General features: G+C 36.2%; 7 protein-coding genes and 2 long non-coding RNA genes across 14 annotated transcripts; 5 read left to right on the forward strand and 4 right to left on the reverse strand.

The window, feature by feature from the left end:
• Window positions 1–19,649: 19,649 nt before the first annotated feature.
• LOC132604021 (protein SICKLE-like) lies at window positions 19,650–24,036 on the reverse strand. The gene is made up of 2 exons (XM_060317336.1): window positions 23,607–24,036; window positions 19,650–20,729 (listed from the first exon to the last, which is right to left on the reverse strand). The coding sequence occupies exons 1-2, from the start codon at window positions 23,887–23,889 to the stop codon at window positions 19,993–19,995; spliced, it is 1,020 nt and encodes a 339-aa protein (XP_060173319.1). The 5' UTR covers window positions 23,890–24,036; the 3' UTR covers window positions 19,650–19,992.
• A 19,102-nt stretch (window positions 24,037–43,138) lies between these two features.
• Window positions 43,139–43,579, forward strand: LOC132601840 (uncharacterized). Its single transcript, XM_060314900.1, has one exon. The coding sequence runs from the start codon at window positions 43,139–43,141 to the stop codon at window positions 43,577–43,579; it is 441 nt and encodes a 146-aa protein (XP_060170883.1).
• A 3,259-nt stretch (window positions 43,580–46,838) lies between these two features.
• On the forward strand, window positions 46,839–49,543 carry LOC132604022 (uncharacterized). The gene is made up of 2 exons (XR_009568619.1): window positions 46,839–47,282; window positions 47,665–49,543. It is a non-coding gene; the product is annotated as an uncharacterized LOC132604022 (long non-coding RNA).
• Window positions 49,544–51,271: 1,728 nt separating this feature from the next.
• On the forward strand, window positions 51,272–58,234 carry LOC132602514 (probable aminotransferase TAT2). Of its 2 annotated transcripts, XM_060315345.1 has the most exons (9): window positions 51,272–51,456; window positions 51,546–51,549; window positions 52,962–53,115; window positions 54,010–54,349; window positions 55,006–55,224; window positions 55,563–55,622; window positions 56,478–56,633; window positions 56,739–56,832; window positions 57,744–58,234. In XM_060315345.1, exons 1-9 carry the CDS (start codon window positions 51,328–51,330, stop codon window positions 57,869–57,871), a joined length of 1,284 nt encoding a protein of 427 aa, XP_060171328.1. In that variant the 5' UTR covers window positions 51,272–51,327; the 3' UTR covers window positions 57,872–58,234. The 2 variants fall into 2 exon arrangements, with proteins under 2 accessions (XP_060171328.1, XP_060171329.1); XM_060315346.1 differs by lacking the exon at window positions 51,546–51,549 and having other exon boundaries at window positions 51,272–51,451; window positions 52,956–53,115.
• A 3,055-nt stretch (window positions 58,235–61,289) lies between these two features.
• On the reverse strand, window positions 61,290–84,214 carry LOC132604023 (protein SABRE-like). Its single transcript, XM_060317337.1, has 23 exons — window positions 83,841–84,214; window positions 81,896–82,007; window positions 80,909–81,184; window positions 78,915–79,174; window positions 77,968–78,181; window positions 75,873–76,043; window positions 75,699–75,776; window positions 74,184–74,435; window positions 71,408–73,498; window positions 68,580–70,437; window positions 68,071–68,171; window positions 67,483–67,839; window positions 67,258–67,376; window positions 66,818–67,067; window positions 65,544–65,768; window positions 64,422–64,561; window positions 63,718–63,790; window positions 63,399–63,500; window positions 63,184–63,291; window positions 62,737–63,069; window positions 62,484–62,651; window positions 61,912–62,284; window positions 61,290–61,717 (listed from the first exon to the last, which is right to left on the reverse strand). The coding sequence occupies exons 1-23, from the start codon at window positions 83,909–83,911 to the stop codon at window positions 61,617–61,619; spliced, it is 7,833 nt and encodes a 2,610-aa protein (XP_060173320.1). The 5' UTR covers window positions 83,912–84,214; the 3' UTR covers window positions 61,290–61,616.
• An 8,305-nt stretch (window positions 84,215–92,519) lies between these two features.
• LOC132602515 (uncharacterized) lies at window positions 92,520–94,319 on the forward strand. The gene is made up of 3 exons (XR_009567810.1): window positions 92,520–92,614; window positions 92,897–93,249; window positions 93,318–94,319. It is a non-coding gene; the product is annotated as an uncharacterized LOC132602515 (long non-coding RNA).
• A 1,724-nt stretch (window positions 94,320–96,043) lies between these two features.
• On the reverse strand, window positions 96,044–97,324 carry LOC132601841 (uncharacterized). Its single transcript, XM_060314901.1, has 3 exons — window positions 97,294–97,324; window positions 96,598–97,208; window positions 96,044–96,478 (listed from the first exon to the last, which is right to left on the reverse strand). Exons 1-3 carry the CDS (start codon window positions 97,322–97,324, stop codon window positions 96,044–96,046), a joined length of 1,077 nt encoding a protein of 358 aa, XP_060170884.1.
• A 7,697-nt stretch (window positions 97,325–105,021) lies between these two features.
• Window positions 105,022–110,954, forward strand: LOC132604024 (probable rhamnogalacturonate lyase B). 4 transcript variants are annotated; one of them, XM_060317339.1, is made up of 16 exons: window positions 105,022–105,313; window positions 105,453–105,773; window positions 105,856–105,977; window positions 106,234–106,293; window positions 106,672–106,791; window positions 106,888–107,007; window positions 107,371–107,512; window positions 107,620–107,790; window positions 108,322–108,477; window positions 108,570–108,676; window positions 108,778–108,868; window positions 109,112–109,253; window positions 109,356–109,509; window positions 109,628–109,744; window positions 109,921–110,047; window positions 110,444–110,954. In XM_060317339.1, the coding sequence occupies exons 3-16, from the start codon at window positions 105,859–105,861 to the stop codon at window positions 110,678–110,680; spliced, it is 1,863 nt and encodes a 620-aa protein (XP_060173322.1). In that variant the 5' UTR covers window positions 105,022–105,313; window positions 105,453–105,773; window positions 105,856–105,858; the 3' UTR covers window positions 110,681–110,954. The 4 variants fall into 4 exon arrangements, with proteins under 4 accessions (XP_060173322.1, XP_060173321.1, XP_060173323.1 ...); XM_060317338.1 differs by having other exon boundaries at window positions 105,453–105,533; XM_060317340.1 differs by lacking the exon at window positions 105,453–105,773.
• Window positions 109,326–113,961, reverse strand: LOC132604025 (wall-associated receptor kinase-like 20). 2 transcript variants are annotated; one of them, XM_060317343.1, is made up of 4 exons: window positions 113,132–113,961; window positions 112,813–112,869; window positions 111,304–112,365; window positions 109,326–109,460 (listed from the first exon to the last, which is right to left on the reverse strand). In XM_060317343.1, exons 1-3 carry the CDS (start codon window positions 113,910–113,912, stop codon window positions 111,317–111,319), a joined length of 1,887 nt encoding a protein of 628 aa, XP_060173326.1. In that variant the 5' UTR covers window positions 113,913–113,961; the 3' UTR covers window positions 109,326–109,460; window positions 111,304–111,316. The 2 variants fall into 2 exon arrangements, with proteins under 2 accessions (XP_060173326.1, XP_060173325.1); XM_060317342.1 differs by lacking the exon at window positions 109,326–109,460 and having other exon boundaries at window positions 111,051–112,365.
• Between the last annotated feature and the right edge of the window lie 10,731 nt (window positions 113,962–124,692).

Genomic DNA, 124,692 nt, shown 5'->3' on the forward strand with positions numbered 1-124,692 from the left:
CGTTAACCCGAATTTTACGGATATACTCCTTGTTAGCAACCATTGAAAATGGCTCGTTTGGCCAATAAGCTTGATCATCGAGTGGGTAGAAGTGGCCAGCATATACTTTAGCGTAACTTTTGACGTTGTATTCCGATGCCACGTAATTTGATACAGTTTTTCCCATTACCTTGAAACACTTGACGACATGAGAACACGGCATGTGGTATGTTTGCCACTTACCACAACTGCACGTTCTCGTACCCTTATAAACGGTATGTATGTTTCCTCCACTATCCTCGTAATAACCTATTTTGACTTCATACACACGTTCAGCCAGGCTATACTCGGTCATCTTGTGTAGCTGACATTTTTTCTTGTGATACTCCATCATTTTTGAAGGTTTTGGCATCCATCTCCCACCCTCTGCTAATATGGCTCGGGCGTGCATTGTTCTTGTCACAAACCACTCCACAACTTGCACGAAAGTCATTCTTACCATTGCATAGGGTAGTCCCCGAGTAGATTTTAGCAAACCATTGAATGACTCCAAGTTGTTTGTTGTAAGCATCTCCCATCTCCTGCTTTCATCAGCATGTAATGTCCATTTTTCAACTTCGATTTTCTTCAACCAAGTATATGCTTCTGGACTCACTGCCTTGATCGTCTCCATCCTCACAAGCCATTTTTTTTGTTGATGCTCCATTGCAGCCGCCCATATCAATTTGTTGAGTGTGCCGTTTCCAAACTTCGTTTGAAAATTTGCCTTAATGTGCCTTAAACAATAGTGATGGTAAGCAAAGGGAGGCTGCCAACCCTCCAAAGTAGACATGATGTGCATTATGCCTTGATGTTGATCAGATATCACGTATATGCCCATACGATCCTTAATAATATGCTGCCTCAAATGTGTCAAAAACCTCCCCCATGTCTCGTTGCTCTCGTTAGTGGCAATTGCGAAAGCAAGAGGGAATATCAACCCATTGGCATCCATTCGTACTGCAATCAGTAGCTTGATGTCATATACAACATATACATGCGTGCCATCTATGGATATGACTGGAGCAAAACCATCAATACATGGTTTGAATGCCCAAAACACATAGTTGAAAATATTACCGGCCATAAGCCTCCACTCTACAATAGTTCCAGCATTGAATTTTTGTAGAGCTGCCATATACCTCGGCAACGTCTGGAAAGAGCCCTCTCAATTTCCATAAATCATCTTATACGCACGCTTACGCCTAAGATATCTATTTCTCTTGCTTATTGTTTTTTGATATACTATCTTAACGTTTCTAATGCAATCTTTGATGGGGATCCTGCACAAATTTAAACAAACAACACTTAGCAATGACAATTTAATTGATGTAAGAATTATAATGAACTAGGTCGAATAGGTTACCTTGGTCTTTCGGCAACGTCTTTAAGTAGCACTTGAGCAATCATATTTATATCTAAATTAAAATTATCTGCTCGATTCTCTTCCATATCACAAGTTTGATGTTTGTGGAATTTTGTGATAGCCTACATACCATCGGGCTTAACAATTCCCTGAAGCATCCATTGACAGCCTTGATACTGTTGTCCACAAAGTAGTCTCCATATTTTTCTGGTTGAATCATCAACCCTATACTCCCTAATTTTCTTGTAACAATAAATTTTGACTGCCCTTTGCGAAGCCTTTTTTTATTCGAACACCATCCCTTTTTCAAGATAGCAATCATCTTTTATAAGATCGGCCGGTTCTTTCCACATTTTTTGACGACATTGATCATCCTCTCTGGTGAAGACAAAGGCATCAACACGACCTTGAAGATTGTCTAAATATGGAATATTATCAGAATGCCACTGCATTGGGCTGTCGGGAGTTGGGTTTTCCGGTACTGGACTTTGCATCAATTCTATTAAACTTGCTTGTTGCCTACCAAATTAAACATCGACCTCTTCGTCATCGTCATCGTCATCATCATCGGTTACTTCTGCATTATTCGGTTCGCTATCACTTGGTGATGTTTCACAATAATTTGGACAATCATCACCACCTAAGAAAGGCCTCTTCCTACACGAAAAGTAACATATTTTAAATACCAACATCAAATATATATGGATTATTTTAGTTCAAGGTAATGAACCTACCAATATTGATCTATATTGACATGGTTTGGAGAAATATCATCTCCACCGAACTGACTGGATTGCCCAAAATCAACATTTGGTACCACTGGCGAGTTTTGTGAATAATTTTCAGCTCCACCGAACTGAGAGTTTTGCCCAATATTACTCATATCAGGTGTATAGCCCCTACAAAGATACCAAAAATGGATATTTACCAATAAATAAAATAACGTGCTACTATACAAAATAATAATTTTAAAATGGATATTTTCCAATTTTCAGTGTAAGTTTGATTAAATTGCTGGCTTAGAGTTTCCAGCGGCACTTGACCACTCAAAATGTGTCCATAAGAAATAAAGTCCCCATAAATGTTATCATGAGTAGGCTGGACTTGAGGGACTTCTTCAGGTATCTTTTTTATATACATTTCAAGAGCATAAATGGCGACTAAATCCCTATATTCTTCAGGTGCCCTCAAATACTCCCTCAAAAAGTCATCATCATTGATATTCCACACACCATAAAGCACTAAACATTGTGAAACTATGTGTGGATATCTGCCAATTACAAATAATCCATACTGCGTGGGATTAGTGTTCATTTTTTTGTGTAGGTAAGTGACTAATGTTTCGTAATTCAAGGTTGTTGAAAACATTAAATGGGCTTTTGGTTTGATACTATAACAAACTGTATTATTGTCATCAAGTATATCTCCATCCCAGAATAGAGAAACCTTAACAGTTGAAAATGGAGAAGACATTTTTTCTCTGAAGTTTTGTTTTTTTCAAGAACTTAAAAGACTTAAACTTATGAAATTGATGAGTTTTTACCTCATCCAACGTTCATATTAAATAGGAAAAATATGAGCGTAAAAGTGAACATTTAAAACGTGGGAACCCTATTGTACATGACAATACTGTGCAATACTTTTGCGCATGAAAATGTTGCGCAATAGGATAAGATTTCTGAAATAATGCAGTATTGTGTTGTCACATCAAGCATAGTGTGTCATAAAAAGCAGTTAAATAATGGAGTATTGTGTTGTCAAATCAAGCATAGTATGTCATAAAAAGCAGACAAACATAGTGTGTCATCTATGACTCATATATTGTGCATTTAAAGCATAGTGTGTCATAGAAAGTGGACAAACATATTGTGTCATCTATGACTCATATATTGCGCATTTAAATGTTGCGTAATACAAGTTAGTGTCATAAAAAGCAGACAATGAAGGATTATGTTGTCAAATCAAGCATAGTGTGTCATCTATGGCTCATATATTGCGCATTTAAATGTTGCGCAATATAAGTTAGTGTCATAAAAGCGGACAAATAATGGAGCTTTGTATTGTCAAATCAAGCATAGTGTGTCATAAAAAGCGGACAAGCATAGTGTGTCATCTATGGCTCATATATTACGCATCTAAATGTTGCGCAATACAAGTTAGTGTCATAAAAGCGGACAAATAATAGAGGATTGTGTTGTCAAATCAAGCATAGTGTGTCATAAAAGCGGACAAGCATAGTGTGTCATAAAAGCGGACAAGCATAGTGTGTGATCTATGACTCATATATTGCGCATTTAAATATTGCCCTATTGCACATTTAAATGTTTCCCAATACAAGTTAGTGTCATAAAAAGCGGACAAATAATGCAGCATTGTGTTGTCACATCAAGCATAGTGTGTCATAAAGAGCGGACAAATAATGGAGCATTTTGTTGTCACATCAAACATAGTGCATCATAAAAAGAGGTCAAGCATAGTGTGTCGCCTATGGCTCATATATTGTGCATTTAAATGTTGTGCAATACAATTTAGTGTCATAAAAAACAATCAAATAATGCAGCATGGTGTTGTCAAATTAATCATGTCATTCTAAAAACTCATATTTTGCGCATTTAAATGTTGCGCAATATAAGTTGGTGTTGTCAAATCAAGGAGTAGTATATAACATGATTGATGAACAATTAGCATTCACATTAAAGTAATTCTATACCCAATTTGTTGATATTGGTTCTATTACATGTTTTACCCCAACAAACATATTCGAAGCAATGAGTAGGACATGGGAACTAGATGATGATTTTAAATGCTCAAATAAACCGATCAACAGATTCAATCGACAATATAACAACACAATAAGAGAGGAATGGGATTGGCGTGTCAAGGAGGCTGCAACACTTGAACAAAACTTGAGGCCATTAGGGCTTAAACGCCCAAAAAAACGTGCTATGTCAATGCCTCGTGACACTCCACAAGAGTCGAATTTTGCTCTTAACCTTTTTCGCGAAGAGAACAATCGGATGAAAATACGTTGCCTGAGGGTAGAATATGGTCAACATGGTTACGTAAGATTCAAATACAAGTGGGATTCGGACTGTGAGATGTTAGATGAATATTAATATTTTTTTATAATAAAGTAAGTAGGTAGGGTCATAATGACCACCCCCCGAGGGTACTTGTGTCATGGCCCGAACCATGGCCTGGGCGTAACACGGCACTTGGGCCTTTCTTGCATGTGTCCGAGCGAACCTCATGGCTTGCTTGTCAACATGGGCATCAAAACAACATAATCTATATGATGCAATTTAAATGAATCATGAAAACATAATTGCGGAATAAAGTCTTGAAGTAATCTCATAGCATGATACATCATGAAAACGTAATAGTCTGCAAACATAAAAGCACAATTGACTCCGTGTACTAACATCTGTCTATGAAACCTCTAAAACATGTCTGAATACTAACTGCCAGGACATGGCCCTGGACTACCATAAAATAAATACTAGTGCAGACTCTATGTTGAACCCCGAGAGAAGTGGGGCTCACCAATAAGCTGATAACTGAGGTGATCCTACTGCGCAGGTGTATGCTCCTGAAAAATCGGTATCTGCACCGTGAAGTGCAGGCCCCCGAGAAAAGAGGGACGTTAGTACATGGTGAATATTAGTAGTATGTAAAACCTGCTGAAATGAAGAACATGACACAATATAGGGATAGGACATGAACTGAAACTGAATATAACCTGAACATGAGCATGAGTAAAGTTTGAAAAACAGTAAACCAATGGAAATAAATGTATATATAACAGCTTGTAACGTGGGGAATGCGATAGTATAACCGACAACATGATCTGGTACTTGCGTCCTACCAGCAGAACACTCACACCTTGCCAGGGACATGAGATTTAAATAATAATAAGCACGTAAGGATCCAAATTGCATAATGAAGGTGTTGCCTCTTGATGACAACCCTTATCCTACGGTGGCTACGTAGTTTCAGGCTTTACTGAGCCTTCTCGGTTAACTAAGCAAATCCCAAAACATGTGAATTATCATAATAGCTTGTAAGATCATGGTTTCATGAGATATTTGTCATAGTCTTGCAAACATGTTCTTGATTCATGAATAGTAATAATAATAATAATAATAATAATAATAATAATAATAATAATAATAATAATAATAATCAATACTTATATAATTAACTCGAAAACATGCTTGTAACTTGCTAGATAAAATCATGAAGCTTCCTATAAACATAATGAGAACACATGAGGAAAAATTTATGATTCATGGATTAATCTAGGGTTCCTAATAACCGTAATGGAAGATTAGGAATACAATAACGAATATAGATACAAAATTCATGTTCATAAATACATAAATACGGGCTACCAATATGTTGGGTTTAATGCCCCAGGATTTGAACTTCATGAATATCAAGAAACGGAGCGTGGGGAAGGACGTAGAGATTCCCACACGTGAATAGAAGTTCTACATGCCTTAATCTCTCTAAAACTTGAATTAAAGACTTGAATTTTGAAGAACTCCAAAAGTTAGAATCTTGATCTTTATGTGGGTTTTCTTGAAAATAATAGGTTAGGAATGATGAATTCTTTATTAGTAATCATGGGTACATGTTAGAATTAACTTGGAATGACTTAGAATGGCTTACCTTAGAGTATCTTGAGTTTGGGAGAGAAGAATTTCGTCCTTAGGGTTTGGGAGAATGAAAAATGGCAACAATATAAGACCATACCCATTCTAAATGAGTTTTCTGCCAAAAGGGGCAATGTACGTCCTAGGATGTACGGCTCGTACTTGAAAGTACGTCCAATACTCCTTGGGCATACATTGGGTGAAATTTCCAGTGAAGATTCAACTCTGCCACCCTTCAGTAAAATGACTATAACTCTTTTTACGGATGTCCGTTTGATATCCACAATATACCGTTGGAAAGTTATTTCAATTATTTATAACATTAAATAAGGAAGTTTTCTCAAATTACTAACGCACATTCTCGAAAACTGGTCATGAATGAAGATTCAGCTCTGCCACCTTCAGTAAAATGACCATAACTCTTTGTACGGATGTCCGTTTAATCTCCGCAATATACCGTTAGAAAGGTATTTCAATTATCTACAACTTTTCAAAAGTAAGTTTTCTCAAATTACTAATGCACATTCTTGAAAACTGGCAATGAATGAAGATTGTCTCAGATTTAGACAGATTTAGAAGACCTTAAGGATTTCACTTTTTGGTTTGACTTCAAAACGACTATCTATCGCCCGAAATCATCCCGAAGGGATTCATATAACTAACATGTCATTATAATACCAATATTACCCATTAGGACTTACGGGATGTTACCGATATGGTTTAGTATGAGAGTACGAGGTGTTACAATATCTCCCCCTTGGGATCATTCGTCCTCGAATGAGCATAGTTAAGATTAGTACTAGACCTGGCTTGAATACATGAACATGAAGGAATATAACATGAAACATGGGACATGAAATGACGTGATTACATGGAAGTATGAATACTGAAGCATGAGACATGAGACATGAGCGTTGGATACATGATATGAGCGTGAAACATAAGACATGACATGACATAGGGTATGAAAGTTACCTTGAGAATTCTCTGCTTGCTCTTCAAACAAAAATGGGTAGTTGGATTTCATATCCTCCTCGACTTCCCATGTAGCTTCCTCAACTTTCTGACTTCTCCATAACACTTTTACTGAGGCCACTTCCTTAGTTCTTAACTTGCGAACCTGACGATCAAGAATGGCTACGGGGATATCTTCATAGGTCAAACCATCCTTAACTATTATAGTATCAGCAGGAACAACCAACGACGGGCCTCCTACACACTTCCTCAACTTGGACACATGAAACACTGGATGTACAGCAGCCAACTCTTGTGGCAACTCAAGTTCATAAGCTACTAGACCGACCTTTCGCAGAATTCTGTAAGGTCCAATATATCTGGGACTGAGTTTGCCTTTCTTTCCAAATCTCATAACACCCTTCATGGGTGAGACTTTAAGGAACACCCAATCATCAACTTGAAATTCTAAGTCTCTTCGCCTCACGTCTGTGTAAGACTTCTGGCGACTATGAACCGTTTTCAAACACTCTTGAATTAACTGGACTTTCTCCATAGCCTGATAAACCAAATATGGCCCTAAAAATTCTGCTTCACCAACTTCAAACCAATCAATCGGTGACCTACACCTTCGCCTATACAGAGCTTCAAATGGTGACATCCCAATGCTAGCATGATAACTGTTATTATAAGAAAACTCAATAAGAGGTAAGTGATCATCCCAATTACCTTTGAAATCTAGGACACATGCTCTCAACATGTCCTCAAGAGTATGAATAGTACGCTCTACCTGGCCATCTGCCTGCGGATGAAAAGCCGTACTGAGGTTCACCTTGGTACCCAATCCTTTCTGAAAGGATTTCTAGAAATTCGCTGTGAACTGAGCACCATGATCTGAAATAATGGACACTGGGGTCCCATGCAATCTGACAATTTCATTAACATACAACTTGGCGTAATCTTCTGCTGAATTTGTGGTTTTGACTGGCAAAGAGTGCGCCGACTTAGTAAGCCGGTCAACGATCACCCAAATAGAGTCATGTCTCCTAGCTGAACGAGATAGACTTGATAAAAAATCCATATTGATCATTTCCCATTTCCAGACAGGAATATTAATATTCTGAGCCAAGCTACCAGGCCTCTGGTGTTCGACCTTCACTTGCTGACAATTTGGACACTTAGCTACAAAATCTGTCATATTCTTCTTCATATTGTTCCACCAATAAATCTCCTTAAGATCATGATACATCTTAATGGAACTTGGGTGAATGGAATACCTGGAGTTGTAAGCTTCTGACATGATTCGCTCTCTGAGCCCATTTACATCTGGAACACACAATCTGCCTCGGTATCTTAAGGTACCATCATTTCCCCCCTGTTCGAAAGTCGTCGTCTTATGCTTATGAATCCCCTCTTTTAGCTGCAACAAATAGGGATCCTTAAACTGTTTCTCCTTGACTTCAACGACTAAAGAGGAAAGAGCTCTATTCTGAACAACCACACCACCATCCTCGGAGTCCAAAAGTCGAACTCCAAGATTGGCCAAACGGTGAGCTTCCTTTGTCATAACTCTCTTGTCTACGTCAACGTGGGCTAAACTTCCCATGGATTGCCGACTAAGAGCATCGGCAACAACATTCGTTTTCCCCGGATGAGAGAGAATATCCACATCATAATCCTTAAGCAATTCGAGCCATCTTGTTTACCTAAGATTCAGCTCCATTTGCTTGAAGATATACTGCAGGCTCTTATGATCTATGAAAATATCAACATATACTCCATACAAATAATGACGCCATATCTTAAGGGCAAAAACTACAGCTGCCAACTTTAGGTCATGAGTCGGATAATTCTTTTCGTGAACCTTGAGCTGACGAGATGCATAAGATACAACCTTACCATGCTGCATTAAGACACATCTGAGACCAAATCTTGAAGCATCACAATAAACCACGAACCCTTCAGTTCCTTCTGGCAGTGTCAAAACTGGAGCAGAAGTCAGTCTCGTTTTCAATTACTCGAAACTGCGCTCACAGACATCTGGCCACTAAAATTTAACTTCCTTTTTCATCAACATGGTCAATGGTGCTGAAATACAAGAAAACCCCTCTACGAAACATCGGTAATATCCTGCTAGACCCAAGAAACTGCGAATATCTGAAACTGATGTGGGTCTAGGCTAATTCTTAACGGCCTCAATCTTCTGTGAATCAACCTGAACACCCTCACCAGAAATCACATGACCTAAGAAGGCTACTGACTTGAGCCAGAACTCACACTTAGAGAATTTTGCATATAACTTACGGTCCTTGAGAATCTGAAGAACTATATGAAGGTGTTCTGCGTGCTCGGCCTCACTACGGGAGTAAATGAGGATATCATCTATGAAAACAATGACAAAGAGGTCGAGATATGGCTTGAAGACTCTATTCATGAGGTCCATGAATGCTGCTGGGGCATTGGTCAAACTGAAGGACATGACACAAAATTCGAAATGACCATATCTGGTTCTAAAGGCTGTCTTAGGAATATCTTGTCCCTTAACCTTAAGTTGATGGTAACCTGATCGGAGATCTATTTTGGAGTAATATTGGGCATCCTGAAGCTGATCAAATAAGCTATCTATTCGTGGAAGAGGGTATTTGTTCTTGATCGTGACTTTATTGAGCTGACAATAGTCAATGCACATACACAAAGAACCATCTTTCTTGCGAACAAAAAGGACTGAGGCACCCTATTGAGAGACACTGGGTCGGATAAAACCCTTGTCTAGAAGATCTTTGAGTTGAGCCTTAAGCTCTCGTAATTCAGCTGGAGCCATCTTATAAGGTGGAATAGATATAGGTTTCGTACCTAGGAGTAGGTTAATTGCGAAATCAATTTCCCTATCAGGAGAAATTTCGGGAAGGTCCTCGGGAAAGACTTCTGAAAACTCGTTAACAATAGAGACTGACTGAAAAGTTGGGGTCTAGGAAGCTGAATCCCTAACCCGAACGAGATGATAGATATAACCCTTAGACACCATTTTTCTTGCCTTGAGGTAAGAAATAAACCTACCCTTAGGACTTACTGAATCACCCTTCCACTCTAAGACTGTCTCATTAGGAAACTTGAAATTTACAGCTTTGGTTCTACAATCAACTGACGCATAACATGAATATAACCACTTCATGCCCATGATTACATCAAAATCTACCATTTCTAACTCACATAGGTCAGCTGGAACAACATGGTGATAGACTCTGACTGGACAACCCCTATAGACACGTCGGGCTATGACTGACTCACCAACTGGAGTATACACTTCAAAACGTTCTTTTAGCTTTTTGGGTTCAATACCAAATTTCTTAGCAATATAAAGGGTGACACAGGATAGGGTGGATCCAGGGTCCATGAGAATATAAACATCGAAGCTGAAAACGGTGAGTATGCCTGTTACAACATCAGTACGGGCATCGATATCCTGACGCCCGATCAAAGCATACAAACGGTTTGGGCCACTGCTTGTGTTGCCGGATCTAGCGGGTGCACGTCCTGCCTGAGTCTGGTTATTATGAGGAACTGATGAATTTACTGACTGAGTCCGGTTACCTCTTGTGCCCTGTTTAACTGAAGGGCAATCTCGGTGAACATGGCCCGGCTGGCCGCACCTATAGCAAACATTCGATCCAGACAGCACTCCCCAGGGTTCCTCTTCCCACATTTAGCACAAATTGGATTGGTGAAGTTACTCTGAGTCACACTAGCCTGAGACTGGGAGCCTGACAATCTGAAATTCTGCTGACGGTTATCTTTCCTGGACTTGGAAACTGGAGCACTTGTTGTGGACGGAGCAAGTCCGGCTGACCTGTTCTTAAAGAACTTTTTGTTTCCATTACCGCTGAACTGTCCGGTAGACTTGACCCTCTTGTTGAACTCCTTGTCTTTTTCTTTCTACAAGGCTTCCTCCTCCTTCATCCTTGTCTCGTTCCCTTGTACAAAAGCAACCATCTTGGAGATAGTCATCCCCCCCATTCTGTACAGCAATATTGGCCCCATCATACAAATGAGAATCAAGACCCCCAACAAACCTCCTCACTCTTGCCCTCATGTCCGGTACCATATTTGGAGCATGCTTGTCCAGATTGATAAATTCTAAATAGTAGTCCTGAACTGACCAGCCATTCTGTTTAAGCTTCAAGAATTTCTCAGCCTTAGCTTCTCTGACTTCTATTGGCATGAAGTGGTCCAGGAATGCACTTGTGAATTCATCCCATGTAGCATCAGGTGCATCCTCACCTCGGGACAATTCCCAAGATCCATACCAGTGTGTTAGCAATGCTCTGCAGCTAATGAGCTCCAAAAGTAGCTACTTCGATTTCTGTAACTGTCATAATCCTGAAGATTTTCTTAAGGGCATCAATGTAGTCCTGGGGGTCCTCATCTTTCTTTGTCCCCGTAAAGACTGGGGATTCATTCTGAGAAAATCCTTAGTCTTAGAAGACTCTCCACTATTCCATGAGCTTGACCCAGATTCCTGATATTGGGCCTAAGTTGCTACCAGTTGTGTGAGCATGTTGATAGCATTCCTAACATCCCCATCCGAATCACTAGGAGGTGTAACTGTAGGAGTGGTTGGTGCTGCAGTCTGAGTTGGAACGGTCTCTTCGCGAGTTTCTTCTGCAGTAGCCCCCTAGCTGGTGGTTGTGGCCTTCCTGGTGTATTTCCTTTTCGTAGGTATTTTCTGAAAATACGTACACGCACGAATTAGAAAGGCATCCTGAAAATACTGCTTTAACTGCACGATCTAGAGTATGAAGGAAGTGAGACAATTCTAAATGTCTTGGTGGTCAACTATTTATATGTATGGGGCCCTCACACATATAAAAGTCACCCCACTGGACACGATTTCATAGACTCCTTAAAGCCACTTGAACCTAGGCTCTGATACCAAGCTTTGTCACGCCTCGAACCATGGCTTGGGCGCAACACGGCACTCGGGCCTTGCTTGTATGCGTCCGAGCGAACGTCATGGTTTGTTTGTCAACATGGGCATCAAAACAACATAATCTATATGATGCAATTTAAATGAATCATGAAAACATAATTGCAGAATAAAGTCTTGAAGTAATCTCATAGCATGACATATCATGAAAACGTAATAGTCTGCAAACATAAAAGCACAATTGACTCCGTGTACTAACATCTGTCTATGAAACCTCTAAAACATGTCTGAACACTAACTGCCAGGACATGGCCCTGGACTACCATAAACTGAATACTAGTGCAGACTCCATGTTGAAACCCGAGAAAAGTGGGGCTCACCAATAAGCTGATAACTGAGGTGATCCTACTGCGCAAGTGTATGCTCCTGAAAATCGGTATCTGCACCGTGAAGTGCAGGCCCCCGAGCAAAAAGGGACGTTAGTACATGGTGAATATTACTAGTATGTAAAACCTGCTGAAATGAAGAACATGGCACAATATAGGTATAGGACATGAACTGAAACTGAATATAACCTGAAGTAAACCAATGGAAATACATGTATATATAACTTCTTGTAACGTGGGAAATGCTATAGTATAACCGCCAACATGATCTGGTACTTGCGTCCTACCAGCATAACACTCACACCTTGCCAGGGATGTGAGATTTAAATAATAATAAGCATGTAAGGATCCAAACTGCATAATGAAGGTGTTGCCTCTTGCTGACAACCCTTATCCTACGGTGGCTACGTAGTTTCAGGCTTTACTGAGCCTTCTCGGTTAACTAAGCAAATTCCAAAACATGTGAATTATCATGATAGCTTGTGAGATCATGGTTTCATGAGATATTTGTCATAGTCTTGCAAACATGTTCTTGATTCATGAATAGTAGTAGTAATAATAATAATAATAATAATAATAATAATAATAATAATAATAATAATAATAATAATAATAATAATAATAATAATAATCAATACTTATATAATTAACTCGAAAACATGTTTGTAACTTGCTAGATAAAATCATGAAGCTTCATATAAACATAATGAGAACACATGAGGAAGAATTCATGATTCATGGATTAATCTAGGGTTCCTAATAACCGTAATGGAAGATTAGGAATACAATAACGAATATAGATACAAAATTCATGTTCATAAATACATAAATACGGGCTACCAATATGTTGGGTTTAATGCCCCAGGATTTGAACTTCATGGATATCAAGAAACGGAGCGTGGGGAAGGACGTAGAGATTCCCACACGTGGATAGAAGTTCTACATGTCTTAATCGCTCCAAAACTTGAATTAAAGACTTGAATTTTGAAAAACTCCAAAAGTTAGAATCTTGATCTTTATGTGGGTTTTCTTGAAAACAATGGGTTAGGAATGATGAATTCTTGATTAGTAATCATGGGTACATGTTAGAATTAACTTGGAATGACTTAGAATGACTTACCTTAGAGTATCTTGAGTTTGGGAGAGAAGAATTTCGTTCTTAGGGTTTGGGAGAATGAAAAATGGGAACAAAATAAGACCATACCCATTCTAAACGAGTTTTTTGCCAAAAAGGGGAAATTTACGTCCTAGGATGTACGGCCCGTACTTGAAAGTACGTCCAATACTCCTTGGGCGTACATTGGGTGAAATTTCCATTGAAGATTCAACTCTGCCACCCTTCAGTAAAATGGCTATAACTTTTTGTACGGATGTCCATTTGATCTATATAATATACAGTTGGAAAGGTATTTCAATTATCTACAACTTTCAAGAAGGAAGTTTTCTCAAATTAGTAACGCACATTCTAGAAAACTGGCCATGAATGAAGATTCAGCTTTGCCACCTTCAGTAAAATGGCCATAACTCTTTGTACGGATGTCCGTTTGATCTCCACAATATACCGTTGGAAAGGTATTTCAATTATATACAACTTTTAAGAAGAAAGTTTTTTCAAATTACTAACGCACATTCTTGAAAACTGGAAATGAATGAAGATTGTCTCAGATTTAGAAGGCCTTAAGGATTTCACCTTTTGGTTTGACTTCAAAACGACTATCTATCGCCCAAAATCATCCCGAAGGGATTCGTATAACTAACATGTCATTATAATACCAATATTACCCATTAGGACCTAACTCGAACTTACGGGATGTTACCGATATGGTTTAGTATGAGAGTACGAGGTGTTACAACTTGGGGGTTTCCAACTATATAAGCAGCCTTTCATTTGTTATTAGACTACAACATATTCAATGTCGAGTAGTAGAAATGTAAATTGGTCTTTATTGCTTCCAAAGGATTCCAATAGCAGTGATAATGATAGTTCAAATCATAACAGCTATGCCAGTGAAACAAGTTTTCTTAATAACAATGATTTCAAATTAGACGATTTGAAACCCCACCTTCTTATAGAGCGTAATGATGATTTTTGCAGTGTGAAATATTCAGATCCACTAGAATATTTTTGCGGGTTACGCCGAGAATGGGCATAGTGGCATGCCGAATCAGAACGTCTTGTTCGTGACTTGAAAAATCTCAACGTTCAAATCCTAATGAGGTACTCAATAACCATGCCTCGAGTAGGTTCAGAAACTTGCGAGCTTGCCGTACAAAGGATTGGAAAAGAAAATAATAGAATGCTAGCAAAACGTTGTAGATTTGACATGCTAAAGTGGGCCGAAGAACAAGCATCATCAACTAGTAGAGAATTAACATCTACAGAAAAAAGATATGTCTCAAGAAACCCAAAATATTGTTCTGAGGACGATATTGAGGACTTCTATTCTGATGATGATTAGGGGTTATTTTGATTCATTCTCTTAGATTTTGGGTAATTTAAGTTTCGGACTCGTGCGGTTAATTTGTCTTTTTAGTTTATGAAGAAGTCACCAAAAAAATGGGTTCAAAAAAATGCTTTGGAGTTAGGACTTATAGGTATGACATTTTAGAATTTTATTTGAATTCCCTTGTATAAAGTTCTTGGTATGCTATTGCATTTAATCATGATTAAGTGATTATATAAAATATATTTGTCTTACATCCATTCATTTAACTAAAACACTGGAGCAACTAATTTTTTACCAGATTCATTAGACCCGACTTATCAGGTTTAACCTGATTCATTTTCAAGTTCGTAAAACTAAGCTTAAATTTGGCTCAACCTCAAGATTTTTATTAGTGTAACACTGTAACTTTTGAATAATATAATACAGTACTACTATATAGGGAGTAATATGCATTGAATTACTATAAAAAGAGATATCACAATGGAACAGATGAAGTAAATATTTCTTTCCTTTTTGTACTTATGTTATTTCTGCTACCGACTAAATTTGTAAAGAAACTAAGGTACCAAAATGTCACAGTCGTACCCAAAATATGGAGTTAAATTTGAAAATGATCTAGTACTTTACTGCCTACCTACTTACTCAGTTGATCAATTTTGTACAATATTTGTGGGTTTTCTCATTGAATATTTCACTCTTCTGACAATATCTTTTTCTGGGTGAATGGACTGACCTAACTACTAAATATAGATCTTATTTTGTTCTATTTTGATGAACTAAACTAAGTTATTAAACAATTAGAAACTTATAAAATGCTCCATCATAAATATTTTTGCACGGATTCCCTTCAAACGCATTGGTCTTTAATTTTTGTCCCTCATATCTGTGGTCTTTAATTTTTTGACCATGCTGCTTATTTAATGAAAATATCTAGATATCTTTCGCTCGGTATAAGCTCTGTAACAATTTTATTTTTGAAAACTGAATTTTTGCTTCGCTCGGCACAAGTTCTGTAGGAATAAAGTTATGCGGCATAAGTTGTTTAGTATTTTTCATATTATGTTGAGTGTTGAAAGTTTTTCCTTTTCCGGCATAACTTGTGTGGATGTGATGATACATAAACCGCGAAACTAAACGCTAATTATCCCGAGCGAAATCTAAACTTATGCCTTTTTCAGATTATGTTGAATGTAGAAATTTTTGCCTTGTCCGGCATAACTTATGGAATGTTATGATACATATGCCGAAGTTAAACGCTAATTATGTTGGCCGAAATTTAGTTTATGCAGCGCCAAAGTGTTAAAGAGCAAAAATTAAAGACCACAAATTTGAGGACAAAAAATTAAACCACCTCGAAATAGGGCATTTGTACGAAAAACCCTCATAAATACTTTCTTTGAAGATCTTAAGCTCAGTTTTTCAGCTCTTTCAAAATTTCAAATAGCTTTTGGAGTTTCTGAATTTTTGAAAGATATAAAAATTAAGTTTGGAAATCTTAAATAACTTTTTGTTTCCTTTTTTTTTTTTTTGGTAAAAACAACTCAAACAAACACTTCCTAAGTAGGTGTTTGGACAGACGATTTCATCTCATGAGATGACCTCAGCATTTGGACATGTGATAGATAATTTGGAATTTCAAATCATGATTTCAAATTTTTTAAATGTAAAAGTTGACCCATAAGTTTATATTTTGTAAAAATGGATCCATAAGTTGATAGACATATATTTACCAACCATTTATATTAAATATTAAAAGATCTACAAGTTGGTAATATATTTATGACAAATTTACTCTTACCAACCATGTGGGAGGATTATATTAAAGAGTAGTTACACTACAACTCATGTTCAATTTTTCATTTTATTGAACTAAAGTTTGATCAATTGATTTTGTATTTTTTAGAAATGTCTTTTAGTAGCGTATTAATTTTGTTATGAACTATGACTTGCTTATTTGGTAAAATTGTATAAGAATTGGGAAGGTTTTGATGATTTTCACAACTTGTGAGATTTTTATGTCTATAAGAAAAAATACAACTTAAGAAATCCAAATTGCATGTCTAAACAAAACTTCAACTTCAATCGTCATGATTTCATCTCATGATTTCAAATCATGTCCAAACGGCGAAAAACTAAAGAAACTCGCCTTTTACAAATTCAAACACCTCAAAGCCGAATTTTGAAACTTCTTTCTGTCCATGCATTAAGAACGAGTAAAATTAAAAGTATCTAAATAAAATTAAAAGTATATATCTAAATCAAGTAAAAATACCAATCACACTATTCGGCCAATAATATAAGACCAACATTGAATCCCACAAAACTTTAATGATGTACTAGTTGACAACACATGTATATTTACAGAAGCCAGAAGGGATGGCAACTTGCCATTAAGTTTTTCTGCTTTTGAAAATATCCTACACATGTTAGTTGTATTTATTTCTATCCAACTCATATAATTTTTACTCCACAATTTTTAGAATGATCATGTGTTTGACATAAATTATTGTACGCAACAAACATTATTGGAGCGAATAGTAGTACATCTAACATGTATCGATCGATGTACCTATAGTGTAATAAGTAATTAGGTATATAATTAATTAGGTAAAATAAACATTACAAAAAAAAGGTATATAATTAATTATCCAACTTATAAGGAGTTTCAGTATTGTTATTTAACCATCTTCGTCAGTATAAAATTTCACATCTCTATCGCAATTGATACAAATATTAATGTATCAAACGGTTCTTTTTTAATTATAATTTAATCAGACAATTTCCACATGTTTTTAGTTATAGATAATGTAATATTTCATTCGGCATTTTTCGTAATTCCTGAAATATGTTAATTTTATTCAAAGAAAGAGCGAAGAACTCCATGAATGATCCATAGTAAAACTAGATGTTGCCTCTATCGTGTTTTTTGGGACGGAGAGAATAATTTTGTCGTGCCTTTTGGGATGGAGAGAATAGTTTCCTTTCTCTAGAGAGGCATTGGAAACCAAGATCCAGAAAATTTCAATCTTGTAATTTTGGGAATTCAGATAAATCAATATATATTAGTATGGGATGAATGAGTACAATTATGCTAACTACTACTAAGCTAGATCTTACAAGAATGGGAATATTTCTTGGCAATCCATTGTATCAAACCTAACTTTAAAATAGCCTCTTGATCTTCAAAACCAAGATCTAGAAAGTTTGTCAAGTCCATATAGGGGAAAAAGGACAGTGAAATGTGTATTAGAAATTAAGACCAGCATTCAACATCATGATGCTTGCCTTAAAGCAAGGCAAAGTTATCTCTGTGTGATCTATAGGCTACAGATTTGACACGTGAAGTCAATCACCGATTCTCATGTTAGAGTAGATACTTACATCACATCTCGTTGGGACGCGACCCTTTAATTTCACGAACTCCGTGTAAACACGGGATACTTCATTCATTGGGCTAGCTTTTATTCAAGACCACAAAGGTTAGTATTGGCATATATTATAACCAAATAAGAATTAGTGATGACGTCCGGGGCCAATCCTTTGGGTCAACTTCAGTCCTTGAAACCCAAGGTTAAAGAGCTCATTCCTCTACCCTTCTCCGATTAAATACCAGGCTTAATTAGGTCGCATGCCACATGGCTCGACCAATGACCTAAGTTGCAAGCTTCTCAACCTTTGCCAATTTATCATGTGACCTAAGTGGAATCCCAATATTTCTCACAATTTTCTTGCCTGATCCTTAAAACATATAACATATTAGCTTAAAGAATTTGAAAAGTTACAAATACCAGGAGAGTTGACTTGGGCATGAGTAGACAAGTTTAAAGTGCTAAATTACCAATCCTCTTTAACGCTGCATGCCACCACCGAAAAAGAAAAATAGTCCAGCACACAAAGTATCCCGCGTTTACAAGAATCCAGGAAAGGATCGCAATCCAAAAGGATGTAATATAGACAATCTACCCCGACCCAAGTGGGGGGAGAGGGGGGTTCTTTCAAGAATATGTGGGGTAATGGCCCACGACAACTGCAGAATTCAAGTGATACATGAATGGGATTTATTACCTGGCGATGATAACTAACAACAAGAAACAACTCAACTGTTAATAGTAAAGTACAGTTAGTGCAGGCATAACAATTTAAGATACTGAGATATCACCAACCATCATGTACCAAATTCACCATTCACAGCCTACTTTCTCAGCTGCTTCATTAAATCTTCAGCAAGGCTTTGCTGAGGAGTGGATTTTACTGGAGCATCTGACAATTCAGCCATTCCTTTTTCTTTTTTTTTTGGGATAATTTTGGAAGCTAAGATTTCAGAGTCGGGGGAATCGAAACTGTTCGAGGGGTAGGAATTTCTTAGTATTACGGTTTTTCACCTAGGGGTGGATCGAACCAATTGTAGCAGAGAATTGATAGGATTTAATAGCTTCAAGATAACTGGTTTTAACAAAAAATTAAAATCTTTTTAACATATCAAACAAAGATTGAAGACATTCATACATTATATTTCACATAGAGTTGTACAAAAGAAAAGGATATTCATTCCCACATTAGTATTAAGGGTGGATTACTCTAACCTAAGAAATGGAAGGGGTCACTTCACTGAATGACAAGTATAAGTTGTTTGGTAAACGACCCCTTAGCTCAAATCTTTGACGATACAAAAGGCAGCTCCTCGTCTCCTTTATATCCCACAGGAGAAGAGTATAAAGAAGGCAAACGAGAGCTCGTAAAAACAACCACTCAGTTGTTGTTCCAATATACAACAAGGGAAACAGACTGAAAATTTGTCAATTGTTAAATGTTGTCACCATAAACATTGGTGGAGCACTCATCCACAACATCACTAGATGCTTTTAAAAGATAGGAACTACTAGATTCTGCACTACAGCATTCATCTATAACAATTTATTGCAAGAACACTCTGTTTCTCATAATTTCCTAGCCAGATCCTAAGATTAGGGATATCCACCACGTAAAAGATCATAAAATTACAAAAAGCATGAAAGTTACATATACCAAGAGAGTAGAGCTGAACGAGTTGACAAGTAACAATTACTAAATTGAAGCTCGGAGCATAAAAACCTATTAACTTCGAACTCCCACGATACATAGAAAATCCCTTTTTTCCCAAGATTTACAGGGTAATGGAATGCTATAACAGCACAATTCAGGTGACACACGGACAGGAACTAATCAGCTTTCGACGTTTAACTCACAATAAAAGTCAAAAAACTCAACTGCCAGATCCAGCATTCCCAGCCTCACTGCTAGCTACTTCATTAAATGAGGCAGACAAATACTCAGCAAGGCTTTGCTGAGGAATGGATTTTACTGGATCATCTGGCAATTTGGCCTTTTTTGCGCTAATGGATGGTGGAAGCCAGTCACGTTTTAATGGCTTCCAGATAACCGGCTTCATCTCTTCCCATGGATCTTCTACCATTGACTTTGAATAATACAAATCTGGTCTAGATTCTGCGGATGATGTGCATCCATGGGAACCTCTTCCCCTCCCACCACTTCGAAACGAACCAGGACTAGAGTTATTACCCCTCCATTGGCTCCTGCCTTGCCCCGAACCTTGGTAAGGGCTGCTTCTGTGCGCTGAACCTTGGTTAGGGCTGCCTCTATATCCTGAACCTTGGTAAGGGCTGCCTCTATATCCTGAGGCAGGTTGCGCGCTACCTTGTCCATAATTAAAACTAGGTCTTCCACCTTGATGAAAGCCAGGACTGGCAAAGTTGCCACCTGGTGAAGAATTAGGTGGAAAGTAGTTGTTAGATGTGCCAAAAGAGCTATCCCATGCATTAGGGGAGCGAATTTGTGGTGTGCCAACAGGACTATTTTGCCCAGGGTTTCCACGAGGATTAAAAGTATTATGGACTCCTTGTGACTGCGGTCTCTGATCTACAGGATTGTTGCCTCGAGCAGCATAAATTGGAGACTGGGGGTACTGAGGGTGCCTTGGTCCTGAAAAAATCATGTAAAAAGGGGTCCGTTTATACAAAAAATATATTAGGATAATAGCACAAAGAGACAATTCATAGTGATGGTATTAGCCACAGCCAAACTAATCAGAAAAACTATTGCTACCATGATATCAATATTTCACATAACATACTATATAGATGAGAACCTTTTGTCTTTTGCTAAGTCACAGATGGGTAACTTTTTCTATAGGCTGAAGTTTGTTGCCTTTTTAAACTGATCTCATGAAACTTTTAAACTTTTTCCTTCTCAATCTTACACGATACTAAAACCAAAGTATAAGTAGATATCCCATATAAACAAGATCAACAACTGCCAGAGGTTTAGCCAAAAGCTTGGCCTAATGGCAATAAGTTGTAAGCTCAGTGTTGGAATTTGTCTTAACCAAAAATATGAAAACAACTAAACTATTTCCTAATATGGAATAGAGCATGTATGCTACTGAGCTAATTTCGCTTGAGTAAAATATTCTTGTTGGCATATTGTAAAGCACTTTCTCCCCAACTGAGACTTTAAGCCTCTTAAGAACATTGCCTCCTTTCAGCCCCAACAGACAAAAGAAACTGAAAATTCAACTAAAAGACCTATTCTAGCTGACTCAAACATCTCAAATGAGATAGCTTCGGATAAGCTTAGACAAGGCCAGGCTTGGAGAGAAGAATCAATGTTAATCATGGATGAAGTCATGTGCTCAGATAAATGTGGTGGTTCAAACAATGGAATGCAGAGTGATCCCAATGAGAAGCGTTCTATTATTTGACTCTCAATTTAAAAGATAAAATATAAAAGAGGAGGGGGAAAATGACTTTTTGCTATTTTAACTCATCTCCACTAGTGCTCATCGTTCTTTTGGTTGTCCTTATCTTCTTCTTTATCACAATGTTGTAACACATGTTCTAAAACTATTAAGTTTTACTGCTGTTGATTTACTTCTTTTTCCCATTTTCAAACAGATTTACTGTCCTTTTTCTTCGAGAATGCAAGTCCTCTTACTTTTTATATAAGGTAAGAATTTTATATTTATTTTTTTTGGTAAAGTATAAGGTAAGAATTTTATAAAGATTGGGTGAATCTCCTTATATAGGTATACCAAAAAGTAGAGTAACCTAGACAAAAATATGGTACAAAGATCACCCACTCATCTATACAAACAAGGACCTCATCAATGCAACAAAAAGAAATTAGAGACGTGAGACTACTCCACAAATGTACAAAATAATTCTCGACCCTTCCAAAAGCTACCATATTCCTCTCCCTCCACATAACCCACGTAAGAGTTAGTGGGTCTTCTCTTCCTTCTTCCCTGGTGTCTGGGACAACTTATGCACACCTCAACTAATTTCACGAGGTACCAACTACTTCCCACCAGCACAGATACCGAGCAACTCTGTCCACCAAGGCGTGGACAAATGGAAAGAAACCACTTAATGTCTTTTCTTCCTCTGGGATTTTAAACCTGAGACCTCATGGTTCTCAGTCCACTTTATTAACCATTAAGCCACACCCTTGGATGCAGGTCTTGTCTTCCTTCTTTTGAAGTTCTAGCTTTGCAACTCCTCTTATTCTACTATTTCTAGTTCTAGTTTTCTCTTTTATAGTTCTGCTTCTCTCTTCTATCTCTTAGTACAATCACTAAATTAATCAAAAATGAAATTGATGCTTCCAAATTAATTCTTTTGTTGGTTGATTAACTAAAACTGAAGAAAAGTGATTTGTTATTTAAGATATCTTTTGATGCTCTGGTATGTATTGTTAATGATGGTTACTATGAGGAGTTGGGTTTACATCGTTGTATATTGGATGCTAACTAGAAATTCTACTTGCACTTTTTATCATCATAAGTACTTAATCCATATGCGTCTGTATGAACTTCACTTCTCACTTTTCACTTCAAGCCCCGTGGACATTGTACTTATTTGCACTGTTTGCTGTTAAAAACACTGACCTCAGTAATGATCGGACACTATCTCAATCTCAAAACTAGTATCAATCAACTGCATCCAAGTGGGTTGAAAACCCTGAGGTCTAAGTTCAAATATCAGCAGAGACAAAAACACTAGGTGATTTCTTCCTATATGTCCAAGCCTTGGTGTACAGAGTTATTCGGTAACTGTGCTAGTGGGAGGTAGCAGGTACAGAATTAGCCGAGGTAAGATGGTTAGAAATCCTTTCTATTTACAACCTAATCGCTTTTTCTAACCTAGTGGATAAATCAAATATACATAAACAAAAACAACAATTGGACCAGAGAATGTGATTGCATTATAAGGTCTCATTTGAACAGATTAAGCAAGCTCAAATTGACGTAACATGCCCAAGCAGGCCCGGACACCACGGTTAAAAAGGTTGTCCGATGCACAAAGCATCCCGCATTAGTAGGGTCCTGGAAAGGGCCGCAGTGCAGGGGCTCGTGACGTAGACAGCTTACCCAAATGCAAGCATTAGTGGCTGCTTCCACGGCTCAAAACCGTGACATATAGGTCACATGGATACAACTTTACCGTTGCTCCAAGGCTTCCCTTCAACTTTTCAAAATATGGAGTAAAACATAATTTGAAGGTTTCACCGGGATTTGAACTTGAGTTACTGGATACAGAGTCCAAAGTCTTGACCACTAGATCCGGACACCGCGGTTATAAAAAAAAAAAAAAAAAAAAAAAAAAACTTGTATTAATCAACTATGCTTCAAAACAGTATCAGCTTAGGCAATATCTAGTCTTCTAAGGCAAGTATAGTGACACAAGATCAGATGTATTCACAAAAAATACTTCACAAAACTACCCCTAACAACATCCATCAACATATACTAACTTGCACAAGTAAAAAAATAGAACTTTTATCAAAAAAACAAGAAATTACTTGGAGGGGGTGTGTAACACTGTTGATTAACCTGAGGGCTAACATTGTTGTTACTCCTTTTATTAGCAGAAAAAGCAGCCATGGGGTCAGTATAATAGTCAAATCTTGGTCTTTGCATAACATAACTTTCAGTTTTCCCTAAAGGAGAATCAATTAAAGGATTTGTAAGACCAAAAGATGATGAACCCATAGAATTATTAGCAGTTTCATTGTAATTTCCACTTTGTGAAGCTTCCATTCTCATAGCTTTTAGTCTTTCCTTTCTCTTTTCTGACTCCTCCATTATCAAGAATCAATGTTTTCCTCAAAAATAATTAGATGGGGTTGTTATGTATGTAGAAAAGGTGTAATCTTTATGGTTGGGAGCTTAATTTTGTAGGTTAAATTGGAATGGAGAAGGAAATAGAAATCCCAATTCTTGAATCCCTAGTGCATTATGTTTACAAATCTGGCAAATACCAACTTTATCCCTTAAAGGTTAATGACGATTATGCCACTGCTTTTATGCTGAGTTGCGCAAATGCTAGATGGGTATTTTTGGAATTAAGATGAGGAACGTTTTTTATTTATTTTTTATTTTTTATTTTTTGGGTGAAATTTTTCCCTATTATTGTTGGTCTATTTCAGATTTCCTGTATTTTGCTTCTTTGCTCAACCGCGGAGTTAAGTTTTTCACTTAAAGAGTCTAAAATATGAAAACGTAAAGGGAATTCAAATCCATGATATATAACTATATATAAAATAATTTTAATCTCGTTATAAAGTATAATTTTTTATCGAAGGGAGTTTGGATGAATATACAAGTGTAATTCTTGAATTTTTGTTCCAAACAACAATCAATATTTCCCCAAAAGCTAAAAAGGAGAAAACTTTAGATAATTAGATGGGGTTGTTATATATACAGAAAAGATGTAATCTTTACGGTGGGTTTTGGGTTGGGAGCTTAATTGTGCTATGATTTTTGTATTTTGTAGGTTAAATTGGATTGGAGAAGGAAACAGAATTTTCAATTCTTGAATCCCTAGTGCTTTATGTTTATGAAGTCGAGAAACGACATAAATGGTCCCTTACGTTTAAGGGTACATTCAAAATAGTCCCCTTATGTATGCACTTAACAGTTTTGGTCCTTTAACTTTATCATGAGTTAGTAAAAATGGTCCTTTATGTTTGAGGATAGGTTCAAAATAGTTCCTTAAGTATGCACTTTGCAATTTTAGTCCTTTAAGTTTGCCAAAAGTGAATACTTCTAGTCTCCGGCAAAATATTTTCCGAACTTAGTTTATTAGATAGTCAGGAACTATAAAAAAGGAATAATTAACGAGAACTCATATTTAGAGTTATACACTACTAAATCACTCAAACGAGTCTTTCTAGCCGCATCTGAATACATACAAAATGACCCTTCCATGAGACCATACAACCCACATCGAGTATCTACGAGCCTCTATGGAACGACATATACAATTATACACAAAATATCATCATAGGCACCTCCGGAGCAATGGAGGGCTTTCAATCAACTGGCAACTCTAAGAATCTGGAGCAATGTCTCCTCTCTGTCTACCTGTGGGCATGAACACAGCGTCCAAAGAAAAAGGACGTCAGTACGAACATTGTACTGAGTATGAGAGGCATAAACAGTGAAAGAATACATCAATAATATAGAGAAGCATCAACATAACATCTGGATCTGACTACTGATCATAAAAGAAGTAATGCATGCTGTCTTACTCATACTCATCATCATGGCATATATGCATCATACACAAGCTGCCCGCTCATATCGGAACGGTGTGACAATCAATAATAGTAGCCCGCGTCCGGGGTACCATCTCATGCCGCCCACTAGTGGTGTCTGCCCATGCCCGAAGGTCATGGTGTCTCCGTATAGCTGCCTGTCTTGGCAGTGACTGCCCGGCCAACTAGGCACGGTGTAAAATTCTTATGACATGCTCAATGCAAAATACTCATAATAATATGGTCATCATAAAATACTCATCTTATCATGATATGTATATAAGGCTCAAGATCAACTTTATTCTATCGGGGTGACGTAAGGTCGTAATCCCCCGGTTACATTATGGAACCATTATGGACATTCTGCCTCACCTTGAAAGGACTAGTACATAAGGTGAGTGTAGGCAAGGAATAACATCCTCATATCGTATAGCTTATCTCATATAGACATTCATAGGCATAAGCTTTTAACTTCTTAGAAGGTGAGACCTCATGAAAGGAATAGGGATTTAAGCTAAGAGATTCATGCCATTAGAAGGAAGGACTAGCCTCACATACCTTTGTCGTTTAGCTAAGCTATCGGTCACTCGTTCACCTCCGATGTCACGTCGTCACCTTCATTAAAGAATGTGAGGTACATTATCTAAATAACTATGAGAACGCGTCGTTAGTTTCTAGGAAAAATTGGGCAGCACTTCCTTTGTTTATACTACTTCTCCCATGTTCTACATCAACTCCCAACATTCGCAATATTACTCATAATATCACAATCAACACTGGTCATTCATATGCACTTAGCAAAATCCACCTTTTTCTTCCAATTAACTCACATTTAGGGTTATAGCTTATTATCGTATTTTCCGCATTCATAAAACTTATTGCATAGCCTAAACATCATTCACAACATGTTCATAGTCACCACATTCCAACATCTGTGATTCAATCCCACTATCATCCAATTGTGTCACTATTCACTCAAAATACCCCATTTTCTATGTTCTTCTACATTTCAAGCATCTAAGCTTTCTAATACCTTAAGCAACATGGGATGATCGTCGGCGGTTATCCGCGTAGGACTTTTGACGACTTTGGGCTGTCAACAACCGATCTCGAATCACTTTGACCTTTTCTATGGTTTGCTAGACCAATTCAGGACCCACTAATTGTGCTTCTCCTATTTCGAACCATCCGATTGGAGATCTACATTTCCTTCCGTATAACGCTTCGTATGGAGCCATTTGTATACTATAATGATAGCTGTTGTTATATGAAAATTCAATAAGAGGTAAATGATCATCCCAGCTACCACCAAAATCTAACACACACGCCCGTAGCATATCTTCTAAGGTTTGAATGGTACGCTCGGCTTGCCTATCAGTCTGTGGATGAAATGCTGTGCTAAATTTCAGTTGCGTGCCCAAACCTTCTTGAAAAGACTTCCAGAACTTAGCTGTAAACTGTGCTCCCCTGTCTGTGATAATAGACAATGGTATGCCATGGAGCCGCACGATTTCCTTGAGATATAGCCTTGCATAGTCCTCTGCTGCGTACGTCGTTTTGACTGGGAGAAAATGGGCTGCTTTCGTCAATCTATCCACGATCACCCATATCGAATCATACTTACCCCGAGAGCGAGGTAATCCCACAATGAAATCCATGTTGATCACTTCCCATTTCCAAGTAGGTATTTTTATAGCCTGCAATAAGCCTCCCGGCTTCTGATGCTCAACTTTTACTTGTTGGAAACTTGGACACTGTGTCACAAATTCTGCTATGTCCCTCTTCATACCACTCCACCAATACATCATCTTGAGATCATGGTACATTTTAGTCGCACCCGGGTGGATAGAGTACCGGGAACAATGAGCTTCCTCTAAGATTCGTCGGCGCAGATCCGCCACATTCGGCACGCATAATCTTTCTCGGTATCTGAGAACCCCATCACTAGAAACATCAAACGAAGAGTTTTCTTTTCCATGAGATACGTCTCTATGATGACATAACTGAGGATCTTCGCGTTGCCGTTCTTTCATTTCCATAACCAAGGACGAAACTGTAGAATCTTTGATACTAGTACCTGCCTCACCCGCATCAAGCACACGTACTCCAAGATTAGCCAACCGATGGATTTCTTGAACCATCTCTCTCCTTTCCGGAGGGACTTCATATAAACTGCCCATTGATCGGCGGCTAAGTGCATCGGCTACTACATTGGCTTTCCCGGGGTGGTATAAAATGTCAATATCATAATCTTTTAATAATTCTAACCACCGCCTCTGTCGCAGATTCAATTCCTTCTGCTTGAAAATGTACTGGAGGCTCTTGTGATCTGTATAGATATCCACGTGCACACCGTACAAGTAACGTCTCCACATCTTTAAGGCATGAATGACTGCAGCCAATTCGAGATCATGCGTTGGGTAATTCTTTTCATGCTTCCGCAATTGTCTCGAAGCGTATGCAATAACCTTACCATGCTGCATCAATACACATCCTAATCCGACACCCGAAGCATCGCAATACACCACGTAACCATCTGGTCCTTCTGGAAGTGTTAAAACTGGAGCTGAGGTTAACCTGTCTTTCAACTCTTGGAAACTACGCTCACAAGCGTCGTTCCATTGGAATTTAGCCGCCTTCTGGGTTAGTTTCGTCAATGGGGCCGAGATAGATGAAAATCCCTCTACAAACCTCCTATAATAGCCTGCCAAACCCAGGAAACTACGAACTTCTGTGGGCGTCGTAGGCCTTGGCCAAGTTTTCGCCGCTTCAATTTTCTGAGTATCAACTCGAATACCATCATCGGAAATAACATGGCCTAGAAATGTTACCGAATTCAGCCAGAACTCGCACTTTGAAAATTTCGCATATAATTCCCGGGCTCGAAGAATGCCAAGAACAATTCTCAAATGATCTGCATGTTCCGATTTCGTGCGAGAATACACCAGAATATCATCGATAAATACGATCACAAATAGATCCAAGAGAGGCCTGACTATGTTGTTCATCAAATTCATAAATACAGCCGGAGCATTAGTCAACCTGAATGACATCACTCGAAATTCATAGTGGCCATATCTCGTTCTGAAAGCCGTTTTAGGAATATCCGCCTCTCTAACTCTCACCTGATGGTAGCCCGACCTCAAATCTATCTTGGAAAACCACTTGGCACCTTGCAATTGATCGAACAAATCATCAATCCTTGGGAGAGGATATCTGTTCTTTATCGTCACCTTGTTCAATTGCCTATAGTCAATACACATTCGTAGCGAGCCGTTTTTCTTTCTCACAAACAAGACCGGTGCTCCCCACGGTGATGAACTGGGTCTAATGAATCCCTTCTCGAGCAAGTCCTTCAACTGTGCCTTTAGTTCTTTCAATTCTGCCGGAGTCATTTGATAAGGAGGAATAGAAATAGGCTTTGTGTCCGACAACACATCAATAGCGAACTCAATTTCTCTTTCTGGTGGAAGACCTGGAAGTTCATCCGGGAATACATCTGGAAATTCGTTCACCACCGGAACTGACTGAAAAGTTGGCTGCTCTGCCGCGGTGTCGTGAACCCGAACTAAATGATAAATATAGCCCTTCGCTATCATCTTCCTCGCCTTGAGGTAGGAAATAAACCTACCCTTTGGCGATGCTGCATTACCCTTCCATTCAAGCACGGGCTCTCCCGGAAATTGGAATCGAACCACTTTTGCCCGGCAATCAACATTTGCATAACACGATGCCAACCAATCCATACCCATGATTATATCGAAGTCAACCATTTCTAGCTCAATCAAATCAGCTTGGGTCTGACGATCACATATCACAATAATACAATTTATGTATACCCGTCTTGCTATCACGGGTTCACCAACCGGAGTAAGTACCTCAAAGGGTTTAATGAGCTCGGGTTTCACCCCAGCACAACCGGCAACATATGGAGTAATATAAGAAAATGTAGAACCCGGATCTATCAACGCATACACATCACGGGAGAATATAGATAATATACCTGTGACAACATCTGGGGAAGACTCAAGATCCTATCGTCCAGCTAGAGCATATACACGAGGCTGAACAGCACCTGAAGTGGATGCTCCCCCTCTACCTCTGCTTCTACCTGTTGTCATCTGGGAGTCTGTGTTGTCTGGCGCGCTGACGAAGAACCCACTGCTGAACCTGTGGGCTGAGTCCCAGCCCTATCTCTCGCTGAGGGGCAGTCCCTCATCATGTGACCGACTTGCCCGCAGGTATAGCAAGCATCCGAACCTAGGCGACACTGTCCCGAATGCAGCCTACCGCACTGATTACACCGCGGTACTGGGGGCCTCCTCTGACCCTGATCTCTTCTGGACTGAAAATCTGAGGCTCTCGAACTCTGTCCCTGACCTGGATAAAAAGAACGGTCGGACCTCCTGTCTGGGAATCTGGGAGGTGCACTGGTCGCTGACTGACCTGAGTGCCTAGAATGCGGCTGCCTTGGTCCCCCTCTATACTCACTGCTCTCTCCCATAGATCTAGCTCTTTTGCTTGGCCTCCTATCACTGTCGCGATCACCCCTCTGTTGTGGTTGTCGCCCCTCCAAATTCTAAGCATGAGCCTGTATCCGGGAAATGTCCATCCCGTCTTGCAAAGAGGCTGTCAAACATTCTCTAAATAAATGTGGTCCCAAACCACTCACAAATCTATGTACCCGATCTCCCATGTCGGCCACCATGGCCGGAGCATATCTAGCCAAGGAGTTGAACTGCATGCTATACTCTCGGGCACTCATATTCCCTTTCCTCAAGTTCAGAAACCGATCCGCTCTAGCTCGGCGGACCTCGGGTGGCAAATAATGGCGAGTAAAAGCATCTACAAACTCTTGCCAAACCGGAGGAGGCGCATTCTCCCCTCTTGATAATACCCAATTGTTGTACCATAATACCGCCAAATCCCGGAGTCTATAGGATGCCAACTCCACGGATTCAGTTTCGGAGGCATGGACAACCCTCAATGGCCTCAATATATCATCGATAAAACCTTGTGGGTCTTCCTTCGGCTTTGACCCGAAGAACTCTGGAGGATTTAGACTCATAAAATCACGGGCCTTTGTACTTGCTACCCGGTCACTTGAACCCACATTCTGTCGTTGTGCTTGTGCAGCCACCAACTGGGTCAATAACTGAATAGCCTCGGTCATTTGTTGGCTCGAAGCAACCGGCAGAGGAACTGGAGCTGGGGCTCCTGCTTGCTCTTCCACATTGGGCAAGGTAGAAGAAGAAGTGGGAGTGGCATGCGAGGAAGTGGCACCCTGAGCCTCGCTATGTCCCAACTCAACTGGAGGTTCTCGACTGGTGCCTTCACCGGCGGCATTTAATATCGCGCGGATTTGCTTCTTCTTTGGCGGCATCGCTGAAACCATAACACACAATTAGAATAAAGGAAATCTTACATTACAGTCCTATCGCACGATCTTGTAGAAGAAAGATGGTCGTTTTTCCTAAATGCCCTGTAGCCTCTTGTTTATTGATATGGCGCGCAACACACCATAACCAAGACTCTACTAGACACGGCTCGTAGACACCTCCTAAGACCGAACTGCTCTGATACCACTTTTGTCATGACCCGGCTAGGGGCCGCGACGGGTACCCGTGCTAACCACCGAGCACCACTCGTGTGACTACTCCTTAGCCTCTTTATCAATCGATTATCCACTTCATACGTAATTTATAAGAAAACCATTTTCATTTGGAAACAAAATGTCACGACCCAACCCCGTGGGCCGCGACTGGTGCCCTACAGGGACACCCCAAACAAACTCACACCCATATCATCCTAATCAGACTCGTCCAATCTCAACGTACGTTATTCGAACTCAACATCGTAATCAGACAACTACCGAACACTCATCCTAAGCAGTCGCCCGTACTGATCAGACAAATCACAAATCAGAAAGGAGGCGGAATGTACATCGCCAAATTTCACACACACACACATCAGAAGGGTGGCGGAATGCACATCGCCCCCAAATGCATACACATACATATAAACTCAGAGGCCGACTTGGCCATAGTAGCGTACGGGCCGCTTAAGATCGTAAAACAGACTCACATGCAAACACACCGGACCCACGACCCACACATCTGACTACAGGCCTCTAGACAAAACAGAACATACAAACTTAGGACGGGACAGGGCCCCGCCGTACCCACTCATCCAAATATACAGAGTACAGACACAACCAAAAGATATGTACCGAAAGTAGGCTCCGGATCAAGGGGAGCTCTTCAACACAGCCGAAAGAGTAGCCTAAACTGGAGGACCATCCAAACGAGCTTCGGTACCTGCGGGCATGAAACACAGCCCCCGAAGAAACGGGGGTCAGTACGGGAGACGTACTGAGTATGTAAAACAGAAGGTACATAAATTACAAACACAGCTGGAGTCAGAAAGAACAAACACACCAACATCGTAAACAAAGCAAACCTGTGCGGGAGGCGAACGTACAAATGCAAATCAAATCATGCATAGGGTATAGGAACGTGGTCACCCCCCGACGCTGGTGCCACAACACATCATAACTCCAGAAGTTTTCAAATCTCCGTACAGTCTCCAGACACATCATATCACATACACATCATATCATCAGAACATATCAAATGCCATATCACATCATAACTCCATAAACGGTAACCGGCCCTATGGCGAGGCCTCGGAAACCGTAACACATCATAACTCCCGAATATATTATAGCGCGCACGATCACAAAGTCGGCCCGGGTACCGACGAACGAAGTCACAACAGACAGCACGAACAGAGTAGTGCAGAAACCATATGCATATCAAAATAATTTGTCGGACTCAACATATCGTTTACATATAGGTAGATACTGACGCCAGAAGGCTCGGAGTAGGAATCGAATTGATAAAAGTAGGCATATAAAGGTTACGAAGTTCCAAACTGTCAAATTCGTAAGAAGAACTGTTTATAAGTCATTTTCCGAAAATCTCACATCATTCAAAGTACAGAACGTACATTGATGGCATAGGAAGTTTCAAACACATCTTTGGGTCATAAACAGACGGTTGCGGATCATAACGGACACAAGCGAATCAAACAAACCGAATAAGGGGAGCCTCGGGGCTCGCGGGCCCACCTCGGGTCAAATTGAGGCGGCGGACACAAATCGCAGATTTTTGGCTCCATAGAGTCATTTACAAAAGTTTCGAAGAGTTTCGGACTCAACAGCACAAGTTATGGAGGTACGAGCGTTCTTTTACCCAAATGGGACCAAAAGGTTTCAATCGCGCTGAATGAATAGTGCTCGAACTTGAACCTCGATTTCCGAGAGCAGAGTTATTCCCGTGATTCCGAAATTTACCTAGTGGGTCTAGGACATGCCAAAAGAATGAGAAGTAGGCTTTACATACCTGGTTGGCGCCTTACGCTCCTCAAATCGCAATTCCCGTTTCGTCCAGAAACTGCAAATGGTCACTTTTACCAGTTACTATTCATGAGAATTAACATTTTAGTCTTTGGGCTATATTTGGCTACCGAAGTTTCGGCAGCACTTCCCCTATAAATCTAACGCCCCCGAGACTTAGCTCGGCTCAAAATATAACAACATCAACAGCCCAAACATCATTACACAATACGAATCACAATCAAACACACTAACTTCATAATTGCACCTTATTTCATAAGTTGATAATCCTATTTCCAAACTTCACAATTTCAACTCATACCCACATTATTGTATTCAGTCATTCAAGATTATTCCATTACATAGCAAACAAGTTCCAAACCATATACAATCATCCCCAAGGTTCACTACTTTCCAATTTTTATTCAAAACACCAAAAGTTACGACGAACGTTCTAACTTACGTCGTTTCATTCCAAACTCATTATCATCAACCATAAATCTTATTTAAGGTCTTTAGTGTCATAAATATACTATGATATACACCCATATCCCAAAGGTATACATTTTTCCGATAACGTCCGAAATCATTTCTAACACCAATTCAATTCTCCAAACATTCACTTACGATACAAAGGTCATGACAACACAACTAACTACCTTAAACAAAATCAATTCACACTTGTTCTCCTATCTTAAGGCACACGGCCAAACACACTCTTTTCACACACACACGCCACACACAAACACAACCCCATCCCATAATCTTTACACTAATTCAATCACTAACACATATGTATCCCTTTCATAACATAAAAACATTGAAATCTTACCTCTTCTTTTAAATTCCGATTCGCCGCAAACGTCGTCCTCTCGCCAAACTAATTGTATCACCACGAAGAGCACCTCGAACCCATCAATTATTCCAAAAGAGACTAAGTGACGGGATTAGAAACAAGCCACGAAATTTTTTTTTCTTTCTCTTTCTTTTTCGGCCGAATGCCCTCTTTTGTGGGTGTTCTTGAAATTTTTTTGTGTTTATCTTGAAATCCCTCAAGTGTGTATAATATATATCCAAGTAGTAGTCATGTGCATAGCACATGACTCATTAAAAGTGGGCTTGGGCTTGCCTCCTTGGCCGGCCACCTTATTCATTGGGCCTAAATTCTTGTATTCAATTTTCTTGGCCCGATTCATTAAAAGTCCCATTTTGTAATTTCCGAAACAAATTTCCGAAATTCCAAATTTACCCTCGGCCTTCCCCGAGGTCTTAACATTTATGACTCCATAACCAACATGTTCATATTCACCAAAATCAAAATATTTCCTCAACGCACACAAGTCTTCTTTATTTCTTGATTTCCCGTTATACGAAAATACGGGACATAACATTCCTCCCCCCTTAAGAACATTCGTCCTCGAATGTTGAATCGAACTCATGGGTGTCGTACTACTCCGGGAGGGTTCTCTTGATAGTTGTCCTTTATTGATTTCTCTGACATGTCTTCTTTACCAATACTAGGGTAGATTTTTCACATCACTGACTCAAATACCTTCATAGTACCTGTTCTCATACTCCACGTAATCACCGAACTCTGCATTATATTCTTGTAAGGGACGGACGCTTTCCAGACACCATCGTCAGTATCATCTTCTTTTCACACTTCTGAGTTTCTTTACCACATCGTCGTAATCTCACTCTACTTCCTATCAGACACTTCATACCGAACAGATTCAGAACTAAAACCGGACGGATTCATAATCGGAGGCAGACATACTCAACTATGGCGGACGGATTCGTAGTCAACATCGAAGGTACGGAAGCATATCAGACAGATTTATATCCAGAGTCAGACCCACAGAGGTGTGCCAGACAGAAACGGATTCAGAATCAAACGCACAAAAGGTTCATCGGACAGGACACAGTCGAACGCAGGAATACAGAGGCGTACTAGGCAGAGCCTCATCGGGATCGGGAGTGCAGAAGCACCACAGATAGATTGTCAATTTAGGATCAAATTATTCATATTAAGGCTCCACTAATTCATGAGAGCAAAATGGGACTTTTAATGAATCGGGCCAAGAAAATTGAATTGATAAAAGTAGGCATATAAAGGTTACGAAGTTCCAAACTGTCAAATTCGTAAGAAGAACTGTTTATAAGTCATTTTCCGAAAATCTCACATCATTCAAAGTACAGAACGTACATTGATGGCATAGGAAGTTTCAAACACATCTTTGGGTCATAAACAGACGGTTGCGGATCATAACGGACACAAACGAATCAAACAAACCGAATAAGGGGAGCCTCGGGGCTCGCGGGCCCACCTCGGGTCAAATTGAGGCGGCGGACACAAATCGCAGATTTTTGGCTCCATAGAGTCATTTACAAAAGTTTCGAAGAGTTTCGGACTCAACAGCACAAGTTATGGAGGTACGAGCGTTCTTTTACCCAAATGGGACCAAAAGGTTTCAATCGCGCTGAATGAATAGTGCTCGAACTTGAACCTCGATTTCCGAGAGCAGAGTTATTCCCGTGATTCCGAAATTTACCTAGTGGGTCTAGGACATGCCAAAAGAATGAGAAGTAGGCTTTACATACCTGGTTGGCGCCTTACGCTCCTCAAATCGCAATTCCCGTTTCGTCCAGAAACTGCAAATGGTCACTTTTACCAGTTACTATTCATGAGAATTAACATTTTAGTCTTTGGGCTATATTTGGCTACCGAAGTTTCGGCAGCACTTCCCCTATAAATCTAACGCCCCCGAGACTTAGCTCGGCTCAAAATATAACAACATCAACAGCCCAAACATCATTACACAATACGAATCACAATCAAACACACTAACTTCATAATTGCACCTTATTTCATAAGTTGATAATCCTATTTCCAAACTTCACAATTTCAACTCATACCCACATTATTGTATTCAGTCATTCAAGATTATTCCATTACATAGCAAACAAGTTCCAAACCATATACAATCATCCCCAAGGTTCACTACTTTCCAATTTTTATTCAAAACACCAAAAGTTACGACGAACGTTCTAACTTACGTCGTTTCATTCCAAACTCATTATCATCAACCATAAATCTTATTTAAGGTCTTTAGTGTCATAAATATACTATGATATACACCCATATCCCAAAGGTATACATTTTTCCGATAACGTCCGAAATCATTTTCTAACACCAATTCAATTCTCCAAACATTCACTTACGATACAAAGGTCATGACAACACAACTAACTACCTTAAACAAAATCAATTCACACTTGTTCTCCTATCTTAAGGCACACGGCCAAACACACTCTTTTCACACACACACGCCACACACAAACACAACCCCATCCCATAATCTTTACACTAATTCAATCACTAACACATATGTATCCCTTTCATAACATAAAAACATTGAAATCTTACCTCTTCTTTTAAATTCCGATTCGCCGCAAACGTCGTCCTCTCGCCAAACTAATTGTATCACCACGAAGAGCACCTCGAACCCATCAATTATTCCAAAAGAGACTAAGTGACGGGATTAGAAACAAGCCACGAATTTTTTTTTTCTTTCTCTTTCTTTTTCGGCCGAATGCCCTCTTTTGTGGGTGTTCTTGAAATTTTTTTGTGTTTATCTTGAAATCCCTCAAGTGTGTATAATATATATCCAAGTAGTAGTCATGTGCATAGCACATGACTCATTAAAAGTGGGCTTGGGCTTGCCTCCTTGGCCGGCCACCTTATTCATTGGGCCTAAATTCTTGTATTCAATTTTCTTGGCCCGATTCATTAAAAGTCCCATTTTGTAATTTCCGAAACAAATTTCCGAAATTCCAAATTTACCCTCGGCCTTCCCCGAGGTCTTAACATTTATGACTCCATAACCAACATGTTCATATTCACCAAAATCAAAATATTTCCTCAACGCACACAAGTCTTCTTTATTTCTTGATTTCCCGTTATACGAAAATACGGGACATAACACAAAAGCATTGTATACACTTGAGCCCTATAGGCTAGCAAAATAATACATATATGTACATACATACAAAATGACCCTTCCATGAGACCATACAACCCACATCGAGTATCTACGAGCCTCTATGGAACGACATATACAATTATACACAAAATATCATCATAGGCACCTCTGGAGCAATGGAGGGCTTTCAATCAACTGGCAACTCTAAGAATCTGGAGCAATGTCTCCTCCCTGTCTACCTGTGGGCATGAACACAGCGTCCAAAGAAAAACGACGTCAGTACGAACATTGTACTGAGTATGAGAGGCATAAACAGTGAAAGAATACATCAATAATATAGAGAAGCATCAACATAACATCTAGATCTGACTACTGATCATAAAAGAAGTAATGCATGTTGTCTTACTCATACTCATCATCATGGCATATATGCATCATACACAAGCTGCCCGTTCATATCGGAACGGTGTGATAATCAATAATAGTAGCCCGCGTCCAGGCCTCCCGCGTCCGGGGTACCATCTCATGCCGCCCACTAGTGGTGTCTGCCCATGCCCGAAGGTCATGGTGTCTCCGTATAGCTGCCCGCCTTGGCGGTGACTGCCCGACCAACTAGGCACGGTGTAAAATTCTCATGACATGCTCAATGCAAAATACTCATAATAATATGGTCATCATAAAATACTCATCTTATCATGATATGTATATAAGGCTCAAGATCAACTTTATTCTATCGGGGTGACGTAAGGTCGTAATCCCCCGGTTACATTATGGAACCATTATGGACATTCTGCCTCACCTTGAAAGGACTAGTACATAAGGTGAGTGTAGGCAAGGAATAACATCCTCATATCGTATAGCTTATCTCATATAGACATTCATAGGCATAAACTTTTAACTTCTTAGAAGGTGAGAGCTCATGAAAGGAATAGGGATTTAAGCTAAGAGATTCATGCCATTAGAAGGAAGGACTAGCCTCACATACCTTTGTCGTTTAGCTAAGATATCGGTCACTCGTTCACCTCCGATGTCACGTCGTCACCTTCATTAAAGAATGTGAGGTACATTATCTAAATAACTATGAGAACGCGTCGTTAGTTTCTAGGAAAAATTGGGCAGCACTTCCTTTGTTTATACTACTTCTCCCATGTTCTACATCAACTCCCAACATTCGCAATATTACTCATAATATCACAATCAACACTCGTCATTCATATGCACTTAGCAAAATCCACATTTTTCTTCCAATTAACTCACATTTAGGGTTATAGCTTATTATCGTATTTTCCGCATTCATAAAACTCATTGCATAGCCTAAACATCATTCACAACATTTTCATAGTCACCACATTCCAACATCCGTGATTCAATCCCACTATCATCCAATTGTGTCACTATTCACTCAAAATACCCCATTTTCTATGTTCTTCTACATTTCAAGCATCTAAGCTTTCTAATACCTTAAGCAACATGGGATGATCATAAAACGCACCTTGGATGATGGTTGAACAAGCCTTGAAGAGAATACCTCTTTAGCACCAAAACCCTACTTCACTCTTTCTTGAATTTCCTTGAAGAAGATAAGCTTTACTTGAATCTACACACTTGATTTCATGTAATTGATGTTGTTGATCTTGGTTTTCTTTTGATATCTCTTATAGATGGATGTTGGAGAGAGTTCTAGAGATTTCCTTAGCCAAGAGGATGGAAAAAATGATTTTTGGACGAGTTGGGTACATTTAAAAGGGGTCCAGAATTTTCTGGACTGGCACGACATGCGACACACTTCGCGAGTCGCGGACATGCTCCGCGAGTCAAAGGTTGTGTCGCGGAGCTCGCCAGACGACCGACCCTCACTGGCACAACCCGCGGTGAAGCGGCGTGGTCGCGGGTCGTGTCTGCGAGACGCAGGTGGTGTCGCGGAGTGTGCCAGAAAGGTGATATTATTTTGCCCCGAAACGGTCTGTCGTAGAGTGGCCATAACTTTTGATCCCGATATGCTGTGAGGGCCCACGACCTATGGTTAGAAAGATCTTTCAGTTATCTACAACTTCCATCCTGTGGTGTTTTCCCAAATTCCAACTTTACAATGGCATTTTGGCCCCTCCAAACCAGGTCCTCCGAAAATGTTTCCTTAACTCGCCCTTCTGGATGGCTTATGCCAATATTTGGCTTATGGGTCCTTCTTGAAACTTACTTGGCACTTAATTACCAACATAAGGGGCATTATAATTCTTCTCCTAAATATCATTAAGACATCACTAGTTCGATACTCGTAATTGTCCTTCGCCAGTCGATTCACTGTGCGCGAACGAATATTTTTCCGGGTGTAACAAAAACTGATGAATGTCCGTTGGTTATAGGACAAAACCGAAAAATAATCGACGGACTTGATAATATCAGAAATGTCTCGAAAGACAAAAAACAACAGACTCCATCGATCAAAACCAAGGAATTCTATCAACTAGGTAAAACACACAAATAATCTAGCCATCAATCTAAAAAGAAAATGGCAAAAATGACCCCTAAAGGTTAATGATGATTAAGCCACTACGTACGTGCTGAGTAGCTTAAATATTTGATGGGTATTTTTGGAATTTAAAAAATGAACCTTTTCTGCTCTTTCTTTTTTCTCCTTTTTTTTAGGTAAACTTTTATACCTAATATAGTTGGTCAATTTCAGATTTCTGGGAGTTTTGCTTCTCTACTTGAGGTATCTATCATTTGTTTCTTTTGGAAATGCACACTCTCGTTATGTCTTTTTCTTGATTTATAGCCTGTTTGGCCAAGTTTTTGAATGTGTATATATAATAGACGATGGATCCCCGTGGTGAAAATCTTGCCTCCGTCATTGTGCATAATAATAGGTAAAAATTTACTTGTACTTGATGTTTACCGCATATGATTTTTGCTCGTAACAATATGTGGATATGAAAACGATGTCCTTAAATTAGACTAGATAGTATTAATATTCACCTCACAATAATTATTAATCACATAACTATCTTGTATTATAATCATTCAACGGATAAATAATCTCCGCAGTATAATCCTCGCGCAACGAGACCATAGACTAACAACCAAGTTGCAGTTGGAAAAAGATTTATAAATTTTATTATATTTAAACTAATACTCTAATCTTTATTAATATTTGGAGTTTGCCTCTCTCTCTCTAAGAAAACCCAATGGTCTTCTTTCCATCCCCCACCCCGCCCCGCCCACCCCCACCCCCACCCCCAACTCCAGCCAGCAGCCTCCCGGAGGCCATTCCAGGTAAATTATCTCTCTCTTAGGGTTTGTGATAGCCCTATATCCCCCCTCCCCCCCAAATCTTCTTCTCCTATCTTCTCTCATTTCTTCTTTCTTGTGTTCCCCGCTCCTTTTTTCCGCCTCTTGGGGCCCGCGAATCCAGTTCCGGCAGATTTGAGTTTACGCGTGAACAGTGATTCTGACGTGAATAGTGATTCCGGGGTGAATAGTGAAAACGGCGTGAGCAGTTCCGGCAGATTTGAGTTTACGGCGTGAACAATGATTTCGGTGTGAACAATGATTTCTGTTACACCTCCCGTTTTATTGCAAGGAGATTTTGGCTTATTGGTGGTGTGTACCTTCGGTTCGGTAATCCTCACCAGAGCTTTGGACACGAGATATTTAACTTGTATGTGTACAGGAGTATAAGTATGCATTCTTGACATTACGAGGGAATTAGCAGTGAAACGAATCGAAGCGGAGCAAAACTGCTGAAACCAGTCCGCGCCGACGGCCCATGGGACGACCGTCGACACGTCGACGAGCCGTCGTCTGGCACCGTCGACGAGGTTTTGCAATCAGACATTTCAGGCGACAGTTCGACGGGGCATGTCGACGACCGTCGACCCAGCTCGTCGACCCGCAGATCTGGAACTTTCCAGCCTTGGTTATAAATATAAGATCCCACGTTTTTATTTCATTATTTTCCCAAAAACAGATCCTATATCTCTCTAAAACCCTCCCTCTATTTTCTACAACAAATCTATACCAAGAAACCAAGATCAAAAGCAAGATTAAGAGATTCATATACTAAGAAGCCTATTAGGGTTTGTGAAGAGTAAGAATTTCTTTGGTATACAAGTGGGGGGTGTCATTTTAATGGAGTAGAATTGACTCAAGGCTTATTCCTAAGTGATTAAGGTGAGTTTTATGTTTATTTCATGTTATTAAAAGTATTGAGAGGTTAAAAGACTTAGATTATGGAAGAGAGGAGAATATGGAGTGTAAATATGAAAATAATGATATTCTTGAATCATAGTTCTTGATATATAATGAGTATAATCTTGCTATAAATAGTATTAAAGATGTTGTAGAAGCATTGTATGAGGACGGATACGGTATAGTGCTATAGTTAGGGTTATAAAGGGGTTTGATAGGGAATGTTGAGCATTTAATAATGTCTAGCTTGATGAAGTTGTTGATTAAGATATTGTGGGTGTTGTTATTGATGTTGGGAGTTGTTTATTATGTGGGGGAAAGTCATCGAATAAAGGAGATGCTACCCAATTTTCGTCAGCTTTAGCTTAAGCTTAAGTATGTTTTCGATTATCTAATTTTAGTACGAACTCTTTTGAATGTAAAAATGTGAATATTGGAGGGAAGCGTTCAAGTGATAAAGTTAGCAAAACGTAAAGGTATGTAAGGTTCGTCCCTTATTTTCTAAGGCATGATTCCTATGACATGACTTTCTTTATTATTCCATGACCTTCTTACATTCCGAAAAATATGAGTCAATGTTTATAAAGAGCTTCTTATGAGATAAAGATAAGAGATATGCCGAAAGTATGATAATGATGATGATGAGTCTGAGCCTAGATATCCTAAAGCTTATGATATGATATTTCCATAAAGCTAATGATCCTTGTACAATTCTTTGATGTTATTCATTATTGCTAGACCCGCCTTATGATGCTAGTTTCTTCAAGGTGAGGTATGATGATTATGATGACTCCATAATGGAATCAGGGGTTCTCGACCTTACGTCACCCTGACATAGTTATAGATTATCTTTGAGTTCTAATGCATGCTTTATGATAAGTATATGAGGATGAGATTACACCGTGCCTAGATGGCCGGACATGTCACTGCGAAGGCGGGCTGCATACAATTACATTGTGCCTAGATGGCCGGACATGTCACCGCGAAGGCAGGCTGTATACGATTACACCGTGCCTAGAAGGCCGGACATGACACCACTAGTGGACAGTGTGTGATGGTTACCCGAACGCGGGTTAACAATGATGCTATATGTGATATGCATAACATGTGTTTTTTAAAAAGCTAAGCAGGTTGTATCTTCACCTCATGCTCCATTATTTCTCTATTATGTTAGTATTATTCATGTTTTATATACTCAGTACAATGTTCGTACTGACGTCCTTTCTTTTTGGACGCTGTGTTCATGCCCACAGGTAGACAGGAAGTCGGTGCAGATCCGTAGGAGCTTATCAGCGGATTCACAGGAGCACTCCACTATTCCTGAGGTGCTACTCACAATCATATTCTTTTGTGTATATATTTGGGCACGACGGGGTCTTGTCCTGTCTTTATGTATAGTACTCTAGTAGAGGCTAGTAGATACGTACGTGTGGGTAGTAAATGTCCCATGATGATCACATTGTATATTTGTATCTTATTTTGATAGCCCGAGGGCCGTATGCATATGATTGTAGATATGTTTTGGAAGTGATAAAGGTTTCCTTATGGCTAGTTATGTTGAGAATAGTAAATGCATTTAAGGTGAGCATGATGATTAGTATGAGTGGTGCTCGGTAGTCAGCTCCGGGTACCCATCATGGCCCCCCTTAGGCGGGTCGTGACAACTTCGACGTGAACAGTGAAACAGAGTGAGCAGGTTCTGTCTAACTGGAGTTGGTACCTCCGGTTGCATCTCTTAATTCTCTGTTTTTTTATCCTTGTAGCTAATTTACATTCTTGCATTACTTATATCGTTCTTATCGTAGTATTTAGACTTTCATGTAGATTATTGCTAACTTGTGTTTTAGTATTGATTCTTGCCTATTTGAGTAGTTTTTATTTGCTTTACTAGCTTTGGTAGGCGATGGTAGACTAGGGTCATGTTCTCGACGGGGGTGAGGGTTGGAGGGGGTAGGTGGGTTAAGAGAGTTTCTAGTATGCGAGTAGGGTCTTGGAATATTAGGACTTTATCGAGGAAGTCCATCGAACTAGCTAAGATTCTTAAGAAGAGGAGGATTAACATAGCTTGTGTCCAGGAGACTAAATGGGTAGGATCCAGGGCTAAAGATGTGGACGAGTAGAAGCTATGGTTCTCAAGTAGGTCGAGGGATAGGAATGGGGTAGGCATTTTAGTAGATAGTGACTTAAGAGACCAGGTGGTAGGGGTTAAGTGGGCCAATGATAGGATGATGACGATTAAGCTGGTCGTTAGAGGGTTTATTTTGCACACTATTAGTGCTTACGCGCCTCAAGCGGGCTTGGGAGAGGAGGAGAAGAGACGTTTTTGGGAGGATTTGGACGAGATGGTGGGAGGTAAGCCGCCCACTGAGAAGCTATTCATAGGAGGAGATTTCAATGGACACATCGGGTCAATTTCGGGGGGATATTACGATATGCATGAAGGTTGTGGTTTCGGGGACAGGAACAGAGAAGGAGTTGCACTGTTGGATTTTACAAAAGCCTTTGGGCTGGTAGTAGCCAATTCAAGTTTCTCGAAGAAGGAGGAGCACTTGGTAACCTTTCGTAGTTCGATGGCTAAGACGCAAATAGACTTTTTACTCCTTAGGAAGGGCGATAGAGGTCTCTGTAAAGACTGCAAGGTGATTCCGAGTGAGAGCCTAACGACCTAGCATAAACTCTTGGTGATGGACTTGGAGATCAAGATGAGGAAGAGAAAAAAGGTCGTGGATGGCAGGCCTAGGATCAAATGGGGGAGTTTGACCATGACAGGTGCCCTAGAGATGGGGGAGAAGTTGAAGGCTATGGGAGCTTGGGAGAGTAGTGGGGAGGCGACCGATATGTGGGATAGGACAGCCAGTTGCATTAGGGAAGCAGCTAGAGAGGTGATGGGGGTCTCGAAGGGTAGCCGTTGCCGGCACCGAGGGGACTGGTGGTGGAATGGAGAAGTTCAAGAGAAGGTGGAAGAAAAAAAGGTAGCGTATGTGAAGTTGGTAGACAGTAAGAATGATGAGGAGAAGCGGACGAATAGGGAATTGTATAAGAGGGCGAGGAAGGAGGCAAAGTTAGCGGTTACAGCGGCAAAAACAACAGATTTTGAACGCCTGTATGCAGAACTATAGGACAAAGGCGGGGATAAAAAGTTGTATCGATTAGCCAAGGCGAGGGAGAGGAGGGCGCGTAACTTGGATCGGGTGAAGTGTATCAAGGACGAGGATGGCAGGGTACTGGTGGAGGACACTCTCATGAGACAGAGATGGCAGTCATACTTCCATAAACTCTTGAACGACGAACGAGACAGAGACATTGTGTTGGGAGATTTGGAGTACTCCGATAGGTGTCGTGATTTTGGATATTGTAGGAGTATAAAGATTAAGGAAGTTAAGGGTGTTGTTCGTAGGATGAGTAGGGGAAGAGCGACAGGGCCCGACGAGATTCCTGGGGAATTTTGGAAGACTGCAAGCAAGGCAGGTTTAGAGTGGTTGACTCGATTATTTAATGTCATCTTTAAGACAGCTAAGATGCCCGAAGAATGGTGATGCAGTACAATGATTCCATTATACAAGAACAAGGGCGACATTCAAAGCTGAAACAACTATAGAGGAATCAAGCTGCTAAGCCACACTATGAAAGTGTGGGAAAGGGTGGCGGAGATGAGGGTGCGGAGAGACGTGTCTATTTCAGAGAACCAATTCGGATTCATGTCGGGCCACTCTACTATAGAAGCTATTCATCTTGTACGGAGACTGGTGGAGCAATATAAGGAGAGGAAGAGGGACTTGCACATGGTGTTCATCAACCTAGAAAAGGCATACGACAAAGTGCCGAGAGAGGTTCTATGGAGATGCTTGGATGCTAAAGGTGTCCCTGTGGCGTACGTTAGGGCGATCAAGGACATGTATGATGAGGCCAAGACCAGGGTAAGGACTATGGGAGGAGACTCAGAGCACTTCCCAGTTATGATGGGGTTGCACCAGGGATCAACTCTTAGCCCATTTTTATTTTCCTTGGTGTTGGATGGATTGACGCGACAAATTCAAGGTGAGGTGCCATGGTATATGTTATTCGCGGATGACATAGTCCTGATTGACGAGACTCGCAGCGGAGTTAACGCTAAGCTGGAGGTTTGGAGATAAACCCTAGAGTCTAAAGGGTTCAAGTTGAGTAGGACTAAGACGGAGTACTTAGAGTGCAAGTTCAGTGATGTAGTGCATGAGGCTGACGTGGAAGTGAAGCTTGGCACCCAGGTCATACAGAAGATAGATAGTTTCAAGTATCTTGGGTCTATTATACAAGGAAATGGGGAGATTGATGATGACGTCACACATCGTATTGGTGCAGGGTGGATGAAATGGAGGCTTGCCTCCGGAGTGTTGTGCGACAAGAAGGTGCCACAAAAACTTAAAGGCAAGTTCTACAAAGTGGTGGTTAGACCAACTATGTTGTATAGGGCGGAGTGTTGGCCAATCAAGAAGTCTCACTTTCAGAAGATGAAAGTGGCGGAAATGAGAATGCTGCGATGGATGTGTGGGAACACTAGGAGCGATAGGATTAGGAATGAAGTTATCCGAGACAAAGTAGGAGTAGCCTCGATAGAGGACAAGATGCGGGAAGCAATGCTGAGATGGTTTGGGCATGTGATGCGGAGAGACGCAAATGCCCAGTGCGGAGGTGCGAGAGGCTGGCTATGGACGATTTCAGAAGAGGTAGAGGTAGGTCGAAGAAGTATTGAGGAGAGGTGATTAGATAGGACATGGCGCATCTCCAGCTTACCGAGGACATGACCTTAGATAGGAGGGTATGGAGGACTCAGATCAGGGTAGAAGGCTAGTAGGTAGTCATGTTTATCCTTTCTTGCGAGTAGCTGCATTGATCTTTAGTTTCTTATCCCTTGATTTCTGCGAGTATTTGTTTGCACAGAATGGTTTATCATGGCTTATTCACTTTCGTTGTTTTCATTTTCATAATTGCTTTGAATTGTTTGTCCGTATCTAACCTTTCCTATGCCTTTTCTTGAGCCGAGGGTCTTCCGGAAACAGCCTCCCTACCTAAGGTAGGGGTAAAGTCTGCGTACACTCTACCCTCCCCAGACCCCACATTGTGGGATTCATTAGGTATGCTGTTGTTGTTGTAATACTCTAATCTTTATGTATGGGACAATTAACTATTTTTTATACTGATAATGCGTGGTCTTGGCTGCGTAATCTTATTATGTAGATTTACTTAAGTTTGTTATGAATATCTTTAGATTCAATGAATGTATGGGACAATGCTGCAAGTAATTTCCGATTGATCGAGAGCAAGATTAAGGGCTAAAAACACAATGATCGAAAAAGGCATATTAATAGAATTATAAAGAACTAGCTAATTAAGAAGACTTCTGATCCAATAAACGTCTACTAAAATGGTTATTACGTTCTTATGTATGAGTAAGGCCATCTCCAAACCTTGCACCATTTTTTACACCAAATGCTATTTTGGTGTAAAAAATGGTGTTTTGGAGCTCCAATCTTGCACCATTTCTTACACCATTTTGGTGTGTGAATAGTGTTGCACCAATTTGGTGCAACACTATTCATCCACACCATTACTATTCATCAATATTTTTTTATATATTTTTTATTATATAAAACTTTTAATTTAACATATTATAAATTTTAATTTTTTCATTTAGGTCCCTAATATTATTTTTATATAAAAATGTAAGTTAATTTTATTATAAGTTATAATTGTATAAAAAATATAACCATCACAAAAATGAAAAGTGAAAATATAAAATATAATATGTTATTAATAAATAACACAATGTTCACTAACATAATAATTTAGAATTAAAAATACATTAAAATTAAAATACAATGTTCAATAACATAATACATTAAAATTATAACACAATGTTCAATAACACAATAACTATATTTTATCAATGATTTCACTTATATTTGAATTATCCATTAATATGTATAACGTATAATATTTGCTTACAATTTATATTATTTAAAAATTTATGATATAAAATAATTTTATATTAAATGGTTATATAACAAAGGAATATGCATTACATGGGATGAATATGTAAAAAAGAAAAAAAGAGAGGATTTGTTTTATGAAATAAAAATAAAATTTAATAAAAAATAATAATATAATTTATCTATATATAATAGAAGAGGCAAAAACATAATAAGCTGACAAGTGTCAGCATCAGAAAATTCCTATTTAAAATTATAAATTATAAAAAAAAAAAACAAAAATTGCAGCAAATAAAAAAAAAGGGCAGTTTCAATCAAAAATAAAACAGAACTACCATCAGCGGTCGCTATATTTATGGAAGACGCCCAAAAATTACATCAAGCGGTTTCTATCCCCTTCTTTCAGGTTTCAATTACGTACATTTGTGCCCAGAATTTGATTTGAGACCCTTTCTTCTGGGTTTCTCCCTTTTTGAGTTCAGCAAATTAGCTTTCTTTTTTAAAGTTTGTTCAAGATTCAACTTTTATTTGGTATTTTCCAGGATATTTGCTAATGGGTTGAGAGTTTGTGTTTTGAAGGTTCCAAGTTTTTTTTTTTTTTTTTTTTTTTTGGGTAATTAGCTTCTGGGTTTCTCTCCTTTCGAGATACAATTTTTCAAAAATTCAAAATATTCTCATTCTTTTTCACTGCAATTCTTGATATCCCTTCAATTTGTTAAACCTTCTCTTTAGAAAGCATTAATTGTTTAGTTGTTCAAGTACTAATGTTGAAATACATTCTATTCAAGGGACTTTCCTATGCAAGTAAAAAAGGTCATGCAAAGATAACACTAAGTAGTTGGACTTCTGGATCCAAGTGATGCTGATTTCTTTGAAGCTATGGCAATGATGTTCATGCTGGTGAGAGGTGACAAACAAATTGGAAAAAATTGCTGGTGAAGTATCAATGTCTTGCATTTCAACCTTTCATAGTTATCATACTTCACAAGGTAAGGAAATGTTGTTTGTATTTAAGTTGATTACAAAATAATTTTTGTTTATCACTACCTATAGATATTTTATTTTTGTGGAACGGTGCAGATGGAATTCGCTGAAATACTGCGTTCCTGTTCAGATTTTTATTTCAAATTCCTATATTCTATTATGCTAAAATTACACTCGCCCCTTTTTCTAGGATGACAGGTCAGGATTACACAAAGTATTGTTTAAAATGTATTGCGTCACAGAACAATTACTATGCAAGTTAACTAGCAGAATTTCAGCCTGAAAAGCTCTTTTATGTATTATACTTCTATATGTGGTATGTTTAAGTTTTCTCATGTGCTTGCGTTGTTAATGTAGCAACAAGGTATATTATACAGTCAAAAGATTTCCTGCTATATCACTATCAAAAATATATGAATATTCAAAGATGAATTATTGAGATGGAACTCAACAATACTGGCTGATTTAGTAGTTCGTATTTACTGACACATTGATCTTGAAAATTAAATTAGAATTTCAGTTGTATTTAATTGTGTGGACTACTTTAAAATGCCACATATAAGTTTGTGGAACGAGTAAATCTGGGATCTCAAAGGCTACGGTTCACTGCTCCAAATAGGTAACGTCTTAGCCCTTTCTCTATGTTTTTTTCCTGTTTGATAGGAGTAAAAAAATTTGTGGAAACAAATCATGTGCCCAGTCTACATCCTCCTCTAATAAAGTATGGATGAGCATTTTTGTGATAGTTGGACATGATTCCAATAATAAGCCTCTGGTCAATCTAAATGGGCAACATCTTTTCCTGTCTAATATGTCATACTAATTTTTAGATTCTGATTCATTTAGTAAAATTCACGTTCTTTGAGGATTTTATTTCAATTTATAGATCACGTTTTAGGTGATAATCAGTTCTCTATTTATGTTTAAGCATGGTTAGTTACAGGATGTATGTTCTCTTTGTTGAAGTCATGACTTAAAAGTTCTTTATAAACTTATATTCTAGATACACATAATACTCTGAATTAATCTTTTTACTTATCTACTAGCTGCTAGAAGTTTACTCTTGAAAATAAATGTACATATATGATTAGTCCATTTATCCTCTTTGGCCTTTAGCATCAAGTTTGCAACGTATCCTCCCCTATTTTATGTAATTTTTTAGTATCTAATATGCTTATAAGAATTCAGCTTTGTTGGAATATTTTGGTTGAGTTTTTTGCATCAAGTTGACAATTCAGGAACTGTGAAGTTATACAGCAATCGACAAACAACGACTTTGGTTGAGGAAGACAGAAAACATACAAATTTACTCGAAGTTTGATATTTGATCCTTGATCATTACATGAATTCATTTGTTCGATGAAGTTTATAACCAAAGAGACAAGATAGAGAAAGCAGACAAATTCACGGAAGTTGGTGTGAGAAGTGAAATCCAGTTGCAATTGCTTAGATTCCCATTCCAGAGAAAGGATGGAGTTCGCAGAGAATGCTTTATTCGTGAAGCTCATCATTTGCTTTTATTTTCTGCAATAAAATCAAGCTAATTGAACAGAGGATGTGCTTTTGTTGCATATATTGTAGTGTCCTAAAAATTATGACTATCGTTGTTGTACCAAATACTGTTTAAGAAGAAATACCTTTAGGTTGTTTACTTTCATTATCCAATAAAATGTAGTTTGATTACTTTTCATTACCATTTCAAGTAATATTTCTTATTATTTTTTAATTTTATAATTCTCTGCGAAACGCGCTGGTGCAGATACTAGTATAGTATAAGAGACATAAGACTATAAAGGAATATTCTTTTTTGGTGCAAAAAATAGTGTAATGGGTTGGAGTTAATTTTCACCATTTTGGTGTAAAACATAGTGCACGAGGTCGGAGATGTGCTAAATATACTTATTAGGAGATTAGTTGGGTCAGGTTGATGCTGGAAATAGGGCATCCTTTTAGCCCCTAACTCGGTTATAGGTAGCTATTTAGTAGCTCAGTTGGTTGGCTACTTGAACTTTCACCTTGTTGGTGAGGGTTCGAATCCCCACGTTGTAATCCCCTCCCCCATGTTCCCTTCCCCTACCCCCTATGTAATTATAATTGTTTTTGAAAAAAAAATCGGTTATAGATTTTTTGGGCTTTGATGGGTCGGTAAGGGCTACATGCTGGTATATTTTTCTTTTACTTTATATTATTATTTGAAATTATAATTGAATTTTGTAAGTGGACATAAATTTGAAAAGAAATTTAAAGGCTCAATGAGCTTTTAATTTTATTACAAAGTCAAATTCGAAGATTACAAATTAATTACAACAAGAATGTTTTAATTTCATAAACTTAAATTAGAAAAGGGGATTGGTGGTAGGGGCGGTGCCGGGGAGAGAGAAAGAAGGAACAAACAAAAAGTTTAAAAACTGAAAATTAGGAAGAAGAGTCAAATTTTCCCTTGAACTATGCGAAAGATTCAAATTTGCCATCCGTTTTTGAAAAAAATAATTCTCAATTGCGAGACATGTGGCATCATCGGGTGCTAAGCATCTGCCATTTGAAACTAAGGATAAATTTAGTCTACATGAGTAACGGCAAGGACATATTTGATCCCACTTATTAATGAAGGGCAAATCTATTCTATTCCATCGAGTTCAGGGGCAAATTTGTTCCTTTGCCCTTTTCTCATATAAGAAGCTATTCTGACATCATAGAGGTTTTTGTCTTTTAAACGTTGGAGGTACTTACTATTCCCTACCTATCGGATTTCGAGAGTCAAACTTTTTAATTTTGATCATAAATTCGGACATGAAATCTTTAAATTTTTTACAATAAACTTTACATATTTGAAAACTACTAAAAAGCATTATAAGTCACAATAGTTGATAATTTAAAATACTTAGAAGGCAACTGAAAAGATTGCAGTCAAAGAAAAATTCATTGGATTCTCGAAATCCAAAAGCCGACGCATAAATCGGGACGGAGTGAGTAATTAGCAGGAGATATTATACTATTGCCGTTAGTTGTGCTAGCTTTCCTTTCCCTTTGTTTTGGTAAAATTGTCCTATATTTTTTATCTCTCAGTAAAATGATCTGAGCTACTTTTTTTTTCTTGGACACGTGGCAAAAATCAAATAGTAAATTTATCCTTACCGAATGCTATTGTACTGGAGCAGATCCGCTCACCATGGTAAACATATGGTTTTAAATTCTAAGTCAAACTAATTTGCCTTTTCCAACCCCTATAAATGTGCTCCTCCAAATTAGTTCCTTTTAATTGACTCACTTAAAATTTAGTTCTACTACTTAGTAGAAAATTGAGAAGAATCCTTTTTAAACAAGTGTTAATATACTTAGGATAATTCTAAGACTGCATTATATTGCACCACACACACTCTCTCTCTCTCTCTTTTGAGTTCTTTGGCTTTTTCATTTGCCTTGTCGTCTTGATTCCTTTTTTCAATTTGGACAAGTGAAAATTAAATATGGAGAATATGGGAAGCCAAACAAATATTTCTTTTGGTGAAAATTACACAAACGAGGTCGAAACACTTACAAATACTTCTATCAAAGGGATTCTTGGCTTGTTGATGGACAACATTGATGTATGTCAAGTTCAAAATTTGTTGACGGACAACATTGATGGAGGTAAAGTTGAAATTTTGTTCAAGTATAAACAATAACACGAATTTGTGCGTGTGAGGAGCGTTTTTTTTTTTTTAAAAAAAAAACTTTTCCGTCGTATGGTGGCGTTACCTTAGCATATCACCAAAATTATAGTTAGAGGGGATGTCTCAACCTCACTTACAAAGCATGGGGAACATAGAGTCCCAAATAAAACTATGGAGTTATTAATTTGTATAGAAAACACTCCAATGAGATTAATGCAAAATAGCTCTTCTTTCTGCCCGAAAGTGAAATTCATCCTCTTATGAAAAAATTGTTCTTCCTCTGTTTATGCCTTATAGATGCCATTTGAATATGGTCCAAAAGAGAAGGTCCAATAGCTATAGAGAGGGTAATTCAGAACTAGATAGGATGTTGTATACACTTAACTATGCTCAACTAATTAAAACTACAAAGACCACAATTGACATTTATTAATAGTTGATGGATTAAACCACAAATTTTTCGAAGCCAATCTAGCTACTCTCTCTCATATAAAGTTGGTAATTAGACTTATATAAAACATAAAATTGACATTGTATACAAATTATAGTTTAAATAGTCAAAGTAATCACATAATCTCCAATTTAAGTTTTTGCTCAAGTCTTTACAATTAATAGCACTAGTCCCGAACTTTAAATGGAAGGCAAAACGTGCCCCATTTTGAATAATTCAAGGACAAAATTGGCTCATTTTTTCTTTTTTTTGCAGTAACCGTTAGTATGAAGGGTATCTTGAGCTATATGGCTTGTTGGAGGGCAATTTTTATCTAAAAGCATAATGGCGAGGGCATTTTTGAGTAAAAAATGTAATGGCAAGGGCATGTTTGAGCCAAAACTGTAACAGAGGGTAAAATTAACTCATTTTCAATAGTTTAGGGGTATTTGACCCTTTTCCCTCTTTAGAATAGGATATGTTACCTTCTAAAATAGACATGAGCTAATGACGTAAAAAATATTTGAACTGCCGATGTATATAACTTAAACTCTTATCAAATACGTTGATTCTATGGTTTCCTCAACAATAACAGCAAAAACTCTTTTTCGTCTTCAAATTCTGCAGTTAAAAATAATTAAATTACTTTCCTGCTTTTCTAGATAGAATTTTTTCACTGTAGTCTGGAAATTTTTGAAAATGTCATATATCCATTTATAATACTATTTCCATTCAATCTCATATATAGCAATCTCGTGAAGGAAGTAGAGCCTAGATGGGGCAAATATTGATTTTAGCGAAGTGTTTTAAGCAGGCATGAAGCTACCCTTGACTAAGGAGAGTCAATTGACCCACCTTTGTCAAAAAATTGCATGTGTAGATAGGTTAGATTTCCTTTAATGTATATATACTATATGTTGAATTCCCTTTTGCTTAGACATGTGTTTCTTTTTTTATATTGTGAATTTACTTAATGAAAATTCTGACTCAACCACTGATATTTTTCTGACAGGTGAAGGTAAGAGGGAAGTGATCTCATTAGGAATAGGAGACCCAACAGCTCATTCTTGCTTTCACACAACTGATGCTGCTAAGGAAGCTGTTGTTGAGAGCCTTCTTCTTGACAAGTTCAATGGCTATGCTCCTACTAGTGGTCTTCCCACTGCTAGAAAGTAATGTTATATTATCTCTCTAATTGAACATGTTACATCAAGTTGTCTATTTTATTTCTTAAGTTACTGGCTAATATCATTCGTTATGAACAGCTATTTGTAATTATCTTCTAAGTAACCTGACTATCCTGGCATATATAAAAGTTAAGCGCTCATTATATAAGTATATGATTTTCCTATACATGGATATAATCCAATATAATGTGATTTACTTGTTTCAAGTAACTTGAAAATTTAATATTCCCTTCGTCCAGGGGCGAATTTATGTAGAAAAATTGAGTCACGTGAACCCATAGTCACCCGACTAAACTCGGTATATTATGTATGTAATTCGTAAAATATATCTAATATTAACTGAAGGAACACATGGTCAAACAAGATCGAGTGGAGCACTCGTTGAGTGTTGGCTTTAATCCCTTATGGTCGCGGGATCGAACCCCTACTAGATGCATTTTTGCGTCTTTTTTTATGTCACTATAAAATGGTGAACTCATCCTCTTAAAATGCTAGATTCGCATATGCCTCCGTCCCAATTTATGTAAAGGTGTTATTATTTGAGGAGTCAAACAATTATTTCTTTGAACAAATTTTCTTATTTCTTAAAAATATTTTGAATCATTAGCTATTTTGACTTGTAGTACTTTTGGTGTAGGTTTCAAATATGTATTTTATTCTAAAATATTTGAAGAATCTGTACCTGAATTTATGATCAAGATTAAGTGTTTTGACCCTCGTACTCCCAACAGTTTCACATAAATTGAGATATAGGGAGTAAGTAAATACTAAACAATTGAATTGTAGCTCCTATGTTCGTGCATGCATGAATGAAAATTGCTGATTTATAAAAATTTAAGTTATATACACTGACATGCATTATACTGGTGAAATGAACAGGGCGATTGCAAACTACTTGTCCAGAGATCTTCCATATGATTTATCACCAGAAGATGTATATGTTACTGCTGGTTGCACACAAGCTATAGAAATAGCAGTGTCTATTCTTGCAAAACCTAATTCTAATATTTTGCTACCAAGACCTGGCTTCCCAACATATGCACTTTGTGCTGCTTTTAGAAATGTTGAAATTAGGTACTATGATCTTGTCCCTGAGAAAAATTGGCAAGTTGATTTGCAGGCAATTGAAGATTTGGCTGACCAAAATACTGTTGCAATTGTCGTTATAAATCCTGGAAATCCTTGTGGGAATGTCTATTCCTACGAGCATTTGGAAAAGGTGATTCTCGTTACTTCCTTCGATCCTTTTAATCTTGATACAGACGTTAATAAAATCGTTTAATAGCATTAATTATTTAGAAAATGTTTAACTAAGTTAGACTCACCTCTTCCTAAAATGAGTAAATATTGACTATATTAGTAGTGAGGGTGAAATTGAAAAAGTGCTATATTTTAGTATTGAGAACTCTTGCTTTCCTAGACAAATTTATTCCTTATATGTTTAGTGCAGAAATTTAAAAGCTTATCATATTCACTAAAGCTATTTACGTACAATTTCATAGCAATCTTACAAAGGAGAGGAAGAAAATGTAATTTGTGGGAAAGCGTTTCACTTTCTTCATGCTTTCAATTTTGAGTTCTTCATTCACGTTTTCAACCATATTCTTTATATAGTGTCCTATTTCATATATATATATATATATATTACAGAATATTAAATAGTAGAAGATTTAACCTATATACACATGTCAACAATTTTTACCTTATCAGTATATTTCAATCTGTTATAGTAGGTGGCCTATCGTATTTTTTGCACAGATTATAATTGATTACATGTAATTATCTTTTAACTAACTTCATCACTTATTATATTTTATATTCAGAGTAATTAAGGGATCACTAATCAATTTGAAATGTTTAAATTTTAATGATCAGATAGCAGAAACAGCAAAGAGAGTGAAAACACTAATCATAGCAGATGAAGTTTACGGACACCTTGCTTTTGGAGAAAATCCTTTCATATCAATGGGATTATTTAGTTCAATAGCACCAATATTAACTCTCGGTTCTTTGTCTAAGAGATGGTTAATTCCTGGTTGGAGACTTGGTTGGTTTGTCATTAACGATCCTAATTGCATCTTCAAATCCCCAAAGGTAATTTTTAATTTATTACTCCCTCTATCCGATTTTTTCACATGCCTTAAAATATTTTAATTTGTCAATTATTGTGTTAGTAATTTTTAAATAGTCTCCATTTTCCAAATATATTAATTTTATTTCAATAAATTTAAATTTTTTATGTCCAACTTCATGGTCAAAAATAAAAAATTTAAATCTCGAAATGTGAAACGTGCCACATAAATTGGGACATAGAGGTACTAAATATCTCTTTTACTTTGCAACCATAAAACAAAATGCAGACCAAAAGATTTATCGCACTATTGAATTAATATGCGATATTAATTAACACAAGTCTTTATTTCATCTCTCAGATTGTTGAACGTATTAAGAAGTATTGCGACATATGTGGAGGTCCTGCAACTTTCATACAGGTTCGTAGCCTATATATAATTTTAGCCTCTTTTTTATAGCTCTAAATTGAACATTTATCTTTAGACTAATGAAGTCGTGACAATACAAATAGTATTTACACAATCAGATAATATAAATATTAACAACATTTTGTAAACATAACATTACACTATCGAATGGGAAAATTCACGAACAGCTTAATCTTTGTGATTGAAGAATAGCCACGGACAGTGGACGGTTTGAAACCCAACCCATTTTTGTTCAAACCATTTATAACCAAACCAAATCCAACCAAATCCACCCATTTGACACCCCTAGCCACTGTCATATAGTTTCAAAATCCACAGTGAAATTTTATGATAATGACCTGGAGTTTTACTTATTGAATTTGAAACTCCATAACAATGGTTAATTTTCAAAGATAGGACTAAAAAGTGGCCAGTGGACGCTATTTCTATCCATTAGATATTTACTTATAGTAGATGAAAAAAAAAAGATATTTAATTATAGTAGCAAGTAACCTATGTACCCTATTTTCAAGATTATAAATCCCACTTTCGTGGAAAGATACGTGCAAATATCTTTTGAATGACTAGATCGAGTAAGAAATTACTTACAATAGTTGTGTATATAAGTTAAACTCTAGGTTGTTAAATTATATTGATAGTGTAAAATATACATACATTGACAGTATACATAGCTTAAATTCTTATTAATTGAGTTTAAGTTTTATGTGTTGACAATGTAAACATATTAATAGAATACAATCATCTTATAAGGTAATCACATGTAATTGATCTCTAATGTAATGTATTTTTTTTTACGTTATAACTTAACTCTTTCTTTAAAAAAAAAAAATCATTTTCATTTTGTAGGCAGCGGTCCCAAAAATTATTGAAAGCACGAAAGAGGATTTCTTCAGGAATACACTCAAAATGCTTAAGAAGAATTCAGATATATGTTATGAAAAGATATTGGATATTCCATGCATCAGTTGCCCTTATAAACCACAAGGATCAATGGTTGTTATGGTAACTCTCTAACTTCCCCAAAACTTCTAGTTTCACACACTTTTGTCCCTCCTTTTTTCTTTTTGGTCCTTCTAGTACTTTTTAATTTTTATTTTCTCTATGAAGGTGAAGCTCGATTCAGCCCTCCTCCAAGATATAAGTGACGATGTTGACTTCTGCTTTAAGCTTGCCAAGGAGGAATCTGTCATTTTGCTTCCTGGTAAGCACACCAATTCAGAATATATTTGTTTTGTTTATGTGAATGTGACCAATATGAAAGAATTGACAAAGTAAGAAGTTTGGGTTGAACACGGAGTTTTAAGAAAGAAAATTTTGGGACGTATTAAAAGTACCTCTAGAATTTAAGCTCCTCAACATGCCATGACATTTATATATATGACTATAAGAGCTATTAATGGTAACATTCGAAGTTTAAAGTTACAAGTTTCTCTATAGAAAAGTAGTAGTAATAGTTTTATGTATAATGAATCAAATGGAAAGAGTGTGAGTTCACGTTAAATCCTGTACCAGACTTTAAAAATAGATAAAAAAATAATAATAAAAATTGTAAAACTGCACCTCCAAATGAGAATATACATTAATTCATTCTTTTGGGTGTAGTGCTTGTTAAACCTAATAACTAGAGTTTATTAAATATTTGACGGAGGTCGAAAATGCTCACTTTTGGCAAACTTTAATGATCAAAAATGCTTACGAGTATTGTTAACGGGTCATTTTGAACCTACCCACAAACATAAGTGACCATTTTTGTCATCTTCCATTTTCTAATATAAATTCGTTGGATTGAACACGAAATTTAAGAAGAAAGAGAAAGTTTTGATGTATACCAAAAGTACCCTTATAACTTGGCCGTCATGACTAAGCATGTTATTTAAAGTAAAATACAAATTTAAATTTTATCATTCTTAGAGTTATCGTAACAAAACAAAATAAAAAGAGTGTTATATAAAACGGAATAAATGGAGTAATAAGAACGGACTTGTACTAAATGTGGTGTAAACTAATTGTACTTGATGAATCAAGTTGTCCTCCATTATGTAAAAACTTAGACAAGTAGCCTGGATTTATTATGTCTTACACAAATTGTAACATTAATTTTTTTTTTTTCAGGAACTGCTGTGGGATTGAAGAATTGGCTCCGAGTCACATTTGCAGTTGACTCATCTTTTCTCGAAGAAGGATTAAGAAGGCTAAAATCTTTTTGCATCAGGCATTCCAACCTCAAAATAATAAACTAATTTAGGAATAACCAATTTATGGGGCGGTTGGAGTATCCGGAGGCGGAGCCAACATACAATTTGAGGGTTCGGCCGAACCTAGTAGCTTTGGTTCAATCATGTATGTGTTTGGAAAAATTCATTGAATATGTATAGATTGTTCCTTTAGAACCCAGTAACTTAAACGAATTAGAATCTCGAACCCGCAAGCTTCAAATCCTGACTCCGCCTCTACTATCATAGGGTGATTGTAATGAAAGTATCGGGGTATTTGGAATTACGAAGGTATAGCTGGAGTACATATTGTGTTTCTGGCTTATATTTTGTGGCAGCTATTTGACATTGGATGTATTGAGATTTAGAAATATTTTGTGATGAACGTAGTAAGTGATGCTAATATGCTGGACTTTATTTTCATTTCTTGGCCAATTTGGTGAATGAATTTGGAAACAATATATTTGCTCTAAAACTTTGCTGGATTTCAATTAGTATGAGAGGATTAGTTGATGGGTTATTAGTTGACGGGTTGTACATTTTCTGTTAATTTGGTATAGTAAATTTTATTTCTCCCTTACATTGTTCCACACCTTTGACGTTGTGTCAGCTCCATATATCCTTTTGTTTTGTAATTCTTCCTTAAATCGTCAATTAGAGTTGAACTCCTTATAATTATAAGGAAACTAGTTTTTCGGCATGTTGCATGTGTATGTCAAGTTATGTAATATATCATTTATATAATAATATCAATATTAGATAAAAAAAAAATTGAGTAAATAATTTTATATGAAAGACTAAAATACAAGAGTGTGAATTATCAATGTAGATCATCGTATAGTGACTTATTTGTCGAAGTTAAGATGATTGGATCTCATATGAATCTGTGAATACAAACAATAATCAAAGTTTAAAGTTGGGTATAAAGATATGTTTCCTTAGTAATATTGTTTTCCTTCAATCTCTGTTATAGTTTGAAATTGTCCACAATCAGTTGAGTGGGTATTACGTTTTCTCACTCGATTAAAATTTACGTTTCACTTACCACTATGTATTGTCATATGCTTATTGTTAACATTGTGTTGAAGATAAAGATAAACTTTGTACAACAATGTAATGTTAGTACAATACTATTTTTCTAATCTATCAAATATTCACGTTATGAAGATGATGGTTGCAAATCATGTTTCATGTTTTAAAGTTTCTGTGTTCTCTTCAAGAAAATGTAGCCTCCTTCTTTATTGTTATATATATATCAAGAAGTTATTTTCGAATAAAAGTAGTATTTTGTAGAATTGTACAAAAATTCAATTAATATATAATTTCCGTAGCATGGCTAGTGGATCATCTTCAATTTCATAGTGTACACGTGCAAAAAAGTAATAATGATAATTTGTGGTAGGAATACTTAATTTACATGCTTATCAAGTAAATTTGATATTGTTAGCAGATTTCCGTTTGTTTCTTATCAAATTAATTAAGGTGAGTGCCCATCCACCACGGTTTGGGCTAATAAAAAATAAAAAATGAAAAAAAAGGGGAAAAAATTAATTAAGGTGATGATCCTAGTAACTGCAGCGCAAGTATAATATTATAACAAATAATTCATTTTAATGTTTATCTAATCTTTTTACATCTTCGTCATGATTTTTCATATTTAATTTTCATGCATTAGATGCGACATATCTTTCGTCATCCAGATATCGTTTACAAACAAACTGTTCCAAATATTTCTGAATTTTTTTTGTCTTGTCTTATACATATAAAATAATGTGATCAATTAAGATAAAATTAACAGTATTCAAATAGACACATAACAATTATTAATATTCATACCACGATTGACATTTTTATTTAAATCAAACCATATCCTGCTTCATATTACAGAATTATTGAAATCAAAAGCCGATAACTAAATTTATGGAAATGGTGAATCATTTATTTAAACAGACAATAACATGGAATAGACATATACCTATAAAATAAATTTTATTGACGTCTCAGATGGTTAGGCGGGAAAAAACAAAAGGCAGTGTAATACTCCTAGTAAACAGCCCTCCCTAAATAAACCCTTAATCGAAGTTATAAGTGCGTTTTATACTTGGGGAGATAAAATAATATCGGGGGTATTTTTTTTTTTTTTTGAGATAATTACACCCCGTGTTAATTAGGATAACAATATTACCAAAATTGACCCACATTTTTAAATGGGAAAATTTCATAAATACTAGTAAAAGCATAAAATATTTCATAATTTACAACGTGAATGAGTAAATTTAAAAACCTTTGAATAGGACAATTTTCCTATTAATGAGGAAACTAACTATGAAATATAGTAATTAGTAAAATCAGTTAATACTCCATTCTGCTACAAAGAAATGACTACCTATAAATAAGGAAGCACACTATCAAATAAAGATTCATCTTCATCAGGCGTTGTATTTAGAGTGCATGAAATAAAAGAAAAAGAGTATATCAAGAAGGAGAATGAAGGTATCTAAAGATGGAGGATTTGAGGAATGCTGCGATGGTAAATCTACAATAGATGATATATCAAGAATTTGTATGTAGGGTATAACATTTAATAAAATACTATATTATATATGTATGTTACGATTACATATATTCTATTTATGTAATACCACATTTATACTTGTTTCAAAGTAAATATAAGTTAAACGGTCAAGTTATTCCTTATATACAATATTTCAAGATGATATAGGGTATGTGGTGAATATAACATACCTAATTTGTTATATAAGGTGTAACATATTAATATATAACTGACCCAAAAAAACATATTAATATATTGTATTATATAAAACTATTCCTTATATACAATACGTCGAACCTAAAAAAAAAAACACGACGTAAGTTTACGGACGAATGGATGTACGAAGGGTAAACATAAAATAAGTACAATACGAAAGGAGTATTTTTAAGCCTTTTCTATTTTTTTTTTTAATTTTATAATGATTTTGTTAGTTGAGTTCACAAATAAAGGCAAATGCGCTCCAGTTTTATGACGGCAAGTACGTACATGGTTGACCCCAACTTTATACGGAGGGAAAAAGTAGATCATTTCGCAAATCACAGGGGCAATTTTTGACCTTTCACCACAATCGCGGTACAGTGTGAAAGATTTAGCTAATGAAACTTCACAATTCTATAGTGTCAAATATATGGGGTACTTGCAGTGATAAACCTTTTGGCTTCTTGCTAAAGACAGGACATGCAACGACAACAACATACCTAGTGTATTCCCACGTGGTGAGGTCTGAGAAGGGTAGAGTGTATGTAGACCTTACCCCTACCATAGGAGGTAGGAAGGCTGTTTCCGATAGACCCCTGGCTCAAGAAAAGGTGTCAAGACAACAATAATAATAGGCAGTAATAGCAACATATAATAAGATAAATGATGTTAAATAAAGCTAAAGACAGGACATGATTACAAAATTTTGAACTATTACAAGTCCAAAAGTCCATTCTACTTGGGTGACAAAATAAGTACAGAAGAGAAAAAAAAAACTCAAAGGAATCACCTCACATCTATTTTCAAGATATCTTTAGAACTCTATAAGGCAATGATAGTGGACTTATTTCCACCACTGTGCACAGCTTTTACCTTGTTCTACTTTTTAGAACAAGTAGGCATCTCACACAATCTAAGTAGGAGTCAAGGATGCTAAACAAAGTCCTATGCAAATGGAATGGTTGCAATTGGCAGTCCCACTTTAGATCCTAATCATATTTTTACTGTTATCGAGCTCTTCTAATCCTGCTCGTAAGGTGATGTTTCGCTTGAAGAATCGCTTTCAAATGTGGGGTTCCCGCTTGGCGATGAGGGAAGTGATTCTTTTCCAGAAGATAAACCTGGAAAAAAATATTGAGTCAGCATAACAGTCATTGATACTGAGTAATGGTATATGAAAAAATGAAGAAGAAATCTGGATATTCCTGAACATATATAGTAAAGCTGAGATTCTGTTAGCTCTAGTGTAGCATGGAGGTTAGAATATTTGATATTATGTTCCTCAAAAGCATTAGAATGTCAGAGATCCACCAACCTTTTGCTCCTCTGGGACGGAACTTCTTTGTATGTCGTCGAATCAGCTTCTTGGCCTTTGTTATGGTTAGTTGTCTTGCAAAGGGAGAGAATTCCGCCTCACCTTCACTCCAGTCAGCGTGCAAGTCATCTTCTTCACCCCTCATTGTCCGAAGCACGAAAGCCTTAGCCTTTTTTTTCTGAGAATTAAAAAGGCCTCTCACTGAGGTGACAAAGCCATCACCTGCACCATCAGTGGGACGCTTAAACGGGTTGTGCTCAGATTTTTCAGCTGAACCACCATCACTATCACTGAGATTCAGATCAATATCGGGAGCACCAGCAGCACTGGCTCCCTTAGCTTCCTTTTGGTTGTTTGCTTTAAACTTCTTGCCCTGAATTAGAATTAACAGACATAGGCCACAAGCTTTAAGGTTCCCCCTAAGGTAATCTAACAGTCTGAGATACTTATCACGGAGAAAAAGAGAGGGACGGTTGTAATGCAGCTACATGAACCAGAAGCCGAAAACATTGATTTAATATAGCCAATAATTAGGCCATGAAAATTTAAAAATAAATTCCAGGGACTATAACCTGCATTCCCGTTACTGATTTAAGAACTCCCCAGATGATATGCTTCCTAACTCGTGAGAATAATCTCTGCCAGGTCCCAGTAAATTCAACACGATGGAATGTATCCATCAGCAATCTCATATCGCCCACAGCAAATCTCGATCCTTCATATGTAATTTGTAACTCAACCTAACCCATGAACAAATAAGAATGAGTTAGTTATGGAACTAACAAATTTAGAAAACAAACACAGAATAACACAAAATTGACTAACTTGACTAATCTTGACATTGTGGAACTCTCTCATTCTTCGGGGCCTAGATTTTTTCTCATCATGTGCCTTCCCCACCTTTTTCTCCTCATTAGAGGATTTACCAGATTTAATTAATTTTGATTCCTTGGATTTGTTTTTGTTAGCTTCATCTGGCTGCTCGATACTTGCAAGGGGCCCACTTTTTGAAGAAGAAACACTTGATGAGTGCATTTGCAGTACAAGTTCATTAGCAACAGATTCAGCTACATTTTCTTCCCAGTTCCTATCAAAGGAGGACGTTCGTCTTAGCTTAGGGGTCACAACACTAGCATTAGCTTTTTGGTTCTTTGATGCCTGCACATAGTCAGCACACGAGACTCATTTGTTAAACAGATTTGCTCGAGAATTGTTTGATTAGAGATTAAGAAAGTAACTGAAGAATTTGCAACTAAGGAATCAGAAGCTCACTTGGGATAAATCACCATAAGAAGAAGAACTTGACACTGGTGCTTCCTGGGTTGTAGAGCCTTTCTTTGCACGCTTGGCACCAGCAGTAGTTGAAACTTTCCATACTTCCTACAAACAAGAAAATGTTGTGAACATTATCTTGTCACATGGTTAAAGCATCACGCGGATAAAAACTCATCCCGTAGTACAACAGATAAATGGGACCCGAGACACACCTGCCGCCTGTGGGAGTCTTGTTCTTCTTCTGGAAAAAAATATGCCCACATCATGCTGTACATTGACTCAGTAAGATGTATCTTTAAGGGGTAAATCTCCACCTACACAAAGGAAAACTCTAAACAGTTTATGAGAGGAATTATCACAAAAGACAACAAAACAACGAAAAAGGGGTTGATCTCTTAAAAATGTCCTACTGCGAAGATCTAATGAATAATTCAATGAGATAACTGTAAGTCCCTGACTTTCTGACATCTTCTTAAAGAAAAGAAACAACTTAAAAGGTTCAATATCTTTCTCAAAAACAAACATTATTACCTGCAAAAGTTCAATGGGAGAGTTTCCGTCTTTCGGAGCCCCCTGTTTAGCATCTACCCGGACCATCACTTTCCTGAGGCAATGACAAGTAAAATTATTATGATCAACATAATGATTTCCAAGAACATTAATAGGGAAGCTATCAGTCCTCCCATTAACAGATTTTTCAATTTTCATCTAATGCTTCTCTTGCTTCCCTTTCAATAGGTATGTCTTATGGTGTTTCCTCCTAAGTGGTGACCCAAAAAATAAAAAAAGAGGAGGAACTTTATGCAATGCAAGCCTAATGGTTTTCAGTAAACATCTTCATTAAACCAAGTGTCAATTCTCTTAGTTCTAGGAAGAAGTAAAAGAGAGCTAAGGTTTGCCTTTGCCACACATAAACTCAAATAAATTAGACAGGAATCGAACACCAAGTTTAACTAGGTTTCAGTTAAGTAGGTATACAGAATTATTACAAGCGGAAAGTTGTAATAGTCAAGTATGTTCTGTGACTAGTCAATTCGGGCATGTCCTAGGGCACGTTATCTTCAATTCAGGCAAAGGACTAAAGTGATGAAAGCTCATTAGACATACATAGCCATAAAACAGAAAGACTCCATTAAGGCACCAACAAGCAAAAGGAGAAAAGCACAAACAAGATGCATGACTAATAATGCAAGAAGTAGAACAGACAAGAAATGAAACAAAAAGAGCAGCATTACTTTCCCCATTCCGGAGGAGGATTCCATGCTGATAGAAGCATATCTGACTTGGCATTGGGCAGGCAGTTTCTCATAACAAAGTACTTTATTGTGAACTTAGCAATGCCAATATCTTTGTAATCTCGGTCAAAATCATATACCTGCATTGAGAAATGGCAAATGAAATATTTTGATTCAAGTGGTTCCATGTGAAAGAAACTACATTCATTTCTGATAACTAAAGTGATCAGATTTTAAGATTCCAAAACAGCTGAAAAAGACAACTAATCACTTTTTCCTGGTCAAATGCATTAACTAAATCAAGAGAGCCTCCTTCCTAAAGAAATAGCAAGAGAATAGGCTCACCTAAGCCCCTAATCTTCTTAGCCGGTACTTTACTGTTCATATGTAAGTGTCCTGGTCTGAACTTTGCTAACTTTTAAAAAAAAAATAAGAACCCATAAGTTTGGGTGTCTTTATTGATACGGAACAAAGCTACATAGGAGGAGGATATAGCTTGGCCTCCTCAAAAATATTCGAGCACCAGAATGGAGAAAAAAACTTACTTTAACATTTAACTGACAGCGAGTCTTGAAATTATATTTGCACTAGGCACTGAACATTACATTACCTGATTCGGGAAATTTCTAGCTTCTAGAATAATCAAAAGATTTAGCTGCTAGTTCACTGTAGAACAGAGGTACAGTTTAGACTACATTGATTATCTTCTGTTTATTGGGTGGAAGCAGAAAGGAGGTCATGAACTAATACGAGAACACAAAGAATTAGTTACACTCAAAAACAAATACCAGACTTCCAAGCCAGCAGTTTCTAGATATAATTCATTTTGTTGGAGAATTCAGTATTTCCTGTCATAAAAGCCTAAAAAAGGGCAGGCCGGTGCACTAAGCTCCCGCTATGCGCGGGGTCGGGAGAAAGACCGGACCACAAGGGTCTATTATACACAGCCTTATCTTGCATTTCTGCAAGAAGCTGTTTCCACGGCTCGAACCCGTGACCTCCTGGTCACATGGCAGCAACTTTGCCAGTTACGCCAAGGCTCCCCTTCAAAAGAGAACCTCCATGGGAATTTCAGCCAAGAAAAGATAGAACCAAACACGATGAAATTACATAGGGACTCACCATGTCATTTATTTCAGCTTCACCAAATGATTTACCATCCACAAGCATACTCCAGACCACTTTATTAATTTGCAAAGAGATGCGCATAGCACAAGAAGGACTTTTGTTTTTTTCTTTCTCCATCAATCTTTGCTGTGCCGCCTTCTGTAAAGCCATTCTTAGAGAAGCAGATGACACTTTTCTAGATTTTTTAGCATTTATCAGCTCTTTCTTCAGTTTTTGCACCTGTAGACAGTCGTTTACAGTTCACCTTAATACACCTCCTATTTAATATTGTAATAAATCTGTACAACGACAAATGAATGCCTGCCTTTCGGCCTTAGCATTCTGTTCAAACAACCTGTAGTGTGACCGATCTTTTTCGAAACAACCAATGATGCTAGCGGAGATTTTGGTGAATCTACTAGAGACAAGAACTAAACATGCAAATAATCATAACTAGTGTTAATTCCTCAAAGAAAATAGCTGCTAGGCTGAATACTCAGGTGCATTTCAAAAAAAAGAATCTAAAGCCAACCAGCCAATTGCTATTAGGATTAACATAAGTTCGCTGCAAATGGGGGTACTTCAATATAACTGAAAAAGGGTTACATTGTTAAGGAAGAGTAATGCATGAATTTGTTTGTAAGAAATTAGAAATTTAATATAAGAAAACTAGCCACTTAAGCTGAAGTAGAAACCTAAAACTGCAACTCTGCATCTTAATCAAAATTTTAAATCAGTTTTAGAGCCTGTTTGGATGGGCTTATGCCTATAAGCTGCAAACAGCTTATAAGCTAAAAAAAATAAGTTGGGTAGTCTAACTTATTTTTTTTTTTGGCTTATAAGTTGTTTTCAGCTTATAAGCTGCTTTAGATAAGCTAAGTCAAATGGACTCAATTATTTTTTTGAGCTAATTTTAAGCACAAAATGACTTTAAGCTGGTCAGTCAAACACTCAAAAAAGCTGAAAACAGCTTATAAGCAACTTATAAGCCAATCCAAAGGGGCTCTTAGTACTTATTTTAAATGTTTTCCACTTTTTTCAGTTAGTTATAGTTTTTTCAATTGTTCTGTTCATATAATAGTTATTTGTCTTTATAGTTACTTTTTCTGCATTACATAGATATATAATTTTTCTTTTACTGTGTGTTTTATTACTAAAGCTCACACTTTAATTTTATTACACTTTTCTAAGCTTTTCGCCTTTGAGAACACTGTTATTTCAGAATAAAAAAGGTAGGGGACTTGTACCATAGTCATAAAGTAAAGGGCTTCAGAAAGTTCCTGTCTTACCAATATGGACCTTCCACCACTAATAATCCAGATATCACCTTCCTTTACGGGGCCCATGTCTGCGGAAACATCAGTACAAAGAGATAATCTCCTAATATCTTCCTGGATCAACTTCCGCGTTCGTTCTTTATGCTCAAGGTCCATTCTTGCTAATTCTACCTCTTCCACTCCATCAGGAACGACTTCATCAGCCTCTTCTTCATCATCTTCATCATCACCTTCTGAATATGACAAACTAATTTTTCGAGGCCTGAAGTAGCAATTTCAATTAATTAAGTTGTATAAAAATGAGGATTGGGAAGCAACTGATCTAAAATCCAAGTATATTAAAGGGTTATAAAAGCAATACAAGATAGATGCATTCACTCCCACAAAAACGAGTTAAACACAACAAGATGTTCAGTAAAAATTAATGGCAAAATTTTAATAGGTGTCCATACTTTGGAGCCCGAGCAAGGAGAAGATTGGTCAACACATCTATCATAACTTGAAATTGGCGAGACGTCATCGCTGCTGTTATGTTATGTGAATTGAATGAAAGCTCCTTCAATGGTTTCACCTGGATAAAACATTTATCATAATTGAGAATCAAACAAAAGAGAGTACACTTGTGATCCCATGAAACAATGTCAACAGGTAGTCACAGATTCAGAAACAAGACATACCTTCAGCTGTGTTGTTCCACTTTTATGTCTAGTGTAGCGGAAATACATATCACAAGGCATAAATACTCTTTCAAGTAATGCTCCAGTGCGTTTAACTTTAGGTGAGCTTCTACGAATTTTAGGGAGCCACTGCAGTCCAGCCCCTGGATCTACATCAGTTGGGGCAACATGTGCCTGTACCTGTTCTAACATCACAGACAACTCCATGCGATTCCACGTCACTTGTGGTTGAGCCTCAGGAACTTGGACACCTCCTCCACCAAGAGCTTTCTCAATCACTTCAGCACCAATGCAAATAACTGAATGGAATGAACGAGCCAAAACACGGCCACTCACAGCGGCTAACAGAAATCTACCCTGTCAAGGAGGTATCATTGTGTAGCATTAGCATAGATGTAAAATCAAAGTATTGGTACAGATTACACATAAATCATCTTTAGGATTTCTTGTATCTGTAGGAGTACCAAATACGTGTGCAAATGCTCTGGGGAAGAGGAGAACTTACATGGGTCAGTTGGTGCTTCAAGTTATGGCATCGCTAGTCTTAAAATTAACAATCTTTCCAAGAATGAGTCTTTATTAACTTACATTTGCATCCTCGGAGTGAAGATTGAACTGTGGTTCAATGACATTCACCATAAAATGGCGAGTGCCCTCCCCCTCAGAGTCTTCAGCAATACCAAGCTTTTCTGGTAATAAAGAACAAAAAAGGACAAGCCACAACTATAAGCATTTAGCAGTGAGGAGTTCAAATAATGAGAAGTCCAGAAAAAGATTCTCGTGCACATCTCAAAGAGTATGTAAATGTTCATACTGATCACATTCACATGCACATGCAGCCATCTCCTGTTAGTGCAACAAACTGATTGTCAAAATATTCCAGCAAGTAAGCTGGATAAACCTAATACCTACACTTACTAGAAAAAAGTTGTTCCTGCTAGTCAGACTGTAAAATCAGTGAAATGCATAGCCTAACTTTTAGATGCACACTGCACCCTTTAAGAAATTGTGGTGTTATGCTTCCATGTTCCCCAAAAGAAGAATGCACATTCCATTTCCAATGTATGACAAGAATTCAAGTTTCAGTTAGAGATTACCTGTAGAACTAGACTGAGGAGTGTCTGCTTTAATTGCATTTGATGGAGGTTGTTCTAATTGTGATTTTGATGGCCCTGCAGGGTCTGGAGGAAATTTATGGTTATCATCTTGACTCCTTGATGTCCCTGCATCTTGACTGGAAGGAGATTTCTGGTTATCATCTTCGCGTGATTCAGTACTAGTAATTACCTTTTTCTCCTCCAGCAACTTTCGTTGGGCATATTGCCGAGAGGGAGATGGCTTTGAAGGTTCAAAGGCTTTCGATAATCCAGCTACAAAGGACCGAACAGCATCTCTGATTTCAAGTGTCCACAAAATCTTAAGACCATAGACAAAGATACGTTGACAATTATCTGCTATAACTACATTGTATCCATCATCATCACTTGGGTCAGATCTTGTTTTCTCATCACTTTCACTCCCATTGTCAACCTCAGACTTAACGCAAGTTGTCTCAATATTTCTTCTACCAGCTTCTTGCCATGCCAATAAACTTTCGGGGTCAGCCTTTGGGGATTGCCTTCTGATGGTGAAGTACTCGGATGATAAAAGAAAACCGTCATCTTGATGTCTGTCCATACTTCCGCTCCTACTGCTAGGTTTATCATTAGTAGGCATATCCAAAGGAGCAGACTGTGAATCTTTTTTAGCCATTTGAACTACTTTTGCAACACTGATGCTATCATCTCTGCTGATAAATGCCTTTGGAATGTGAAGGTCAATTCCTTGGTACACAAGTTCGAGAGGATCACGTACACTCTCAAATGTAAAATTTTGCTTACCCCGGCCTAAATAAATTTCTAATTTGAACTTCGTCATTGCAATTGTCAGCCCCTTAGCTGGGTCATCATCATATAAAGGCATATGCTTTATACATAATGGTGTTGAATCAACTCTAAACATAAATTCGGTCATTACTCTGTCCAATGACAGATTACCAGATCTAGGAACTCTTGGAACTCCAAAACGGGGCCATCTTGAAAAGGTCCGCAACTTCTGAGGAGGAATGTAATTTAAGTTCCAAAATTTGATTAGCCATGCCAAATCATGAGGACCAACCTTTATTGTTGGGGAATTGACTGACCTGTTATCTTGCTTGAGATCTCCAAAGGCAGTGTCGCTCGAGACACCTTGATTATTCGCAGAGGGTAATTCTGACTGATTATCATGCAAGGGAAGAGAGGGCCTAAGCAAAAGATTCCACCGTAGGGACAAAGACGTTGATCTAAAGGGATCAAAAACTTTTTCACGAGGTACACCTTCTTTTGGAAGAGCAAATAAATAATGGTTTAGAGGATTGCCAGAATCACAACCCCATTCCATTAACACTTCAACACTAAAGTCCGGGGCTTCTAGGAAAGGGCAAGAAAAGCTATCCAAACTGCTTAATAGAATCTTGAAGTCCTTCGCGAAAGCATAAATACGACCATCTGCCTGCTGGATTTCCATATACCCAGTTGCTACCTGAAGCCTATTGGACTTTTCATAAGGATCAGTACTGGAAAGAATATTGACTTGACTCTCACCGAAATATAAGGTGGAGTTCCCATGAATGTAGTGTCTCATTTCATCCCACCATGGCAAGCTCTTTTCCTTTTTAGGAAGTGGAGGATCCGGATTTGGATTTCTGATGCTCAAATTGGCCCTACGAAGGGCCACAGTGAAAGCATAGCTGAGATCAGTAAAAGCAGGTTCAAAACCAACTCCATAAGAAATTTCTGCTTTCTGAAAGTGTAAGGGCAAATCCAAATATGTTTTCATTGGTGGAGTTGTTCCAGTGAGTGACCGAAGCAGACGGACCTTTCTCCATCTCCCAATGAACACATTTTGCTGCATTTGGGGCTGAAAAGGTGTCGCCTGCAATTATTATTGACAGAACCTTGTTCACCAATATGCCAGTGCGCACATTCCACACATTCAAAAGGCAACTGATGAATAAACCTTTTGAAAAAACTGATAAATCAACTTCTCAAGAGAAAAAATAAATGTGGAAAAAGTTAGATATCTTATGTTTTAGAATTATCCAATTCCAAGGTACAAAGATAAACATAAATTTAAATGGTATTATTATCTCACTCAAGATTATTTCACCTAGTAGAATCTTAGTAATAGCTTATGGATATCACTAGCGTACTAATGGAACATCGCAAAAAGAGTTAAATATACGTTACGACTCAGAATTTGTTGAGCATTAAGTGAAACAGAACACTCACAGAATGGAAATAGAAGCAGCACTACTCGTCCTTGTTGCCTTAACACAACCGAAAGTGAAATTGACTAGACAAAGGCAACACTAAAGACTGCACCATAATGATAATAATATTTTGATTTATTCCTTATACCAAAACATTGTAGTACTAAGTTGATAGCTATTTCATGATGATTTAACTGGGAACTTTACTCATCTGTCAGAATTAACATTTCAAGTCATATAGGTCATACTAATATTTCCAGTACTGGAGCAAGTAAAACTGGTGCTTTGATTGGCAGATTTTAAAATAACGGAACTTGCATCTGCACTACTATGTCTAGTCTCTTCAATGTTTTAGAATGACCAAATGATAGCAGTTGCAATAAATTTGGGAGGTCTAATTGAAAACTATTAAATGAAGAATCTCCAATTGTCTACATTATGAGAAGAAGCAATTTCATTTTCACATCATACAGAAAAATGAAGTTTATAAGTATCACAAGATATCCAAAAACAAAATCGAGCAGACAGCAGATGCAGGAAAAAGTTATTTGCCTTTTCATGACCATATATTTTCTGAAAAATCCATACGGTTGGGGCTTTGAGAATGAAAAAGAAAAGAACTAAAGAGTGAACCTGCTGAGCCATTATGACACGGCCTTCACATCGGCCTGAATTAGCAGCAAGTAGCGGACATGTGTAGTTTCTTATCAGAACAGCAAGAGAACCTGTACGCAGATTGAGGTTACAACCATATAATCGTGAAAAAGGGATGCTATGTGCACGACATACTGGATCGAGCTTTTGCAGAAGCTCTATCATCCCTGCATCACCTCCTTCAATTTTTGTCAAGGTTACATCTAATTCATTAGCAGATATTGAGAATAGCGAAGTTCTTGCGGTGCTAGGCTTGAAACCCGCTTGAAATCCTTCATTACAGGCCCCAGATCCTTCTGCCTGAACAAGCTTCTGGCATGCTTGGTAATATGACGTGAATGACTGCTTGTAGATCTTCTCTCGCAGTTTCTGAATGGCTGAAGTATCTTTTACATCAATCTCTTCTCCATTAAGATTGATTTTGCCATCATCAAGAGTATCATTTCCTTCAGCAGCACTTTCGCATTTTCCGCCTTTGGAAATAAGTTCATCAAGAAAGTTTAATCTGACAGCTGATTCAGAAGCCCCGCTCCTCCATAGCTGATAATGTTCATCAAGCCATCCCTGTAGTGGTTCTTCTTCAATATCAGCTGTGAGCTTCTTTATGCAGAGTCTGACTCGACCAAGTTTTGTTGAACTAGTCTTTTTAGCTTTTGGTTTCTCTTCCTTATTGGGAAACATAAGTTTAGTCTTTGCAGCAGTTACGAGCTTTAAAGCTCGAATCATATCCTCAACAGAATCATCAATTGCACGCAATTGCAACCTGTATGGAAGGCATATATGAACATCCAGGGCTTGAATTACCCAATCCCATGTTGTGCCATTCTCAGTTTTTTCATTTGGTGCGCTGCTAGAGGGTTTGGGAATACGAGAGATTTGCATCCTACTGCTTCTGAATATTCTTGCATCATTGAAGTTGAGCATGATCCCTTCAAGAAGCATACCTATCCGAGCATTTTCTGAAAAGATAGACTGCACTTGAATAGCTGTCTCAACACCATCTCCAACTTCAGCAGATATATTAAGCACTTCCACATCAACAGCAAAAACCGATTCTCTTTTCTTGTGTTGTTTCTCCAGTTGTTGTGATTCCTTGGAGGTCTCTTTGATCTGCTCGTTATCTTTAAGATCTCCTTCTTTAGCAGGATCTTGAATCTTCTGATTGTGCACGAGCAACTTCAATTGCAGACCCAGTTCAACCAATGCTATATGCACATCAGGCTCCCATCTCACCGATATATCGGTAGCACTAAAGAGAGAGCATGTCGCAATCTCTTTAAGGCCACCAGATCGTTTCACAAACTTTGTGTTCTGCATATCAAGCAATGTAACTCTATTTCCAAGGTTTCGGTCTTCTAAATGTTCTTGATAGATAGATTTGGCTCTTCCAAGCTCTACTTGTGTTGATTGTTTCTCCTTGTTGATACAAAACTTGAGGTGGAAAATATCAAGGGACACAGAATACTTCACTTTTTTAAGCTCATCTGAAGCTGTAGATGTTATACTTGCAGTGCGGGGTGTACCATCGGCTGAAAGACTAATCACAATGCGACCACCCTGAGATCCGTAGTTGACCCGTTTCGGGTCAGGAACAACAGCATTTTCCAAGCCCACCTCTCCACTTATATTTAAAGAGCACTGTTGTAGATTGAATTTTATTACTTGAATCCCTTTTCCTGATGGCTTGGTTGATTTCGTTCCCTGGGTATTTGGTTTCTTACCAGATACTGAGAAACTCTTCAGGAAACGCTTGAAAGAGAAAGCTGCTGATATCAGGGATGCAAGGCGCTTATAGGTCAAGTATACACTCATGCCAGTAAAATCAACAGAGAGAACTTTTTTACAGTTGTGTCCGTCTTCAGGTGAATCCAAATCTTTCCTGCCTAAATCAAGACTGATTTTTGCTATATGAATTAGTGAACTCGTGTTTATTTCAACCCCAAATAGTTCCTTCAAGCATTCTTGATGCTCATCAGACATGTTTAGATTGAATTCAACAATTTCCATTTGCACTGCTGCATCTGCACTTGATGAATTGTTGGAAAAGACATGTAATGACTGAGAACAACCCTGCAATGTATAGATGAAAAAGGAAAATGCATCATTTGTTTTTTGTACCGAAGGACGATGCATCATAATTAACATTTTAAACAGAAGAGGATGAAATAACACGTCTAATACGAAAAGTATTCTATACATACAGCTGGCAAGCTAGTTATCCATGCTAATAGTGATTGTAAGCTTTTCTGAGTACTTTGCATAGGAGGAGAAACTAAATGAAGTTGAATGCAACATGTCTCGGATTACAAGGAAAAGGCAAGGAAAATCAGTCCATGCAAAAGTGCACCAACTCCGTGAATTCATTGTAGCTGAGATGCAAATTGCAACATAAACAACAACATCATACCCAGTGTAATCCGACAAGTGGGATCTGGGGAGGGTAGAAGTACACGTAGACCATACCCCTACCTTGTAAAGAATTCAAACTGCCATCTTAACCCACATAATTTCAGTAGATCTATGCTCAGATATTTAAGCATTGCAATCTGGTTAAATCAACCAAACAGCTAAAGGAAATTCGTGCAAAAAGCCAGAGTCAATTGTTTTTTTTTTTTTTTGGAGCTTGGATCGCTAAATGTTTTCTGTGTGAAGTGAAAACATAAAAGATTTGAGAAGGAACAAAGAGAAGAATTTCAAGTCAGGGGAAACATTTTAATAATAGTCAAAGATGTATTTTCAATATCAGAAGTCTTACCCGACACAATGGCAAGCAATTCAGATCATAGACCATTATAGTCAATTCAGGGGCCGAAATAGTGAAAGTCCACATAATGGCTTTATGATCAGATGTCCTTGGTTTTTCACGAGTAGAACTTTCTTCTTTGAGTACCATCTTCTTTTTCTTTGAAGCATGAAGGCGCAGCCAAGGTTGTAATCTAGTAATCATGAGGTTGCACCGGGTACCTCCCAGCTTGACACCAGTTTCACATCTGATAGGCGAAGTAGGCTGAAAATAAAATGTTACGGACGATCAAATTGCAGGAGAAGAATTGACTGAAGACTTAACAGAAATAATGAATGCCAAAGGGGAACCATGAAAAAGATGATATACAGAAGAAGAAGTAGAACATGTCATGGTACAGGAGCACACACATAGAGGTGAACCCTTAACAAGCACAAGATATGTTATAGCAGCAACATGGAAAACCATGCAAACGTTTCAACTCCTGATAAAGAAAATGGAAAGCATGAATAGTCACTAAACCACAGGAATATTGAGGAAAAGAAAAAACCCCACCCAACTCCTACAGACTTTGCAGCACTGCCACCTACTCAACTCGACTACATACAAGAATAATGTTTGGAAGTTAGCCACTAAGAAAGCTTCTCTTATATTCCCAACCTGCTGTTTCCCCCTTCTTCGCATGCAATAATCATGGAATTGGCAGAACATTCATGTGAATGGTTTTGGTTTACAAACGTAAAAGCTTACAGTGTATAGCCCACAACATTGTCCAAATTTTGCTTCCATCATCCTTACCCGTTTTGCACGTCAATTATGTGTCCATTCCCACCTCCACTTCAATTTGTATTAAACCATAATTTGAGCGCTTATAGCATATTCTATATTTAAACTAATTCGCTTAAATTTCACGTGCACAAGTTTTTGTATTTCCATTACATAAAAGAGAACTCCATTTTTCCTGTTAAATGAAATTGAACAAAATGGATATTATCATGCACTAAATTGGGAGACCCGACGAAACCAAATAGATAGCCGGTTAAAAATTTCTTGAAACGATGAATAGAAGAGCAACTACAGATGCGAAGACAGTAATTATGAAATATTAATTAGGTATTGAAATCATAAAGAGATTATTAAGCAGGTGTGGTATGTAAATCAGGGGTGCTGAAACACTAAGTTCCATTGATATCTATTAAGAAACACCTAGGTCCTAGACTAATCCTTATATGTGATATAAGACGTAGAGCAAGTAACAAAGGTTAGAGAACGTGCGTAAAGAGGACCTAGACCCCCTCCTTAGGCATAAGCCCATGAATGTTATGTCGGGAAAGGCAATATCTAATCATCTTAATTACCATATCAAATTTTGAGAACTTCACTGAGGCGAAAATAGTATGCCCAAGTTTGCCTTTTCAAAGGTGAAAGAAGAACTCTACCATGTGCTACGATGTTAACTGTATAGCAATTTTCCAAAGATAAGAAAGCTAAGAAAATTGGTGCCATTAAAAGCAGGCAGCATTTTACCTCACGTGGAATATAAACTGAAGCGATGGTTTCAAGTTTTGATATCTCGACAATCGATGTGCCGGCATCTTTAAGTAGCTACATAATAGTAAAGAATCAATATTTAGATCAATACTCGGCAATAGAAATTTTATAATAAAGAAGAGTTTAAAGGGATTAACCATGCAAACATACATGAATCTCACTGATCTCCAACTGAACATGGAGTTGCGTGCCTTCTCCAACATCTTCAATAGATTGAGTTTTTGAGCCTTTTAGTTGGATGCCCGTAATGCTATTCTCAACCATAAAACCCTCTGCCCGGTGCACGAACTTCATATCCACTTTGGGTAAAGTGAAGCTAAGCTATCAAACAAAATACAGTAAGTATATCAATCAAATGCATGCACCACAATCTACATGTGTGTTAATTACATAGCAAGTGTTGGCATCCCATGCAGTATGTCAATCCTGTGTTATTTACCAAGCATTGCACGAGATGATGCCTAATACACAAGTCACTTCTATTTTACTGCTTAATAAAAGTCGTTAACCTAACTGAACCTGTTTTTCCTGATAGGTACTCTGCCAACTGCACTCAGATCATGATTTTCATTTAAAGTTTCAACGGTGGATAATAACCAAATTTCTTTGAGTAATGGGGAAAAAAGAAAGCTTAAAGTGCCTCACAGTGGATTCGTTGCCTAAAAAATTAAAGAGAGAAATTACAGATATAGCAGACCAGTTCTTCTAAGTCTCTACCCAACAAATGTAGGGGTACATCCTACCCTCCCCAAACCCCATTTGTAGGATTACACTGGGTAAGCTATTGTTTTAGCAGACCAGGTCTTCTAAAACTACAGGAGGAAGAACTAGTCAATGAAGGAGTTAATTTCAACTGGAGAGGACCGCATCAAAAGTTTCAGTCAAAATGCTTGACATTGAGGGTTTAACTGAATATCGAATCCAATTAATTGGCGCATGTTTCACACATACCGGAGTATTTGAAGAACATGCTTGACATTGAGGGTTTAACTGAATATCGAATCCAATTAATTGGCGCATGTTTCACACATACCGGAATATTTGAAGAACACTATCGTAAATTAGGGCCTAGTAACTAATAAATTACATGTAAAGTTTCATTGTTCTAGTCTAGTATTGCTTGTGATTATTTGGAATAAAAATCCAACAGCATCATCTTCATGCTATTGAACCTCAGTTTTCCAGTTTGTTCTAATCGCCTTTTCTTCCTAGTGGTAACTGTAAAGAATGGATCTTAGGCCTAACTCAACCCCAAAAGCTAGCTCATGAGGGGAGGATTTCCCAAGACCATATAAGGAGACCAAACGCATATCCCGCAACCGATGTGGGAGAATCAACACCCCCTCGCACCCCCAGGACTGGACATCTGGAGCGTGGACATATAAGATGGGGGCCCAACATCGGGTAAACAATGAAGGGGGCCCCCATCTTATATGTCCACGCTCCAGATGTCCAGGGTAAACAATGAATTGGGATAGGCCTGGCTCTGATATCATGTAAAGAATGGATCTTGGGCCTAATTCAACCCCAAAAGCTAGCTCACGAGGGGGTGTTGATTCTCCCACATAGGTTGTGGAATAGGTGTTTGGTCTCCTTATATGATCTTAGGCAATCCTCCCCTCATGAGCTAACTTTTGGAGTTGAGTTAGGCCCAAGATCCATTCTTTACAGTAATCAACTGCATTGCACCATCCGTTAAGAACCTTGACTTAGAGCAAATCTCGCTACAACACATTGCATCTCCCATCATCGTGTCATCCCCGATTTCAGCTCTCATAATTCTATTTAAGATCCTTCCCCTATTAATTCACTAGCCCCCAATGTCCACTCCATATAACCTCCTATGCTTTTAAACATGGTTGAAAGAGAAACTTCGCTTTTTCATGTTTCTGATCTTCAACCTCATATTTCATGCACCTTCCATCCCTAACTTCTGGCTATTGCCTCTGTTAAGGCCCACATAAGTCGAGGGAATGCGGTGCAGGTGTTTGACTTGTCCCACATCAGTTGTGGGATGAGAATTTGGCTTCTTACATGGTCTTGGGCAATCCTCACCTCATGAGAGCTTTTGGGATTGAGTCAGGCCGAGTACCCATTTCTTAACGAGCTCTAAAACTTAGTAAAGCACAAGTTGTACGTTTCATCTCTGCTTATTCGACACTTTAGCACAGATACCAAACTGCTGAAGAAGATGAAATATATAGTCAAACACGTCAGAAAAGATGAGAATAAGGAACTAACTGACCTTTTCTGGAAACATAGAAGCATATTTTTCTCTCATAACAGCCAAAGCTGCTGGTTTTTTCTCCAGTGTTGCAGCAGTGCCAGATTCATTAGCCGGCTTTACAGCTACATGTGCAGTATCAGCACCTTTCTTTTTAACAAGCAGCTCCTCATTCAGATTAACATATATTTCACCATTTCTTATATCCACATTCCTAACAACCGTTCCTGCTTCCCTAAATGAAAAGAAACAGCAAAGAGAAGTAATCAGGCACAGTCAACATCAGACTAAAAGATGAAAAGTTGCTTTCTCTAAGATCAGAATACATGAACACATTTGACTAAGTTACAACTAAAAGGAGCTTGTTTTTGAATATGGGAGTTACCATCCAAGAAAATTGACTTGCTTTAGATGAGAAACCAAACAAAGCTCTAGTTTAGATATTTATGTTACTTGTGTACAGCATATTTGGAGTCACCGTTACTTCTTTAACATAAGGCATCTCATGTTGCTGGGAGGAGAACTATTTTCCTTGGAAATTTAGTTGTTGGAGATGCTTAGGGCTTCTACTTTCAAAGAAAAATAAATCAATTCGGTGTACATTTTTATACTTAAAAGTTATAACCTATAAAAAGAAAGAATACGTAGAAGTAGTTGACCCAACTGATTATCCTAGAATGGAATTCTCGTGGTTTAAAACGTCTAGGTAATGAGATGACCCGGGCTGTTAATATGCCGTAGGAAGAAATTAATGGCATGGACAGTAATGGTACTCTGGAAGCTTAGTTTTTGATTTAATGTAACCAGCAAGTAAATACCAACGAAGTCTGTCTCTCCATGTACAGGCTAAAAGAGAAGTAACTAGGATTTGAATGACCAGAAGAGAGGTGCTATAAATTGTCAGTTACTGAATATGTTAAACTACATGAATGAATTTTTAAACAATGAAAGAATTGAAAAAAGTATACCTATCATGGCCAAACTCACACAAGAGAGAAAATTCCTCACAACTGACAGGAGCAGAGGTTCTTTCAGTCATGTTTAGTATTTCACGGTTGACAGGAAAAGATCCACTGTGCATTAATGATTGACCTGAACTGGTCTGTGATTCGGATAAGTGAACAAGAATAGAAACAATGCGAAGCTTGACAGACAAGGCTGGCTCTGGTCCACTATCTTTATATATATCAAGTGTCATCTCTTTAACTTCCAAACCAGCTTTTGGTGTCTACAAAATTTAAAGAGTGAACCAACATACATGAGAAACACGATACATGAGAGGGGGGGGGGGGGGGGGGGGGGGGGGACTGACGAAATAAATAAGCAGAACATAAGCATAAAGAAAGGAAAAAAAGAACATGTACATCACAACCAATTAGGAACATGGAACATACTCCGGTCAAAATGGATGTCCCATTAAGAACAACTTTATATAGCTATCACTGCATCAACGTATTACACAAAGGCTACCGCTCATTGCAGGACAAAATCTATTTTCGTATAACTCCTTCACTTTATAGGTAATGAATTTCCATGCACATAAAGCATTAATAATATTCCCCGATACCACTAACTTATGAAGTACTCCAAATTATCCTGTATGAATTTCCATGCACATAAAACATTAATAATATTCCCCAATACCACTAACTAATGAAGTACTCCAAATTATCCTCCTCTTAGTAGTGCTTCTTAATAATCTGTACCCAAAAGTATAAGAAGAGTCTAAAATATATATTTGAATGTCCCATATATAACTTTAAAAAAGAAAAACAAGAGCACATTTTTTTCTTTTGATAGGTAAGATAATTGAATTAGAAGCACTCAAAGGGGAACCCATGTACACCGGAGTATATCAATAAACCAAAAGAGAATCTCCAAATTTCAAAGTAGCTATCCTCTCAAGTACCTCAGAATAGTGATTACAGCTAATCAACCCCTTAAGACAATACACTCCGCTCATTGAGGTTTTCGTCATTTCCCTTCCTTGATGTACTAACATTGTCGATCACCACCAACTCCAAGCATTTTTGGCTCCATTTCGCGTTCTTTGTCTGTTCCCTTTTGTTCTTGCCTGCACTCTGAAAGCTACTTCTTGCAAGCTCTTCTCAGTTTGCCCTGACTGAACATTTACCTTCACTTCATATGGTCCCACTATATACCCAAAAACTGTCTAAAATCTTAAAATTCTGCCCTCCTGCAACTGGTCTGGCTACATCCTCGTGTTAAAGTATAGAACACGTTAAAATGGAAGTCATACAAATGCTTAAACATTAGCCACAAGTTGCAGATTACTTTATTCGGGTTAATATTAGTAGGATCTCTAGTTTCACATTTATTGTCAAATCAGTTAACACAAAAATCAATATGTTCCCATCAGCCAATTATATACTTCAACAGATTCTTTCGTTTATCTTAGTTAACAGTGTTGTCTCGGCAAGCTTGTGCACACTCGACTATTCCACTGGGTACCTTGTACCTGGCACCAGTACAGATACCAGGTTAATTCTGCCCACTAAAGCTTAGACAGATAGGAAAAGAGCGCCTAGTTTTTGTCTCTATTGGGGTTTGAACCTTGGTCACCTATTATTTATAACAAAGCAAGGATATTAACTAATATAGTAGGATTCGAACCTTGGTCACCTGGTTTTTGTCTACAATTCTAATTCTACTATGTATAAGTTGAACTAACGGAAGAAGTGCACACTACAAGCAAAAGCAATTAATATCCTTGCTTTGTTAGTATCGCTCACACATAAAGAAAAAATCTCAGTGAATCAAGAGATTAATCAAATATTGTAATAAGTATCTTCAGCATACACAATTACAAACAGTCACAATTTTGACAAAAAGCAACATCAATTGGAGTTTTTGATGCAACATTATGGTGGAAGAAAAGGCAAGTCAAACAATAATCATAAACGCCCAAAAGATCTAGTGTGGTGATTGGAACCAGGCTTACCTTCACAACCGTCTCAGTCATAGAAACCGACAAGAACCTGGCTATATTAGCTATAACCATCCACTTTCCTCTACCTAATTTCCGAGATTTACGAGATCTTTTGCTCTTTGAGCTTGTTTTCTTTGAGCTTTTACTTGAAGCCCTCATTACAACTTTTAAGCCGCATATTAACAGATGTAGTTTTGGATCCCTGGAAATCAAACCAGCCCCACGCTTAACCAAGGACTGTCGTACAGTGAGTCTGATTTCGCCGATGGATATGCTTTCGACAGCACCCTGAAAATTATCAGTTAAGATGATGAGAACAAAGATTTAAGTAATCTATGACTCAGGATAAATATAATATCTTGCAGGGAATTGTTGCCTTGACAAGTAAACAATCACAAACTTGCAACTCAATGTCAAAACAGTTATAACAGGTTCATTCCCTTAAGTGGAGGACCTAGACAAATCACTGTGCACTTGGTGTAAGAACAATACCAAGTACTGGAACAACATACATTACCACAACATCATTTTCTATTTCGGAACTCAAAGACATGGTACAAAAATGGCAAAGGTGATCTTTAAAATCCTAGATACCAAATTATTTTCTAATAAATGGAAATGCTTGCTAACAAGGACCCTGTTCCAGTCAGGTCATATACTGGAACTCAGAAGATTGATGCCAAGAATGCCAAAGTGATCTTCCAAGTTTTTAGTTGATTTAAAACAACAAAACTTGCTGTCATGGACAAAGCTGGTCAAGTATACAGCACTCTAAGCAATGAATAGTACTTTAGAGAATGTATGCACACCCCAAAATAGTGTGAAGTCAAACACAGTAAGCTAAGAGAATAAATATAAACAGAAGAAAATGTAGACTTGATTGCGTTAAAAACTGTTCCCTCAAACAAAGACAGGATCAAAGACAATTGGAACCACTCCCTTAAAGTATAGATCAAATTGAAAGAGAACAAAGGAAAAGAGTAAAAGAAACAAAACAACCTTGTTGAACTTCACCGCCACGTCTCTCAAGCAATTACATCCTCCAACACGGAATGAAACGGAGGCTTTCATGACCCGGCTTAAAATCCATACGAACAACCTGGAAGAAAATCTGAGCAAGAAATGCATAAAGATCACAGACTAAAAAATAATTCAATGAATGTAAAACAAAAATGAGATTCACGGATTCAAGATCGACCAAAACAAGGCACGCTGTTGTTTCAGTTAACACAATTTTATTTGGATCGAACTAACAGACTTTTTTTTTATCTTTTTAGCTCAACAGAACTACACTGCTTAATGCTGACAATACAAAAAATGGAAAAATTTCTGCAATAACACTTTCTGATCACTATTGAGACTCAATTTTATGGTATGACCTTAAATAGACTTATTATTTTGCATCAAACGGAAACAGTGAAGACTAGATACCATCAAAACATTTAAGCGTTACATTCTACAAAACCACTCTATCAAATTAATATAGAGTAGAGAATTATGAATGGATCCAATTTGTACACGTACTAGTGTCTAATAGTATGTTCTTTAAAGCCATTAGCACAACCGATAAAGTTCAACTGTTCAACTAATGGTAAATAATTCTCCAATATATTTGGAGAAAGCACTAGCACAACCTTAAAGTTTTAACCAATGATACATAATTTTCACGCCATCTCATTTTATATGATCACATATTACTAGACATGAAGCTGATGATGTTAAATGTTGACTTATATAATCCTTTGTTTTTGTTTCAGAAAGAATGACGAGTTCGCACAATTAGGGTTATTCCATTCAGTTTTCCAGTACTTGTACTAGTGGGAGGGTGGAATAGTCGAGGTGTATGTAAGCTGGCGTGAACACCACTGTCATAAAAAACAAAAAATAATAAAAAACACTTGAAAGTGTAGATAAGGCGCACAGTTACATAGCAATTAAGTGTGAGCAGAATAAAAGGCGGCACCATACTATTGGGTTGCACCAGCTAACTCACATGAGATCTCTCATTATCAAAAAAAAAAAAAAAAAAAATATATGAAAAATCGTACTCAAACAAAAACTATTTGGCGAAGAGGCACATAAAATGGATAAGTGAGAATAATGATAATACAGTTAATGGTAAAAAAATTACACCTGAACTATCACCTTTTCGCGAGTTTTACACTCTAACTATTAGTTTTTCCCATTTGCAACCTGAATTATCCTCATCTATGTATTAAAACACAACTCTAAGCTGATTAGACAAACTATCAGTTGTTTCTTTTTTCTACCTGAACTCCATCTTCTATGTATATTAAAACACATCTCGAAGCTGATTAGGCCACTATCACTTATTTCCCTTTTCCTACATGAACTATCACCGTATGTGTGTTTAATACACATATGGTGATAGTTCACGTAGGCAAAGCAGGCAAAGAGACTAGCTGATAGTTGAAGTATGAAACTCGCTAAAAGCTACCGTTCAGATGTGTTTTTTGATTGAAAATTTATAGCCTGTTTGGCCAAGCTTCTAAAATCAGCTTATTTTAAAAAGTGTTTTTCAAAAGTACTTTTGGCGAAAAGGAGTTTGTGTTTGGCCAATTAATTTTAAAAAAAAAACTTTTGAGCAGCAAATAATGTTTGACCAATCTTTTAAAAGGTGCTTCTAAGTATATTTTTTTCAAAAGTAATTTTCAAAAAAGTGCTTTAGGGCGAAAGCTATTTTTTTAGATTTTGAAAATCTACTTATGCTACTCTCCAAAAACACTTATTTTGGCCAAATACCTCATAAGCACTTATTGAAAAAATACATACTTTTGGGGAAAAATAAGTTCCGCCAAACAAGCTATTAGTCTCACGAACGAAAAAAAAAAAGTCCGGAAATATCCCAGAATTGAAAGATTATCATACGGGAGCAAGTAGCAGTGTAATTGATAAATAATAGTTGAAATGCATGTTGACTTACTTGATTATACTATATAGTATAGCCGAAACAACAAAGAAACCGAACATATACTTAGCCAAAGAAGCAGCCATGTTGGATCGTATCTAATATCGTGCCTCACTGATAAATCATTTGTTCAAAGCAGAAAAAACTCAATACACTATACACTGTGTTTCTGCATTCTTTCTTCATTCAAAGAAAAAAAAACAAAGGAATTCCAGTTGGCTAAGGTGGAGAGTAGTGAAGAATAATAGAGGGAAATTGAGAGAGAAGCGAGGTAGAAGGAAAATCAGTGGAAAAGGAGTAATAGTAGGAGAAGGACGTAAAAGGAACTGTTTTTGATCCGCCATATTTGCTAAACTGAAAAGAGACAAGCCACTTCACTTCCTACGTTAACTATTTGGCTTTAATACTTGGACCAAAAGAGAAAGGCTTATGTGGAAAATGGGGGCAATCTTTAATTTTTGCCTCTCAGATTTTTTGTCTTTAATTTTTGCTCTTCTTCAAAAATATTTTGAAATTTTGGGTTCGAACTCCCAGCTGAATAAAAAAAAAAAAAAATGCAAGGCAGCGTTTCGTTGCGTCTATTAGGATAAAAATTAGGTCTTAAGGCCTAACTTTTGTAGAATTCCAGCAGAGTAAAAAATAATTTATTTATTTTTTGCGTTAAGGCAAAGAAAAGAAAAATTCCTTGAGGCGAATTCTGAATTTTGAGGCAAATTCTGCCGTATAAGGCGGACTTTTCGTGAAGCCTCACCTTATGAATTTATTTTTTTTTTTTGATTAAGCGGGGATCGAACTCAGAACCTCGGGATATTTTCAGCCACTTGTTAAGCAAAGAGTAAAAAATAATGATCAGCAATTGAGGGGCAAAAATTAAAGGCCAACGCCTTTGAAGGCAATCCGTGCAAAAAAAATGAAATTAGTTTATGTCTACTGGGAGAAAATATTTACGTCAGGTAGATCTATATTTTGAGTTTGTCACCTAGTTTAGCCCATATTTGTGTATAAGCACATTTTATACATTATTATACACTTTTATACAAAGTTGATACATCATGTATAATATTTTTCCTCAAGTACAATGTTGTATATTAGGCTATGTGGCGTAATATTTTATATTGGGCGGTATGTTTTGAAGATATCCCTACATACCTACTCACTTCGTCCCAATTTATGTGTTACAGTTGAAATTTCGAGAGTCAATCAAGTTTTTCTTTAACCGAAATTTCTTTATTTGTCTTTTAAATATTTTAAATCGTTATCATTGTGATTTATAGTACGTTTAAATAGTTTCCAATATACAAATTTTATTTCAAAAAACAAAAAGTTTCCATGTCCAAATACACTGTCAAACTTAAGTTTAAACCTCAAAATTTCAACTGTGTCATATAAATGGTAGGGAATAAAAGGAAAAAATCCATATTTATGCCATTACAATCCAAAATGTTCAATCTTGCCTCGTTACTGCCAAATTATCTTCTATTTTCCCGTGTCATTAACGGAACTTTAGGGTGAAATGGATAAATTTCCTATATGCAAATTCTTTGATAACAGATGCTCAAATTTCACTTTCAACTTTTAACTCTAGTTTAGATGCAAGGGCAAAAATGAGTTTTTTTTTCCCTAACGACGAGTAATGTTAGATCAAAAGTATATCGGAGATAAAAAAAAAATCAATTTTGAATCATACATAAACAAATTTGATCATAAATTATAAAAACATTTAAACTTGACTCGAATTGTAAAAGTCTTACTTTAACTCGCCAAACGTAAAAAAAAAATCACATGACTTTTTAAAAAAATTAGATAACTTTTTTCAAAACTCGCGCCCTTTTTAGACCACCTTTTTTTACTAAAATATGGAAAAAGCTTATTCGAATCTCCATTATTCTCGCATAGCTACAGTTCTAAAATGTAAACACGTGACATTATATTTTTGTTATATTAATTTTTCTGCTTAAAATGGCATACTGTTTGAAATTCATTTTTTCTGATTGGTTTTTTTTGTCCAACTTAGCTATATACACAATAATTTTATTTGACGGTAAAATAATGTCAACTTAGAAATGGCAAACATAATATTTAAAAAAATATTCACTTGAGAAGTTACCTCCTTAAAAGATATCAACTTGTAAGAGATGCCAAACATAATATTTTAAGAATGGATATACCAAAAAAAGGACCTTGCTTGAAATAATAGTTATACCTTTTTTCCTAAGAAAAATCTTGAATTAGGACCTTTTTTAATTTATCAAAAGATCCTTTAAAGGGTTGTATAAGCAGGTAAAAGGGGCTTTGCCTGACATCGTCAATACATATCTTGAATTAGGACTTGTTTTCATAATTTTGGAGATCAGTAATTAAGGCTAGTTCACAATTCAAAGACTAATTACACAGAAAGAAATCATTAAATGTAGTTCTTATTTGAACACTTAAATTATTCATCAAATAACAATAGGCGATTGTATGTAGTTTTAAGTATTACTCTTTTAGGATTTGAGAAAAAACTCATTGCTTCATCTTTATGGATCGTGAATTTGAATTAAATTATCAGCAATCATATTTAACTGGAACCCATTGTATTCAATGGATCATTATGTTATCAAATACAAAACTTTGGCTCATCAAATTTCTTATCATTTTTTCTCTTATATATGTAAGTTATATATGGTCGTTAAAAAAGACTCCTGATTAGGAAAAAAAAAATCATATTTGGTGATTTAGCATATTACACAATTCAGAGCTTGAACAGTTCATTTTTCATTTGGAAAATATTAGCTTAAACATGTTCATGTATCCTTTCAATATGGCATGAAATGAAAGGTATAATGGAACTGAATATTTATCTAACATAATGTTCATCATTAATTTCGATATCGCTGGTATTCTGATGAGAAAATTACAACTTTGCAACTAATTTTATATGTACTGGCAATCTTCTTCATCATTCAATTCTAGTTTTGTCAATATATATCTAATGCAAACATACTTTTTCAATGACCTTAGTTATACTTTTTTTGGGTCCAGGAAAAAAATCATAACTATGCAATATTTTAACAAAACTTACAAAATATTAGCAAAATTACTTACTTAACAAACTGTGGCAATTAAATATTTGCCTTCAGAATTCTTTTATCAAATGAAATTGACATATGCAAAACTTAGATAAACTTAGAGTGTGTTTGGTATGGAGGAAACATTTTGTTGGAAAATGTTTTTCAATTTTTCCATATTTGGTTAGTCAAAATGTCTTGGAAAACATTTTCTCTAGAAAAACAAGTTCCTTGAAAATGAGGAAAATGACTTTCTTAATGGAAGTAGGGAAAACAAGTTTCACAAGTAACATTGAAAGTTCATTGTCTCCTTCCCACCCACCCAACACTCCCAACCCCTACTCCTCGACCTTCCCACACCCCGCCACCTCCGAACCCCCACTCCCCACCCCAGACATCACCCCCCCCCCACACACACACACCACTCCTACACCACCCCTACCCCACCCCAACACTTGACCACCCCCTCCTGCCCCCACCCCCACTACCTCTCTACCACCACCCCCTATCTCTCAACTTTGCAAAACTAGGCACTTTGTGAAAGTAGTAACTTTCAAAAATAACAACTTTACAAAAGTAATCACTTTACAAAGGTAGCCCCTTTTTAAAGTATTACTTGCGAAAAGTAGATACTTTTTAAAAAGTCATTTTTTGAAAGTAGCCAATTTTCATAAATAGTCATTTTGTGAAAGTAGTTACTTTTAAAAACTAACTACTTTGCAAAAGTAGCCATTTTTTAAAATAGCCTCCTTGTGAAAGTATTAAATAACCATTTTTGCAATGTTCCCTTTCTAAGATAGTGGTCACTTTTGTAAAGTAGCCATTTTTTAAATGTGACACAAAAATGGCTACTTTTGTAAAGTGACCATTTTTTGAAAAATGATAAAAAAGTTGCTATTTTTGCAAATTTGCATTTTCGGTCGTTTTGCAAGAAATACGTGTTTCGCAAAAGTAGTCATTTTTATGACACTCTTCAAAAAATGACCAATTTACAAAATAGCCATTTTTTGTGTCACTTTTAAAAAATGGCTAGTTTACAAACATAATCACTTTTTTGGTTGCCTTTCAAAGTGAAAAGTAGTCATTTTTTTTATTGTCTTAGAAAAAGACCACTTACAAAGGTATGTACATATTTGGTTATCTTATAAAAATAGCCACTTTGTGAAAGTAGCATTTTTTTCAAAATGTGGGGTGTAGGCAGTAGTGAAGGTTCAAATTGGGGGGGGGGGGGGGGGGGTAAGAGGTGAGAGGTAGTGAGTTGGGGTGGTTGGATTGGTATTTCCGTCAAGCCAGACACTAAAAAATGTTTTCCACATCCAACCACAAGAAAATTAGTAGGAAAATCACTTGTTTTCCAAGAAATCACTTTATAGGAAAACATTTTCCATCATACCAAACACACCTTTAGTGATCAGAATCTCATTTTTACAATTAATTTTGATCGACAGTCTTTCTAGTTTTTCTCAAAAGAACTGACCAATAACAACTGTGTGAATCTCTTTTTTATTTCCAAGTCATCCAATTTAACAAGAAGTTGTTTATCCTCAACTTTCCGAACTTTTAAGTAATCCAGTTTAGTGTAATAATCTATCTTCAACAAAAATAATTTTTAGCATAGCTATGAAATTTTCCCTCAAGCCAATCCTCACACGTGTTTCCACATAAAAAAAATTTACCGCAGTTCTTGTAGTTAGTATATAAATTTGGGAAAATCACATAATAATACCACTTGAAGTTAAATATTATAAATTATATTAATACTTTTCCTTATTTATAAAATATACAATTTTAATTACTACATATACCAGATTGTAGTTTAATGTGTAGTGCCTTGATTTTAGGCTTTTAATAAGGAAAGAATCTGTATTTAAAAATTTTGACTTTATTGTAAGATACGATCAGGTTTTACACTTATCAAAAAAATATTCTCTCTCATACGATCAGTTTTTCACATTTATCAAAAAGGTCTTTTTTGTCTCTCTCTCTCTCTCTCTCACACACACACAAACTCCCTCTCAAACTCCCTCTCTTCCATTTTATACTGTGTTTTAAAAAAAAAATTAAAAAATCAAAATTCCATTTTGTTTCCTAGTAAATATCGATTTCAACTTCCAGATGTAAAATTATACACTATTTTCGTTGTTTCTTTGATGATATCAAATCTTCTACAACTCACATTGCTTTTGTTTTGTTTATTCGTTTTTCTTGTTTGAATCACATAGTAAAAAGCTTCAAATGGGGACTTCAACTCCTAAAATCAATCGGCTTTTTGCTTCTTCCAGCCCGAAGATTGGTTCGGATCCATCTTTCGACTTGCATGCATTCACTCAATCTCCTGTTAAGGAAGATGGAAAACAACTTATTGTTACCCCCAAGGTAGTTCAACAAAAAATGGTTACACGAAGCAAAGGCAAACGGAAGGGGAAAGAAATTTCGCTTGGAATGTTAAACGAAATCGCTTCTGATTCTGATTTTGAAGATGAAATCGCTTCTCCTTCTTCTAAGAAAAATAAGGTTGACAATGGTAGAACATCAAATCCGAAGAAAGAAAATGAGTTTCATATTGCTTTACAAAAAGATGTTAAAAAAGGTCAAACATCAAAGAGAAACCGTGCAAAACCGAAATTGAAGGTAAAAAGTAAGTATTTATTACTTTAATTGTTGTTTATGTTCAAATTAACTGGTATGACATTTGGATAGAAAATGGTATGTATCATGTTTATATTTGGGTTTTATTATTGGTGATGAATGTTGTATAATTTAGGTATTTTTATTGTACATAAACCTGAGCCATATATGGTAGACATAATTTTGTTATATTTTTTGAGTTTATTGTTCATCTGCGGTTAATACATACACTTTTTATACACCAATAATACATTCACTGTTATAAGCTTAAAATACATATACTGTACTAAGCTTAAAATACATATACTTTAATTGTTGTTTGTGGGCAAAATAATTGGTATGAATTGTGTATAGTAAATGGTATGTTTCATTTTTAAACTTGGTTTTTATTATTTGTGTATCAATGTTGTATAATTTAGGTATTTTTTTGTATATATACTTGAGCCATATATAACAAACATAATTTTTATATATTTTCAGTATTTGTTCTCTTGTGGTAATACATATTCTTGTCATACACATTTAAAATACATTCAATGTTGTAATCTTTAAATAAATATAAAGTTCTAAGCTTAATTGTGTATTATTTAATTGTTTCTTGGAAAGTTATGCATCGATATTCTTAATTCTGAGTCGAATAACATGCCTATGAAAAGAAATAAAATGCTACTATTCTAAGACCTTTTCAGTGTATCAGATTTTCTCATAGTTTTGAGTTTGTTTAGTAATTTGTTATTTATTATATATTTAGGTAAAGAAGGTTCAAACCAGATTTTGTACTTACACCAACATCAAAGCTATTGAGCATATAAAGTTGTGATTAAAGTCTAAGAAGCAATTGCAGATGTTTAGGGAGTCCCCATTTGGATATTTTCTTGATTTACCGAATATCAAGGTTCACCCACAACTCATTCGCAGCTTGATGTATGCGGAGACTGATAATGATAGAGATGATATGTTTATCATCAAGTTGAATGGAGAAGAGCTCTATTTTGGGATAAGAGAGTTTGCCATTATCAGTGGTTTGAAATGCGGCATGCCGAGTGAATTTGTTCCGGACCATAATTCACCAAATAGGTTAATGAATAGTTACTTTCCCAATCAACAAAGAGTACTAAAGAGTGAGTTGATAAGTTTTTATGAAGGAAGCATTTGTGTGGGTGATGATGATCTTGTAAAAATCTCCATTTTGTATTTTATTAGCACATTCCTATTCTCAACTGAGCCTTCCAAATCTTACGTATCTAGGCTGCACTTTGACTTAGTTGAGAGTGGTGAATATAGGAACTATCCTTGGGGAAACGATTGTTTTAACGAAACACTTGCTTATGTTAGTCACCAATTGAGTGGTGATCCATCGTATTATAGGGTTGGGGGCTTTCCACTTGCTTTGCAGGTTTGGTTTTATGAATGTTGCTCGAAGATTGATCCTTTTGTTGCTACTCGTATTTGAAACCACATTCCTCGTATTCTTAATTGGCAAACATCCCAAGATATATTGTACTTTGACTATCTGAAGAGGGGGATGTTCAAAACTTATGGGAATCAGGTAAACAAGAACACTTTCAACATCATACATACATTTTTCATTCACTTTTGATACACGTTTTAAATATGAATGTTTTAATAGACTTGCTAACCTGTATGAGTACATGTGTAATTTTTTGTTTTTGTTAGGTGATTTTTTCCAACATCACACCAGCAAACGATGAATTGCCACTTCTCACTGAGTTACTAGATGTGCCACGACCACGTAATACCACAAGTGATACACCATCTGTACATGGTTCTGAGTTTGAGGCATTGAAGAATGATGTTGTAAATGTAGGTATCGAATTCACTATTTTTTATCTTTTTTAAAAAGTTATGGAATGATTATGAATCGGTTAACACATATATGGCTCATAAATTCTACTTCTTTATAGGTTCGTGAAGATTTGAAACTATTTCAGAAGAAGGTATTTATCGGATATTATAAATTATAAAGTTCATTATTTTTTTTTTCCTATTGAAATAAACAAATGATCATAAATTTATTGTTTACTGCTTATTTCAGGTAGAGGATGATTTTAAACAGTTGAAGCAACACTTGGATAAATTAATATTGGACATACTTACAGAGATCAAGTCCTTACATGGCAGGCAGACGGAAAATAATGAATATGATGGATTTCCTCTATATTATTAATTCAATTTTAAATTAATAAAGCATACATTAATATATAGGGTACTGGAGGTGTTAAGGTTGTAGATGGAAAAAGAACCTATAGTGGTGACCAGAATGACAAGTATCATGACATACAAGCTGGGGTTGATGAACAAGCGGCTAAGGGTGCGGTTGGTGGGCTTGATGGAAGTGTGCCAATATCTGGTCAAGCTGCAGTATATTTGAAGACCCAAAGTAATCTTTTAATTCAAGTAAATTATATTAATGTCCATATTTCACATCCTTAAATAGATATATCATAGATGTATCAAAATGTGTATGAAATTTTTTTCAGTTAATATTTTTTAAACTTAATTATCATTCATATTTTTGTATGAAACGTGTAGCTGGTATGCATGCTGGAATTGGTGAAGCATGTGATAATGATCAAGATGATCTAGAAGCATTAAAGAGTCTACATGATCAAGAAGAATTGAAGATTCAAGGTCATTCTTTTGCTTGATATAATTAGAATCTGCCATACTTACATCTAAAAAATCATATATGAAAACTATATATAAAGTGTATTAACATAGCTTCTATTTAGTAGAGAATATATTGGCATCATTTCTCTAGGATTTTTCATTTTAATTACATGACAATTGAAATTACTTTGTATGAATGTATGGTCTAAATAAAGTTTTAGCTGAATCTTTCGAGTGTAGTCCATTTGGTGTTAATTATATTAGTAGGTATCATATTTCTCACCCATAAATCCATTCAGAAAACTATATAAAAAGTGTTGCAAAAAAATTATTTAATTGTCAATTCAGTATTTAACTTCTGGACATAATTATTTATGCAAAATGTAGTTGGTGTGCATGATGGGTTTGATGGAGCCGGTGATAATTGTCTATTTCATCAAGAAGTCTCAATGATTCATAGTGAACATGTTCCTAATTTAGGTAAGGACTTCACTGTTCATTGAAATGTATTTGTTTGACAGAGGGTTTTATGCAGTAGCTTTCCATTTACTTTCATGTATATATCTGATAGTATATGTGTTAATACTACCTGATAGCTTTCTTGTACATTCATGCTTGACTTGTGAATTGTCTGAATCATGAACTTACTGTGCATGATGGAGATGTTAAATTGTATAGATGCTAACACTGTTAGTTTCATACAGTTTCTAAAGATTTATGAAATATATTGTATTAAATTTTTTGAAATTTTGAATTTTGCAGATACTTCTTTAGATGATGTGGTGTTGGAATTGATAAAATGGGTAGTTTCTGCAATTCTGTCTCCAAAACCCCTACTCTAGATGACATTAGCGAGACCCAGATTGTTGCGATTGAAAACAGTTACTATTCTAACAATGTCACTCCTGAACAACAACCAAGACTCAGAAAGACTGGAAAATACAAATCATCTATGTATGTTGGTTTTAGTTCAGCTGGCAGCAGCTTGGGTAAATCACCTATATATTTCAACATAAACATCCTTTTGCAAATTACAATGGATTCAAAGTTGATGATGCACTGCTCAATGAATTTACATCTTGGGTATATGCTAAAGTCTCTAAACGGAAGAACGGGTATGTATAAAATATATTATTTATTTAACTATTTCTCTTGCAAACATTTATGGCTTTTTGCGTTCCAGAATTTCAGCATACACTTTAAAGAACAACAAGATTGTCAATCCTTATGATTTGGGAGTTAAGAAAGTTGACAAAATGGAGTGGTTCTACAATGTCATTCAAACTGGGAAAGCGTGGGAAGACTCGGTATGTTGTCTCCAAATTTCTGATTTGCTTATTTCATTTTTTATTTGTTGTATGAAAAATACTTTCAAGCTGAATTTTTGGGTGTTGCAAGAATGGTAGTTTATGTTGAGATGGCATTAGGATATGTGTGTGGCCATTGTTAGCACAAATGTTATGTGGATTATATGATTTTGACGTTTATATGTATGAAATTTGTGTGGAATGTTGTTTTGAGATATCCATATGTGTATGAAATGTGCATATATCAGTATGCATATTATAAAAACTGATATATGACTGTTAAACTGAATACTTAATAACAGAAATTCTTTACCATTCTTACTTATATTTTAATTGACATTCTTTTTTTAGCATATTGATGTCATTATGTATTACTTGAGGAAAAAGGCAAAGTATGGTCCAAATAACCCAGTGAGATACACAAAAACAGATTGTTTTTTCATAAAGTGGGTTGAGGCTATCCACAAGCAGTACAAGGAATACAAAAATGATAAGCGTTTTATTACTGCTGATCATAATGTGGCAAAAATTATTCGTGGGTTTAAATTGATTGCAAATATTGCTTGGGATAGAGTTGATAATATGCTCATCCCAGTCAATATAAGCGAAGAATACCATTGGGTGTTAGTTGTTTTATGTATGAAAAGAAGGTGTCTCTACGTATATGATTCATTCCCAGGTGGGGCTATGCATACTAATTCAATTCGAGAAGTTGTTAAAAGGCTGGCCACCATGATACCTCTCTTTTTTAATTGCACTGGATTTTATGGGAAAAGGAATGACATAAACTGGATAACTGAACCAACATATGTTGGGAAGAGCTTTGATGATTCTTTGGAATATGTCTTTGTGGATCATTTGCCAGAACAACATCCAAAGTCTAAGTATGTATCTCTATTTTATATAATGTTTTTAATATATTATAATGGTGGGCATACATATTAAATACTAATTGTTTCATTATGTTTGTGATTATTTACAGTGATTGTGGGTTATACACATGTGCATTTGCTGAATATATCAACCAAGGTGTATTTGAAATTTCTGAAGAAGATTTTGATGCAGCTCTTCATCGTCAGAGGTATGGTGCGCTGTTGTGGGATTATGCAAGAAAAAAGCAGGCTGATGGAGCTATTAGTGAGAGTGAAGTAACATGAAATGTTACCAGCAGATTGGGTGGTCCAAAAATTTGCAAGGAACCAGTACCTGAAAGGGAGAAATTATCAAGACTGAAACGAAAAGTTTAGAATTCTTAGAATTAGTGACTAGTTATCAGTTTGTTGGTGTAAGAAAGATGATTTTTGTTGGTGTTGGCCTAAGTAGTTGACTGATTTTGTTGGTGAATTAAGTTTGATTAATATGATACTTTTATTATTCTTACACCTTATATCATTAGTTTTTAATTTGTTTATCAATGTAGTTATGTTAATACAGTTCTTAATTTTAAATCAATGATCCACCATATTTGTTCTCTAATACACAAAATATACAGTATCTATAATATACACATGTTTTCACATGAAGTATATAAACTATATTAAACCAATGATCAACCACATTTGATCTTCTAATACATAAAATGTACAATATCCATACATATTTCATACATTATTTATACAATAATGATACAGTAAACAAATAAAATTCTTCCATCTTAATTTTTATACATTATTGATAAACTAAACAATATAAGATTTTATACATCATGATACGTGTTATATATATATATATATGTTGCATACATTATTTATACTATCTTGATACACTAAAAAGATATGAAATTTGTTGTGTTTCATATATATATATATATATATATATATATATATATATATATATATATATATATATGTATATATATGTGTGTGTGAAAATTGTTGTGTTTCATACGTTATTTATACAATAATGATACACTAAATGATACAATATCCATACATAATGTTGCATACATTATATATACATATGTTTCATACATTATTTATACAATAATGTATACACTAATGATACAATTTCCATTATATATGCAATCAATACGGTCATTTATAATGTATGGTGCATACATTATTTATACAATATTGATACACTAACAAGAATTTTGATCATTCAATAACATAACACTTTCCTTTTATATGAAACATGTTATGTGATACATTATTTATACAATATTGATACACTAAACAACTAAACTAATACCAACTAAAGTTCCTGATACATTATATATACAATATTGATACTCTAAACAACTAAAGTTCTACCTATTGCAGTTTTATACAATATTGAGTTGTTAAATAGAATGACATGATATTTCAACGGTTTTGATACAAATTTTACAGTCAAACTAAACAACTAAAGTTCTGATGCATTAAATATGCCAAAAAAAAAAAAAAAAACCTCCAACAAATTACATTGAAAAACAAGTTTATTACTACAACAACATGGAACAAAAAAAAAAAAAAATCCAGCCATGAAATAAAAAATAAATTCTTGCTAGCCATATTACAATAGACAATGCTGCGTCAAAATAAATTTAGAATTTATAAAGTAATGAGTGTCTACTAATAGTGAATGTAAAAAAATAAGAAAATTGGCTATATGGAATTTAATTTCATTTGGGCAAATTGCTACATGTCTTCTTGTTGTGCCCCTCTATGCCACACTTGCTACATGTCATCTTTGCCCTCTTAAATTTCACCTCATAAAATGGTTTCATTCTCTTAAACGATGGCCTCCCTGGAGGTCTTTTAGAATCTGGTGGTAAAACAATTTGTTCCAACACATCAAATGGTATCTCCCATGTACTCTCGCATGGAAGAGGTTCCACTGGTATGGCATATGTATCTTTGAAATTTTTATTGTTGTAGTAGGCAGAGCAGTAGTCCTCTCCATGTTGGTGCCTGTACATTATAGCAGCCAAAGCATGTCCACATGGTATCTCATCAAGTTGAAACCTTCCACAACTACAAATCTTACTTCGAAGACACACACTAAATCTCTTCATACCATCTGTTACTGTATGTAGGAATTCAGTGGAAGCCCTTACCTACCATAAAAAAGTTGGATCACAATTTAAATTCAGAAATTTAACAAAAAACATATAACATAAATACATACAACATAAATACATAAATCATACCCTATTCATACAGTTTAAATACTTACAGTCATGCGGTGTGATAATTCCTTGTTATCCTCATAAGCTTCATTGTACTCATTAGTAAGATCAGTGAATGTATTTCTCCCTTCTTCACTGTGTTTTTCATTCCAAGTTTCAATCAATTGTCTCATGTAATCCATTAACTTACAGACTGGAAATTCTCTAGCTTTGGCAATGCTGTTGTTTATAGATTCAGCAATGTTTGAAGTCAACGTCCATGTCCTCTTCACTGTTGCATATACCCGAGACCATTTATGATACCCACTATCAAATAAGTATACACCCAACTTCTTATCTATTGTGTCCAGCCTTCCCATGAGTTCACTAAATTCTTGAAGAGTGTATGCTTTAGCTAATGCAAAGTATAGTCTCCTGACCTGTTCTTTATTTCCCCTGCATTTCTTAAGTAAATTATTCCACAAATGCCAAATACATGCATAATGAGTTAGCCCGGGATATACTAATGCAGAAGCTTTCCATATACTATCATGTCTATCTGATACAATGCACATATTCTCCCTTTCACCAAAAGCTATCCTAAATCTCTCACAGAACCATGTCCAAGATGCATCATTCTCCGAATCAACTATTGCATATGCTAGTGGCAGTATACTACCTGTTTTTGTATAAAAATTATATGCAATCAATATGGTCATTTATAATTGAAATTTAAGCATAAAATTAAAAAAAATATTACAAACCTCCTGGATCTAGTGTGCTTGCTATTAGCATAGTTTATTCGTAAGTTGATTTTAGATGGGTGCCGTCAACAACTACTATAGGTCTACAATACTCCCATCCTCTAATACAAGGTTCCAATGCTACAAATGCATACAAGAAACGGTCTTCTGCTGTTTTTTCCAAACTAACAACTGAGCCCGGATATGTCTTTTCCAGGATGTAAAAGTAGCTTGGAACTTATTGTATAATTCAGTTGGATCCCCTCACAACATGTTTAATGCCTTTTCCTTGGCTCTATAAGCTTGCATGTAAGTCATTGTTAAACCATGTTGTTTCCTCATATCTGATGCTATATCCTTTGGTGTGTATACTCTTTTTGGATTTTCATACTTATCCATTATCATATTTCCAACAACCGCCGTAGTTGCTTGACGTCTTGAATAAATCCTGTCCTTTAATGAGCATGAATGTTGTTCACAAAATGATCTAATTTTGAAAAGCCCTGAATCATTCAAACTTGACGATTTAAAACTCCAAGAGCAATCATCCGCAGGGCACTCAAGACAATAGCTATTGTTGGAAGAAAGAAAAAAATCAGAAACAGATTTTATATACAATTTTCATACATATATCATACAACAATCCTAAACATAAATAATTGAAAGGATTGTTTAAAAGTTATATCTTACATATTATTCAACATATTGAAATAACATTAATTTTCATACCTTTTAGAACTAGATCTTCTAACCCGAAATTGGAATTGTTTCGAAAAGGCGTAGTTCTTCATAACCGCAACAATTGTTTCCTTGTCCTTATAAATCTGTTTTTCAGCAACAAATTCATATCGATTTTCGCTTATAATTCCATTTCGTTCACATTCCACAGCCTCAAAATCAACACTGGGAACCATGGCATTCAACTGATCAGTTTTTTCATTGTGTGAAGGTACAGATTGTATAGAATTCGTACCGTTGTCTCCATCGTCTTGGATTTCAATTAAATCCAAAGCTACATCCCTCAATGTAATACATAAAGGATACTTACTGAAGAAGTTTTTGTTTTCCTTTTTTTGGTCTAAATATACATGGACGCCCATATCGTTGTGTATGGTCATTGGCGGGCATCTGTCACTAACAATGTATTTAATCTCCAATCCTTGAATTGTTGTATCTATTCCTAGTTGAGCAGCAATCACTGTGACCAAACCACTAAACTTTGATTTGGAATCGTATAATATTCCTTCAACTTCAAAATTTACGTATCTACCTGTCAAAAAATTAAAAAAAAATACACATTATACGAACAACGATTATGATACAAATATAATACAAAGTGCATACACACTAACGACACATTACATAATCAAATATATACATATTAGATTCATCATTCATACATATTTTATACACAACTATACATATCATATGGTTTTAAACGACAAACAAATAAAAAAAAAACATGAAAAAAAAAAATTTATAAGAAACTCGGCATTAACATATGGACACCTGATGCGTCCCATCTTCCATTGTGTTGTACCATTATTGAATGAATTGTCTCATCTGCCATTGAAACATACGAAATTTTTGATCCGGAACTTTGATATTGAATGTTTTATGAATTCTGCAATTTTCAACTACAGTTAAATGAATTTTCAAGACTCTTCAACCGTGATGGTGAAAATATGATTTTTACTTTAAATTGTCGTGGATTGTTGAAATCTGGGAGAAAAAAAAGGGGAGAGAAATTATGGGGAGCAGGATACTAATCGGTTACACCGTGATTTTTGGGTTTTCTTGAACCGTATATTAACTTCTTTTACTGTATTTGTTATTTTGTATAGGGTTTGTAAGTTTTCTAATCTTATTTTTGCAAACTTGAAAGTATTGGTATTTTTTGTAAATACACCCTCTCTCTCTCTCTCTCTCTCTCTCTCTCTCTATATATATATATATATATATATATATATATATATATATGTGTGTGTGTGTGTGTGTAGTCAGCCCTATAAATTTTCAGGCATTTATTTGCATCTTCTTGACTTTAACATTACGTTTGCTTTAGGTAATTAAATCTTTCTACTGAAATATATATAATGCTATTTAATTTATTTTTCTCAATGTATGGATAGTGTGTAAACCAAACCAGGAAGACTACTTTTTAAAGTACTCTTGTCATTTTCCGAGTGTGTGATATCAATTGTTTTGTCATCACCAGATCTATTATATAAAATGTTTGTTTATAGTTGATATACTGTTATATATCAAATATAGAATATTAGAAACTCCAAATTAAATTAGATACATAAAAAATTAGAAGAAAAAGGAAGAATACTTACCTGTGTGATAAATATTCAACCGTATTAACTATTCTCATGTGTCATCATCGCATTAAAAAATCTTCAGGCAACTGGAGTATATAATGACAAATAAAAATCTGGAACTTTTAATAGCATATATCAAAAGTCATTTTAAATCAAATGGATAATTATCAAAAGGATTAAAGTATTAGTTTAGTCAATGTAAGTTGTAAAGGTAAAATATCTATCTATCTTCTCTCAGTTCTAAAAAATGAAGGACGTATCTTGGCACAGCCCATTTTCGCTAGTTGTGTGATTACCCATCCTTAGGCGAATCAATTCTATGTTTTAAAATTATTTTGAGAACATGAATAAAGCAGGAAAAAGGCATGGTGTGATCATCAGCAAAAAGAAAGGCTCAAGGCCCAAGTTTAAGCAAACGAAGAAGAAGAGTGGGGTTTGCTATAGAGTAGCTGCTACTATGTTTGTTGCGCCGATGAGTGGAGAGGCTTCAGTTTGTGGACTTTTGGGTTCTGGCCCATCATGTTATGGGATGTTTCATTCTTGGTCCAATAGGAAAATACTAGGGGTGGGCGTTCGGGCCATCGGATTGGATATGAAATTTTCGATTTGGATATTCAATTTTCGGATTGAAGAAATTACAATACAAACCCAATCCAAATAAGTTCGGATTGGATTGGATTGGATATTTTAAGTTCGGTTTCGGATTATTCGGTTTGAATATTTCAGATTTGACTCTTGAGACTTAAGGTAAACTTATTAGGAACGAAATTCATGTATTAGTTCCACAGAGGTAAATCTAAATCTTAATTGCTCAGTAAAAAAAGTCTTCCAGTTCAAATTAGGATTAGCAAATCCAAGTCATGTCCAACATAGTAAATCCATACCAAATAAAAGCATTCTGGAGAAGTGGAAATGAACAAAATAAAATCTAAGTAGTCATTTGGAAAAATAACAAAGAACTCTGTCGTGGATGACACTAACGTGAGACTTTTGAGACTTGAGAAGTAAGAAACCCCTATTATATTTGATTTAGTAGAGAATTGTACATTTGATTTAATATTTTAATGGGTAGGGCCTTAGGTACTAATCTATTGGACCTTTAGAAACTAGACTTATTAGTACTGGGCACATATGATATAGGTAGGTCTGGATAAAAGGTATTCGAAAATCCATAGTACTAAATTCATATCCAATCCGAAATTCATAAATTTTAAAAATAAAATCCGAAGTCCAATCCATAATCCAAATATCCAAATCAAATATTTAAAAAGTTCGGATTTCGGTTTGGATCTCGGGTTGGCCCAAACTGTGCCCACCCCTAGAAAATACAGTCTTTTGAGCTACTATTTCATTATAGCCAGCTGATATTCTTTGTGACGGAGCGGACATCTTCGTGGTTGAAATCGACAGTTTGGTACAGCTCTGGCTGGAAAACTTTTCCGGCGGCATCTTGTTTTTCTCCGATAATCCTTGCGTGTGTGTGAATTGTGAATAATAAGTGTATCATTGGTGTGTATAAATTATACATTGATTATACGCTGATTATTATATTTATTATACACAAATAATACAACAATGATATATTTTTTTATACATATACTATAGGGATACATATTCTATACAATAATGATACAGGTTTTATACGTATGATACATTTTCTATACACATACAATAGTGATACATATTCTATACAATAATGATACCGTTTCTATACATATTATGGAATTAGTTGAAAAAGGACTACAAAATGAAATTAAGTTTCTTGGGCCGTCCAGTGTCAATAGGTTCACCCGGATGACCATTCATGTCTTTGTCCTAATAAAGTAAACACTTGGGCCACAATGAAAACTGTAGAAATAGATCATTCGTGAAGTCATTGGGATTGAAACAACTCTTATGATTAGACTGGGTAAGTTGTTTTCTTTGTGAAACCAAATCGGCTTTTCCCTTCATTATTATGTGGAAAATACTACTCCTGTGTATTTTAGGTCATGACAGTATTTTATGTAACGTGTAACACATTAGCTTTGTAACTTAATTATAAATTATTGATTAGTTCTCCCACAGCCCCCTACTCCCCCATACAGTTTTTTTTTTTTGATAAGTAATGATCAGAACTTTCCCATTTTATATTTTGCAATTATCGTTTAATTTAGAGAATCAAATGAGTTTCTTTTTATATATATTTTTTTTTTCATATGCCTTTCAAAAATATTTTAGATTATGAGTTATTAATATGTGTCTTGCCCAAGCCAAGGAACTTACGTCAAAATGATCCAAATGAAATTGACATTTTTTTTTTAACTAGGAAATGTTCGGTATCCATTAGAAAATCTTGAGAAACGCTGTACACTGATGTCCAGGGGTGACTCAACATAGTTGGAGCCTGGAGGCCTAAGGTAAAAAATTGATCCCTTTCAAAAAAAGGTTCACTAATATATTATTTGACAACTATCTTTCTAGCTTTTTTATAAGGGGAAAGGACACAAATGGCCACTGGGTCATCAATAATCCCATGCGCTAGCCCATCTATTCCCAAACCCAAAAATTAGCCCATAAACTATTCCCATCGGGTAGCCAAAATCTGTAGCAAGCCTTTTGTAGCGACTAAACGTCGCTACAAAAGATTTAAAAAGTCGCCACTAAAGGCTGACCGGTCCAACAGCCCCATCGCTTTTTTTTTTTGAAAAAAAAAAGTTAGACTTTTTGTGGCAACTAAAAGTCGCCACCAAAGGGCTGCTACAGAAAAATCAGGCTTTTTAGTGGCAATTAAAAAAGTCGCCACTACAGGTTAAATATCCCAAAACATGTATAATATGTGTATATTTAGTAAGAAATATCCCAAAAAACTTTGAGGCGATTTTTGTATATAATATGTATCGTTTGTGTATAAAAATATGTATCGGTACCTATCTGTAATGTATAGAAACTGTATAAAATATGAATCACTAAGGTATGTATAATTTTTTTATATAATATGTATCATTTGTGTATATAATGTGTATTATAGAATAGAAAATTGTATCATTTTTGTATATAATATGTATCATTTTTGTATAGAAAGTGTATATATAATTCCAGCACGTGCATATAAACTATATCAGTCTTGTATAGAAAGTGTATCATACGTAAAAAAAATGTATCATAAAAACCGTATCATTGTGGTATATAATATGTATCACTATTGTACATGTTAAAAATAAATATCATATCATTATTGTATAATATGTGTATAATAAATATATAATTAACGTATAATTTATCTATAATAAATGTAAGATTAATTCCAGCATATGTATATAAAATGTATAATTCTTGTATATAAAGTATATATATAATTCTAACATAATGCTGTAGCAGCCCTTTAGTAGCGACGTTTTTGTGGCGACTAAAAAGTCCTTTTTTTTTAAGTGTTGGGTTGTTGGGCCGGCCAGCCTTGGCATTATTTTGGGCCGACCGGAATTTTTTTGACATTAATTTGATCCGACCGGACACCTAGTGAGATTAAGCCCAAATAGTGGTTAAATGGGAGATTAGTTTGGCTGAGTGAACACACAGTGTCCTTTAATGATTCCTTCTAATAATGTTTTTTAATTGATAATATAGCTAATTGATTTAATATCTCTTGAGACATTATTGATCTTAGGTGATATATTATAAATTTTAATTTTGAAAAGGTTCTTTGCAATGAGGCTAACTTTTAACATAATTTTATATAAAAGTTTAGGTGATTTGATATCTCTTGAGACATCTATCTTGTGTTTGTTTTACTTCACCAAACATTGATGTCTAAATAATGTTATAGGAGTATACGTTTAATACTCTTTGATACTCCATCAATGTCCCCGAAAGATTAAACAATTTGTAAATTTTATATATCAAATACGTAAATTACAAATTGGCTGACATACCAACTATTATTAAAACGGTTAAACCACTTATGATAAGACTCCTGCCAGAAGAAAGACAAGGTTGTGGACTTGTGGCGTTGTGCCAATTATTTCCTAGTCTCAATTTGTAATTATTTTATACAGATAAGTTGCCCTAGTGGACTTGTGGCGTTGTGCCAATGATTTCCTAGTCTCAATTTATAATTATTTTATACAGATAAGTTGCCCTAGAAAACAGACTACACCTCATTTATTTAGGGTCATATCTGCAGCTTGTTCCCTATCATTTTTAGCAAGTGTCAATTATCCTGTGGTTGGTCAAGGCCCTATGTCCTTGAGTATCTTTTAGTATATACCTTCTCACCATATAGGTTTTTACCTAATGTGAGTTCGAATTAATTGAATTAATAGACAGTACCCAATAATTAAATGAAAAAAACACGAGACGAAGGTATATACGTGGCTTATGATATAGGGGTAATTTGGTATGTCGGATAAGCATAAATAATTCTGTGATAAAAATTTAGTAATACCTAATCCCTTGTTGGGTTACTAATCCTAGAATAAGTTATATCAGAATTAAAAGTAGTACCTAGATAAGTTATTCGTGCCACATAGTACAATGGTACCAGGATTAGTTATCCCTGAATACAATAATGAAAATGACAAAAATAGCCCTGAGAGGATTAGTAATGGCATGTGTTTGTGGTGTTCATAATTCAATAACAATCCAACAGTTAATAAAAAATAATGCTAGAATAATTAATCTTGGTATAACGTAACTAATCTTAGCATAACTTGTCTTCAAACCAAACGAGGAAAAAATGAAGAAGAAAAGACAGGATTGGGAAGTATCTGAAAAAAGCATGAAGTGTAACAATGATAAAAGTAGTACTGAGAACAAGTAAATACAAACAGAATACAACATGCAACAATTTGGTAAAAGGAAAAGAAAAAAGGAGACAGAACGGAACAAGATTGACAGATTTTTTTAGTTTGTGAGAATAAGATTGAGAAATGTAATGAGGAAAACATACGACAAAATGTCACGATCGAACCAAGAGTGTTGCTTTTCGTGCCTTTGTCTTTTTGAGACAGATTCAGAATTATCTCTTCTAAGTTACGTGTTCATACAATTATGCCTTTCAAATATTTTCAACTCGTGGACACTTGCTGTCATTATCAGCTTTTACATTGGGGTTATATTATATATATTTACACTACTAATATAATTTTAAATAAATTTAGCAGGTTGTTTTTCTATTTTCCATTCTATTATCTTTAAACTTGCTATAAAAAATTATAGTGCTCGTTCCATCCCAATTTATGTAATTGTATTTGACTGGCATAAAACTTGAGAGAGAAAAAAAATTGAAACTTGTGACCTAAAACAAACTTTACAAATTTCTGTGATTATAAACTATTTCATTTTGAGTAAAACAAGAAATTTAAGAATAAATTATTATCAAATTTGAAAATGGGGCTGACAGAAAAAGAAAAATTAATAGATAAAGTGAGACGAAGAGTACTATTTACTATTACAGGTCAATTTAACGTGATAATTGTATGAGCAAGTAACTACAAGTTTGAGAGTACAGTACGGTTATGGCGTGTGTTTATGGTGTTCATAATTCAATATTATTATACTAATAATGTCTGATGGGGCTAAGCAGTGCCGTGCTGGACCAAATTTGCATGATAATCAGGCAATAATGCTCTGCACAAAAGGAATTACGTTTAAATATGCATCTCTATCCTCTCCTACAAACCTATAAATAACCAAAGGCGGTTCAAATTTTGAAGCATATTCAGATCCATACTACACTGGTAATAAGAACTGACCATTGTATTCTTTGGAACAATCATGTCTTTTTTTTTCTTTTTTTTTTTTTTGTGTGTGTGGCTAAACTCTCTTTATATATGAATGTATATATTGATATGTACATCTTTCTTCTTCATTGCACAGGTGGGGACACACAAGAAAAATATACTTATTAGGCAAACAATGTCTTCTACAGGACTGCAGTTAAATGTTCAAAATGACTATGTAAAGTTTATCTTTTTTTGCCAATCATGCATATTCTTTAGAACTTAGTGCTATTAACTTTGTTTTTTCATAATAGTTTCTTTTTTCTTGGTAGTAATCACACACTTAATAGTTGTTTTCGTTAGCTTTAGTATGTATCTGCCTTTGAGAAATTAGCTTAGAAACAAGGGAAGCTCTGTCTTGCTGGTTGTTTGGTTTCTCTCTATTCTCGGGCTGGAAATCGAGACCTCGGTTAACAGTGTTGAAATCTCATCCATCCTATCATAATCCTGTTGGTAAAGATAACTTTTTTGTCTTTCTATAAGAGTGTTTTCATTTGTAGGTGATGATAAACAATGCGGTTGTGGAAATAACTTGGACAAATCCAGGAGGAATTATCAAAGGAATAAAGTACAAGGGAATTGACAACTTGCTGGAACTAAACAACAAAGATTTGAATGGAGGGTAAGGATAAAGAAGGTGTTATCACAACTCCTCCTTTGTTTTCTGATTCAGTCTGAGCCTCTCTCTGGTCATTCCTCTTAGGAACTATCTTAAGGCCTTTATATTTATGTCGTATTGTAATTTCTGATGAAAAAAGAAATCTGTCTTTGAGGACGTACAAAATCTACTACAATATCCGCATCTGTCTTTCAGCATTTTATTAAGATGATTGTAGTTGAAAAAATAGTGATTTATTTGAAGCTGTCAAAACAAACAGGTTTTGGGACCTTAATTGGAGCGAGGCTGGTAGTAAAAAACCAAGGGGAAAGTTTGACACGTATGTACTCTTTACCTTCATCCTTTTCCTACAGAAAAAGTTTAATATTGCTTAGAAGTAACAGGTGGAATGCATAATTAGTTACATTAAAGAGATCTTATATTCTTTGAACTTGCCTTTTCCTACTATAGAGAACTGTTAATGTTCACATTTAGGCTATGTTGCTCGGTCTTTTCAGAAATGACATGGGGTGCACAACTGCATATCGGAACCTTCAAAAATAGAGCATTTATTGGAGGATCCGACAGAGGTGCAGCCTCATTTTTGGTAAGTCCAAACAACATAGCCTTTAGGGGTGCTGAAGTGAATTAACCAAGGTTGAGAAAGTATAGAGATTGTTTTAGCTTCCTTCTTTTATTGTGCGGGTTATTAATGCAGGATTGAAGGGACAGATTTACAAGTTATAGTGGAAAATGAGGAGCAGATTGAGCTTTCATTCACAAGAATGTGGAGTCCAGCAGTCATGGGTGAACAAGCTCCTTTGTTTATTGATAGGAGGTTCTTGCTTGAATTTATTAGATAGTTTTCTTTTGAAGTTCCATTATATTTCCTCGTAAATGATCGTAAACGACTTGGATTCAAACTTATTTGCAGATTTGTAGTATTCCGTGATGTCCCAGGATTCTACTCGTACGCCATCTTTGAGCACACGAAAGATATGCCTGCTTTCAACCTTAACACCACCAGAATCGCTTTCATGCTCAATAAAGAAAAGTAAGAATCTGCATAGCTATTTTTTTAAAACGAAGCAGCACGTTGAAGTAAACAAACTTGATTCATTCGCAATGGTCATGCTCCTTTTTTATTTGATATTCTATCATGGGAAAGGAATTACTCTAAGAGGTGAGGGAAAGGGATTACTCTAAGAGGTGAAGAAAAGGAAAGAAAAAGATAAGATGTAAAACCTTAAAATGTTTGGATGTAGCCGAAAATGCATTTGTCTGACGTTCTTTTGAAAGCTCTCTTCGTAAAACAGAATATTGTTTCCTTACGGATATAAAATGATCAAAATCTAATATACTATCGAAAATGGAAACAAGAAGAAGTAATTCTCTATTATCCTTCTGGCATTACCAGGTTTCACTACATGGCCATAACAGATGATAGACAGAGATTTATGCCTAGTGCAGAAGACCGGCTTCCAGGCAGAGGTGAACCGCTAGCCTATCCTGAAGCGGTTCTCCTCGTTGATCCTATAGAACCTGAGTTCAAAGGAGAGGTATTATAACTTATCAGAATTTACAGCATTTAACAAGTAAGGCTGTATTGTAAATTAGAGTTTATAGTGCACTTAATTTACTGTCTCCTTTGGATCCCCAAGTGCAGGTGGATGACAAATATCAGTATTCACTTGAAAACAGAGATAATCACGTGCATGGATGGATATGTTTTGACCCTCCTGTGGGGTTTTGGCAAATCACTCCTAGCAATGAATTTCGAACAGGAGGACCTTTCAAACAAGATTTAACCTCTCATGTGAACCCGACCACCCTTGCCGTACGTGGCTAACATACTCATTTTTGCTAACGACCGATTATAAACAGATTGCTGTTAGCTTGGTTTCACCAAAAATATGCATTTAGGGGTTGTTTGCTTGCTAGTTAGGAAGTAAGTTATTCATGTATTAGAGGTTTCAGCAAAAATGTGCATTCCAGCATAACGAGTACCCTTTTTGGTAACGTTTTAATTGCTATATATAAAATTCGGCACACCAAGTACAGTGTGTGGTTACCAGTTTATAATCCTGCAATGTCTTAAGCTATAAGTCAATTTGTGTATTATTTTATGCAGGATGGAAGATGGAATAACTAATACATGAATAACTAAACCCTGCATAACTAATCTCTGCATAATTCTAACCAGCAACCAAACCACCTCTTAGTTATCTTGTGATCCTCAGTGTCCTCCCAAGTTTTTCTAGTATACAGGTTGGCAAGTAATCAAAGACATGCAATAGTTTATATTAACACAATCACATAGAACTTTCTCTGGCCTAATCCCAAGTAATTTCTTAAAATTTGCTTGCAGATATTTCTAACTTCCCACTATGCTGGTACAGATCTTCTGCTAAAATTTGAAACCGGGGAGGAGTGGATGAAAGTCCTCGGCCCCGTGTTCACATATTTTAACTCTGTATCAGACAAAGAAATGGCTCTGTCGCTTTGGGATGACGCAAAAAGACAGGTCAGTGTCACGGAGAAGATAGAAGTTGAACCAACAAAACTATAACAGCACAGTACTATTCATGACATATTTTCACATTTTATACTATTTAGATGAACAAAGAAGTCCAATCCTGGCCTTACAGTTTCCCAGCTTCTGAAGAGTTTCCTAACTCTGGTCAAAGGGGCGTAGTTAAAGGTCGATTGTTAGTAAAAGACAGGTAGATTCCTCTCTTACCTTAATTCCACATTTTGCATTTCCAGGTTTGATAAGTATGTTGTCTAAGTTAGTCTTAGGTTAGCCTTATGATCTTATCGACAGATATTTAAGCAAGGAAAATTTACCTGGAAAAGATGCATATGTAGGACTAGCAGCCCCGGGAGATGCTGGATCATGGCAAAGAGAGAATAAGGTAATTTTCTCTTCCGCTCTAACCCGAACATGAAATGCAGTGCCTTTGAAAACGAGCTCATCTAACCTGGATCAATGTTAAAACCTATGTTGATCGGACTCTTCAAGTATACCACTTGGTGTGTGTCAGATCCTTCAAAAACTATCATTTTGGAGAATCTGACATAGGTGTGGCAACATTTTTGGCGGGTCCGGACAACATAGGTGTAAACCACTAATGCTATGCATATTGCCATTTTGCCAGGGTTACCAATTTTGGACTACAACAGATGAGGACGGATACTTTGCTATTAAGAACATACGTGCAGGCTCATATAATCTTTACGGATTGGTACCTGGATTTATCGGAGATTACAAGTATGAAGTTGTAATAACTACAACAGCAGGTTCTATTAAGAAGCAGCATTTTTTTTATTAGATTCCATGCTGAAGCTTTCTTCTTTATCGAAGGTTCTAACTTCTAACCGATGACATCAATGTTAATACAGGTTCTGATATTGAGTTGGGTGAGCTTGTTTATGAGCCTCCGAGAGATGGTCCTACCTTGTGGGAGATCGGTATCCCTGACCGCTCTGCTGCAGAATTCTATATTCCTGATCCAAACCCGAAATATGTTAACAAACTTTACATAAATCGAGACAAGTGAGCTTCCTTAACAATAAGACCAGTCACTGAATAAAGAAATTTACTCACATATATGTCTTGGACTTTTGTATAATCGGTAATTCTTAGAAATTTTTCTGTTGTAACTTCTTCTCAGATTTAGGCAGTATGGTTTGTGGGAGAGATATGCAGAGTTATATCCTGATAATGATTTAGTCTACACAGTTGGAGTCAGTGACTATCAGAAAGACTGGTTCTTTGCTCATGTTAACAGGTGAAAACTCCTCGATATACCAACATTTCTTTGTCTAATATTTTTTTGCAAATCACTCAGAGTTGTATTAGACGGTATGAAATCATTTTTCATAAAGGAAAGAATAAATCTAGTGCTATTGATGATTTCCTCCAGACTCCAAAGAACTGATCAGTGTGTAAATACTTGATGCTTAGGAATATAGGCGACAATGCATATCAAAGTACTACATGGAAAATCAAGTTCAAGATTGATAATGTAGATCAAGTTGGAGCATATACATTGCGCTTGGCGCTTGCAGCTGCTAATCATGCAGAATTACAGGTATTATATTACAAAGTCTTTACATAATGTGGGCATGAATTGAATTGGTTGGTGCCGTTGTATACCACCTAGTAATAGCCTATCTAATCAAGCTACTGGGAAGCCAAAAGTGTTTATTATAGAGAGTTGAGGTGTTTGGCCTAGCTTTTTCCTTATAAGCACTTTTGGAATCTTGACCTAGTACAATTACTGCCCTAACATTGGCAAAAGTGATTTCGAATTAATTAGTCAAACACAAACTGCTACTCTCCAAAAATACCTTTTTGAAAAGCACTTGTGACAAACAGCGGTTTCCGAAATAGGCGGAGTTTGGGAGTTTGCCAAACAGGCTATAAATGTCTGTTGCTAGTTAACTAATAGTGGAAGACTAACATGACTTGAAACCTCTTGTAAAAGGTCCGGATCAACGATCCAACAGCAGATCCTCCCCTACTTTCAAGTGGAGAAATTGGAGGAGACAATGCAATTGCAAGGCATGCTATTCATGGGATTTACTGGTTGTTCAATCTGACAATACATGGTTCTCTACTTTTGGGAGGAGAAAACACCATATTTTTGACACAAGCAAAGACAGCCAACATTTTGCAGGGGATTATGTATGACTATATTCGATTGGAAGGTCGCTCAAGCTAGAGTGAAAGCCATTATTTAATGTTTCCACAGAGCAAATCCCAATAGAACTACTACTCATTTGTTGCTACTTCATAATGCAAATAAAATAAAAAATTACATTTCTATAGCATTCCAGCATTTTATAAACATAGAGCTTCATCAGCTTGATAGACTTCTTCGTGTTGGACAGCCTGAGATGGATTTTACCTGCCAATATTTGGCTACTAGATTGGGAGTCAAGTTTTTATGTATCAAAATAATAAAATTTTCTCCCCTGGTATTCACCTTTACTTTATATTAATGGTGTCATCTCACATACAATATGCCGTGTTTTTGGTTCAAACAGCGACTCAGCGTATATATCCAATGCAGTTAATTTACTCAAGGCGTCTAGCCAAAAAAAAATATGGGATCTTTTGCTTTGCCTTCTCAAGAGAGTTCCTTGAAAGGTGAACAAAATTTCGGAAAACGAGAATACTATCCCTAAGTGGACTTGGCAGGAAGAGGATGGAAAAGAGATAAAAAGGCAACTCTAGATATGTGTGTATAAACTAACTCACTCACTCTCTAGTTGTATTTACAACAAACAAGCTCTCAAAGAAGAACACTCAATCAACCTAAAATACACACAAGAATGCATTTACCATTTTGAACATGTCATTGATTTCTTGCTTTTGCAGTAGCAATAGTGAGTATGTACTCAATCTCCTCGGCTACTTCTTTCATGGGAGGCCTGCTTTGTCTTCTTTCCTCCAAGCAACTGAGAGCCAGAAATCCGAGTGCCTTCATTGTCTCCAACTCCAAGCTGGTTGCTCCCTCCTTTAATGCAGGATCAACAGCATCCATTATTCTCTCTTCCTCTATCAACCTTGCCACGTATACAGCCAAGTTCACATCATCCTGTTCCCGATTAAAGTCTATTGCCTTTTGGGATGTCAAGAGTTCCAACAACACAACCCCGAAACTGTACACATCACTCTTGTCTGTCAATTGATAGTTCCTGTAGTACTCAGGGTCAAGATAACCGAGGGTACCCTGAGCACAGGTGGACACATGACTCAGATCCGCATGTGCCAACCGTGAAAGACCAAAATCCGAGACCTTAGCATTCAACTTTTCATCGAGCAGAATGTTGCTAGACTTGACATCGCGATGGTAAATGGGAGGAACTGCAGAGAAATGCAAGTAAGCAAGTCCCTCTGCAGTTGCGTGGGCGATGCTGAGCCGGAAATTCCATGTTAGAAATTTGCTTTTCCCATGCAAATGATCATTAAGAGTTCCATTCGGGACATACTCATAAACCAGCAATGGCTGTTCAAGCTCAACACAACAACCTAGAATGCCCAAGAGGTTCTTGTGGTTAACCTGACAAAGTATTCTAACCTCATTGAGAACTTGATCAATGCCTTTAGTATTCCCTAGCTTGGCACACTTGACAGCAACCGCAGTACCATCATCAAGTGTACCATAGTAAACTTCACCATAACCCCCAGTGCCAAGAAGCCGGTCCTTAGAGAAATTGTTTGTTGCTTTCTTTATTTCTTTGCCTGTAAATAGCTTTGCAGATTTTATACCACCTGAGCTAAGAATATCTTCCCGTTCCCGAGCTAGTCGGTCTTGTGCATCCTTAATTCGCTTGTGACGTCTGTACACAAGAATCCCAATTACAGCAGCAATCACTGCCACACCCACCCCTGATGTCAAACCTGCGAATCCAAGAAACATTCAAGTATTTTTGGCAACTCATTAACATCAAAGACAATACTCCCTAAAAGTACATGTCACGTTTCACTTTCCAAGAGTCAAACATTCTAAGATGCCGTTTTCCCCCATATTGATATGAGAGAAATTACAACTTACAGTGCTTATCATATATTTTTTAAACATCTAAGTTACAATTTTAACATATTGCATAAATCTAGTAGTCAAATTGACTCTCGAAAAGCGAAACATGACAACTAATATGGGACAGAGGAGTATTGATCAACCAAGTTGAAAAAAAGAATGATATCAACCATGTTAATAGCTAGCTATTTTCGATTACTATAAGCTCCTTGAAGTCTCAAAATAGAGTAAAAACAGAGTAATCTGATCAAATTTACGTGAGATTTAATATCAGAAGCAGGTAAATTAAAGATCATTTTTTACAATACCTGCTATGAGTGCAGTGTGGTCGCTACCACAACCATCAGGATCTTGGCACGTCACATCTGCGTATCAAATTCAAACATAGTCAAAAATAGGTTCAGAAATACTCTCCCGTTTTGACTTAACACGAAATTTAAAAACATAAAGAAAACTTTTGAATATTGTGATTTTCAATTAAACATGTGTAGAATATACCAAAATACCCTCTAAATTTGTGCTCTTAAACAAGAAAAGTTGGAACTGAAAATTGTCAAGAGAAATTCTTTTTAAACGGACAAAAAAATGGAACCAGTTGATTCAGAAAATTATTTTATTTTAACTTACTCTGGGCACATAACGCGGCAATTGGGTCCCAATGAAACCCGGTATGACAAAAACATCTACTAACCCCACCACCACCACCATTCAAACCCGGGTCGGGTCTACACGTGGAGTCCGAATCACATTCGAACTGACCCGTACAAACCGGCTCTAACGGCAAAACCCACTGCAGTTCCAACCCGGGTTTTGCCCATCTACTCACAGGCAACTCCGCATCCAAGTTCACAAAACTCCTATAAGCCCGACAACCTGATTCCTTGACCCGAATCATATGCGACGTGGACGATCCACCTGCCCCGAAAGTACAGCAAATCGGCGTCTGTGTACATTCGAATACATCACCTCCACGACTTCCATTCAAGTACACGTGGCATAAACTGGATGAAGAGCAGTCGAGAGGTGACCTCAGCAGAGTTTCGGAGCAGTTAAGGAAAATGATTGTGTTGCTACTTGTGATGTTGAAAGGGAGTGATGAGTTTAACTGAATGCCAACGGTGGAAATATCCTGTGTGATGCAGGTGTTGGGTAAGAAAGGTGAGGGTTCGATAATAAGTCGTTGTGTTTCTGGATAAATGGAACTGATTGGATAGGAATTGTTGAGAGTATCGAATAAAAGTTGGGTGTCAGTGCAACGTATTTTGTAAGATTGATCGCCACAATCAGAGCCAGTGCTGAGTGGATAAGGGACAGGTGAGGAACCACAATCGGCGCACTGGCGAGCACAAAGTGCACTGGTGGTGCACATTAGCAGCACCAGCAGAGCTGCCATGGAAGAAGTTGCCATTTCTTTTTTTTTTTTTGTTTTTTGGAAGGTGAAGAGTTGGGGGTTGGGGGGGGGGGTTGATTTAAATCATTAAATGTAAATTATTCTTACCTTTTTTTTTTTTTTTTTTTTTTGTTGGGCAATGAGGTTGTAGTACTATATAGTTCATTGTATTGGTACGAGTTGGACTTTGGGGGATAGTGGAGGCAGCATAGTCAGAGATTTGGAAGCTTCATTTAGTATAAGATATTTCCAACATGTAATAGATTTTGCAGTAACATGTTAAAATTCTTGACTTTTGACTTCTATTGGTGGATGCACATTTTTCATTTTGCTTCTTGTTCAGTTCTTACTCCCTCCGTCTTAATTACGTATCGTGTTTTTCATTTACACTTTTTTTAAGAAAATTACGATATGTGTCTATGTTTGAAAATATTTACGCCACGTAGCTCATACTTTGAGTTTGTGGAAAAAAACAAAAGATATGAATACTCTATTCCAATTGTTTTTTTTTTTTTGACAGGAATCAAAAAGAAATATTTCAAAGCGATTCGATTTCATGCTAATGTAGCAGTATAAGAACTATTTCGATTTCGGTGAAGTTATAAATTAGAAAAACTCGAGAAATTTTAGACCGATTTTATATCATCCTTCAATTCGAATTAGCAAAAGCAATGTCTCCTTGCATAATATGGATTTCAAACATTCATGATCTAGAAAAGCATCTAATGAATTAAGAGTACAATCCATCCTGTTTAGCAGAATTCTTTGTTTTGTAATGGATAGTTGCAACTCCATAAAAAAGAATTCAGTCAAAAAAAAAATTTATTGAACCATTCCTATATTATATATGTGTATGTGTAAATACAGGTACCATCTATGAATCCATATATATATATATATATGGATTCATTTGGTTCTTTTTATTACCCGATTTAGCTCATATTTGTGTATAAACATCTTTTCTACACTACTATACACTTTATACAATGTTGATATAATATGTATAATGCCCCCTCCCCCCCCCCCCCCCCCCCCCCAAAAAAAAAAAATTGTATAGTGGCTACGTAGCGTAGTAATTTTTAAAAGCTGAATATTTTTAAAAATGTAGAGTTTTTAACTATTTTATCCTTATTTATGTCTTTAAATATAATCTCTGTTCATTAAATATTTATTCTATTTATGTGTTATCTTCCCATAATTGAGGTGCTTGTACTCTTCGAAAACAATTATTACTAGGGTAAAATGAGAAAAAATGAATTTTGTTTTGAACTTCTAAAATATATATATATATATATATATAATTGCAGGACAAAGGCTCGATGATGTAGCACCCTCCTAAGCCAGGATTCTCATTTATCTTTTTTCTCAATATTTTCCCTTTTTGCCCTATTATTCTTTCCCCTCTTATTTTTAAGTCAAAAGTTACACCCCTTAGTTCTGTTACAAACTCAAGAGTTGTGTCCCTTAATTCCCTCCTTCGGTTAAAAAGTCAAATTGACATCTTAATTACTAGAACCCATTAATTTTGTTGCTCTAATCAGATTACACCTCCTCTATATATTCTCCTTCTTTGCTTTTGTTTTGAAAGAAAATTTTACCATGCTAGATTCCTTCTCCAAACTTCCTTCATCATCCTCAATCAATTTTTTCTATCACATTAGTATTCGTTGGCGACCCAAGGAAGAACTCTTTTTCTCTTATAATGTCAAATTAAGTGCACAATGGATTTCTTTTCTAGAATCACGACTTGGCAGATTCTTTTTGACTATAAGAAAAAAAATTGAGTTGCTGCGAGTTTTAAGCCTTGGCCATTTTCTCCCTTGGTCTAATTTTATTTCATTTGCCAAATAGAGAAGTAGAGTACTTCTCTGATTGATAGTTATGTATATATAATGTGTTTTGTGTTTATGTACTCTCCTCATAGATACATTCTCTTTGTAAAATATGTCATTCTAATTCAATCATTTTTTTTCTTCTTTTTGATGTGTTGCTGTTTGTAAATAAAAATGTTAAAATTAGAGAATTTTTCTTTAACTCTTTCCGCTTGATCATGGTTATCACATCTTTATGTCCTTATTATGCTTTGATGTAAAGATCTATAGTAATTTATTTTTATTTACATCTCTATAATCGAGCAAATGGACATGATGATGGATTAGGAGTTGTCATGATTTATAGTCTAATATTAATATCATAAGTTCAAACTTTTTGGATAAAACATTTTGTTCCATACTAATTATGTGAAAGAAGAAAATATCTTGAAATGTTATTGTAGTTAATTAGAAAAAGAATTAAAAAGTGTTTGGTTAGATAACTTTTTACTCCATAATAAATATTTATGTTAAAGGAGAAAAAAAAAGTTATCTTGTAATGAACATGTAGAGAACAACGAGAACCACAATGTGGTATCATGAAATAACACCCAACATGAATGTGTTTGCCATGATTTTTTAAAAAAAAATAAAAATAAATAAAGAGCAGCAAGAAGAAACAACCTTCCCTTTTTACGGGCATAGATGACTGATTTTTCCCTTCTTAATTAAAAAAGTCTAAGTAATGAAATCACTCATTAATAGCAGAAAATTGATTTTTAATGCATATAAATAGAAAAATATTATTTCTTCTATCTCACTAATTTATAAAAAAATATTTTAAATTTCATTTGTGCCTTCCGTCACTGCACGAAGCGCGAATAACTTTACTAATAATAAATAATTTGAGATAATTATTTTTAAAAATCACTACAAATAATTTGAGCTATAGAACAAGATCGAGTACTTGGTTATCAATGGCGTATTTTGTAAGATTGGTCACCACAATCAGGACCAGTACTTAGTGGGTAAGGAACAGGAGAAGAACCACAAAGTGCGCTGGTGGTGCAGGTTAGCAGCACCAGTAGAGCTGCCGGGGAAGAAGTTGCCATTTTTTTGTTTGTTTGTTTTGGAAAGTGAAGAGTTGGGGTTGGGTGTTGGTTTAAATCATTAAATGTTAATTATTCTTACCTATTTTTCTTCTTTATTTTGGTCGGTCATTGAGGTTGTACTATAGTTTTTTATTTTATGTTTTTTTTTTATGGTAAGAGTTGAAATTTGGAAGATAGTGGAGGAATAGTCAGAGAGATTTAAAAGATTCATATAAGATATTTCCAACTAAGGTTTTGTAGTAACATATCTTAAAATTCTTGACTTTGACTTCTATTGGTGGATGCATATTTTTCATTTTGCTTCTAGTTCAGTCCTTACTCTCTCCTGGTCTCTAATTATATGTACTGCTTCTCTTTTACAACATCTTTAAGAAAATATTAATTAGAAGGAATTATGTGAACATATTTCATTATTAGTCTGTATTAAAAAAGAATGATCTCTCTATATTTGGAAATAATTTACCTTTTGCAATAATTAATAGCCACACAAGTCTTCTCTTTTTTTTTTTAAATTCTGTGTCAAGTCAAATGGGTTCACATAAATTAAAACGGAAACAGTATTTACTAATCTTTTTTTATTGAATATATACTCTATTTATGTGTCGTTTACTCATAATTGAGGTATTTATATTTTTCAAAATAATTATTATTAGAGATCACGACAAATAATTTGAGACGAAGAAATATATGTACTTGGTTATCACTGGCTCATGCAACGTATTTTGTAAGATTGGTCACCATAATCAGGACCAGTACTGAGTGGATAAGGAACAGGTGAAGAACCACAATTGGCGCACCGACGAGCACAAAGTGCACCGGTGGACACATTGGCAGTAGCAGAAAAATGGAAGAAGTTGCCATTTTTTTTTCTTCGAGGTGGTGGGAAGAGGGGAGAAAAGGTCATAAATAGTCCCTTGTCTATGGGAGTAGGTCTAAAATGGTCCCTTAACTATACACTTACCGGTTTTAGTCCTTTAACTATCTAAAAACTTATCAAATTTGGTCTCCGTCTATTTTTTTATACAAACAGTGTACAAACTCATAAACCTTCGTCAGATTAATCATTAAACCATTCCTCAGGCCTATATTTCTCTCTCCCTGCTTCTTTTTCCTCAAGCTCCTCTTGTTTAAAAAAAAAAATGGTAAAAAATGGTAAAAATCGACAGAAAAAAAATCGATGGAAAAAACCGACGGAAAGACCGACGAACTCTGTCGGCTTTTTCAATAATATTTTTAAATATTTTTTTTAAGAAAACCGACGGACTGCGTCGATTATTTTTTGCACAAAAATGCGCGAAAAAATATAATTATTTGTTATATTATTTTCTAAAATAAACTGATGGAGTCTGTCGGTTTTTTATTTTTATTTTTTATTTTTTATTTTTTATTTTTTTATAAAAAATCGACTGAGACGGAGTCCGTCGGTTTTTAGAGCGAAAAAACAGTATAAATTAAATCAATGTAAGTATATGAACAAAAAATATCAGTGGTCTAGTGGTAAAGCCCTTTAATGCCAAGGAACATAGCCGGGTTTGACTCCAAGTTCCTACATTTCATTCTTTAATTTTCAAAAAAAAAAAAAAAAAACCGACATGAGACTGTAAGTTTTTTTATAACAAAACCGACGGACTGGGTCGGTTTTAACCGACGTTGTCCGTCGGTTACGAAACGTGAGAGAGAACTTGAGGAAAAAAGTTGAGGTTAAATGTCACGCCCCGAACCATGGTCTGGGCGTAACACGGCACTCGGTGCTTGACTGCATGTGACCGAGCGAACCACATGGCTTGCTGAATCATCATGTGGCATACATGGGCGGAATATAACGTGATTGCATGATGAGCCTTTATAAAAACATAATAAGTCATAATACTTTATAAAAATACTTGTTTAAACATGAGTACGGAAAATACCATAATTGAGCCAAAATGGCTAACTGATTCTGAAAGTCTAACATGACCCAACTGACTTGTCTAGTCTATGAAACCTCTAACATGAGTCTGAACATAAAATATACTTACTGGAACAAGGCCCCCAGCATACCCTTAATGCATCAATGACATAAGGTAAACAACTAACTAAACCTTGAAGAGAATGGGGCTCACCCAAAAACTGATACGAGAGTTGTCCTACTGAGCAGGTGCGTTGTCCTGTACGTCAGTACCTGCATCATGAAATGCAGGTCCCCAAGGAAAATAAAAGGGGACGTCAGCACATTGAATGTACTGGTATGTAAGCAACTGAATGAAATAACATGGGTCATGAAATAACATGATAAGAACTGAAACTGAAACCTGGACATGAACATGAGCATGAGTATATAAACATGAAGTTGAAACTTAAACTGAACATAAACATGACTACTGTAAGCATGAAATAATCTGTAATAAGCTGTAATACCGACATGAACCACCACGGGGAGAAACGTGGAGTCTAATCTCTGCCCGATCAGCTAAGCCATCTCGTACCTTGCCGGGGCACGAGACATGAACATGACATGAATGGATCCAAAATCCCTCAATGGGAAAAATATGAAGGAATCGTCCTAACAAGGCGGAACGATCCTTATCCTACGTTGGCATACGTAGTTTCAGGCTATCTGAGCCTTCTCGGTATTAATACAACTCCCGAACATGAAAATAACTGAAAACATGATTTCTGAATCTTGACATGAACATGGGTACATGAAGAAATGACAATAAATACATATATAAAAGTTTTTCATGAAAATAAGCATAATATCTCATATCTTGTGTTATAGAACTCATGGAATGCAAGTTATGGGTTTTACATAGATTACGGACCGAGTCTCAATTACCAAAACAGTAAATTAAGACTAATCAAACGGAATTGTAACTGACCATATAATATACATCATGGTTCAAGTGTCTAGGGTTCAACATGAATATGCCTAGAATCCTAAAACTTGGTGTGTAATCATGGAATACTGAAACGTGGGGAAGAACAAGGATGTTCCCACACGTGGATAGCGCTTGCATACCTTGACTTCCTGCTTTTGAGCGTATCACAATATCCTTCAATCCCTTCAACTTTATTCTATAACAATACAGGTCATAGGAATTCTATATTAGCGACAATATCTATGCTTTGATCATCTAAGCATTTTATCAAACACTTGGTGGGCATGAAGCTCCACAGCCTTCATTAATGGTGTTTTCTTCACCCAATATCCATTCTGTTACTTCTAGTTGATTCTACAATCTTAATTATATGTAATTAACATCATTCTTCATCACCCATATGAATACAACGATCCCAAGTCAACAATCCAAAAACCCTAGCATAGTTCATATAATTCTCTTTATCAAATCCATTTACTATCCTCCCAAGAACATCAATTCGCAACTATAGATGATTAGAGAGTAGAAACATTACCTAGGTAGTGGTTGAACAAGTCTTGAGTGGAGTTACTCCTCTAGCACCAAAACCCTACTTCACTTCCCTTGGGTTTTCTTGAATTAGATGAACTTTGGCTAGGTTTCATACACTTGGGTTCATGGATTTGGTGTTATTGATCATGGGTTTCCCTTGAATTTTCGTGTGGATGAAGGTTAGAGAGTGTTCTAGAGGTTTTCTTGATCAAGAATGATGAAAAATATGATTTTGGTCGAGTTGGGTCTTATTTAAAGTAATCCAGAAAATTCTGGACAAAATCTCTCTGGCACACTTTGCGTCGGAACTGCGGGGCCGCATGTCGTGTTTGCGGGCCGCATCTTGAGCCGCAAAGTGTGACAGAGGTGATATTCTGCCGAACAGTCTGTCGTAAAATGGCCATAACTTTTTGTGCATAGCTCCGTTCAAGACCCATAATATACCGTTGGAAAGCTATTTCAAAGGGCTACAACTTTCATCAAGGAAGTTTTCCCAAATTCTCAATTAATAAAAGGGTTATGGTCGTTGGAAGTAAGGCCTTCTATACTCTCACTTGCAATCATGCCCCGTAGAGTGGCTTCCAACTTTTCTTTGCCCAAAGACATTTCTTATGACTTAATTGGTTTTCAAAACACTTCCTATAACCTTCATATTGGTTCCATTATATTATCATCTTATGAGTCAAACTTTCGCCCGAAGCTACGAGGTGTTACATTAAAGAATGAACTTGAGAAAAAGAAGTAGGGAGAGAGAAATATAGGTCTGAGGAATGGTTTAACGATTAATCTCACGAAGGTTTATGAGTTTGTACGCTGTTTGTATAAAAAAATAGACGGAGACCAAATTTGATAAGTTTTTGAATAGTTAAAGGACTAAAACCGGTAAATATATAATTAAGGGACCATTTTAAACCTACTCCTATAGATAAGGGACTATTTATGGCCTTTTCTCAGGAAGAGGGTGGGGGGGGGGGGTTGATTTAAATGTAAATTATTCTTTCCTATTTTCTTGTTTAGTTTTATCGGTCAATGAGGCTGTACTATAGTTTATTTCTTTCTTTTTTTTATATGGTAAGAGTTGAAATTTGGAAGATTCATTTTTATTTTTTTTTAGTATAAGGATGTTTCCGACTAAGGTTTGTAGTGATGTATCTTAAAATTCTTTGACTTCTTGTTTAGTTCTTACTTCCATTGTCTCAAATTATCTATTGTGTTCTTTTTACACGCTCTTTAAAAAAAATATTAGTTAGAAGGGTTTTTAACTATTTTACTTTTATTTATGTTTCATGATATAAACTCTCTTAGTTGAATACTTACTCTATTTATGTGTCATATCTCTATAGAGTCCGGAGCCTAAATAGCACAAATTTGGACCAAAATTTCCATAAGGGATTGTGTCCTACGCAATAAACCAAAATGGGTTAATCGTGTAGTCCTACACGATTTACCCATTTTTTAACTGCTTCCGTCTTTCCGTCCGTGAAGTTTAAAAAACAATGGGGCAAATCGTATACCACTACACGATTTGCGAAAAATTCTTTTTGCAAATCGTGCAGATGTACACGATTTGCAAAATTAATTTTGGCAAATCGTGTACATGTACACGATTTAACTCATCCCATGTCAATGAATTCAATGAGCAATTCAATGAGCAATTTTAGTTTGATTCAATGAGCAATATCCCACGTCCATGAAACTGTAACAATAACTTTTATGCCTTTAGCTGAACATTTAATCACTTTGTACAATAAACAAATTGCTATTACTTCCTCCGTCTCAAATTATTTGCCGTGGCTATTAAAAATAGTTGTCTCAAATTATTTATCGTTTTCGAAGTGACATGCATATATAAGAGTCAACATTTAATGAAGATAAATTATAATTTAGATATAAATAAGGGTAAAGTAGTCAAGACTCCCTCCTAATTAATATTTTTTAAGAGAAGTGTAAAATAAAAAAGCGACAAATAATTTGAGACGGAGGGAGCATCACATTTCATTATTTAAACATGTATAGTTAACTATCGATCAATTACAAAACTATTTTAGCTTTAATATGATATAGAAGGTGGACTTCCTTTATGATTTTCAAAGGGTAATTTTTTCCTGATGAAATAGCGAGTATAGGAAGTTCACCTTCTATATCATATTAAAGCTAAAATAGTTTTGTAATTGATCGATATACATGAATAATGAAATATGATGCTCCCTCCGTCTCAAATTATTTGTCGCTTTTTTATTTTACGCGTCTCTTAAGAAATATTAATTAGGAGGGAGTCTTGACTACTTTATCCTTATTTATATCTAAATTATAATTTATCTTCATTAAATGTTGACTCTTATATATGCATGTCATCTCCATTAATAACAAAATTTTACTAAGGGTAAAATGGAAAAAAAATTAATTAATTTTTTCTTGAACTTCTAAAACGATAAATAATTTAAGACAACTATTTTTAGTAGTCACGGCAAATAATTTGAGACGGAGGGAGTAATAGCAATTTGCTTATTGTACAAAGTGATTAAATGTTCAGCTAAAGGCATAAAAGTTATTGTTACAGTTTCATGGACGTGGGATATTGCTCATTGAATCAAACTAAAATTGCTCATTGAATTCATTGACACGGGATGAGTTAAATCGTGTACATGCACACGATTTGCCAAAATTCTTTTTGCAAATCGTGTAGATGATCGTGTAGTGGTATACGATTTGCCCTTTAATTTTATTTTTTTAAAACTTCACGGATGGAAAGACAGAATCAGTTAAAAAATGGGTAAATCGTGTAGGACTACACGATTAACCCATTTTAGTTTATTGCGTAGGCCACAACCCCTTTTGGAAATTTTGGTCCAAATTTGTGTCATTTAGGCTCCGGACTCTATCTTTATAATTGAAGTGTTTGTAGTCTTCAAAAATAATTATTACTAAGGGTAAATTGAAAAAATAGTTAATTTTGTCTTAAACTTCTGAAATAACAAATAATTTGAGACAACTATTTTATATATCATGATAAATCATTTGAGATGGGGAAAACTAACATGAGTTGAAACTTTTTTGTAAAAGGTCCGGATAAATCATGCTTCTCTACTTTTGGGAGGAGAAAACACCATATTTTTGACACAAGCAAAGATAGCCAACACTTTCCAAGGAATTATGTGTAACCATATTCGCTTGGAAGGTCCTTCATGCTAGAGTGAAAAGCTTTGATTTTTCCACACAGAAAATCCTAGTAGAAGTATTCATTTGTTGCTATATAATGCAAATGAAAAAGATATACATTTCTACAGCATTCTCGGATTTTATAAACATAGAGCTGGACTAATTTGATGGACTTCTTCATGTTGGATTGCCTGAGATGGATTTTACTTGCCAATATTGGGCTACTAGATTAGGAGGCAAGTTTTTGTGCATGAAATAATATGAAAAAAAAAAAAAGTCCTGTGGTCTTCACCGTTAGTAGGCATTTGGCCATAGATTCCAAATATTTTTCATTTTTTTTTTGGAATTTATGGAGTTGGAGTTGAAGATGAAGTTGTGTTTGGTTATATTTCTTTGCAATGAATATTTGGGATAATGTTTATGCTTTATTGTCTTAAATACAAATTCAAAAATGAAAAATGAGTTGAAAAACATGTTATAAACTGTTTCCAAATCTGAAATACAATTTCAAGTTGGATTTAAAATTTTCATGATCAAACACTAATTTTCAAATAAAGTGAAAAATTATTCCGAAAAATAAATGAATATTTTATGGTCAAACGGGTCCTTACTTTATATTAATGGTGTCATATCCCCTATATAATATACCATGTTTTTTGGTTCAGTCAGCGTGTATATGCAATGCAGTAAAGTTACTTGAGATCCATGGATCATGACATGACAAGGAGAAAGATGAACAGATTCTAAAGCTGTGATCGATAGAATCAAACTTTAAAATTTATGGGTTCTGGTTACTAACGCCATGCATCCTTGGTCAAACTTAAGAGTGTTGATGACATGATATAGAGGTCTAATTAATATTGGATGAAAAAAAAAAATTAGGTGGATCTAACTGTGTATCAGGATAAGAAAATGAACTTTACGCGTAATTCAACTCCAAAAGTGTTAGATAATGAGTTGAAGGTCATTCCATGTGAGCTGATCCGATCCAGTTAGTAAAATAATAATAAACAGTTTTCTACAAAGAGGTGACCACCACAGGTAAAGTTAAAATGTGAGTTTGTGGAAATGGATTTTTCTCTCTACAACTGCTTCTCCTCTTTTTCTTTAAAAGAAATCGGAACACTCCTTTATTTTTATTTTTTTGCTATGAGAAAATATATTTGGTGTTTTTAGAAAGAATACATACACAAATCAAAAGGACATTTATTTTGTGGATATCAGTGTTCTATTTCCTAGTAAAGTAGAATTGATTTGGAGCAATCTGAAACCAATTTTGAAAATCTTCCCCATCGTTAACAGGTACACACAGGGCCGACTCAACAAG

This window comes from Lycium barbarum, chromosome 7 (assembly GCF_019175385.1).
Source record: "Lycium barbarum isolate Lr01 chromosome 7, ASM1917538v2, whole genome shotgun sequence".
NCBI lineage: Eukaryota > Viridiplantae > Streptophyta > Magnoliopsida > Solanales > Solanaceae > Lycium > Lycium barbarum.

Excerpts from the sequence above, each read along its gene's own strand:
- LOC132604021 (XM_060317336.1), bottom strand. The coding sequence starts at position 23,889 with ATGGAGGAGTCAGAAAAGAGAAAGGAAAGACTAAAAGCTATGAGAATG. Across the intron at positions 20,730-23,606 it reads GTGTTACACACCCCCTCCAA|GACCAAGGCACCCTCAGTAC; the intron begins GTAATTTCTTGT and ends TGATTTTTTCAG.
- LOC132601840 (XM_060314900.1), top strand. The coding sequence starts at position 43,139 with ATGACGATTAAGCTGGTCGTTAGAGGGTTTATTTTGCACACTATTAGT.
- LOC132602514 (XM_060315345.1), top strand. The coding sequence starts at position 51,328 with ATGGAGAATATGGGAAGCCAAACAAATATTTCTTTTGGTGAAAATTAC. Across the intron at positions 53,116-54,009 it reads GGTCTTCCCACTGCTAGAAA|GGCGATTGCAAACTACTTGT; the intron begins GTAATGTTATAT and ends TGAAATGAACAG. Across the intron at positions 55,225-55,562 it reads GCATCTTCAAATCCCCAAAG|ATTGTTGAACGTATTAAGAA; the intron begins GTAATTTTTAAT and ends TTCATCTCTCAG.
- LOC132604023 (XM_060317337.1), bottom strand. The coding sequence starts at position 83,911 with ATGGCTGCTTCTTTGGCTAAGTATATGTTCGGTTTCTTTGTTGTTTCG. Across the intron at positions 73,499-74,183 it reads ATTGCTTGCCATTGTGTCGG|GGTTGTTCTCAGTCATTACA; the intron begins GTAAGACTTCTG and ends TATACATTGCAG. Across the intron at positions 63,070-63,183 it reads CTTATGGTGATTTATCCCAA|GCATCAAAGAACCAAAAAGC; the intron begins GTGAGCTTCTGA and ends GACTATGTGCAG.
- LOC132601841 (XM_060314901.1), bottom strand. The coding sequence starts at position 97,324 with ATGCTAATAGCAAGCACACTAGATCCAGGAG. Across the intron at positions 97,209-97,293 it reads AAGCACACTAGATCCAGGAG|GTAGTATACTGCCACTAGCA; the intron begins GTTTGTAATATT and ends ATACAAAAACAG. Across the intron at positions 96,479-96,597 it reads AATTATCACACCGCATGACT|GTAAGGGCTTCCACTGAATT; the intron begins GTAAGTATTTAA and ends TTTTTATGGTAG.
- LOC132604024 (XM_060317338.1), top strand. The coding sequence starts at position 105,492 with ATGTCTTCTACAGGACTGCAGTTAAATGTTCAAAATGACTAT. Across the intron at positions 109,510-109,627 it reads CTTTACATAAATCGAGACAA|ATTTAGGCAGTATGGTTTGT; the intron begins GTGAGCTTCCTT and ends ACTTCTTCTCAG. Across the intron at positions 110,048-110,443 it reads CTAATCATGCAGAATTACAG|GTCCGGATCAACGATCCAAC; the intron begins GTATTATATTAC and ends CTCTTGTAAAAG.
- LOC132604025 (XM_060317343.1), bottom strand. The coding sequence starts at position 113,912 with ATGGCAACTTCTTCCATGGCAGCTCTGCTGGTGCTGCTAATGTGCACC. Across the intron at positions 112,870-113,131 it reads TGCCGCGTTATGTGCCCAGA|ATGTGACGTGCCAAGATCCT; the intron begins GTAAGTTAAAAT and ends TTTGATACGCAG. Across the intron at positions 112,366-112,812 it reads CCACACTGCACTCATAGCAG|GTTTGACATCAGGGGTGGGT; the intron begins GTATTGTAAAAA and ends TTGGATTCGCAG.